This window comes from Ambystoma mexicanum, chromosome 7p (genome assembly GCF_040938575.1).
Source record: "Ambystoma mexicanum isolate Mex_15411 chromosome 7p, UKY_AmexF1_1, whole genome shotgun sequence".
NCBI lineage: Eukaryota > Metazoa > Chordata > Amphibia > Caudata > Ambystomatidae > Ambystoma > Ambystoma mexicanum.
In genome coordinates, this window is record NC_090939.1 from 164,524,097 (window position 1) to 164,668,275 (window position 144,179).

Sequence of the window (144,179 nt, forward strand, 5' to 3'; positions counted from 1 at the left end):
TCTTGTCTGCGTGCATGGGCATTTGTTCGTCTGCATCAGCAGAACGTGTGTGCAGAGTTGATCATCAACATAATTAGCAGCATCCCTCTCTTTGCCGGCTTGTGTAGGCTGCGGCTTCCTCTCGCGTCTACATGATCTGGGTAGCACTTAGTATGTTATCCTGGGGACCACCGAGCCCTTAGTGGGATGATAAAACGGAAGACCCTCCCATTGCATTGGATGCCACAACCTTGCATCAGTTCACATACTGATTTAATAGTGTTAAAAGATACAACAACCAGGGTACTTCCTGAAGCACTGCAAGTTAACGATGCCTGCTGCAGCACACCGTGCGTCCTCGCTCTGCCTGGACGTTATGTGCACACACACTCTCTTTATGCAAAGGAGATACATTCATTGCAAGTCTGTCCATGCTAACAATCCTTTTTTGTGAATATCTAACTTGCTACATACTCCAGGAGCTTAATGAGCCGCACAGAGACCAGGATTCACATCTCACCTCTCAGGAGTTTTAACTGTTGCAGGGTCACTGTCCGGGCAGGGATGTTTACTCATTCAGTGGCGCTGGGTCCACACTTGTTGCCTGCACCCTGCTAATGAAATTTGGCAGCAGGGGTCTGGGTTAGCCAGTGCCACAGCAGTGGTGAAGGCAGTACTCGGCAACAGGCACTGCCCACCGGCAGTCAAGCTCCCCATCCTCTGGGCTGACTCTTGGGAGGAGTTGGCGCTTCCGTCAAGAAAATAAAAAATACAATAAATGTTTTTTTTACATAAAGAAGTCTCAAGCTAGACCACAGGGGTTGCGGCCAATGACGGCCCTGTGTGCCACTGGCACAGGTACACACTATGCTTTTGGCATGGAGAGTATGAGAGGGGACTCTGATCATTTTATCAATTCATAAAAATCAAAAAAGCCAAGGCTTCTACACCCTTTCCAGGTGGCAATTCCTCACACAGAGGATGTAATGTTACTCCTCCGTGTCAATCGCCCCTCAATGTCCATTCCATCTTTTGCCTCTCTGCTGACACTATCAGCACAGGTCAGTATCCTCTCTGCCCACACGCACAAAGAATGAGCCGGGACAATCGGGGTTGCCAATGAGTGTAATCAGTCGTTAAACATAAGCGATTGAGCGGCCTGTTGTAAAGTCGAGTGATGATTAATCTGCCCACAATAAACTCTGTGTCACAGGGAGGAACTCTGTTGACACTGACATCCATATATACGTGTGTTTGGTGGTACACAGTACTTTGGCAAACAAAGACAGGAGATCCAGAGAAATGGCATTTTACCCATAGGTACACATTGAAGCGATGACTCCTCTTCTCAGGTGCATAATCCTTGGCACCGAACAGATGAAGCCCTTGGAGTACGGCCTGCCATGAGGAAACCATTGTTTACAACACATTCAGGCAAATAATGGCACCCGTCGCACTCACGCAATGCTTTATATAAACAAGAGCCTGTACAGCCCTGGAAACATTGCCAATTATGGGTGCAGCAAGCCCAACAGAGCTACACTCCCTCAGTAAATATCCCCCAATCCTAAAAAACAAACAGGGCCTGTGGTATAAAACAGAGCACTTCCAGTCGAATCATTTATTCCAGGCCTTGAATGTCTGCATAAAGGACCGGCGATCCAGATCCAACATGGCTGACAAGGCATTGCTTTTGCTGGCAGCTGTCCTGGTTATTGGGCTGGCAAATGTGGTAACGGGCTCTCGTCATCGTCGTTCTGATCATAGTAAGTGCCTTCTCATGCCAGTGCGGCATGGTTCAACACGAGACCCTGTGAGGATATTTTGTAGGAGCATGCATAGGATGGCCAACCATTGTGTTTTTTGGGCACTGTGCTGATATTTTGACCCGCTTCCCACGCAGCTAGTCTGGTACAGTGAAAGGCCCATATCTGGCTTGTGTATAGCAGTATCTACTGCCTTCCCAGCCCTTTGAGCACAGACTAAAGAGCTTTGTTTGTCTATGCTGACGTTGTATTGCAAGCACGGGCAGCCCAACAGCTGACCCTGCGTTGTCAATAGCCTTTTAACACATCATTTGCTTCATCAGAGCAGTGACACGTGTGATTAGTGGTAGATGGCCTCAGAGACAGCTGCGAGTGGCCATTGGGTGATGAGTATTGTCACTTAAGACTAGAGGTGTGAGTGGTGGGCAATCAGAAGTGGGTGTGGTGCAGAATGCTGCATCCTATGTGAATCCATGACTACAAGCTGGTGATATTATCATGCATTTACTTTGAGTTTTGATGATACAGTTTTAAACCCAAAGGACAGTGTTCTAGACCCACATTACTTTCCACGCTGCTACTGTATACTTCCATTCAGAATGGGTAGCATAAAGCTATACTTTTACTCCTTCCTCGATGTATTTGTATCATGCTATATTTAGTGTCGCGTTGGGTTATTATGTAACAATGTAATGTGTTAGCTCGTTAAATGCAAACATTTGTATGAATACAATCTGGGAAGATATGTTCAGTGTCTAAATGGCAGCCTGTGCTCAAATCGCCATTTCACCAGTTAGATAAAGACAGTTATCATGGGCAAATTATTTAACGTTACTGTGTAGTTTCTGCCAACACTGGGAGTCCCTATAAGTGATTCACTTCACAGTTTACTCTATTAAAAAAACAAACCTCACTCCTCTGATATAGTGTTGCTCCATATATAACAATGACCCTTTACGTGGTGTAAACCGCAAAGTAAATGCAGAGGGTGTCCTGCATTGCGACTTTGGACGTGTGGTTAGAGACATGATGCAAATGGGGCATATCCATTGTTGCCCAGCAAATGTTCATTAGTCAGGGCACCTGCTTCGTCTGCATCTATGCCCTTGGAGTGTGGGCATCATGCCATCTCCTAGAGAGGAGTCCAGGGCAGTTCAAGTGCTTCCTCGCCAATGGATCCTAGGAATTGTGCTTGGATGTCCCCGCCTCCTCTGGGTCTACGCTCACTGTGTCCCTGAGGGAACCCTGCTACCCCAATCCTCACGCGTCTTCTGTTTATTTGCGTTCCCTCTTTCGGCTGCTCTGGACAGGGGAAGTGTCTTAGTAGCCGCATGCAGGGCTAGATTTCCAGACATAAAATAGACTCTTCAGCTCCCTGCACTAGTCTGGCTGCCGAGCACATCTCCCCAAACCTCGCCTGAGGCTGATGAACTCATCTAATTCGACAGCCTTGGTATGGTAGAGCGAGGGCCAAGAGACCACCTTGGCGGTGGAACGCTGTGCTCTGCACAGTTTTCATAAATCAACATGATCATTTCCGGGTTAGTCTTCCGGAATCCATTGTAGGTGCCTTCTGAGTAAAAACCTTAAAAATGCCATCGGCTGCACTCTGGGCCTCACCAAATATGGTGGCATCTTGGCAGTGCGGGTCCATTTCACTGGCATCCAATGAAGGCTCATTGATTAATGTCTTTTGGGTAATGTCCTGCATATCTGGCAGATAAGATCCATTGGCATATTTGGTGGTGGACATCCGTGATGTGTAGACATACATGCAGGTTGCCTGAATCTGTTTATTTATTTATTTATTATAATACAAAACCTGAGTTCGGTTTCTAGGCGCGGACCGGGCTTTGAACCTCTGTTGCTCTGGTTGGTCTTGCTTCTAAGACCAGCGTGTTGCCCACAGCAGATCCGCAGCATTTGCGCCCGCAAGAAAATACATTCTGGCAGAAATACTGGAGTATTTGTATGGCGGAGAGGAAGGGGGCGGCGGAAATACAAGTTGCATTCCGCTTATGCAAAGCCTTTTACGTCTTTCATTAACGTTCGGCCGTTCTGAAAATGACCCCCCATCCCAGTGCTCTATACACACTCGCCTCCTAAAATCTGTCGACTTCCCATTGGACATCTCAGTAGTCCAATACACTTCTTGCAAGGCGGGAGGTGTCTTGGGGATTGGGAACCTTCTTAGGGTACTGGGACCCCCTCAACTACCCAAGCTCGACCTAAAATATACTGCCTCAGACACAACACAGAGCTCTGTCCCTCCAATACCAGGAAATACATCTGCTGCCAAGCACAAATGCAGTGAACAGGCGTGGCACAGTATGTTTGACATGCTATCCATGTTTCCAGTTGCTAAGCCCGCCTGCACAGCTCTGCAGTCTGTGACTTCACCCCCCATGCGTGTCCCCCTTGGAGGGAGACAGGTATGCTATTAACATCTTCATGTCGGCATTTTGGGGGGCTGGTGGGGGGTGAGCAGTGTGTTTGTCCACCTCACAGGTGGCACACGCTTAAAGGGCCGATTGCCCTTCTATATGGTTGGTTGATATACAGCATGCACCCGGCCAATCCAGTTCCCTCATTTGCCTGGGGCACATCTCCATGCAAATGAGGCGGTGATCAGTTGTGTAGTCAGGATTTCTTGTCAGGGTGGGCCTACACATCATACATGTGGGCCCTGGGCAGAGGGCCCCACAAATAAGGGAGACATGTAGTTCTTTCATTGGGCTGTTTTCTCCTGTATGCTTCCACAAGCCATGGAACGTGTGTACTATTGTAGGGAATTGAATACACAATTCAAGCAAATGCCCTTTTCTTTGTCCCAGTAATCTGAGCCTACAAATATTTTCCTCAAAGTTTTATGACTGTACTTTCAAGGCAGGCAACAAATACTTTCAAGACACAAATCAAAAGAAAATGTATGATAGGGGTAACTGCTTGTAGTCATAGACAAGGCCTTTCAGCTTGTTCTTGTTGTAAAAGATTTAATGTGCTAACAAAAAAACAACAAAAAAATGGTTACGCTCTTATTCAATCTGCTTTTTAGAATATTTGATTGCTCAATGGGGTGTGTGGGAGCTTTGAAAGCAGTTGCAAGTACTAAAGTGTCTCTAACTCAAACATTCACACTCGCTAGAAAGAATATCAGAGGCGGAGGAGTCAAAGTCACAGAATAGAGCGTACCAGTAGCTTCATAGCATTATATTTTTATTTCTATTTCTATGTATTTATAGAGCGCCAAAGCCCTCAGGCATCCAGGCGCTACATAAAAAAACAAAACAAACAGAAACAGATTACATTATCAAATGGGCAGGTCTCTGTCTAGGCTCTGTCTATAAATAGTACTGGTTAGTATTACCCAACTAAACAGGATTCATTTAATTTACTGTGTAAATACAAAATACTGATTTGGTACTGGCATAATTGCAGTATATGCAGTGCAGAACAGCAGAATGCATGCACACTGATTGCTAAATATGGACATTCATAAGGCTGCTCAAGCTACAAATGCAGAAAAAACAACACTCCCTTTTCTCACCTAATGACATTCCTTCATGCATTCTTTTTTTTTAAAACAAATGCCAAAACAGAGCCTTCACATCATGTTCTATAAGTCATGACATTTTGTATTCCTGTGCATATTATAAATATATGAGTGTGTGCCACAGAACACAAAATAAAGCGAGTCCAAAAGCCAGAACTGATTTACTATTTCCCACCTGACGAAGCATAACTTGAGATTGCTTCACAGTAACCCATTAATGGCTGCACGTCCTTTAGAACTACACCCAGAAGAGAATGTGTGATAGTCACCTGCATGTAGTCATTGGTTGACACATGCAAGCATTTTGGTACATTGCATAACACGCATGACATTTGTAAGTCTGCAATTAACAGTGTTAAATCCATTCAAATAGACAGCGAGTCAAAGGGCCTCATTACACGGTAGGCGGTGAACCATGGCGCAATTAGCGCCATGGTTCATGCCGGTAAAATACCGGAACCGCCTTGGTGGAAAGGGGAATTACCGCCCCATTCCAGGGTTGGAGGGGCGGTAATTCCCCCTTCCACCATTGCCCTTCCCCATTCCCATTTTTGCCCCATAGGGCATAATGGGAATGGGGAAGGCGCTAATTACGGCACCGCAAATTGCAGTACCGTAATTAGCTCCCTGGGTCCCTTTGCGGGTTGGTTTTTAACACCTGCAAAAAGCAGGCGTTAAAATCCCCAACCCGCAAAGGGACCTCGTAGTAAGGCGGTAAGGATTTACCGGTACCGGTAAAATACCGGTACCGGTAAACCCATACCGCCTACCGTGTAATGAGGCCCAAAGCCTTCTGCTTGAGCAAAGGGACAGTACTGGCCTTTATTTGTGTTTGTTTTTGCAACATGGGGCCTCCTTACGAGTCTGTCGGTAACCCTGCCGGTGCCGTCTCGTAAAGTTTTATCAGCACCTGACTTCCCGGTGCTACTGGTGCTTCTGGGAGAATCCAAATCTGGCGTCCCGGGAAGTCAAGCGCCGGTAAAATGTAAATCCCCATTCCCATAGAGTCTATGGGACTACGGACTTGGAAGCTCTGACACCGTTGTTAACGGTGCCTGTGCTTCCGTGACCAGTCTGCCTACCGTGGCTGCGGTGCCCAGTAGGGTCAGACCTGTCGGGCTCAGTGGCCACGGCAGGCAGGCACGTAGTTTGCGGTCCGGAAACAAAGGTGCCATTGATCGCATCCTTATTTCTGGACCGGCAAACTTATAATGCGACTCAGGGTCTTTCTGCAGAGGTTCCAAGTGCTTTCCTTTAATGTTCTCGACTCCAGATGGTAAGGCGCTCTTAAAATGGATGTGAGGCTGCTGTGCATACTTGTCTATTACAGCATGAAAATCTAGCCTCTTATTACCCAATAAGATGTTGACTCCTATGCCCTGCCCTATTTGCATACATGGCAGGTACAGAAACTGGGGATTTTGTAAATGTTATTTAATGAAGTAAACCAAACTGCAGACAGTGCCCTAGTGCAGATGAGGCTCTGCTGGTTTATTTCTTTACTGGTCTATCCTCTGTTTCTTGTGAGGTTGTGTCTGACCCTTTACTCGATCCAGGGATCTCACATGCGCTTTTACTCTGACTGGGCCGGACTTCTGGCTTTCCTAAGGGAGGGTGCACGCCGGGCGTGGTGTCCCAAGGCGATGGAACTAATGGGCATAATCCCCCCCTCCCCCCAGGACGAATCAGACCTGTGAATTTACCTTAACTGCCTTGTACGTCGTTATTTTTGTTGTCTTCATTGAGCTATCTCTGAGCCTTTGTGATCTGGGAGGGGTCAGGTGGGGTTCAGAGGGGGGGGTCGGTGGTGGGGAGTGGGGGGGCGTTTTGGGGTTAGGGTGTTGTTTTCTTGTTCTTCTTGTTTCTATGAAAATTTGCTAATAAAAACTTATTGGAAAAAAAAAAGAATTTAGGCACCGGGTAGAGGCACATTTAGAGACTCCTGGACCAAAAAAAGAAAGGGATTCCAAGACTCTCTGGTCGCCCCCCCCCCTTTGCCCACCATTTTGTCATAATCACGACCCATGGCTTGATGGGTTGCTCCAGGAGCCCCCTTGAAGTCCCCTTACACCCATCCTCCATATTGGAATGAGAAGAGTGAAAATAGGAAACAAACTGGCAATACAAGGACAGCATAGGCTGTCCACGATGAGGGTACTTGTGTTCAAGCACAGGTACAGGACACATGTGAACATTGGCAGGCACAATGAAGATATTCAGACTGTAGTATAGTTGCAGTGCACACATCAGTAATCACACGACAAAGGTCCTCATACTCCAGCATAGGTAGAAAACTCAGATTAGCATCCTAACCGAGTATATAACTGCTGGAGCCCAGATGGAGGAGTAATATTGGAAGCGACGAGTAAACTACACCTCCCGCAGCACAGATACAGGATTCTGATTAGACGTGTTTAGGAATGTGCAAACAGAGAGATTAGACTGAGACACATGCTGTTGCCATGAGTGCCAAGAAACAAATTGGAGCTCATGTTCGAAGTGACTTGAAGTACATTTAAAGTGTTAAAGGCATTTGAAAGACTTTTATAAGTTATATCTCAATTTGTTTCATTTGTATGGGAGAGAGGGGGTGCAGATTGTAAATTACAATTCCTCCTCATCCTTCTTCTCTAGCATGCATATTCTCCAGCACATGTATTTTCATGCTGGCTCAAATGCTGTGGATTCCTATGGAAACCGCCTGCTTTTTACACCAGAATAAAGCGGGCAGATTCCATAGGAATCCTTTGTAAAAGATGGAGTCAGTCTTTGCTCATGTTGCACAGTGAGGGTAAAACGGTGGAGTACAAGCGTGAGAGTGGATCTTTTTAACAGAGTACCCTGAGGACTAAACTATCTCTAGGGGCTGACAATTTTGAAATATTAGGGACTGGCAATTTCTACAGGTCATCCACTGTGAGATTGAATCGGTAGCCCAGGATCACACACTTTAGTCCTGGTCTGTATGTTTGGCACCTGACCGTACTGTTTCCCAATTGTTGTCAAAAGCAAGGTGCAATTATTTGAGAATGGTGACTTCCAGGGACTACATTCTGTCTACCTACGGGTTATTTCTTTCCTTTTCATGACTGGACGAGCGCTTGCATATCTCTGGGTGCTAGCGCCTACTCTAATACATTCATTCATTCATGCTTTCTTTTCTTTTTATTTCATTTTTACATTCTAAACCATGGAAAACCCACAGGCATCAAGACGTTAGTTATAGAACAGGTTGGTGCAGAGAGGGGAGGAGAGACAAGGGGTCTACGCAGGTAAGAGAGAGAGGAGGGGAGGAAGAATCAGGTGAAGAGTCTGGTTTTGAGGTGTTTCCTGAACAGCCAGTAGGAGGTTTCAGCACTCAGGTGTAATGGCTCAACGTTCCAGAGATGCGTGGAAATGGCTGGGAAGTTGGAGCCCCGGCTCTAGTGCGCATAAATCATGGAGTGGTCAGATGGTGGCTGTAGATTTCTCTTGCATGTCTGGAAGAAGTGTTTTTGGTAATTCTCTTAGAGAGGAAGGGAGGACCAGAGTTTGAGAGACATCGGTGAGTGATGGAGAGAATTTTGAAATCATTTAGTTCTCTCACTGGTAACCTTTTCTGTGGGCTGATACGTGGTCTCGTCTGGTCATGTTCATAGAGGCATAAATGGCATTGTTCTGAATACTCTGGAGTTTGTTGAGGTTGCCCTCGGATCTGCCGACAAGGAGAGAGTTGCAGAAGTCGAGGAAGGAGCCGATTACTGCTCTCGCTATAGTTAGGCGGTCTTGTGTGGACAGGAAAAGTTTGGTTGCAGGCAAGAGTTTAGAAGTGTGGGCCGCTGATGAGGCGATAGCATTGACATGATGGGTTATGCTAAGGCTGGAGACCAGATAGACGGAGGAGAACACACGAGTGTTGAAGGCATCAATGATGAAAGAGTGAAAGGCAGGGTCTAATTTGGCTAGGCATGAAGGGGGGCCCACTATGAGGATTTTGATCTTATCGTCATTGAGGCAAAGTTGGTGGGCAGCCATCCATATTTGTATGGTGTCATCAATTTTGTTGATTGTGCCTGTGTCTTGTTCATGGTTGCCTCAAAGGGGGAGGAGGCTGTGGGTGTCATCGGCATAGTTAGTGTAGGAGATGCCAAAGATGTCGAGGTGATCAAAGAGAGATTTGGCGTAAATATTGTATAGGGTAGGGGAGATGCAGGAGAGCTGAGAGACACAACAGGGTACCAGAGCAGAATGAGCAGATACATTCCCACCAAAAGCACAAGCGTTCTGTCTGCTAGGAATGAGGCATCCCAGCTTGTTGCTTCAGGGGAGAAGTTGGCAGCAGTGGCGAGGTGGCGGCAGAGTGTTTGGTGGTTTACCATGTCCAATGCATCCGACAGGTCAAGCAGTAATAGGAGGGCTAGGTTGCCGGAGTTGTGGATGTCGTGAATTTGGATTTTTATGTTGTGAAGTGCGGATTGAGTGCTATGACCAGGGTGGAAACCTGATTGATACGGCTGAGGCAATTGTTGCTTTTAGCAGCAAGTTTGTATTTGGGTATAGGGTAAGGTAATGCCTGCCAATCTGCGCTACCCCAACCAAACAGTGATCTGAGGTTAGTTTGGTACCAAAAAGTTTTCACAATGCCACATTCTCCTGGGTTATACAGTAAGTATTTTTAATTGATAAAAGCAAAGAAACACTACACGCCAACACGTGTTTCAGTGTCCGTGAGATACGAGCGTCATCATAACACGCCTGAATGCGTTCCTGCACGGTAGTTTCTGCCGGCAGGCAGTGGTTCTCTGAGCAAAGTAAGGGTCAGCCACACCCTTACTTTGCTCAGAGAACCACTCGTATCTCACGGACATTAGACTTGCAGTAGCACACTGCCTGTTCCGCATTTACGCTCTCCTGCACTGTTACCAGTGCCATCTCCCGACTCGAACTAACCGACCCTACAGAGGTATTTAAATCTTTAGGGCACCTGGCTAGGTCCCGATTTACCCAGGTGGGTATACGTATAATAAACAGAGATAATCGGGATGGGGAGATCCAAAACCAGAGACAAGTAGGTGCTAAACGTGTGTGTTTATTGTATAATCACACAGAAAGTGGTACGTGACTGCACAATTTATTTTACATTACTTCCGATAAGCACGAAAGGTGTTTTAGAGAGGACGGACAGAGTGGGTCACGCAGTGGTGACACAGGTGGGTGCAAACCTCTGGAATATCGAGGTCAGCATTACATTCATCACAACTGCATCACTACCTGTACCTGTTCACTTTCAAGATTGTTGTGTGCACCTTGTGTTTTTGTTCCTCGATATGCGAGGAAACTTGTATTTTCAATGTAATGCTGACCTCGATATTCCAGAGGTTTGCACCCACCTGTGTCACCACTGCGTGACCCACTCTGTCCGTCCTCTCTAAAACACCTTTTAGACCTAAAACACCTTTCGTGCTTATCGGAAGTAATGTAAAATAAATTGTGCAGTCACGTACCACTTTCTGTGTGATTATACAATAAACACACACGTTTAGCACCTACTTGTCTCTGGTTTTGGATCTCCCCATCCCGATTATCTCTGACCCTACAGAGGTGACTTATCGGGCAATGAGAACCATATTAAGCTATACTTAATTTGTTATGTGCATACGCCCTGAGGACGGCCCAGAGAGGGCTGAAACACGTGTTGGCGTGTAGTGTTTCTTTGCTTTTATCAATTAAAAATACTTACTGTATAACCCAGGAGAATGTGGCATTGTGAAAACTTTTTGGTACCAAACTAACCTCAGATCACTGTTTGGTTGGGGTAGCGCAGATTAGCAGGCATTACCTTACCTTTTGCTTATTGTACAGAAGGGGTGCCGAGAAGTTACCCTTCTACGCTCTGCTACTGCTGCTAAGGACCCCCCCCTCACATCATAATAACTCTTTGAGTGAACCAATAATAATGTGTGCGCAACTACCCATATAAGGGCCTTACTTCTCGGTTTCTTCACTTGTATTTGGGTATAGGTGGCGCGGTCCAAGATTTTTAGCAGGAATGGGACGGTGGTGATGGGGTGGTAATTGGTAGGTATGGTAGGATGAAGGGAGGCTCTTTTGGTGAGGGGGAAACCCAGGCTTCCTTGGGTTTGATGGGAGAGAGCTAGTGTTGAAGCAGGAGTTGACAAATGCGGTGATGATTGGTATGAGAGCTTCACATGCAAACAAATGTTTTATTTTGTAGATCAGACTTTGAAAGTACACAAATCACATTATAAACAAAAATGGCAATACTTTCTGTGTAGAAACATGTTATGCAAATTAGAATGATTTTGGGATTTATTTTTGTCCTCATATATTGAATCAGTAGAATGATCAGAATACTATGTTATGTGAAACTAAATGAGCTCATCTTGGCTGCCTACTGTATTTAACAGATTTCATTGCACCATGCAAAAGAACATGTGAGACAAGTGTACACAATTGTAATCATTGTTTGAGACAGACTTGCAAATTGTTATTCATGATGTGAAACGAAACCTTTGACATTGTAGAAAAATTTGAACTGTTTTATGTCAATTCAGCAGGCCTTAAAATAAGCTTGCTAGAGGCCTGTGACATTTTCTCCACTTGCTCCTATCTTTCCAGTCAAATGTCCTATATGAAATGAGAAAGCAGGCAATAGGCTAAACAATGTCATCAGAATGTGAGAAGGCAGTCCCTTTCACCAAAGATATGCAGTCCTATAGAATGAGATAAAGTAATCACAGAAATGTCCGATGGCAATGATGGATGTGGGGTTCTCTAATCACCTCTTCTTAATAAAGCATTCTTCTTCATCGAGGGCGGCTAACCATTGTTTACAAACCTGGTTTGATGGCACCAAACCCTAAACCTGCACCCTATTGATTCTGCGTTCATTATTATAACTAGCCTTTTCTGGTAAAGGTGCATTGCTCAATTGGCAATGTAGGTGCTACTATCATCAAAGTTTATATACTCAAATGTATCACCATGCAAGAGAGAACAGGGTAGGTTTGCCTAGATGGCATTTGGAACTGTGATCTGGCATACGAACACATCTCTCCCACAAGTGCATAACATACTGAGTTACCTTCAGAACCATTGTGGCACTCATCTCAACAACATGCATTTCAAATGTGGTTATTGCACATGACCAATATGTTCCCTGTTTAACAAACAACCTGTATTGAACACAGAATGCATTACACACTTAACCCCTTAACTGCCCGGCTATTATGCAAGTCTATGCAAAAAGGACGAGCATACTCGTCCTTGGCAACATGAATTCGTTCAGACCTTGGTTATTAACAACAGACAGCTAGCACACACAGTGACCCAGCAGTGCATTACACAATATCATGTGTATTTTTTATTTAAGACATGTACAAGGATTTCTTTGTATCAGGGAACCAGTTGGGGGAATCTACTACGGTTTTAAGTGTGTTCACTTATCAGCTGAGTGATCTGCATTCCAATCAACTCAAGGACAGCAGCAGTTTCCCACCCCACACTCATCCCAGGCCCTGTATGTAATGTGACTGGCTTCCTGGTCCCAAGGGGACTGGAGGCGTGGCTTGCCCTTGTGGCCACAGCCTGGTGGTGCTGCTGGCAGTGGCACTACCTGCGCTGCCACAAATGTAGCGGGTGTGCTTTCCGTGTTTGTGCCAGGTGCCAGGCTACTTCCCTAATACCAAAGGACTCTCTTCATGGCACCAGGTGCACTATCAGTAATGAGACCTCTAATTCAAAAATAACTGTCCTACGTTTCAGGAGTCGCCTAAAATCTTTGTATTTCAGTCGCTTGCATGTTCATTCAATGGCTCAGTGTAGTGAAACTCTGCATTAAATGGTGATTAAGGCATACCTCACAACTCACATGCTTTAGGCGGGTGTCACCCACCTTGGAATGATCCGACCTTAATGGCTGGTCTACACCAGCCGTTAAAGTAGGGACCCGCAAAGGGACCTTGGTGCTAAGTATGGTACCGCAATTTGCGGTACCGTACTTAGCGCCTTCCCTATTCCCTATGGGGCAAAAATGGGAATGGGGAAGGGCCATGGAGGAAGGGGGTCTGCTTGTTTATTGTGTGCAGGTCATCTGAAAGTCAACCTATGGAGATGAAAGAAGATTTTACATTAGTGAAAGTGTCGCTGAGACTGCTGCTCCTCGAGTTTTTGGCAAATATTTTCGGCTGAAAAACTTTTTTTAAAAATATATATGTTTGGGGGGTTCTCCCCTAAGCCCCCATTTCCTATTATCTATTCCTTATTACCCACACCTTATCCCTTATATCCACTTACTTCCCCCTCCATATTTTTAGATTGTTTTTTTCGGCCGTAGATTTCTGGCAAAACATGTAGCCTAAAAACATTTGGGCAATGTAACAACATCATACCCGTGACATTGCAGTTTTCTAGTGAGTGTTCCCTGTATTTTACTTGCTGTAAATTGTGCGAATTTTGGCCTGTTTCTTCAACCACAGATGGCCCTGCCACAAAGAGCAAAGTAAATAAACACTTATTTTCTCTGCTTCATGGTGTGCTCACTCTGCCATCTGGTGGCATATATATGAATTACAGCAGCAGGGCCTGTAGTCTATTTAATAGAAAGCGCTTTGTGATCAAACAAGAAGCCGCCAATCTGTACTGATGACACTTCAAGGGGTGCCGCAGGTTAGCCACTTTTTTAATGCAGACCTAGTGCTGTGCCTTCAGAATCTGCTCGCGCTAACAGCACTGCATTGTTTGGGGGTCACTAGGAGCGTTGTTACACTCTAAGGTGAGGACGTGGAGAATGAAAGTGGCAAATTCCATCTCAGGGCTCGATTCTGAGCTCCTGCTAAAAGCAGGGCCATCTTAAGCACTTTTGGGGCCCTGGGCACGGACATCTTTGGGCTCCCCCTCCACTAAACCAAAGGAATTAAGGGATCAAGAATACTGGTCACGCCCACTGCCCCGCACCCGTCGCGCTCACAACCTATAGGTTGATAAGCTGTCTCGCAGCATAATAAGCACCATTACTCCCTTTAAGTTGCCTTACCCTCTCAATTCTTGCTCTAATCAGAATGATAAACAAGTAGCATTTGAAGACCAACACATTACCAAACATGACCATTTAAAAAAAAAATATTATAGAAGGTTGTTATGCAAAATGGGAATGATTCTAGATTCATTCTCTCCATCATCAAGGTAAGCATATAAGTATCAGCATACCAATCGATGTGATTTAACTAATTTAATCTGAGTTTGTCTTTTGTATTTTAAAGCTTTAAATACTTCCAAAACAAAGGCTTGTGACTTTTTCATATATAAACGTGCATAAAAACCTTTGCATTTTACCAAAAACCAAACCGTTTCTTGTGTCAAACAAGCAGACCTTACAATATGCTTGCCTGAGGCCTGCAACATCTGGTCCGCTCTCTTCTGTCTACCAGCCCTTTTACTCAAATGGCCTACATAAGAAGAAAGATCAAGAAATAGTCTAAACGATACCAGCAGCATGCAGGAAGGCAACCCTCACAGAAGACAGCACAGTAATGAAAGATATATTAGATGATTTGACCAGGATCACTCACTGTATCGTCTGCTGGCAAATCCAGGATACATGATGCATGAATGCTTTGGTTCCATAGTCTTGAATTTGGATAACAATTTATGTCATCGTTGGAGGCGATTGCCTAGGTTTTACAACACCCCATCTGAACAAACCAATTTCTAGACCTTCACCATACGGATGATATGTTAGTTTTTATATTTGTATTTGTATTTATTTAGATTTATAGAGCACTTTAAGTCAAAGCACTTTACATGAGGAACAAGCAATTACAACAAGCAATGCATAACATTGAATCAAACCAGAAAACAGTACAGGGAACAATTTACATTGCTGGTGAGGTTAAGTGCATATGGAGGGGGACTGAAGTGAGAGAGGAGGGTTAGAAGGTCAAGGAGGAGGAGGATTCAATGGAGAAGGAGGAAGCGGAAAGGAGCTAGGGGGGTGAATGGAAGAGGTAGGATTTTGGAGAGGCGCGAAATGAGGGGTAGGTGGTAGTAGAGCGGATTGGGAGGGGAAGACGGTTCCAATGGAAATGAGCAAGAAGTCGGAAGGAGCAGAAGTGGGAAAGGGCACAGGGTGGAGGAGGAGGAGAAAGAAGGAAGAGATCTGCAGAACGGAGAGAACGAGGAGGGGTGTAGAAAGTGAGGAGGGGGATAGATAGGGAGGGGCAAGACAATAGAGGGCTTTGAAGACTAGACAGAGGAAGTTAAATTTAAGCTTGGAGTGAAAAGGGGGACATCCTAGTGAGTCAAGGGAAGAGGAAATAGAGTCGTGAGGTGAGAGAAGGCAGAGGGAGCGGATAGCGGAGTGGTAGATGGATTTGAGGGGCGAGAGGTGGGAGGAGGGGAGCCCAAAGAAGAGAGTGGAGCAGTAGAAGAGTCTGGAGAAGATGAGGGAGGAGATTAGGAGTTTGAGAGGATGATTTTTTTAGGGATATTGTAGAGGTGGAAGCGGCAAGATCTGGCAGTGAGAGAAATGTGGTGAGAAAGAGAGAGGTGGGGTTCGATGTGGAGACCAAGGTTGCGGGCATGAGGGGAGAAGGGGAGTTGGGAGGGAGAGAAGGATATGAAGGGAGGAGGAGTACTGGCAGGGAAGAAGAGGAGTTCAGTTTTATCTGAGTTGAGAGAAAGGAAGTCAGAGGACATCCAGGATTTAATGGCAGAGAGGCAAGAAGAGAGCTTAAGGTGGATGTCAGGTGTGAAGGAGGAGAAGTAAAGGAAGAGCTGGCATATTCATTGGCATAGAAATGGTGTGATACACCAAAGGAGGCATAGAAATGGCGTGATACACCAACGAAGGATATAATGGGAGCTGGGAAGGAAGTATAGAGTGAGAAGAGAAAGGGGCCAAGGACAGAACCTTGGGGAACACTGTGGTTGAGAGGAAGATAGATGAGGAGTGGCCACCCCAGGAGACTGAAAATGTGCGATTAGAGAGATAGGAGGAGAACCAGTCGAGGATGGAATCTTTGAGGCCAAATGAGGAGAGAGAGTTAAGGAGAAGAGGGTGGTCAACCGTATCAAAGGCAGCTAAGAGATCAAGTAGGATAAGAATAGAAGAGTGCTTAGAGTAGCAAGCAGATAGGAGAGAGTTGAGAACGGAGGTGAGAGTAGTTTCTGTGGAGTGAAGAGGGCGGAATCCAGATTGGGTGGGGGGAGGAGGGAATGGGTGGAGATGAAGGTAGAGAGTTGAGAATAGACAACCCCTATCTGGTGCAGGTACATTGCTGATAATAGCAGATGTTGTTCTGCAAAACCAAGTACATGTGCAGGAAGTTTTATAAACTTCAGCCAGCCTTTCTGGAATGTGATATTCTAATTTGTCATATGAACACATATCTCTGCAATGGGTGCTTCACACACTGAGCTAACTTCTGAACCATTGTGGCACTCAATTTACCAATTTGCATTTCACTGTTGCCTATTGCACATCAATATAATTCCCACAGTAAGGAAAGAATGCTACAGAGTTGTGCCATAAAGAACACACAAACTATGTATACCACAGTGAACACAGAAAGCAATACATGATTACTTGTTCAAGGCAAAATGAACATCAAAACAGAAAGGCAATGGGTTTAAAGCCTCAGCAGCACCCCATAAAATATCCTGACATGTGCTGTTTAAGACTGGTGAACAATGGAATCTTACTTCTTCAGATCAGGCAGCCCTATGGCCCCTCCAAGGTAGGGGCCCTGGCAAGTCCCCCTGTTGCCCTCCCATTAAAACGTCTCTGGCTAAAAGTCATGTGGAGAGCTTAAATTCTCCCCTCCAGCTTCCAACACTACCATTCTGAGGTGGGTGGACGTAGTGGAGTGGCGATGTCATGTTTTCCTGCAGCAAAAGCTCCTAAAATATCTCTTTGGGAGAAATATGTCCTCCAGTGGCACAGCGAGCAATTCTTTAAAGACTGCCACTTTTCTAATTTGAAAAAGTGTGCTTAAGCTTTCAGCAAACTCCTGTTTTTTGACATGCAAAAGCAGGGCCCTGCCACGAGAATTCCCTGCAGTCACTGCCTTGCATTCCTGGTGGTTAACAGGGCTCTTGGCAGGCCTTAAATCAGGCACACCACATTCTTTCTTTGTTAGAATATATTGCTTTTAAGGAAAGCGCCCTACAGTCATGCACAAACACTTTCCTATTTTTGGATGCACTCCAGAATCAGGCCCCAGTCTCCACTGCAGAATATGATGCTGTTTAGAAAAGTGCTGTTTCAGCCATCTTCAGAATCGATCCTTCAGTCTGCATTGGCTGCCACATGGCTCACCACACTCAACACAGCCTCATTGCGGAAGGTGGTGAAGAGTGATGCAGTGGCATAAGGTCAATCTACTTTCTGAACGTTTACAAAAAGAAACTGCGCCACGCTCACTTTACAGCAAGCACACTGCATTCTGCAATTCTCACGAAGCAGTCAAACTGTCTCATAACGTGCGTCAAGTTAAGTCTGGAGTGTTCAAGCAAGCAGGAGTTGCATTTTTTTTACGTTGTATTTTTTTTTAATTATTATTATTGAATGTAGTTGAATTTACATCAACTAAACATAAACAGTAAAAGGCAATTCAAATTCACAATAGAAAAAAAAAATCATTCAGTAAAATTCATGAATTGACAAAATTGACAAAATATTTTCATGATGAAATAAAATATTTACAGACAAATTCATCATTATAAAGATAGACAGTGTAACACCGATTTCATTCCATATTCAAGGCCTTTAAAAAGTTAATGGTTGCAATTTTTATGCTCATGCATTCAGTTGCTGCCAAGGCGGCCCATCTATTTCTCGGGTCAATTTGTGCAAAATACGCAAAATGATTCACAAAATGAGAACTTCTCAAACTCGTGAGGGCCGGGCAGTCCAATATTATGTGTTGCAAAGTTTCGACAATCGCGGCATTTTTACAAAACCTGCACCAATTGAGATCCGAGGGAATTTGCTTCCTTCTTGCTTTAACCTCACGAGTGGGCCAGATGTTGAGTCGCAACCGTAAGGTAGCAGTTCTAATAGCAACAGATGGAGCCAAACGTAAATAGGATGCTGTGACTCTGTATCGTATAGGGCCAAATATTGCAGAATCAAAATCTTTGTACGTTAAGCATTAAGCTCTAGTGTCAATCCAGTCCATCATATACACTTTCTTCTTTGCTTGTTCTGGATGGAACACGGTAAGATCAAGAGATATATCAGCATTCACCATAGTTCTTAAAATACTTGTGGACCAGTTTTTTGGAAATGTTTCTGATGAGTTGAGTAAATAACAGAAATGGATGATAATGTAGAATTATCACGTATGGACAGCAAGCATTTACGAAATAAGGCACATAGTCGCCAATTATGTAAGGCCATTAATGAAATTAAGCCTAATTCATAGCGCAACAACACACCAGGAATACATTGTGGTAGATGTGAAATTGCACGCCAGAACTTGGCTTCTAATAAATTGAGGAAACCTGTGGGAATGATTTGCGTTTCAAGACCGTAAAGGATAGTTGATACAACATTCTGGTTCCAATATGTAATGGCAGCCTTGATTGAAAATTTACCATATTTTGAGACAATCAACCGTGTTTGACAAATCGCCATAGTTAACTTCTGTTTAATATTTTTCAATTGCGATTCTAATGCAGGACAACCATCAGAAATAAGACCCAAATGAACATAATTTGGAACCATCTTTATGGGGATGCCCTCGATTTGCCATTCTAGCAAGTGCTTGCGTGAACCTTTGGGAATAAACGTGACAATCTGTGTTTTACCAGTATTTACTACCAATTAATTTTCTTTAAAGTAATAACAAAGTGCTGACAGAAGATTACGTAAGCCACTAGGTGTTTTTGATACTAAGACAAGATCATCCGCGTACCACAAAGCACTAATTTTCACACCATTTAATTTGGGCGCATCAGTTATAATTTTGTCAAAGATCCAGCGCACATCATTAATAAAGAAATTAAACAAGGCTGACGCTAGAATGCACCCCTGTTTTAACCCTCTATACGTGAAAATTGGGGAAGATAAGAGGCCCTCAGCATTTAATCTTATGTAGACCTTAGTTTTTGAGTGGAGAGCATAAATAATATCAACAAGAGTGGAAGGACATCCTGCCTTGATTAATTTATCTATAAGTTTTGGTATTGATACTGAATCAAAGGCGGAATGAAGATCCACAAATGCAAAATATCTGGGTTGTCTCTTGTTCGGTGCTTGTTGTCTTATGGCATTTAAGGTAATTAAATTGACACCAGTGCCCAAACCAGCCACAAAACCAGTTTGTGCTGGATCCCATTGACTTGCCGTTGTTGACCAGGCATTAAAGTCTCTAAGCACCAACCTAGAGAATATTTTTCCTGGAGCGTCCAATATTGCTATTGGACGATAACTCTTAGCATCCATACGGTCACCTTTATTGTAAATTGGAATAATCACAGATGAACGCCATGATTCTGGAATAATTTTGGTTTGCAAGATGTGGTGAAAAGCATTGTTCAAGATTAACGCCCATTCTTTTATATGCTGTTTAAACATCCAATTCGTGAGCCCGTCGAGGCCTGCCACTCTTGACGAGGATGATGTCTTAATAAAATTTTAAATAATGTATTGTGTACAATGCAAGTCCCAACATTTCACAGAACTGCTGTTATAATTGTAATAGCTCATTTTAGAGTCGTCATACAGTGTTGTAAAATGAGTAACCCACACAGATCCAGATACTCCATTAAGTTGCAAGTGAATTTGGGGTGCTGTATTACATTTATTCAGCAGTTCCCAGACCAAGGCGGAGTTTTTGTTACAACAAGCTGCAAGAAAATGTTCACTATCTATTTGATATAATGCTGCTTTCCTTGACCGAACCCAATTTCGGTATCTAGAACTAGCAATATTGAAAGCTTTAATCTGGACATTCATAGGTAGTTTCGGAAGATTTCTAATCTCTCTTCTATAAGCTTTTTTTCTCTCACAGAGAGCTAGATCAAGCCCATGAACATGTCTCTTAAATGGCTTATTATGAACAGGAAATAGATTCGCAAAAGAGGTCAGAACATCTATGTAAGAATCAGCCTTGTGTAACCTCTGACTGTTCAGAATGGCATCATTCAGTGCTAAACGTTTATCAATGGACCATTTAAAATGATTTCTGCTATTGTTGACTGATAGAGTCTGTTTGTACCAAAGTGCAGGTTTGGAGTGGTTTTCAATATTGACCAACCAAAATAACGCTAGGAGATGGTGATCGCTAGCTGTCTGTTTTACAACAACACATTTGCTAGTATTCATGAAGATGCTATTGGACATGAAGATATAATCAATTGTCAATTTTGAAGTACCTCTCTCCCAGGTATTCATGGGAGGTATGTCGCCTGTGATCGCACCATTTGCCATTTTTAGGTCAAGATCTTCCATGAAGGACATCCACCTCGTTCCCTCACGATTCTTAATGCTTATATTCGACTGAAAGGAAGAAAAATTCAAATCACCCATTATTAAAATTCCAGAAATATTGTCTTGAGCAGAAATAAGTTCAAAGAGAATCGAGAGAGCAGCATAAAAGCTGTCATCGATGATACCCTTCGGATTGCAATAGAGATTGATGAGAGCGTATGTCTGCGAGTTAAATGAAATCTTTACCAATTGCATGAATTTGTTTTGTGCTTGCCAGGGAGAGATTTTAAAGCCCTTGCTTGCTTTCACAGCAACTATCAGGCCAGCAGTAGGTCTCCCTTTACCACCTTGTTCTGCTGGAAGAAGAATAAGCTCATGATCATCCCATGTGGGGGGGTTTACTAGCCACGTTTCTTGTAAGGCTACTATATCACATGTATTCAATTGATTATTTAATGTCCATTGCAGGTGAGATGAACCTTGCGTATTCCAACTAGCAAGTGAAATTTCAGTCGGGGAGGTGCATATTCGTGGTTATGAGTGGGAGTTAGTAGGAAACAAGGAGTCAGGAAATGATTCTTGAGTGCAAAAATTGCAGACGCACAAGAGTTCAGTGGCAGTACCTACAATAGATTCATTGATATCAACCTTCTTGGTTTGCTGACGTGCTGGATCTTGTGCTAATAGAAAGCAAAGATTGAATAAATCCATTCTAGCATTCCATAAGGTGTTGCGAACAATTCCAGACTTTATCCATAGTCTAACAATGGAGAGATTCTTATCACAAAGAAAATCAATTTGATCCAAGTCAGGGGAAGATATGGCATCCAGTCCTTCCATGTCCCCAAAAATATTAAGGACACTAGCACGGCATAAGTCGTACTTTGGGAACGGCCCATCTCGACACTTCAGAATCAGACTGTGGAACAAATTGAATTTCTTTGACAGTGCAGAACTGGCATCATTTGTACGAGGTTTCGTGCCACCACTACAAGATTCCGAATTCTTCTTGATGTTTTGTTTTGGAAGATCTTCATTGCGACGGCTATTACAAAGAAATGGTTTTGTGCAGGAGTCTGTTCGGGTTTTAAGAAGTTGAATTTCATTTTCAGTGTTATGTTGAGTGTTAAGTGTATGAGAAGGCTGATCAATTGCGTTTGATGCTTCGGCAATACCTCAGAAATTCTATTAAGTAGATAAGAGTCTACAGCTGCTTTTAATGAGCTTAATCGATCATTAGCGCCTGGTGTAGAAATGACAGAAGAAGGTAACTTGACGGCACCTGAAGAGATTACGCCACAGTGTGCGGTCAATGTCGTTTGTACAACAGGAGAGGGTTGTCTTATTCGCGCATTATCAGATTTAGCTGTTAACAAGTGTACCAGCTCATTCAAAGGATCATAATTAGATGAGGAATTAGGTGCCATCTTGGGAGCAATTTGGGGAGGTGGAGAATTGCACGGCAAAACTTTTTTAAGTGATGGCTCATTGGTCATAACGGCCGTATCATTATTTATAATTTCATCACATATATCTATAGAAGCAGCAGGGGTGCTGACAGAAGTCTTTGCAGCATCCAAAGGGGGATTCGGTTGATGTTGTTTTTTTGTACCACCCAAAGTTTTATTATGTCTTTGTGTGGCCTTAGTTGACATTGATTTTGTTTTTCCAATATTTACAAATGTACGACCAGTTTTTTGTGGATTTTGTTTAGGACAACCATGCGAATTGCAGTCAGCAGCTAATTGAACAGCACTTTTCACAGGAGAGTCAACACTGATCCAGGACTCATTATTTTTTGAGGGCAGGGCATCTTCTGCACATTCAATCGGCCGAATGATCTTTGAAAATGCTGGTAACACTGGATAGGTGGACAGAGGGACATTGCTTAGCGCTTCTAGATTTGAGAGACGTTGCATGATAGATACACCAGATTGTTCGTTCAAGCTCTGAAGAGGTGACCAATAAGATTCAAGAATGGTTACTCTTTGCTCCAGATTTTCTAAGGGGAGGCTTTTAACGCTTTTAGGCGAGTTGTCTCTCATCGAATCACTTATAAGATCTAGCTTTGTGGTTTGACTGGTTATTTTCTGATCTAGAGATTCGAAGAGCTTAAATAGACTAGAGATGGTGGTATTAATGGCCCCCAAGGTGATTTCTAATTGGGCAGGACTGGCTGAGGATGTGAGAGCTTGTTTTTTCTTATCAATGGTGGGACAGCGACGGGGAGTGGGTTGTAAGAATGACACCTCATCATCCTGTCTTGTTGAGTCCATAGAACATGGTTGTTCATAGTCAGTTATAATTGAGACTTTTGAACTTTCTAGGTCTCTACACTCAGTGGTAATGGGACGGGGGGATGATGTGGACTTGTTTAAGCTAACTTGACCCACATCTTCAATAGATACTGAGGCCACCGAGATGTTCGTAATAGACCTATCTCGTGCTGATTTACTGTTATCTTTTAATAACTCTTCAGTGTCATGAGTGGATTCTTCTGAAACTGTAGCAAATGTTTGAAGAGGTTTAATATTTTTGATGGGAGAATGAGGTACAGTCAATAAAGTTTGATCTGAGATGGTGATGCTCAAAAGGGGAATGAGAAGGTCGTTGTTAGAAGTAGGGAGTTTTGGTGGATTTAGAACACTTTGAGGAACCTTGGGCAAAGTCAAGTCAGTTGTTGTACTCACAAAAGATGCAAAATTGATCGAATCAGCCATCGCTCTACCACTTGGTGTTGTCTCATAAAATTTACGAATATCATGTTGAGTAGGGGTTCTAACAGGTGGTGTTAAAATAATATTATTCTTAGAAGTACGAGTACGACTTTTAGACTTGTCCTGTAATTTAGAGATATTCTGATTCACAGGAGTTTGTGGGAGACGATCATGATCTGATAGATTTTGCATTGAACATGGAGGAATAACCATGGGATCTCTAGTGATCTCCGATGGCATACCTGTTTTCAAGGAAAACATAAAATGGTTTGCAAAAGATTATTAAAAATAAGTGGAGCTTTCCACTTTGTGAATAATACAAAACAGCACACTCAGTTATTTGAAAGCATAAAAAGGAGAATTAGTTTCAAGCAAGCAAAGCCTCTTGGCTGAATGACTGACTTAACAATGGTAGCGTGAATTAACAGTACCTGAAACGGGATAGATAAATCACTACCATCCACCTAACAGCCACACAACAGCCAGTGGGCTTGTCTCCTAAGGGCTTAACGCCGCGAGGGTGGATTGCTGTGCCTCTTCAAGAAGTTGTAACTCACGTGATAGGTCACGTGGTTAACACAAGCCCCGCCTCCTCCAGGAAGCACACAGGCACACGAGTACCAGCAAGAGCTCCTTCACAGCTCGCAGTGCTGGCTTGCAGGATAAGAAAACGTTTGTTTCGCAACACAGAACACCTGATTTGATGCAGCTACGTTCGCCCCTCGGGCGGATTGCTGTGCCTCTTCAAGAAGTTGGAACTCACGTGATACATCACGTGGTTAACACAAGCCCCGCCTCCTCCAGGAAGCACACGGGCACACGGGCACACGAGTACCAGCAAGAGCTCCTTCACAGCTCGCAGTGCTGGCTTGCAGGATAAGAAAGTGTTCGTTCCGCAACACAGAACAGCTGATTTGATGCAGCTACGTTCGTCCCTCAGGCGGATTGGTGTGCCTCTTCAAGAAGTTGGAACTCACGTGATACGTCACGTGGTTAACACAAGCCCCGCCTCCTCCAGGAAGCACATGGGCACAGGGGCACACGAGTACCAGCAAGAGCTCCTTCACAGCTCGCAGTGCTGGCTTTCAGGATGAGAAAACGTTTGTTCCGCAACACAGAACAGCTGATTTGATGCAGCTACGTTCGCCCCTCGGGCGGATTGCTGTGCCTCTTTAAGAAGTTGGAACTCACGTGATGCGTCACGTGGTTAACACAAGCCCCGCCTCCTCCAGGAAGCACACGGGCACACAAGTGCCAGCAAGAGCTCCTTCACAGCTCGCAATGCTGGCTTGCAGGATAAGAAAACGTTTGTTCCGCAACATAGAACAGCTTATTTGATGCAGCTACGTTCGCCCCTCGGGCGGATTGCTGTGCCTCTTCAAGAAGTTGTAACTCACGTGATACGTCACGTGGTTAACACAAGCCCCGCCTCCTCCAGGAAGCACACGGGCACACGGGCAAACGAGTACCAGCAAGAGCTCCTTCACAGCTCGCAGTGCTGGCTTGCAGGATAAGAATATGTTTGTTCCGCAACACAGAACAGCTGATTTGATGCACGTTGTATTTTAAAGTGATGAAGTGTGTTTAACTGACGACTCTGAACTGTTTAAACATAAAATCTGTAAACTGCCACAGCACTCCTGCTTGAAAGCTTACACTGCACTGCTGGCCCTGCATTGATATACCAGACAACACTGCACACGCTGCACGACGGCTCACACAGTATGATTCACATGACACTGATCTCATTGGACCCATGCTGCTCTGTTCATATGACACTCACACTGTGTAGATCACATTGGACACACACTGCCCTGTACGTGCAGCACTAACACTGCACTGGCACTGTAAAGAGCCCATTGCACACACACTGACCACTAATAATTCCAATTCACTCATAATACATGGACGAACGACTGTACAAAATACCCAGAAATAAATGACCCATACCAGACATCAGCCTTACACTGCTCTTGCATTGCCGTGTTCGCATGAGTGTTTCCCTTCACTCGCATGTCACACAGCTTACTGCACTCACACACTGCCCTATTCATACTCCTCTCACATTGTCCTGCCCAAACCACGCCACCAACGCCACACTTTTCACACTGCGCTCATGCTGCACTGCTCACACTATAACCACAATTCCTGATCGCATTGCAATGACATTTGCTGCTTACATTACTACCCACAGCAGAGCTCAAACTCACACTGACCTGACATGCAGCACCCACGCTGCCATTTTCACACTGGCACTGGACTCACACTGTACTGTGCACTCGCTGCTGGTCAGACTGCAGCGTTCAGGTCAGACAGCCCTTACACTTTAGGACTCACACATTGAATGCTCACAATGTAGGCCCACTGTTCTACTCACACTCAAGTTACACTGTCTGCACGGTGCGGTTAACACTGAAATTCTGCACCAGAAGTTTGCACTGCACTTACACCCACTGGGCAGACTACACCCACTTCATACCTATTGCAATACTCACACTGTACTGCTTACACTGCGGGACTGGCCACACAATTCATTGCACGCATGGTGCTCACTGCATGGTTCACACTGCACGAACACTGATTGCTCACTCTGCACTAATTGTTCACACCAAACAGGGCATGCACACTGAAGTATTAAAAATATCTGACTTACGTAGCACTTATGCTAATTGTACACCTGACACTCACTATGCTCTGCTGGTACTTCACTCACATGGCACTGATTATTTTTACCTGCAGCACTCAGTCAGCGCTTCCACTACACTGCACTCACATCATTCACATTACATCTGTACACCGCAATGCTCATGCGGGGACACACACTCACACTCTGTTTTATCTTTTTACCTTGTTCTAACTTTCTGTACACTTCTCTGTTTGTACAAGTCTGACAATGCACATGGTGGCTAGGTCAAGCAGGTACAGGACCCACGTCTGGGCACACCTGCCCCACTAGCAGTGACCACAGCAAAATAAAAGAGACCTGCTGGGCCTAGAGACCAAAGCTACACCTCACTGATGATGCCCAATGAGGCCAAACATGTCTGGGGTTATTTGTGGTCTCGTGCAGAAGGGATGTGATTAAGTAAATGGTGGCAGGTTATTATCCCACGTTAATGACCCCTCCCTCAGTCTATAAGGCTATAATATGAATTGCCCCCAACAACAATAACTGTAGCCCAATCACAAAAGCATGACATCCCACTCTACAGCATGGGAAACCTGGTCTTAATGCATTCATGCCACCCCACTCTTCAGCATGTAACACTTCATCTTCATGCATTTACTCATCCCTACCCTACAGCATGTAAAACGTGGTCTTCCTGCATTTACACCATCCCACTCTTCAGCATTTAAAAGTTGGTCTTCAAGAATTTTGCCATCTTACTCTTCAGCATGTAAAAATTGACCTTCATTCATGTATGCCTTCCCAACCTGCATCCTGTAAAACCTGATCTTTGTGAATTTACACTATCCCACTCTAAAGCATATAAAACCTGACTTTCATGCATTTACGCTATCCCACTCTACAGCACGTAAAATCTGATCTTCGTGAAGTTACACTATCCCACTCTAAAGCATATAAAACCTGACTTTCATGCATTTACACTATCCCACTCTAAAGCATATAAAACCTGACTTTCATGCATTTACGCTATCCCACTCTAAAGCATATAAAACCTGACTTTCATGCATTTACGCTATCCCACTCTACAGCATATAAAACCTGACTTTCATGCATTTACGCTATCCCACTCTACAGCATATAAAACCTGACTTTCATGCTTTTACGCTATCCCACTCTACAGCATATAAAACCTGACTTTCATGCATTTACGCTATCCCACTCTACAGCATATAAAACCTGACTTTCATGCTTTTACGCTATCCCACTCTACAGCATATAAAACTTGGTCTTAATGCATTTATGACACCCCGCTCTACAGCATTTAAAAATTGACCTTCATTCATGTATGCCTTCCCAACCTGCATCCTGTAAAACTTGATCTTCGTGCATTAATGCCTTCCCACCCAACAGCATGTAACACTTGTTCTTCATGAATTTACACCATAACTCCCTGTGCCATGTACTACTTGGTGTTCATGCATTTGGCTAACGGTCCTTTATTTGTAATATCTATGTGTTATCTCGTCCACTCCTCCCCAACAATTTGGAATACAAGGTGTCTGCTGAACCTCTCCACCAAGCTGATACCACCATGTCCTAGTGCCATCACCATAGTTTAACAAATGTGACCCAATGGCAACTGGTGGCAATTCAATGTCTCAGGCCGAGGGCCGCTACTAGTGGCTGCTACTAATGATAGTGCTGTGCCCTCCTACTGCCATGATGTGGAATGTGGTGGGTGTCTAACAAGTGACCAAATTGTGAGTGGGGATGGCCAACTTTCTGTGTCCCCTGAAGTGTGGGATGAAATTAGGTGGTGCCTAACTAGTACTCCACATTGTTGGCATGGTGGCAGGTCTCACTACAATGATCTCTGTCCCAAGTCTGTACATGCGATATAAACCACTGCTAAGTCACCACACAACCAATGGCACTGGAACTAGGGGTGCTGGCGCTACTACAACACACCCTGGATTTATGGAAAATTGTCAGAAGGTGAGCAGACAAAAATGCTGCCTTAAAAGCCCTTTGTTCTTGGAATGTTTGTTTGTTGAAGGTCAGTGAACACCAAAGTGGTGCAAAGAAGAGTCTAGGGATTAATATCTTCTGCCAATGTTTTGCAAATTCTCTGTATCGTTCAGATTTATGTATGTAGATTTATGGTTACTGTGGCATGGAATTGTATGTTGGGCATCAGGATTACAGCAAACATGATACGGTAATGCATGGCTAGACTGGCCTACATTGGTGCAGCCAGTCTGATATATTTTCTTAGTTTAACATAGAATCTGTACTGAACATAAAAGGTAAAGCAAACTGTGGTATCCCATTGTTTTACTGGAAAAGCCAACAGAAGTATGTTCTTTTCTGGTTATACTTTTTTAATATAATACTTGCAAATGTTGTGGGGAAAGGCATCATGAAAATGATTTCGAAAATGCTTCTATGCACTTTTGGCGACTGGCATCTACTTTATTTTTTCATGGGTTACCCTACAAAACTCAATACAAATTGTGAATCAATTTTCCACAGAAAGTGCACAGTAAACTTCATTTTGAACGATTATTTTAAAAAATGTGTTGGTGTGGAGATCCTCGCTGCGCTCAGTCGCCTACGCATATTCGTGGGAAACATTTACACCCCTCCAATTACAAAAATCACTGGCTACACTTCATGAGGGGCAGTGTATGTTGATCCTCGAGAAAGCTAAAAGGCTATCCTTGACCAAGAAGACTGTAATCCTCCCAGAGTGAATGTAGGAAAGAAGCATACTGTCTATCCAAAGCTGCTGAGAGGAGATGGAGCAATAGCAGGTCATTATCCGGAAGTGGCAGCTATAATTGAGTTGTGCCACACATACAGCTAAACTCTCCGTGGCCTGTGTCCAGGTCTGAAATTTGGTGGGATGAGAAGAAGTAGCTGAAAGTTGTTCAGGTGGAATTGGGGCTTTTATGCTATGCCACTCTCTAACACACTAAATATGATGGCTAAGATGAAAATAAACCTAAAAATGGCCAACATGTCTGGTCCACACAGTTAATACAGTACCATTACTTCTCAGCTGTTATTTCATCATTTTAATGGGGCAATACCTCTATTTCTCAAAATAGCACTACTTTTATAAAGCAAATTAACACCAGTTCCCATTTTCAACAAAGACCATAAGAGTAAATGGGCGAGATGCCCAAGCCATCTTCTTGCCCACCCGCGGATCTGTGTTGCACGCTGGTGAGCAGGATGGGATGGGAGCATCAGAGTCAGAAATGTCAAGTCATTAATCTGTCACCTTTAATTAATGTCCATCTCCCATGCCTGACAGGTGATTTACACTGCCTTTGTAGGGGTACAGGCCAGTTTATAACTGTTCATACAGTATATACAGAGATTGTATCAGAGCCAATTGTAAGTTGAGCACTCTTTAATGGTATCAGTTGAACACTCTTTAATGTTATCCTACAGTATGTCTAATAAGTGGAATATACCCCATTTGTCAGAATCTTTGCTCTACTAACATTGAGAGAGTACTTACACTTTTCAGAGTGATTTCTACAGATGTAACAAGACAGTATTCTGCTTTTTAGCAAGGAATGTGTTTTGATAGGGCAGTACTTTGTTACTTCAGCACTACCACCATGGCAGCTATACTATGCATTTCAAAGTCCCAGGACTTCTTTCTCAGCAAGGATTTTATTTATTTGTATTGAATAGTTTTTTTTATAATGCGCTCAATACCTGAATTCGGTTTCTAAGTGTGGATCAGGGATTCGAACCTCTGTTGCTCTGCGTGGTCTTGCTTCCAAGACCAGAACGTTGCCCCTGTGCTATTCTCCGATCATAAGATGCTTTACATTCAGCAGTACCAATGCCTACTTTTTGATTCTCCGCAGGGACACTTAACATTGAGTTAGAGCTCCCTTCTGGTACTCCGAAAAAGGTATGAAGCCTTCACAACTCTTCCTCCCATGGACACTCCGTACCACCAATAACGGAAGAACGCAGATTGTACGTCTTCCACATTTTCTGCTGACATGGTTGATGGCGCGTGCTTCATCTCAAACAAATATCAGCTCTTGCCATTTGCACTATAGCGTTACCTCTTTCAGATGGACAAAGCAATCTTCAACCCATGGTCGAAAAGGGCAGAAGCGCTTCGGAGCGGTGCTCCTACACTTTTTTAAATTAAGCGTTAGCGTTTCTATACTATTATTTTAAAAAGAAACTGTCCCGGAATGACTTCATTTCAAAATAAGAGTGTAGGAAGAAGTTGAAACTTGCACTTCAGTGCACTGCACTGGACGTTCCCTTAAAGAGCAGGCGCGTTTGCTAAGGGGTTTGGATTGAACGTCGGATTGATGATGCAATGGGGCTTCTGGGGAGCTGGGGCAGGCCAACAGGGAACATAGTTCCACTACTTCTTTTCGTACACTCTTGATCTTTGTTCAATTTTCTCTGGCTCACGTCGGAGTGTGCTTGGGTATCGTCAGGAGAAAAGCTTGGAATGCACCTGTCAGTGATCTAGAGCAGATCACTGCATGAGTATGCGTGTAATTACGAACTGAGGTCTGAGTTCAGAAATCCAGGAGTCCTTGTTAGCAGAGTTCTGTGTGAATTTTCTAGTGTTAGTAACTGCTACTCTTAACGAGTCTCATAATTACTGTCTGGTGTTAGTAACTGCTACTCTTAAGGAGTCTCGTAATTACTGTCTGGTGCTAGTAACTGCTGCTCTTAAGGAGTCTCGTAATTACTGTCTGTGTTAGTAACTGCTACGCTTAAGGAGTCTCGTAATTACTGTCTGGTGTTAGTAGCTGCTGCTCTTAAGGAGTCTTGTAATTACTGTCTGGTGCTAGTAACTGCTGCTCTTAAGGAGTCTCGTAATTACTTTCTGGTGCTAGTAACTGCTGCTCTTAAGGAGTCTTGTAATTACTGTCTGTGTTAGTAACTGCTACGCTTAAGGAGTCTCGTAATTACTGTCTGGTGTTAGTAACTGCTGCTCTGAAGGAGTCTCGTAATTACTGTCTGTGTTAGTAACTGCTACTCTTAAGGAGTCTCGTAACTACTATCTAACGTTAGTAACTGCTACTCTTAAGGCGTCTTGTAATTACTGTCTGTGTTAGTAATTTCTACTCTTAAGGAGTCTCGTAACTACTGTCTGGCGTTAGTAACCGCTACTCTTAAGGAGTCTCGTAATTACTGCCTGGTGTAAGTAGCTGCTGCACTTAAGGAGTCTCGTAATTACTGTCTGGTGTTAGTAACTGCTGCTCTTAAGGAGTCTCGTAATTACTGTCTGTGTTAGTAACTGCTACGCTTAAGGAGTCTCGTAATTACTGTCTGGTGCTAGTAACTGCTGCTCTTAAGGAGTCTCGTAATTACTGTCTGTGTTAATAACTGCTACGCTTAAGGAGTCTCGTAATTACTGTCTGGTGTTAATAACTGCTGCTCTTAAGGAGTCTCGTAATCACTGTCTGGTGTTAGTAACTGCTGCTCTTAAGGAGTCTCGTAATTACTGTCTGGCATTAGTATCTGCTACTCTTAAGGAGTCTCGGGATTACTGTCTGGTGTTAGTAACTGCTACTCTTAAGGAGTCTTGTAATTACTGTCTGTGTTAGTAATTTCTACTCTTAAGGAGTCTCGTAACTACTGTCTGGCGTTAGTAACTGCTACTCTTAAGGAGTCTCGTAATTACTGTTTGGTGTTAGTAACTGCTGCTCTTAAGGAGTCTCGTAATTACTGGCTGGTGTTAGTATCTGCTACTCTTAAGGAGTCTCGTAATTACTTTCTGGTGCTAGTAACTGCTGCTCTGAAGGAATCTCGTAATTACTGTCTGTGTTAGTAACTATAAGCTTAAGGAGTCTCGTCATTACTGTCTGGTGTTAGTAGCTGCTGCTCTTAAGGAGTCTTGTAATTACTGTCTGGTGTTAGTAACTGCTACTCTTAAGGAGTCTCGTAATTACTGTCTGGCATTAGTAACTACTACTCTTCAGGAGTCTCGTAATTAATGTCTGGTGCTAGTAACTGCTGCTCTTAAGGAGTCTCGTAATTACTGTCTGTGTTAGTAACTGCTACTCTTAAGGGGTCTTGTAATTACTGTCTGGTGCTAGTAACTGCTGCTCTTAAGGAGTCTCTTAATTACTGTCTGTGTTAGTAACTGCTACGCTTAAGGAGTCTCGTAATTACTGTCTGGTGTTAATAACTGCTGCTCTTAAGGAGTCTCGTAATTACTGTCTGTGTTAGTAACTGCTACTCTTAAGGAGTCTCATAACTACTGTCTGGCGTTAGTAACTGCTACTCTTAAGGAGTCTTGTAATTATTCTGTGTTAGTAATTTCTACTCTTAAGGAGTCTCGTAATTACTGTCTGGCGTTAGTAACTGCTACTCTTAAGGAGTCTCGTAATTACTGTCTGGTGTTAGTAACTGTTACTCTTAAGGAGTCTTGTAATTATTCTCTGTGTTAGTAATTTCTACTCTTAAGGAGTCTCGTAACTACTGTCTGGCGTTAGTAACTGCTACTCTTAAGGAGTCTCGTAATTACTGTCTGGTGTTAGTAACTGCTGCTCTTAAGGAGTCTCGTAATTACTGTCTGGTGTTAGTAACTGCTACTCTTAAGGAGTCTCGTAATTACTGTCTGGTGCTAGTAACTGCTGCTCTCAAGGAGTCTCGTAATTACTGTCTGGCATTAGTATCTGCTGCTCTTAAGGAGTCTCATAATTACTGTCTGGTGTTAGTAACTGCTGCTCTTAAGGAGTCTCGTAATTACTGTCGTGCATTAGTTTCTGCTACTCTTAAGGAGTCTCGTAATTACTGTCTGGTGTTAATAACTGCTGCTCTTAAGGAGTCTCGTAATCACTGTCTGGTGTTAGTAACTGCTGCTCTTAAGGAGTCTCGTAATCACTGTCATGTGTTAGTAACTGCTACTCTTAAGGAGTCTCGTAATCACTGTCTCCGTCTGGTTTTAGTAACTGCCACTCTTAAGATGGTGTTAGTAACTGCTACTCTTAAGGAGTCTCGTAATCACTGTCTGGCGTTAGTAACTGCTGCTGCGGTACCATAATTACCTTCAAAGTCCCTTTGCGGGTCCCTACCTTAACGGCTGGTCCAGACCAGCCGTTAAGGTCGGGAGCCGCAAAGGGACCTCGTAGTAAGGCGTTAAGGGGTTAATGGCGCCGCAACCTTTTATGGCGCCATTAACCCCTTAACGCCTTGGTCGTAATGACCCCCTATGAATGGAACTAGTGGAATTGTTCTCCCAGTGCTCATTGCACTTGCACTGGTGCCACATTGAGTTAGCACAGAAGTACCTCTGTAGCCTCCACCCTCAGAGGATGTTGACAGCTGTTTTGACTTTTTATTATTTAGGCCTCCATCAGGGCGTGACATATGATGGTAAAACAAATATCCAGATAATAATGGAACCGAAGGCCAGTGGTGCAGATGCTGACCCATTTTGGATTTTATGAAGCGTGCTGCACCGTGCACTTCTACGGTGTCTTTGTGGAAGTAGTGGCATTGTTTTGTTTGCCTGAAGCTATAGTTCTTTTTAAATGATCCGGGGTGAATGAATGATTAAGGCAATGCTTTCCATACAACAGTTGGTGCTGCTATTTGCAGATCCGAGTAGGAAAGTAGTTCATCTTGTAGAGGTGCTCTGAGTCTGTCCTACTCTATATTGACTCCCACTTCCCTTACATTATATTTTTAATGTATTTTTATTGGCATTTTCAACAATACAAACTGTAAGTACTCTCCCTCTCCCCCTACCCTTCGCCTTCCGCCCCCGCCCTGCAATTTTAAGGTGAATAGTGTGACATATTCCATCAGTTTATATACATCCGAGCATTACAGTGTTGCCCTCCTGGAAGCAGCGTAGCACTGGGATTGTTTGCTACATCCATGTGAAACTGTCATTGCTCTAATTAAGGCCATTAACATAGTTCCTTTGGGCGGCTGAATCTAAGTGCAGCCTAGCGAGTTGTTCTAAGGCTCGATTTGAGGCAGCAAGGTTATGAATGTGGTCCTATAAGTCTAACTTTAAACAGGAGACTGCATCATCATTACAGGGCACCCGTCATCTTACTGCGGTCACCTTATTACGGCTCCCTGTGTCGCAGCCAGTTGCAGCTACTAGCAGTTTAGCAGACCGGAGTTGGTACTGTTTGCGGGGGTTGGAGAGGGCATAATGAGGAGCTTCAAAAAAAGCGAAACTGCACTAACAACAATTACCAAAATGTAGGTGAACCCTTTGTAACAGAAAGGGGTGACACTTCAAGGGAAAGACAGAAAGGTGGTCACTCGATTCCCCCTAAAACAGAGACTTTGGGTTGTCCCCAGAGGATACACAGTGGCTTTGCTGAGCAATGCCAGGGATGGAAAATGGAAAAGGGGACCATAGAGTTGGGGACAAGGATGGCCGGACAGCTTTCTGGGGTGCACTGGCCTGAGAATAACAGTAACAGAGAGTCCCAAAGTGGTGTTATGAAGATGGGACCTGAAGCGTAGAAAAAACACCCATGATAAGGTCACACCAAGCCACAGTACCATGCCAGACCTGGATCCAAGGATCCTCAGCACATATTCAGGCATGTTTGAGGCCTGTCCTCCGGAGTCTCTGAGCCAGGAACGTTGTCCAGGTCATAAAGCCTTAAAATGTTTATATGTGATTTTACCGAAGTAAAATTCAGAGTGGTAAGTTTCACTGAGGTACAACATACCGAAAATATACTGACATGTTTTTTTTTTTTTTTAATATTTGGGGTCCCCCCAGCAAAAGCAGGAAGCAAAGATGGTACTAAACCACCAGGCAGACCAATTGTTGCAGGAATAGAAAGTATCAATCAACCTCTGGGGATCTATATTGACTTTTTCTTGCAGCCTCTAATTCAGAAAACCTGTACCTACACTCGGGATACCACCCACTTTCTTCAAAAGCTCAACTCCTTGACACCTTTACAAGAAGATCTAATGTTCACAATTGACGTGAAAAGTTTGTACACCTCAATACCTCATGACTTAGGAATAGAAGCTGTGGAGTGGCTGTTACTTGAAGCACCTGAAATACGTGGCCAGAAGGAGTTCATATTGGCTCTTTTATAATTCATTGCAGAGAACTCTTATTTTCAGTATGGCAATCAGTTTTATCTACAAACTGCAGGGACGTCAATGGGGGCCACCATGGCACCCTCATACTCCAACAGTTTCATGCACAAATTTGAGACTGATTATGTATTGAACAGACAGGAATGGAACAAGGACATCCGGATATGGACAAGATATATAGATGATATCTTTGGAGTCTGGAAGGGGACCAAAGAATCTTTTGAGACATTTTTTGAGTATTTAAACAGCATTGAACAAAGGATACAATTCACTAAAGAAATTTCATTTGACACCATAACGTTCCTAGACGTCCAAGTCAGAAAGCAGGTAACTAGCTACAGTACTACACTGTTCCGGAAAACGACAGATCGCAATAATCTCCTGCATCGCCTCAGCTTCCATCAGCTGAGTCTACTTAAGAATTTGCCATACAGTCAGTTAATACGGGTCAAAAAGATAGTGAGTGATCCTGAAGACTCTAGAATACAACAGATGGAGATGAAAGAAATATTTCTGGCCCGTGGATACAAGCAAAATTAACTTGATTTAGCATCGGACCAAGTCAATGCCCTGTCACGAGAGACTCTATTATCAGTACAGAACCCCAAGAACAAGAGAGAATTGAAATCACCGGTATATGTGTCCAAGTTTTCTATTCAAAGTAATAAAATCAAGAGAATTATCATGAAACACTGGGAGATCTTTAAGAATGACATTCGAGTACAGAATTTGTTCAGCGAAAAACCAGTCTTTGCCTATCAACGCAGTAGGAACCTAAGAGACGAACTGGTGCAAACTAAACCTATAGCGAAGGGACCCATAACTCAACATACTGGAACATTCCCTTGCCTCCACTGTGTCAGCTGTAACTTTGTCATCAAAGGTAACACCATTAATCATCCAAGAACAGGACGCAAGATTGTACTCAAGACTTTTGGTACTTGCGACAGCAGTAACATCATTTATGGCATCAAATGCCCTTCTGGTAAATTCTATGTTGGACAGTCGACAAGAACAGCTAAACTGAGGTGGGGTGAACATCGGTCTTGTATCCGTAATGCGAACACCAATTCAGCTGTGGCACGTCATTGGTTAGCTAATGGACATAATGTGACACAGATTAGATTTGTAATTTTGGAGGTTCTTACTAAAAATAGTCCCCATGAAGATTTAGGTAAATGCCTGAATCGCAGAGAGACTTATTGGATAGACAAACTAGGCAGTTTGGTACCTAATGGACTAAATGAGGAGATTAATGTTCACTGTTTTCTCTAATTGTATGTTTTCTTTTATTGGATGTTACTCTTTCTGTTTGAATGAACCTGTTTGGATTCACATTTAGGTGTAAGTGGCACCATGACTTACATGATATTATGGATGTTAACTTGTAACTATTTTAGTATTCTAAAGTTTCACGTATATATGGGATTTTACAGTAATTTCTATGTGTTTGGCTTGCATGTTGCATATCCTGGATCTCCATCCAGGACCCAAGGTGCCGTCTGGCATGACGACACCACTGGCAGCACCAATATATACAGATTTTGAACATATAATGTTAACTATTGTCTAGAGTATTAACAATACATCCACTCTCTCTTTTTTAGAACCCTGCTCTGCCCCTATATCACTTACCATACACAGGACACTGGATTTTCATTTCCAGTATTTCTTCACTTTTCATGATTTTCTGATTTTTTAAATCCTTAATTTTTATTGGATTAATATTCCAAATTAGAGCCCAGGATAACCCTAAAATAATGTTTTCGACCCGATTCAAGCCTAGTGAATTGATTGCGGCCTCGACACGTAACTCTGCACCCTCTGGAGAGGAGCCGCGATCACGTGTCGTATAAGTGAGGGTTGCCCGGCAACGCTCCGATGCGGCGAGGACAGTCTGCTTGTGGCAGACAAAGAGAACAGCTCCGTTCCGTGCATTACAACGGTAAGCGCGAATATATAGCTCTACCATACACAATGCGTTCAACAACGCTCACGTAGATTTCTAAATGACATGCTTCCACGTTTACAGATACTGCTCACAGATCACGGTGTAGCGGGTCGATCTTGTCGCTTTTAGCGCTAAGTTGGTTTGACTGCAACACATTTGCCTAATTCAGGTAACTTTCCACTCTTCATACTTATGGCCATTATGAACCAGTACTCAACTTTCTTATTGATTGGTTTTCTTTTATTTCTTTTATTTATTTTTTTCCCCGGCCTGCCTACTGCTACTACATACATGACTACTGGGTATATGTTCTATTTTTATACGGTAACTCACATGACGCTCTTTTGTTATGTTTCTACATACATTTCTTGCATTGATGTGTTTGATGGTATATGAATATTACTCATGACATTATTTACATTATTTATTTCAATTATTTGAATTTACATGTTGTGTCCACATTATATAGACTTGCCCTGATGAAGGAATTTCCATTCCGAAATGCATTGGCATAACCAAAGTCTGTTGATGAAGTGATTTGTGGCAAACTCTTCCTCACTTAATTTTACTAGTATTTACTTTTTATTTTTTCAAAAATGAACTTTGATTTGACGGATAAAATCATCGTTGAAAAACAACTGGATTTTTTTGTATTTTTTTGAATTTTGTTGAGTGTTGTTACTTAATAATCTTCAAGGTTCTTATTGAAGGTTCATAAAATTTGCACTTAATTTAAACCCAGATTGGGACTCCAGAGAGCGGCTGTATGACTGGATATCTTACCTAGTCTCTTGCGTCCCCCCTTCAAAACCCTGTTTTCCTACCCTTTTAACCACATCCCCACCCATTTTAACCCCTTACCCCGCTGGCATATATATATTTATTTAAAATGTTTGGTATCTTTTCAGCATTGGTTACTTTGGTAAAACGTACCACTCTGATTTTTTTTCTCGGTAAAATGCCTGGATATCCCTTATAAAGCCTTATACTAATGCGCAGATCTATTGATTCAAGGTCAATAGTTAGTCTCGTTTTCAGTAAATATTATACAGCACTACTGTATCATCTTATCAGGCTATAAAGCTCATGTGTGAGTAGCAGTGGTAAAACAGTGGTAAAACGCCACCAGTAGCATTTCCTTTGAGGGGAGTTCAAAGGCGCTATGGGCCATGGGTGTGGCTGAAGGAAGAGTGAGCCGTAAGCAGGATAGAAGGAGCGGCCCCCCTGTAAAAGTAAAATATATGGTGGTATTTTTACCAGTAGCTTTCAAATGCCAGCATTAAGAGATAGAACCACCGTTCATAGTTTAAATATATTGGCATCCTCAAGCGACAGCCATGTATGCAATGTAGGTCCAATGTGGCCTTTCTTGTGAGCCTCTGGCACCACCACCACGGTGTGCCGTTTTTTTTCTTTTTGCTTGCCCAGTGTCCTGGCCCCGAATATCATCTTCTTCTCCACACCTTGAAATCCTGCACCCCCAAACCTACATCACTTTGACCACACGACCCCACATACTGTACACCTCCACACCAGCAGCTTGTACCTCATGCCCACCACCCACCTCGCACACAGTGAAAGTGTACAACTATTTCCTGCGGTGGCCATTTTGTCTTGTAGTTAATTTTTATAAGAGAGTGGCACCCACGAGTCACCCAAAAAAGACTTCCTATAGAAGAATAAATCTATTTACGCCTCAGAGGATGGCCCCAGGTTCTAATAGCATTCAGCCCGGGGCAGGAAATGGCTGATAATGTCCTTAGGCCCAGGGTATGCTGTCAGGCTGCGACCGTCCAGTTCCACCCTCAACACTAGGCTAAATGCTATAATAGTGACCCATTGAACAATGTCAAAATAAATCCACCACCATTTTTTGGTTTAATAAAAGAGCACAGCAGATATCAAATATTGAAAACGTCTGGTACATTTAAGTCACATAAGGCGAGAGAGAAAGTAAAGGTTTCCATTGTTACATGTTTTTGTCAGAATAGGGTTTGAAAACATGTAAAGGCTCAATATCTAAGTAGTTCCAATAAAGCCAAAATGTGTCGTAAGTGTCAGGTCCATCTTGCCAGATCCGCAGGAGCTGCTGAATCCCACAGACCCTCTCCAGGTGTTCCCCACAACAGCCCTCAATTCTACAGCTCATTCGGTCACCCGCGAGAAGGGAAAGGTGCTGTGGATAAAAAAACAAACAGCAGAACCTCTGGTCACCGGTTCTTTCAGGATCTGCAGTGGGAAAAAGACATGCAATTACATACTTAACACCCTCCCTATGAAAACCTCTATCTTTCCCACTATCCTCCCGGTATTTAGATGTTCTCTTTTACCTGTTAACCTCGTCCAAGAGCTGGGATGTGATTATTAGTTCTGTGAGTATTCTTCTTTCCTACTAATTTCTCATGATAAAATAATTTGACTTTTTGTTCTCTTCTCTAATCATATTCAAAGTCTTTCGATGAGTAGAATATTTTTTTTGTTCAAAATCTTTTCTTAATATTTAACTATCTCTATGCTAACTAATCAGAGTAACTATTGAAAGAACATATTTACATATTTTATGTATCCTCTTCTTTTGCCTGCCTTCTGAAATAATTGATATCAGTTCTCTTTAAAGGATTTCTTTCTTGGTACACTATCCCAGTACAACGCTGTTGTTCCTGAATGAGGGCTGGTATCCGTGCATACTCGATGGACAGCGAGCTTAATTACGAGTCTGCGGGTCCAGAAACAAGGGTGCCGATAAGCTCACTGGCACCCTTGTTTCCGGATAGGCAAATTCCGAGTCTGCCTGCCGTGGCCGCTGCGGCCGACAGGTCTGATCATGCCGGGCGCTGCAACCACAGTAGGCAGACTGTTCACAGAAGCACTGTTTGCATATGGGAATGGGGACTTACAATTTGCCAGCGCCTGACTTCCCGGGCCGCCAGACTCGTAATGAGACAATAATATATTACGGGTCTGGCAGGCAATCCGCCGGTAGCACCGGCAGGGTTACCGCTGTACTCGTAATGAGGTTCACTCTCTCTAAATGTTACACTCCCACCTGAAACCTTCACACTCATCTCCCTCAGTTTCATTTTCAAAGCTGCTCTTCTTTTTTCTGTGGAAATTACTCAGGATCGCTTTGGTACCTTGGTTGTAATGTTATGGTGGGACAAGGGTGTTTGTCCACGCAACTTTTGTGGCACACCATTGTGCCCCAGTTATTTAGCAGGGGCCACTTACATTGAGAGGTCATGCCCCCATTCTACAAAATATTCAGCTAAATTACTCCATTGGGTCTATTACAGGGGAGCTAGGAGAATACGTGACCTTCCCTTGAGTTGTTTGGATGAAAGACAGTTAAAGAATTCTGACAATGTTCTAAACAGTCAATCATTGTTCTCCCACCAATCAGCTTCCAGTTACTGCCTCTCCATCATGGCTTTGGATTCCTGGAAGTAAGACTCAGTCAAGAAAAATGTTGTTTTTTTTATTATGTCCAATTTACACCTTTCCTGAGTTAAACACCTCCCGAATCTATGTACTACAACAGGCCACCTGCTGAACCTGACACTAACTTGCTGGTGGTGGAATGCTGGCAGCAAAGACGCCAACTGCTGCAATCACTTTCCCCCCTGACAGCCGTACAGGGAAGTAATGTGAATGGGAATAGATGATGTGGGGGGAAGGGTAGGGTTTAGAAGTGTTGGAGGTGCTGCCAGCGATCTTGCCACAAGCACTCAAGGGCAGTCATTAGCACATATCCTGTAATTCATTCAGTAAACCATTCATAACAAGCAGTGGGCGGAGCACATTACGCTTGTGACAGGCACAGTATATCTTTCATAGGCTCAGTCTATTTATCTGCAGAGTGTCCTGTTGCTTGTTGGGCTGGGGGTATGTGCCAAGCAACATAGTCCATTTTGCTGTATCGGCTCAGATCGGAAACCCCCACACTGTCTGGGAGCAGCAGCCTTAGTCACTGCTTAAAGATTGCACAGCAGAACTCTTCCACCCAGCGTGCATTTCCAGAGGTCCCTCTCGGATGCTATGCTCGTGGCTTACCTGTGTCCCCTCTAGTGCTGGAGGACAGAGCCCTACATCATATACACAGAAGAGTTACCAGAGAGCTGCCTTGTAGGACTCTGCTTCCCCGTTGCCTGCGGTCCCTTCAAGGGGGTAGGAAGTGTGGAGGCTGGACGGCGTCCCTGCTAGATCACTTTCAGGTTCTGTCTCGCCTTGCACCCCAGGAGCTGCTGAACCCCACACAGACCCACTTGGGCTTCTCGTCTGCAACTGAATATGTGTTCCAACTGAACCTGAAACACCACAGGGTGGCAGGGAAAGTGGGTAACATAACAAAAAACAGATCTCCTGCCTTCTTGAGGATCTGCAGAAAATGAGAAGAAATAAATGCACGTAAATCAATGCAGAAACACCTGTAATCCTCTGCTAAGAGCTGAGACGGAAAAATAAAACTCTTCTTTTGCACTGTATCTGTTTTCTAGCCTTCCTTGACTTTATGTAAGTGCCTCCTGAACACTTGCCAAATAATTGTTCTTCCAAACCTTAAACGGATATCCTTTTAGTTGAAATGAGTTTCCATTGAACATTAACTCTGATAAAGGGTAAAAATCGAACTTTTAACATTTGATTCCCAAACGTCTTGTTCAAATTTAGCGGTCCCTTGATCCTATCGGGAAACGTTTTATTTACATTTCTCATTCTCCTTTGTTTTGAGAAGACACTAATCTCGGTATCTCTGAAGCGATACAGCACACCTAGCCACCTCCTACTGTGCTTGTCACTAGAGGTGTAGTGAAGAAGGGAGGCCACACTGAATAAACAAGTAATTGTTTATTTCACACGGAGCTCGCCAGTCGCCCCTCTTCCTTCAGGCCGCCTTTCATCTCTCCCCAACTGCCGTTCCTCGCTGCGGTCACGCGACTCTCATTACAACCAAGCTCGAGAGCGCGCGTGACCGCCGCGAGGCACATTCCATACTTTACATATCTTCCCCCTCAAACAGAGCAAATATACATCATGTAATACTTATAACTGTAATGTAAAACTTAACAACTATAGTTAAAATTAATCAGAGAATTTGTTTGAAACAGAATATAACAGAAAATCGACAGACTTGTACAACTTGCACTTGACCTAGTATCCTCCGTGTACATTTACATTAAAAGATACTTTAAACACGACCTGAACACTATAATGTCAAGTCTCATAATCCCTCATCCACACCGGCTTAGACCTGGCTCTGTGTAAAGAATCCTCTTCGACTCTTGACCTTTGACTATCATCTTCTCTGACCTTCCTACCTGTCCTTTCCCTGTTTTCATCCGGCACCTCTCCTCTCACCTTTTCATTAAATTTAATGTTATTCCTCTCCACCTTCCTCAACTGCTCCTCATCTTCACTCCTTTTCTCATCACCCACCTTCGCCAATCTTCCTTTCGACCAAACTTCCCCACCTTCCAGAACTACCACATTACTTTTTACTGCACATATTTTCTTTTCATAGCCGCTTCTCCAGGATGACCCTGATGAGCCAGTTCAACTAGTACTGACCTCAGGGAATGAGGAGGAACAATGCACCTTCCCCTCCTTAACCTATCCTCACATAAATTTAACTCATTTTTTACTTCCCACCAAGTATTGAATTTACCATCCAAATTTTTCCTTTCTGGCCACCCCGTAACTGTCCAACCTTTGACTAACTTGAGGTCATTATCAGAGTCCTCTTCCTTCGCCCATTCCTCCTTGCTGACCGCACTTTTTACCTCTGCTACCACTAACTCCTCCTCTGTCACTCTGTCCTCTATGAGGCAGTCTGGAAAGGCAGTCTGCCACCACATTCCGCTTCCCTGGTAAATAGCTCACTTCAAAGTTAAAGTTTTGGAGTCCCAGACCCCACCTGCTTATTCTTGGAGAACCCGTGGCCCACCTACCACTCTCAAACATCTGAACCAGTGGTTTGTGGTCCGACCTGACCACAAATCCTCTTCCCCACAAGAAGAACTTAAAACGATTTACTGCCCAAAACATGGCCAAAGTTTCTCTTTCAATGACAGAATATTTGCTCGGAGGCAGTCTTCCTGTGCACCCTACCAGCCACTGGGGTTTCACCTCTACACAGAATTTTCTTTCCTTGCGCCTCCTCTCTGGCTATGCCCCCAACCCCCCCTCTCCCTGCTCCTCACCTTAGTGTCCAATGAGAGGGGGAGTGGGCAGCACCCACCAGGACAGACAGCCTTTCCTTGTGTGGCCGTTCACGTGAGAGTGGGGAGAATGTCCCCCTGCAGCGCCACGCTCCGAGGCACTGCGGAGACAGCTGCTCTTCAGGCCCCCTCCTCTCCACCGGCTTCCTCCTGTTACAGCTATAAATAGCACATTCCAATACAAAGGAACGTCGCTAGGCTCCTCGGCAAGCTCCGTGTGCCCCCTCGTCGCCACTTGAAGAAGGGAGGCCACACTGAATAAACAAGTAATTGTTTATTTCACACGGAGCTCGCCAGTCGCCCCTCTTCCTTCAGGCCGCCTTTCATCTCTCCCCAACTGCCGTTCCTCGCTGCGGTCACGCGACTCTCATTACAACCAAGCTCGAGAGCGCGCGTGACCGCCGCGAGGCACATTCCATTCTTTACATGTAGCCAGGATTGTCTAAAAGGTGGGGCCTGAAGCTAAAGTAGTTGGGCCCATCACAGTGGCATTAACATCTGTAAATGCCCACACAGCGTTGCTGAGTGGGTGGGCCTTGACCGCTCAGGCCCTACCCTCTCTACGTCTCTGCTAATGCTGTAGCGACGTGACATATCTATCTGCCACCCTTTGGACTGTCAGACACTAATTCTTATCTGCCACAGGAGATCCTCAGTTTCTTTGTGAGGCTTCAGTTAATGCAGTAAAAAGACACTGTGTCTGGCCTATCACTGCACCTTGGGAGCCATTCTAACTATATGATGAACTCCTAACTGCCTGGAGAGTAATCTAATATACAGAATTTGCAAGTTCAAGGGTCGCTGTTTCCTCCTTCTGACTGGGGTAACAGTCCCTCTTCACTGGTCCCATGAGGGATCACCAAACCTGCGTTCCCTAGTCTTCACGAACACTTGACATAAGCAAATTTGAGGCCTAACATGAGCAAGAAAACTAAAGCAGGACCTGACTGCTTGAGATCTAAGATGAAAGGCAGTTTAGAATGTCGACTGCTCTTTCTTTGTACTTCTCCAACCATTCAGCAGCGAGATGCTCCTCCACCATCTTGACTTGGGGTAGCCTTCAAATCCTGATGAAAACTGTTTAAGGCCTAAAATCATGTTTAAGTTCATCTTATTTATTGTATTTGTTGGTCATTTGTATTGCGCACTATACAGCAAAATTTTGTTTCAAGGCGCGCAAGATGGGCGGGGAAGGGAGGAGGAATAGGTAGAAAACAATAACAAAAACGTTCTTAAATAATCTTGAAACATTCGGAACGTGCAAGTGCTAAAGCAGGGGAGCAGGGGAGCAAGGGAGCAGGGGAGCAGGTGAGCAGGGGAGCAAGGGGGAGCAGGGGAGCAGGGGAGCAGGGGAGCAGGGGAGCAGGGGAGCAGGGGAGATGGGGAACAGGGGAGCAGGGGAGCAGGGGAGCAAGGGGGAGCAGGGGAGCAAGGGGGAGCAGGGGAGCAGGGGAGCAAGGGAGCAGGGGAGCAGGGGAGCAGGGGAGCAGGGGAGCAGGGAAGCAAGGGAGCAGGGAAGCAGGGGAGCAGGGGAGCAGGGGAGAAGGGGAGCAGGGGAGCAGGGGAGCAAGGGGGAGCAGGGGAGCAAGGGAGCAGGGAAATAGGGGAGAAGGGGAGCAGGGAAATAGGGGAGAAGGGGAGCAGGGGAGCAAGGGGGAGCAGGGGAGCAAGGGAGCAGGGGAGCAAGGGAGCAGGGGAGCAAGGGGGAGCAGGGGAGCAAGGGGGAGCAGGGGAGCAGGGGAGCAGGGGAGCAAGGATCAGGGGAAGTGCAGGAAGTGGATGGAGGGGGGAACCAGACAAAACACAATCTTCCAAAAACTAGTTCCACAACACGCACACTAATATAAAACCATAACAGTCTCTAATGACAAACATTGACCCATAATAAGAAGAAATCTGCTGTGGCTTCAGCAAAAAAATAACGGTGTACTTCCGAAAAGGACTCGTCCTATTGCTGCTACTGCAATCCAAATTTCATCTCGGCAGGATTTATATGACACAGTCTCAGACACCGCGCTAGTAGATTTGGCTCCTAACTTGGAGCTGCCTTTGCCAGCTAAGGCAGTCAAAGAGGTGCCATTTAGAACCCCAGGCTCAGGTCTGAAGGAGGTGGTGCTAAGGAAGTTTTGAGGCCAGTACCCTGGTATATTGCATGACTACACTGCCTGAAGTAGAGACCCCTCGGACGCAAGGCTCTATTTGTGTGGAAACAAAAGAACCCATGGTCACTATAGAAATGGCATCGCAAAAAATTAACAACCTTGGGATGATGAGGACATTCTTCTGGTGGGTGCCTTGCTACAAAGGCAAGAACAAATTAGAAATAAGGAGCTGCCACTTTCTGCCTCTCCGGTTTTATACCCGGATACTTCAGTAAATTTCTCGACAAGTTCCTCATCAAATTTTTCAATATTCTCCTTACGGTTATATTCAGCTCAAAGATCGTCCCGCGAATTGAGCTTGCCAGGACAAGACTTGACCACGATTCTGACATTAAACTTCTCACAATTAACACTAGTGAAGTTAAGTGAATCATTGAATGCTAGAATCCGTGAGCATGTAACCCTACTTACTCTTCTAAATTCGAAAGTATTGTTAATCGAGGGTTACATCATGGCTAAACAGCCACATTTAAATCTCTCTAGCCAACACAGTCAGTACAATTCTAGTAAAACTCCAAAGGCAAATCTTGTGGAAGCCCAGAGCCCCTTGAGAAATCAAGTAAAAGAACGAGTGGGCGAACTGGAGTCAACAATCGGTGTGGGGCAGGACGAGCAGGTGTTGGTACTGGGCCAAGACACCTCGGTTCTGATCCTCGAAGATAATCCGGTAATTAGTAATGTTGCTCAATCTTTGGCATCCGCACTTAGTGGTAATGACCAGAATACCTCTGTGCAGGATAACTATCCAATCTTCCGGTAAGTAAAAAGAAAGACGAGACAAAGGGGCAAGAAAAGAGATCAATGAAAAAAAAACTAAGAATCAGAAATGACTGGCAAAAACAAATAACGTTGGCTCTAGGAAGTTCCTAAGATCTCTAAACATGCCGATTAAAGAGAAGAAATTTGCATCTACAAAGAATGGAACCCCGAGAGCACGAGGTATGGCTGAATTTACTCACCACCCAGAACAGTTGCATGAACCTCTTTTGATAATTTATGATGAGCATGAGGATCATGGAGATGAAAATTTGAATTTTTCTCCGTATTCGGATGAGATCCCTCCACTACTAGAAAACGGAACACTTGAACAACGATCACAATCTGTGACAGTTAAAATCCCTCGAGAGCCATTCACTCTGGAGTGATCAGAACGGGAGGACATGGATAAGCGTGTCCAACAGGAGAGGCCTCCCACAAGTAACTTGCTGTAATGCTTTTATACACTGAAAGAGAAAAGAGCCCACCTGTGTCAAGATCCAGTAAGGCTGAATAATGCAGCCCCGACATGAACCCCAACCCAGGATTCAAAGTTTGAAGCAAAACTGTGTATGTTTAGGAGAGGTTGCCGGTCTCAAGAGAAGCTCCACTTTTGAATAGAATGACTGTGTTCTGGCTCTTTGACACAATTCTGACCTTATGAGCTATACAATCAAGAGATCTTGACTTGGTTGAATTTTACAATGACTCCCAGTTGGATAAGGTGCTCTTGCATATACAATCTAGATTAAAAACAACTGTAATTGCAGAATCAGCCTCTTACCTCCATCCGCTGGGTTATGATATGAGGGAGGTTGACAGGTCTGATTTTATGTAGCAGGATGTTACAAAGCTCTCAAGGATGGTCAGTGATGATAAATTGATCACACCTTTGACATTACAAGCCAAATGTGCCTTTACAATTGCAGAATCCAGGCAAATTGTTGAAATACCCCAAGCCTTGTGTGTTAATAACAGGGAAGACAACTAATCTTGGCTGGCTGGAGCTCTTGTGTCTAATGTAAAGGGTTTGTAACTAGAGAATCAGGGGACTGAAAAACAAATAGTCTTAGGCTCATGGAATACTAGAGGCTTTAGTCATTTGCAATCTACAGATAAGAATTGTTTTCTTACGACATCTTACTTCTACAAGAAACTTGGCTTAGGGAGCCTCTAGTTCTGGATGGCTTTTCTGCCCTTCTAAATCCAGCTGCTAAAGGCCCAAAAGGTAGACTGCATCGGGTCTCTTGACAGCTATACAAAATGGCAAAGGCATCGAATTGAAGACCTGGTCTTCTCCTCATCCTTTTATGCAGGCCTCAAAGATGCACAGGAATGCAATAAGGTTCCCTGGACTGGGCAGGTGTGCTCTAATTAACCTATGTTGGAATACCAGTGGGATTTTGGATGAAGAGTTTATGGATAGTGTTTCTGAGGTTGTCGCATGGGAGATGGTTCTATATCTGCTATATCTGCTATTAGGCTTGCTAGTGCTTTAAACATCATGTGTACTGGTTGGAACTCTCAGGATCAAGTTATGAATCCAGCTTCTTTAAGGAAGGTCCGTGAAAAGTGGTGGTATCTAATGGGGAATAGAGACATGTGGTAGGGGACATACCTGCTGGATCGACTTGGGTCAGGGATAAACTGGCCTTTATTGACTACATATTTGCCTCTTGAAATATGTTCCCAATTACCTCTGAATTTAAGGTATTGCCTACGGTCCAAAGTGATTATAACATTTTGTGGGCTAAATGAGTATTCACCTCTAATAAGAAGCCAGAAAGTAAACATCTGTTAAATCTGGAGGTTAACTCAAGAAGAAGCAGGGTAAAGTGGAATAGTGAATTAGCAGGAAAAGTAAATGATCGTCTTGATAACTGGTATGACCTCCAAGCTGAGGAGGGAACAGCAGCTGTAGGTACCTATGTAATCATACTAAGATTTTAAATGACCAAGTCTCCCCACCCATTTCAGCCATATTTTAAATCTTTTGATCTTTTAGTCCAACAAAGCAAGCGAGATCTGAGGAATGCCATTAAGGAAGTTAAAGCTAGGAGGTGCGACTACAACCCTCCTCAAATACAAAATGTGAAGCTAAAATGTAAAATTGGCTGCAGGGATATAAAGCCAGTCTGAAGCAGTGGAATTCAGAAACGATGATAGATGCAATTAAAAGCCAGTCCGATGCAGCGGAATTCAGAATTGATGCTAGATGCAATTAGAACCGAACATGTGGGTGACATATGGAACTTAGTCAAAGAGTGTGAGACACCCCAACTTGCACTCCAGCTGAATCCCATTTCAAAAGAAGCATGGCTTTCCCATTTCACGAGAACCTTTGCATGCAATTCCTTCAAGGCAGTGGCCCCTTACCATCCAACTGATGAGGATTGGCTTTTAGATTTTCACATAGAGGATATTCTGTATCTTGTAGTTAAGAGTAGTCGTTCCTGACCACCAGGCCCAGACAGACTTTCAAATACAATTTTAAAAACTCATTCTCAACATTGGGTGGAGGTCCTATGTACGATTTTCAACTATGCAATAAAGATTAAGCAAATTCCCACTTCTTGGAAGTCGTCCATTAGAGTTCCAATTTTCAAAAAGGGCGACTGTACCTTTCTAAACAATTACCGTCCAATTGTGCTTCTGGATGCACCGGGGAAGATTCTTGGGACTGTGGTATTAAACAGGCTGAAGGCCTGGGCAAAGAATACTTTTGACATCCAACATACTGGATTTGTTCAACGGATTGCTACAGGCCTAAATGGATTCAGCCAAAAGTCATTAAGGATTTGGCTTAATCAACAGGGCAAGCTTTCTAAATGAACATAAACTGAATGTGTTCTTAAGCAGCGCTGCCTTTTGGCACTGGCGCTATTTAATGTGGGTGAAGACTTGGGAAAAGTGAATGCTTACCCAACCCATATAAATGGACGGGTGTTATAATGGGTTAGGATGAAATTACCTAACTCGAAATGACCGACCTCAACAAAAGACCTAAAACACACACCACGAAAAGTTCTAACTACCAAAGGTTCCAACTTTTAATGGTATGTGTTTATGTGTTTTGGTGGGGTCGGTCTGAAAAATACATTTAAAAAAAGGCTGTGGTGGCCTGGGGGGTTGTCCCCCGCAACACCACGCTCACTACAGTGAGCCGGGGTTGCGGGGGACACCCCCCCCAGCTCTCCCAACAGAGCCAAAAATAAAATAAAAAATGAATTAAAAAAAGAAACGGGGGCTGCTGGGGTGTCCCCCGCAAAATCCCGCTCACTATAATACACAGTATAGTGAGCGGAGTTGCGGGGGAAACCCCTGCATGTTCGCATGGGAAATGTACAAACATTTTGTATTTGTGGATTTCCCGTTCTAACATTTACCATGCAAACATTTCCCATGCGGACAAATCAGGTAGATCCGTTACAATGGCTCCTCTACGCGGACGACCTTGTGTTAATATATAGAACACTGATAGGGCTGCTGAGCGGGTTGAATGCATTACAGAGATATACTGAACGGAATAAGCTAATAATAAATGTTTCTAAATCAAACAGTATGGGTTTGAAACCAGCTAGGCTTCACAAGAGAGTGAATTTTAAGTGGTGGCTACAGAATACCTCCTTGGTCAGAGTTGACCCCTATCGTGGTGGCTACAGAATACCTCCTTCGGGAGAGTTGACCCCTATCGTGATGGCTACAGAATACCTCCTTGGTGAGAGTTGACCCCTATCGTGATGGCTACAGAATACCTCCTTGGTGAGAGTTGACCCCTATCGTGGTGGCTACAGAATACCTCCTTCGTCAGAGTTGACCCCTATCGTGATGGCTACAGAATACCTCCTTGGTCAGAGTTGACCCCTATCGTGGTGGCTACAGAATACCTCCTTGGTGAGAGTTGACCCCTATCGTGATGGCTACAGAATACCTCCTTGGTGAGAGTTGACCCCTATCGTGATGGCTACAGATTACCTCCTTGGTCAGAGTTGACCCCTATCGTGATGGCTACAGAATACCTCCTTGGTCAGAGTTGACCCCTATCGTGGTGGCTACAGAATACCTCCTTGGTCAGAGTTGACCCCTATCGTGATGGCTACAGAATACCTCCTTGGTCAGAGTTGACCCCTATCGTGATGGCTACAGAATACCTCCTTGGTAAGAGTTGACCCCTATCGTGATGGCTACAGAATACCTCCTTGGTCAGAGTTGACCCCTATCGTGATGGCTACAGAATACCTCCTTGGTCAGAGTTGACCCCTATCGTGATGGCTACAGAATACCTCCTTGGTGAGAGTTGACCCCTATCGTGATGGCTACAGAATACCTCCTTGGTCAGAGTTGACTCCTATCGTGATGGCTACAGAATACCTCCTTGGTGAGAGTTGACCCCTATCGTGATGGCTACAGAATACCTCCTTGGTCAGAGTTGACCCCTATCGTGATGGCTACAGAATACCTCCTTGGTAAGAGTTGACCCCTATCGTGATGGCTACAGAATACCTCCTTGGTCAGAGTTGACCCCTATCGTGATGGCTACAGAATACCTCCTTGGTCAGAGTTGACCCCTATCGTGATGGCTACAGAATACCTCCTGGGTGAGAGTTGACCCCTATCGTGATGGCTACAGAATACCTCCTTGGTCAGAGTTGACTCCTATCGTGATGGCTACAGAATACCTCCTTGGTGAGAGTTGACCCCTATCGTGATGGCTACAGAATACCTCCTTGGTCAGAGTTGACACTTATCGTTACTTGGACTTGACATTGAATGGATGTGGTAAGGACTCTTTAAATGTGAAGGCTTGAAAAACTAGAGCACAGGCGTTAGCATCGTGGGATGTGATTCTGCATCTTAAATGTGGTTGTGTTTCTGTAATACCGGTGTTGAAGTTCTATAAGATGAAGGTGTTTCCTTGTCTGGTGTATGGGGCGGAAGCTATGAATTGTATGCCACCCACAGTATGGAACTTATTAGAAGGGATCATCTGGAAAACATCTTAGGAATACCAAAGAGCTTCCCAATTCAAATTTTAGGTTTTGAGTTGACCTTAGTATCCCTGCCAATGATGGTACAAAGGAAAATGAAACATTTTATAGAAAATGTCATCTTGTTCCTGAAAATTGCTTGTTCCTGGTCTAAAAAAATGCATTGCCTTTTAAAAATGTTGAATTCTTAATTAGATGGGTGGAAAATTGTTTAGATTTAATAGCAGGTATGGACATTTGTCTCGATGAAACCCCAATGAAGCGAAAAGAAACTGCTGGACGGGTGGTTGGATCCGCACACTATCCCATTGTGACGGATGCAAGGTGTTTGGGAACTTGACAGGGGAAACTAAGGCTCTGAACCATGTGCCAAACTTTTAGAAAAATTATCCTAGGCCAGAATTTAGAAGTATATTCTTGAGATTGTGATTGAATTTACTCCCTACCCGGCAGAGCTTAGGCGTGCCGGAAAAGTGGAGTGAGAATGAACTTGGTTGTAGATTCTGCCAGGATCAGGTGGAAGGGGAAACATTAAAACGCCACTTCCTCAGATGTATAGGTGTGTGTATAGGTGTGTGTATAGGTGTGTGTATAGGTGTGTGTATAGGTGTGTGTATAGGTTTGGCAGAGATAAGAGGTTTGTAGTCAGGCTTGCCTTAACCTTTGCAGTGGTTAGGTTTTTGAAACAATTGAACTTATTATACATTTCGTGGAAAACTGATTTCACGTGATTTTATGAGGGATCATGTGATGAAATGTGTTTTTTACGATCTAGTTTTAATGTTTTATATTTACTGTTTTTAACTGCCCATTTTAATGTGAAATATGTTATAAAATGTTTTTTGTGAAAGATTTGCATATCGGAAGTCAAAAAACGCTGGAATAAAAAATAATTACAAAAATAAATAAGTAATACCGAGCTTTGATAAGGGATTAGTAATCTTGGATGCACTTTTTGGAGCCATGCACTGGACAGTGCTCTCGCCAATAACAATCGGGGAACATCCCTCTACACCAGTGGTCTTCAAACTTTTTTGGCCAGGGCCCCCCTGAGCAAAATTTGGCCAGGTCGGGACCCCCAGAAATGCCAAATGGACAGTATATATTGCGCGCCGTCACCTGCTCCCATCAAAGTCACTGGGCTCCCTCATCCCACTCCTACCCAGTCGCTGGTCTCTCCCCACCCCATCACACACCCAGGGCTCTCCCCACTCTGCTCCCATCACTATCCCATGGTTCCCGCCCATTGTGCTCCCACCATAGTCCCTCGGTTCCCCCATCCCGTTCCCAACACAGTCTGAGGGCCAGTGGCGGCTGGTGAATATTTTTTAAGTGGAGGGGCATTAAGGGGAGGTTCGGGGGGGTTTCCCCCTGTGAATTTTTTTTTAAATAATAGGTTAAAATGTTGCATTGTAGAGCATACTTTTAACAAAAAATGGGTAAATAGCCAAACAGTTTGCAATTGTTGCTGGGAGTCCAGGGGGCAGGCATTGATATTTTATTTCTATCGCGCTCGTACACAAGTGTTTCAGAGCGTGACAAGGCAAGGGAGGGGAACAGAGGAGAATAAAACAGCGATCTTACTAGGCCCAGTGACATTGAGAACGCGCAAGTGTGAGGGGAAAAGTGCATGGAAGGGGGGAGAAGTGGAAAGTGCGAAGCAGAGGAGAAACAGATAAATAACAATAAATAAATAATAAAGGCAACAAACAGTGGTAGTGCAGCCAGCAATTTGCAAGTGCTACGTTTAAGGCAGCAGACAGGGTAGGTCTGATAAGTGCAGGAAGAAAGATGGTTCTCCTCAAGTTTTAGAGTGGCAGGGCGCTGTTCCAGAGGGAGGCCCCAGCCGAAAACGGAGATCTACCCCCAGCTCGTTTCTTTGATAAACGACTGACCCTGAGGGAGTTGGAGGTAGAGGAGTGAAGAGCTCGAGAGGGGAGGTATTTGCGGAGGAATAGCTGAAGGTATTTTGGACCCAGGCCCCAGAAAGCCTTGTGGACAAGGCAGAGGGTTTTGAATGATAGATGTCCGGTAAAAAGATACCATCCCTGTCCCCTGGGCCCCACTGGTCCTAACACAATGAACATGATTATGTGTATATGCAAGGCGCTGCACATTCATACAGCAATCACTCTATCATTCACATGAGCATCCATCACCATACACTCACTCATAACGCATCCATACACCTGTTTAAATAAAAACAATGAACATAAACGTACCTTCTGCATTGGCCTGTGTGTGGGTGCTGAAACGGCCTGCTCCAGCTGCTCTGTCCGTATGTGTGAGGAGGCGCAGGAGCTCCCCCTCGGACATACAGACATGCAGTGCCCCAGCCAGCATTTCCAATGAGCTATGCAATGCTGGCGAAGCAAAACGCCCCAGCACTTGCATGGCTCAGTGAGCATGTGCGGCTGGGGAACTAAACTGAACTGTCAAAGGGAAACAGTGTTTCCCTTTGACAGTTCAGCCTGCCCAGGAGCACTCCATTAGCTGGATAAAGCAGCTGAGGGAGTGCTCACTGTTTCACTGGGCTGGCTCCTTAGCTCCACCATAATGGGTGAGGGGCCACTGGGTGGGCGCCTCTTGCCATTATGGATGAGCCGCCAGGCTCGGACAGGCCTATAGGGCAATGCCTGTACCAAAAATGTAAAATGCTAGTTTGGGCCAATCAAAATGGGCCACCATTTTGGCCAATGTGGACCATTTTGATGAGTTACTTAACTATGCAGTTAGTAATGTTGACCATTGTTGATGAATATATCACAATTTACTTACATTTTAACACAAAGCACCCCTTTGGGTACTATTGAAACAGTGGGCTTCATAACTACTCTGGCGGTAGCTGTGCCGGTAAAACCGGCACGGCTGCCACTGGAGTTGCATCCGGGTCTGGCACCCGCGAATGGGCAATTACTAGGTCATGCCGAGTTAGGCGGACATGATAATTGCCCTTTCGAAGGTGCTGGTAGATCCCCATTCCCATTTGAGCCCCATATGGCTCAAATGGGAATGGGGAGCTCGGATGCACCGGCACCGTTAATAACGGTGCCGGTGCATCCGACGAGCTGAGGTCAGACCTGGCGGGGGCTGTCAAGCACCCACGAGCACAACTCTTACTATGGCGGAACGGTAGCAACGGTGCCGGTAGCTTACCAGCACCGTTGTTACTGGTCCGCCATAGTAGTAATGAGGCCCAGTCTGTGACTAAAGGAATGAATATCCATTTACAACTGTGGGCCACTTTTTCATTGTTGCCTGAGACAGTGTCATGCTTCAGCCCGCCCATGTGGGCCACCCCTGCCCATTTCTTCCAATCTAAAAAAAAAAAAAAAAAAAAATCTTTTTTCATGCTGAGCTCTCAGGGCCCCCCTGGGATGCACCCGCGGACCCCTAGGGGGTCGCGACCCACAGGTTGAATACCACTGCTCTACACCCACAAGTGTGCTTGACTTTTTAGTATTACTGAACGTCCGACTCTTGTACTAGTGTTGTCTGCCCAGTGCACATAAAATGCACACACATGTTGACTTGCAATAGTGCGCCTGTCGAGAAAGATGAATAGTGCTATATATTCAGACATAACAACCAACATTAGCAAAACCTAAGCAGAGGGTTCCTCTCTGATCTGCATGTCAGAGACTAAGTGGAACATTGCATGCTGCAACTTATGACAATACCACATCTCGCTTGCAAGCCTGAAGGGCATATTGACAGCAAAGTCAATGTAGGTGAGGAATAAGGAATATGGCATCAATCATTTGAAGGCGGCAGAGCAAGGGGCTGCTGAAGTACCTGTGGAAGCGCATGAGTGGCCAGCCTTTTGAGGCAAATTATCAACCCTGTCACATTGAAAAGGGGCTCAAGTAAATGTGTGTGTTTAGCTTCCATTGCTCTTAATGATTTCTTTGACACTATTAGTGGCAGCCCACAGCCATGCAACCACACTTTACGTAGGCCCCAGATACATTCGTGGAAGGAGTAATGCCATCTGCAGAAGCTTTGTCCACTGAAGGGGTGCAGCTGATATCCTCTGCACCCCTTCAGTGGAGAAAGTTTTTAACAATGCAAGGAAGAGTTAACAATGCTAGGAAGAGCCACGTTAATCAATTTATCTTAGTTGTCTACTGGACTGAAGCCAGGATGTTCCCAACTGCAAGACAAATATCAACAGGGCTGAAGCCAGGATATCCCCCACTCTAAAAGATATATCAACCCGGGATCAATGCAGGATATTCCCCGCTCCATGAGCTATATCAACCGTGATCAAAGCAGGATATGCCCCGCCCCATGAGCTACAGCAAAAAGGCTAAATCCAAGATATCCCCCCACTCCAAGAAATATAGTAACAGTACTGAAAATAGGATATTACCCACTCCAAGAGATATATCAACAGGTCTCAAGGAAGGATATCCTGAACTCCAAGATATATATCGAAAACACACAAACCAGGATATCTACCACTACGCGTGATAATTCAACCGAACTCCAAGAAACATAGTAACAGGACTCAAGCCAGAAGGTCACCCTCTCCAAGACATATAATAACAGAAGTTAGGATCTTTCACTACAAAAGATATAGTAACAGGACTCAAGCCAATATCTCTTCCATTCCAGGGCATATAGCAACACGGCTCATGCCAGCATACCTTCCACTCCAGGACATGTAGTAACATGGCTCAAGCTAGGATATCCTCCATTCCATGATATAAAGTAAGAGGAGTCCAGCCAGTATATCCCCCAAGCGAAGACAGATAGTAACAGGACGCAAGCCACGATACCACCCAATCCAAGACAAATAGTAACAGGATGCAAACCAGGATATCACCCACTCCAAGACATATAGTAATAGGATGCAAGCCAGGATATCACCAACTCCAAGACAAATAAGAACAGGATGCAAGGCAGGATATCACCCACTCCAAGACATATAGTAACAGGGCTAAAACCAGGATACCCCCCCCACTCAAAGACATATAGTAACAGGATTCAAACCAGTATATTCCCCAATTCAAGCCATATAATAAGAGTGAGAATATCCCCCACTCCAAGACATAGGGCCTCCTTAGAGGTCTGCCGGTAACCCCCTGGTGCAACCGGTGGGTTACCGGCAGACTCGCCATATCATTCCCAGCGCCCTATATCCCGGTGTTACCAGGATATTATGGGTGCAGGCAATGGCGGTAAGTTCACATCCCCTGGAGTCCCCAAGGACTCCAGGGGATGTGAACTACTGAAGCACCGGCACTGTTGTTAGCAGTGCTGGTGCTTCACAGATTTATTTCCTGGTAGGGTCCAGGTTGGGCCTGCCGCTAATTCACTGCCCCTACCGGTAGACTCGGAGTAAACCGGTCCTGCAAAATTCCAGAGCCGGTAGTACCGGCTGTTTTACTTGGATTTTTCCCAGTCCGGCTTAGTCGTAATGAACCCCATAGTGTAACAGGACTCAAGCTAGGATATCATCCACTCCAAGATGTACAGTAACAGAACTCAAGCCAGAATGTCACCCACTCCAAGTTATATGCGGTCAGTCAAAAGTCCAGTATGTGGACTGTTACGAGTACTATGAGATGGTTTCGTATGCATAGGAGGATTGAAAAAAGAAATGTATATTTATGAGTTTTGGCTGTTTTTCCTTTGCGCCTACTTATTGAACCAGTTCCAGAGTGTTTTCATTGGTGCAAAGAACTGGTTGACAATGGTTTTTCTCATCTTGAGCAGATAGCAAGGAGTGCTCCGTGCACCACAACGACAAGATAGAATGCGGCTACCCAGGCATCTCTGCAGAGCATTGCCACAGAAGAGGCTGCTGCTTCGACTCCAGCACTCCCGGGGTGAAATTGTGCTACTTCCCCCTCTCCGCAGGTAAGTCGCGGCTCCAGGGTGGGTATCTGCAAGGTTGACTCATCTCATGTTTCCAGTGCACACTGTCACGTGTTTCCATTTGTAATTGCTCACTAAGGAGGTGCTGAACTGCAGGCTTGTGAGTCACCCATCTCATGACTGACTCAGCAAATTCAAGAGTGTCTTTTGGGGCGGCGTGTAGTTACAACCATGACCCGCTATACTGTACCTTGCAACACCGATTGGATAATTTGAAATATATGTGAGTCCTGGATACAGAATTAGAGGGGCTTCGATATTTTATCCCTGCCTGGGACATGGATGTTCCACCTGCAGGAAAACGGGTTAAAATCTGTGCCATTTCCGATTTATCCAGTCATCCTTCGTCAATTGATAAATTGAGCATCTTAAATTGGGTAGTCATGTATCAATAGTCACTGGATCCCCAGACTGTACTGGGTGCAGTGGCCTGAGGCCCTGTGCCGAATCTAATGGGGCCTGGGCCCTTGCCACCCTCTGCAGTCTGAGGAACTGGTGATCATTGCTATTGGTATGAGGAACTGGTGATCATTGCTATTAGTATGAGGAACTGGTGATCATTGCTATTAGACAGTCTGAGGAACTGGTGATCATTGCTATTAGCCAGTATGAGGAACTGGTGATCATTGCTATTAGCCAGTATGAGGAACTGGTGATCATTGCAATTGGACAGTATGAGGAACTGGTGACCATTGCTATTAGCCAGTATGAGGAACTGGTGATCATTGCTATTAGCCAGTATGAGGAACTGGTGACCATTGCTATTAGACAGTCTGAGGAACTGGTGATTGTTGCTATTAGCCAGTATGAGGAACTGGTGATCATTGCTATTAGCCAGTATGAGGAACTGGTGATCATTGCTATTAGACAGTCTGAGGAACTGGTGATTGTTGCTATTAGACAGTCTGGGGAACTGGTGATCATTGCTATTAGACAGTCTGAGGAGCTGGTGATCATTGCTATTAGCCAGTATGAGGAACTGGTGATCATTGCTGTTAGCATCCTCAATTTTGCGCTGGCTCGGATCATGAGGTTCAGCCAGTGCTTTGAGCAGCCTGATTGGCTGACACACCTGCCCAGGGTGCTAATATTACATATTATTACAACACTTAGAATGTGATTATTAAGCATGTTTCCCCTTTATCTAATCTCAGTATCTGGTTCTTTGTAATGAAGGCTGTTCACCTAAACATGCACATGCAATGACATGCAAAGATCAGGTGTTATATTACTTCCTGCAGTTTTATCAAGGGTGAAGATCCTGCGATGCCACTTTTCGGTAGTGTCACGATTTGCCACAATTTTCCCACTGGCCCATTTCTGAGTGGTTTTCTCACATTCTGTTTTACCAACAGAGACGTAGGAAATGACAGACAGCAGCTCACCTTGAGACCAGCAATGAGCAATGGCATCGTGGACCGCTTAGGGTATCTCGTACTCTGGGCACTCGTTACCTCATACATGCAAACATACATACTGAACACCATGCCATGGAGATAGGAAAGATTGACACATTACAACAAGGCATTCATTGTGGCACAATGAAAACAAGGGCCACTTTATGTGCTATGGTCAAACATTTCCCCACTGTACACACGCTTTTAGGCACAAGGATTTTGTCAGGTCACCGAGGACAGTGAGATGGAATGTCTTGTGGTGATCATAACAGAGACAACAGCAGAAAAAAACATGCCATAACTGCAACTTGCAAAAAGCAAAATACATTGGGCCTCATTACGACCCAGGCGGATTTCGCGGTGCTAAATGCACCGCGAAGCATGGCGGAAAGCCGCCGATAGCGCCATGGGGGTTGGCGGATTTACCGCCCCATTCCGACCTTGGCGGGGCGGTAAATCCCCAATCCCCATTCTGCCCTTCCCCATTCCCATTTTTGCCCCATAGGGTATAATGGGAGTGGGGAAGGAGTTAATTACGCCACCGTAAAATACGGTGGCGTAATTAACAACGAGGTCCCGTAGCGCCATGGTTTTCTCCGCCTGGTAAAACCAGGCGGAAAAGGCCGCCATGGCGCTACGGGAACTCGTAGTATGGCGGAGAGGTACGCCATGCACTACGCTGGCGTAAAACCCTCTCCGCCAGGGTCCTAATGAGGCCCATTGTTCCGAAATGGATGCTTATTCTACTCTAAATTATTTTTGGACATTTGTGTCTGCATTGTAAATATGAGGTGTTTAAGAACAGACTCAATCAGTGACTCACCCCTGAAGTGTGCCTGAAATGAACCTTTAATGAGTCTAGCAATTATTGTATAGAATTCCAGAAAGACAAATTATTTGGTATTCCTATTCTTTCTTATTTAGGGTCACGGCTCAAAATGTTGCACTTGTGGAACCATCTGTTTTTTTTAAGAGGTCTGAACAAGAAAACCAGCCACTTCAGATACAAAGAGCCACATGGTGCTGGCCCCAGCCCAGGACCTTCCAAAAAAAATAATAATAATAATAATCTTTTTTTTAGGGGTAGCAAGGGAGACCACAGGGGTAGCAAGGGAGACTTCAGGGGTCACAGGTGCGACCCCTGGTGACCCCTAAATGACGTCCCTCTATGGCTGTCCCCAAAAGAACAGCGGTTGCAATGCAAACACACATTGGCTAAGCCAATAGTTTTGGAGTATGCATTTGATTATTGAATTTTACATTTATAGGTAACAATGCAGTAATTACTTGACCTCTAATTTGCAAGTAATTCCAAACATGTCTTCAAATCAGTGCTTGCAGACAAATAACGGAGCTTTACGATGTGTATTGCTAATGTTCCATGTCAGCAAACACTATGTTTGGAACTTTTTAAAGTAAGCATGGGCATTTTAAGGTTGAGCTAGTGTGGCGGTGTAGGGGTGAGCTAAGGTGGAAGAAAGAAGTCGAGGGGTGTGCTAAGGTGGGAGGCAGTAAGCAAAGGTGAGCATGATAGACATGGATGAGCTAGGAAAAGTGTGGGTAGAAAGAGGTGAGCTGGGGTGGGTGCCTTGTTGGGTGTGGGCAGGGATTAGGTAGGGTGTGTGGGTTTGCAGGGGTGATATATGGAAGGTGTGGGTAGAGTGGGTGGGTAATGAGTGGGGTAGTCTGGGGCTCAGTGAGATGCAGGGAGTGGGTTGGGGTAGAGTGGGTAGAGGGGGTGCGCATGGGTATGGAATAGAGGAGTGGGGTAGGGGTAAAGTAGTGTGGGAGCACTGGCGTAACAGGGGCCCCCGCAAACCCCGCTGTGCGGGGGGCCCCTCAGGCACATGTCCTGGGAGGGCCCCCACTTGTAGAAAAAAAAAGAAAAATATGTTTTTCCCCAAAAAAAAAAACATTCTTTTTGAATTCCCTCTGCATTCGTAAAGAAATTATTTCTGTAACAGAAGTAATTTCTTTATGAAAGCAGAGTGACTACAAAAAGAAACTTCATTTTTGAAGTCCTAGGGCTGCGCCCTTCCCATGGCATGGAAGACCCTAGGCGGGAGGCCTCCATGTCATGGGGTGAGGGGAGCCCTATGACTTCAAAAATAAATAGTTTATTTTTGAAGACAGTCTGCCTTCACAAAGAAATTATTTTCGTTATGGTTCGGTCCTTAACAGAAATAATTTCTTTATGAAGTCAGAGTGACTGCAAAAAGAAACAATGGGCTTCATTACGGGTTTGACGGTAACCATGCCAGTGCTACCAGCAGGTTGCCGCCAGGCCCGTAATGATTTACCGGTGCCCGACTTCCTGATAACACCGGGGGATTACAACCCCGGCGGTCTGGGAAGTCAGGCGTCGGCAAATGATAAGTCCCCATCTAAGTCCTATCGGACTCTATGGGAATGGGGACCACAGAAGCACCGGCACTGTTAATAACAGTGCCGGTGCTTCTGTGAAAACTATGTAGGTGGGTGCCATTCTGCCCGGCAGGTCTGACCTGCCGGGCAGGACGGCAACCACCGGCAGAGCTATCATTTGTCGGCCCGGAAACAACGGTGCCGGTAAGCTTACCGGCACCGTTGTTTCCAGTCTGGCATAGGTGTAATGAGGCCCAATTTCTTTTTGAAGTGTTAGGGCTCCCCTCAACCCCATGACATGTGTGAGTGTATGTTGAAAGGGTGCACATGTGAATGTACGGGTGGCTGCCTGGGTGTGCCTGTATGGTGAAAGGGTGCACACTTAAATGTATGGATGGCTGCCTGGGTGTGCTAGTATGGTGAAAGAATACACACTTAAATGTATGGATGGCTGGGTGTGCATGTGTATATATGGTGAATGGTGTGTGTGCTTGCGTTCAGGGGTGCAACAAAACCTACATTTCGGGGCTAACCCTTCAAATGTTGAGAGAGGCGCTAACTTCATGGGCGATGGGGGTGGGGAAAACTTATTTGTTTGGGGCAGCTAATTTCTTTACGATTTTTAACGAGACTATTCTAGTACAGCTTCAATGTTACAAGCAGTTAACTCTCTCCTTTAAGTTTGAAAGCACCCACTTATGAACTGCTGTGGGAATGAGTGGTCTCCTGTTCCCTCTCTACCCTTCCAATCACTCCCCTGGCATGCAAGTATTAAACCCACATCACGATTTCAATTGCCTAAAAAAATGTGGCATTTGAATGCAGGTGCTAACAGTGAAATGCTTTATGTTAGTAATTGCTGGGTTCTTGTTAACACCGAAACCCAGGTGCCGTTTAACATCTGTGTCCTGTTCTGTCTGGCAACTGCCCTGAAGGTCAGCCAGGTCGAGTCAACATATCCCATCATTTCAGGGGGTGGGGGACTGCTGAATCTGAGTCAACTCAATGGTGTTGCACCAATACTTGTGTTTAATGCCTGGATTACTTATAGGTAATGTTCATTATTCCTAGTCCTTTTCTTCCTCGTCCCACTGTGTATGAGACAGTACTTGTGTATAAGGCACTCTGCCTCATACACAAGTACTGGGACGAGGTAGAGGTACATGGAGGTAATGCCTGACTTAGCTACCTGTAATCTTCATTACACCTAGTCCCACTCTTCCTCATCCCAGTACTTACCAAGAGACAAGGAGCCTCAACCGTAAGCTCTGGGGCAAGGAAGAGGGACGTGGAGGTAATTCTGGGCCAAGGAGCTGATTTTGGAGGTTGGGGTGGGAGGGAGGGGTGATATGTGGGGAGGGCAGGATTGTACGACAAATCATAATGGCTGTCCATGTCCAGGCTAAGCAGGCATGATATGTGGTATTAGTGGCTAGAGAGGCATTTTGGTGCAGGCAGTCTAGTCATTCCTCAGTTTGGTATGACTTTTTTTTACTGGGCATTTCTGATAAATCAGTCCTGCTAAGTGAATTACCTGGCTAGACTGCCATTTTGGTGCTGCCAGTCTAGCTGTTTATTACTGCGGCATCGTATATTTTTCTGGGCATCTGTGATCAAATGATATGATATAAGTCATTTATAACGTGCCTGCACACAAGTGTTTCTCGGCGCGACCAGACAAGGGAGGGAAGATAGCGAGAGGACAAGACAAACGATCTTACTAGGCCTTGTGTCATTCAGATCGTACAAGTTTAAGAACGAGAAGTGCAAGGGGAAAGGGAGGGGGCAACTGCAAGGGAGAGGGGAGGGAAAAACAGGGCAGCAATTCTCTGAGTAAGTGCAGCCAGGGCAGCGTGGCTCTAGGTAGTGCAAGGAGAACAAGGGACAGTAGGGTTACAGTTACAGCCCCTAAGTGCATGTTAGGCCCAGAGGCAGTGCAAGGGTGACTGCTCAAGAAAGAGTCTGGACTCAGAGAGACTCTGAGGGGGTCCAAGCAACCAGTCGGTACAGCAGACTGGTAGGACAGGTAGGCCAGAAGGGGATGGCGAGAGAGAAAGCTGAGGAGAAGTGGAATTTATGAGCTGCTTCCAGAGCTTCAGGTTGTCCGGCTCAAGTTTGAGAGGGGCAGGGAGGCTATTCCAGAGGGAGGCACCTGCAGAGGAAAGAGATCTACCCCCCACTCTCTGCCTGGAGAAGCATCTAACCCTTAGTGAGTTGTAGGTAGCTGAGCGAAGGGCTCAAGAAGGAAGATATTTTGGAAGGGAGTGTTGGATGTAGTGCGGGCCCTCGGTCCGGAAAGCATTGTGGACAATGCAATGGGTCTTGAACTTGATACTTGAAGCAACTGGGAACCAGTGGAGATATTTCAGGGCTGGAGAGATAAGATCCCTGGGCTTGAGGCCAAAGATAAGTCTTGCAGTCCTGTTCTGGATTAGGTGCAGAGGCTGGAGAGTAGAGGAAGGCAGATTGTGAAAGAGGCTGTTGCAGTAGTCAAGCCTAGAGAGAACCAGGGCTCTGGAGACAGTGAGCTTCTGTGGGAAAGTGAGAAAGGGAAGAGTCCCTTTGAGGAGGAACAGCTGGTAGTGGGACTTCTTGGCGACGTCCGAGATGTGAGGAGAGAAAGAGAAAGTGGAGTCAGATGACACCAGGGTTGTTTGCCTCACAGGAAGTGAAGGAAGGGGACCCGAGGTGGGCGGCCAGAGTGAGAGAGGGAAAGCAGGGCAAGGAGTAAAATCAGAAGGAACTCCATCTTACTGACATCAAGGCAGAGATCGTTGGATGCACACCAATCCTGAATCATGGATAGACGGGAATGAGCGAGAGAGGAGTGGAGTCTGAGGGGAGCTGGAAGGAAAGCAGAATGGCATCCGCATAACACTGAAAGTTAGAGGAGAATGTAGAAATCCGATGGGCAAAAGGGGCCATGTAGAGGTTGAAAAACCAGAGGGAGAGGATGGAGCGTAGAGAAAGGGACCAAGTTGGACCTAGGAGGGGCAGTCCAAGAGGAAGGAGTTCAGACACTCAATGGCCTGATCTGTGATGCCCAGGTTCACATGGAGTCGATTGATCATGATTGATCAGGATGGCATGGTTGACCGTGTCGAAAGCAGAGGAAAGATCAAGGATGATGAGGACAGAAGGAATGCTGGACTCAAGGTTAGAGAGCAAATCTTCACAGGTGTTCAGGACAGCAATTTCCGTGCCTCTGCCAGCTCTGAAGCCAGACTGATGGTCATTTAGACAGCCAACAGATTCCATGTGGAGAGTAAGCTGGGAGATGGCCAGCTTTTCCAACAGTTTGCCCAGGAAAGGGGTGATGGAGATTGAACAATAGTTTGCCGGGCATGCAGGATTGGCAGATGGCTTCTTGAGGAGTGGGTGCATAAGGGGGGGCTTAACGGGAGAGGGGAACGTTCCAGTGGCGAAAGAATGATTACAGAAATCGGTCAAGGCTGGAGCCAGGGTGTCAATATGTTTCTTGATGTTTCTGGTGGAGCAGGAGAGCACCTGTTTGGATGACACTTTCATAGATCGGACTTGTCTAGAAAACTCGTCAGGTGTTGTCAGAGATTAAGAGGAGAAAGGAAGACCAGAGGTAGAGATAGCCAAAGGGGGGCCGAGAGAGGAAGAGGGGGAGGAAGAGGAGATGGAGGACAGGATGTCCTGAGTTTTAGCGGAGAAGCGAGATGACAGAGCCATACAGAGGGCCTGGGAGTGAACAGGAGAGGTAAAGACCGCAACTGGATTTACCAGTTCTTTTCAGATTTTTAAGAGTTTGGCCGTGTTGTTAGAGGCCACAGAGACACAGGCTTGAATGTGTGTTCTCTTCTTGATGAATGTTATTGCTTCGACTGGCATTTTGGTGCAGCCAGTCTAGATATGTCTAAATGTCGCCTGGCAAGATTTCCTATATTGTTATTACGTGTCTACACTGGTCTACATTGTGCAGCCAGTTGGACATGTTTACATTGTGGCATGGCATTTTTAATAGCAAAGCATTCATGTTTGTGTTCACTTTTGGTGACTTGCATCTATTGGATTGGTGTTACCCTACAAAACAATTGCAAACACTCTGGCTTTTAGCCAATTTTTCTCAGAAAGTGTGCTGTACATTATATTAAAACACATATTTATATCTTTCTCTTAGTGCAGTGTGCGGCATATCCCTTCAGCAGCACATTTGTGCATAGTGCGCAAGTGTGATAATCTAGGCTGGCTCAGAGTGTGGCGCAACCCTTGATTTGTTGCTGAGTTAGGGGGGCCCCCTCAGCATGGCTCGCAGGGGGGCCACCACATTTTGTGTTACACCACTGTGTGGGAGTAGAGAGGGGTGAGCAAGGGTTGGTTTTGGTACCGAGGGATGAGGAAGGGATGTGGTGTAGGGAGGGATGAGGAAGGCTGTGTGGGTATAGCGAGAGGTGTGGAAGGGCAGCTGGGGTGGTTAGCCTGTGTGAGGTTGGATGGGTGAAGGTAGATAGTGGTGTGGAATTTCAGAGAGCAGTGGGGAAGGGTTGCTCAATGGGGTGGAGAGGGGTGAGGAAAGGTGGGTGGGGTAGAAGAGGGTAGGGGAGGGTGCTTGAGTGGGGATAGAGAGACGGGAAGAGAATGTGGATGGGGTGGAGTGGGCTGAGGAAGTTCAGGTGGGTGATGGTAGAGGGGAGGGGCATTGGTTTGGCAGGTTTATAAAGGGCTGAGGAATGGTAGGTAGGTGGTGGAAGAGGAAGGGTGAGTGGGATTTGAGGGGGAAGGGTGGTGGGTGAGAGGGGTGAGGAAGTGTGGGTGGGAGTGGAGAGGGGTGCGGAAGGGTAGGTGGGTGGGATTAGAGTGGTGAAGAATGATAGGGTAGAGGTGTGAGGAAGTGAGAGTGGGTGTAAAGAGGGCTTGTGAAAGGGTGGGTATGTGTAGCGTGTGTTGGGGCAGGGAAGGAATGGGACAAGGGTAGAGTCAGGACCTGTGAGGGGTGGTGAAGGGAAGGACTGTGGTGGGCTATATGGTAGAACGGGGTTACAGGGTAGAAAGGGGATGTGGGTAGAGGGGGCATGGGTTTAGAGTAGGGTGGTGGGGTGGGTTAGAGTGTGTGTGTTAGTTAAACTGGTGTGAGGGTTAAGTGGTGAGGTTGGGTGGATGGTGGAGTGGAGTGGTATTGTGGAGCGAGTTTGTGTGGTTGGGTAGGGTGAAGTAGTAGAGTGGCGGGCTGGCAGTATCATAGTGAGGTGTGGAGTGATGTGGAGGTGTGAAGGTGAGGAGTGATGGTCTGATTTCTGGTGTGGAGTGGTGGTTTGAAGTGGGAGTTTGATCATCTGGAATGGGGGATGGTGTTGTGGAGAGGGGTGTGGAGGTGTGGAGTGGGAGTGGCATGATCTGAGCGATGGTGTGAACGTGTGGAGTGGTGTTGGGCTTTGGAATGAGGTGTGGAGGGGGTGTAGAGGTGTGAAGAGTTGATGCAAGTGTGGATGTGTGGTGGTGTGGAGTAGTGATGTGGGGTGTGGAGTGGCATTGTAGAGTTGTGGAGGTGACCAGTGGTGGTGTGGCAAGATGAGTTGTGGGGTTTGGTGTCAAATGCTGTGGTGCTCTGTATGGTGTGTTAGTGTGGAGTGGAATGGGGGTGTAGAGTGGGGTGGAGAATGGTGAAGTGTGGTGGGATGGTGGAGTGGGATTGTAGTGTGGAATGATGGGATGGTGTGGTGTGTGGAGCGGTGTTTTGTTGGTGTGGAGTGGAGTGTGATGTGGCGTGCTGACAGAGTTGTGGTTGTGTGGAGTGGTGGTGCGAACTGATGGTGTGGAGTGGTGGGGCAATCATTTGGGACAGCAGGGTGGAGTAGTGATGATATGTAGTGGTGATGTGGTGGTTTGGATATGTTGAGTGTTGTGAGCTCATGGAAAGGAGTGGTTGTGCAGTGTGGGTGTGTAGTTGGGTGGAGTGATAGTGTAGTGGTGTGGAGTGTGGTGGGGATGTTTTGTGAGTGTATGGTGGTGTGGAATGGTGTCAAATGGGGTGTGGCATTGAGTGTAGTGTGTTGTGGAGCGGTGGTATTGTGTTTAGGGGTGGTGTGAAGTGGTGGTGTGGTGTGTGGTGTGGTGAGACAGCAGATAGGGACTCAATATCAGAATGGTCCATATGCCTCTGCCAGCACAGTAATGTGCAATGGGCTCTGTGCTCATTTCATTTGTCACAACACTCATACACATTTATTCAGCTTAATGAATGTGGAGTGCCACAAGGATCCTCACTATCACCACTGTACTTCAACATCTACCAAACTCTGGTTATCCGAATCTTCAAAAAGTACAACATTACATGCTACAACTACGCAGATGATACCCAAATCATCTACAAAATCAATGACACCCAAGCTGATCATTCAACCTTCATTAAGTGTCTAAAAGAAGTCTTCAACTGGATGAACGCCAGCAACCTGAAAATCAATCCAGGGAAGACAGAAATCATGTTCATATCCAAAGACCAAGAGAATGAAATCGCCATCCCGTGGCCAACAGAAATGGGAACCGCACCATCACCATCTAAGGTAGTAAAAAATCTGGGCGTCCTGATGGACAACACCCTAGCCTTAGACCCACAAGTAAATGCAACAGTCAAGAAATGCTTTTTCTTCCTCCACACGGCAAGAAGAATCCTACCTTTCCTCTCCTTCACGCACAAAACACTCACTATCGTCGCCCTCACCATGTCAAGTATCGACTATGAAAACAGCCTCTGCCTCGGAATTCCAGAATTTCTTCCTGAAGAAAGTACAACGGATCCAAAATGCAGCAGCCAGACTACTCCTCAAACTATCAAGAAGAGAACACATCACCCTTGCCCTAAAAACACTACAGTGGCTCCCAGTAAAACATCGCATCACCTTCAAAACAATGTGCATAACGCACAGGACAATCAGTGGACAGGGGGCAGAATTTCTACAAAACAAAATAATCTACAAGCCAACAAGACCCCTCAGGTCAAGCAACGAAATCCGCCTGGAAACTGAACCGTACCTCAAGAAGAAACTGGGAGGCACCTCCTTCTACCACTTAGCCGAAAAAAACCTGCAACAACATCCCAAAAGACATACGAAACACAAAAAATCACCTACAATTTAGGAAATTACTAAAAACCTGGTGGCTCTTCAACACCACAGACACAAACTGAAAACCGAATCGGAAAGAAAAGGGATGAATGAACTGGACTTGGACAACACCCAGTACAGACTGTGGACATCTCCCTATGTGAAGAAGCGCCCACGGCACATGGACGAAGGACGCCGGTTAGAGGGGAACACGGGCGACACCCGAACGGAGGCGAAATAAACTCCCCACCCAACAACTGCACTCGTCCATAAATTGCCACTGAGTACCACAGTATAGTGGAATTATCGGGATATTAGCAATCCCCACAATATATGAGCTGTGGACATGGGCGGGTGCGCTAGACGTATGGGTGTGAAGGGAAGACTGGGGAGGAGGGGCCAGATGTGAAAGGGACCCCGAAAGCCAGTCGGACCAGATCTAGACAGAGGCACAGGGGCGCTCCCGAACCCCACATAGGGAAATTACAGAAGCCCAGCGTCTCAATTCAGGATAAAGATGCCAACTAACGAATTGTACTAACTATTTGCCCCTCTGCATACACCTCTCAAACTCCAAACCAAACACAACCACAGACCTACAGCACAACAAACCGCAAAAACTTCACTACATGGCAACAACAAAACAAAAAACACACATAGACTCGCACAGCAGTACACAACGACTACCGCCGCAAAACACCCCAGGCCCAGCCAACAGACCCACCGGGCTGAGGCCGCCAACAGCACATCACCATCACTGCTCTCTTGCACTTTTCCAGCTGCTCCCCACTACTAACCACCCTTCGCCTTCCTCTTTCAGAGCCGCCAGAGTGCCAGGGGACCACTCCGGTGGTGATAGTGCACGGTACAAATGTCCTTTAACATTAACATGTCCCTTAATGCTTCAAAGAGACGTTATCAATAACTCTGCCTTCCCACCTATTGCAAACCTCCTGTAGCGAAGTGCCAGTCTCCCGTAGCATTCTTGCACAGGAGCAATTGCATGGGCTGCTCATGGGTGTAGTTAGTGGCGAGGGAGGCGGGGCAGTGGATGAGTGCGCAGGGACCAGTGCCCCAAGCACACCCCGCAGCAGATGGCCTACTCTTTCTAGCATCTGATCTGCAGCAGTTGCCACTTGCGCTCGCTGCTTGGGAGCTGAAGGGTGGGCTTCAGCAGGATCTTATTCAGGAAAGGCAGATCCTGCGCAGCATTTGACTTCCTCAGGAATACCCTGAACTCTCTCAATTTTCACAAAGGTGCTCTAGCCATGCGTTTCTCTGATTCCACACACAAAGGGCCCCTTTCCCAAGGATTCGCACTGGAGCAAGTGAGGTGCTGATCCACACCTGTGCCTTCTATCTAAGCCATAAAGCCCAGAAAGGGAGCACGTGGAGAGACAGCTGGAGCAGCTCTGAGATGCTCACATGCACATGTGATTCACACAGACTTCCTCGGAGGCACCTGAGAGAGCGCCAGTGTTAGGCTTTGGTATATAGCAGCAGGTGCATGTCTGTGATGCTCGCGGGATCGTCTCATTGGCTCCCAGAGGTGTGCTTTCATTGCACTGCCAAAATACTACAAGCATCTCCCATCATTCCTAAAAGGGACATGCGCATTGTAGTAGCGGCAAGTGAGCATTGCACTGCTGTACATGTGGGCTTCATGAATACGTAAGCGTTGGGCTTACGTGCTGGACACTGGTTTATTCTTGTCGATGTGGCCTGAGGGAGCCTGCTGAGGCCAGTGGTCCCCAAGCCAATCATGTGGGAGCATAATTTAGCATACAAGGTCTTAAAGGCCCACCATGCTCATCTGAGGCCAGCCTCTGAAGCCTGAAAAGTAGATCCACGCAGGCTTGACATGTGGCCAACTTTGCACCAGACCTGCAGAGGAACTGGCCTGCTGTTAAATCTGTTACCAGGTTAATAGTATCCACTACAGAGTGTAATTTGCTTTCTGACTTTTAGAACATTCAGACATATAATTGCTCATTCAACTATAGCTGGTAAGATAGCTATAGCGGGTAAGATAGCTCACTGGGTTGATCGCTCACTGCAGCAATGTGCATGATTGGCAGGTTGCAGGTTCGAATCCCAGCAAGGCCAGTTCGGCTTCTGAGGTTGATAAATGAGTACCAACACAGGTTGGGTGATACTGTATGCATGTGAAGTGTGTAAGGGTAAGTGCTATATAATAACACATCATTATCATTTGGCCTTTGGCATCTGCTTGCATTAACAGTAATTTGGTAATATGGGCCTATACACACTGATATTACCGATACATATGGTGATCCATTCTTGTATGAGATGCATATCAGCTTATAGTGATATCGTAACCATGTTTTTGTAGTGTACTTACGAACAATGCTATGTGATGCCACTTCCTGTTTTGTCAAGGGGTGAAAGGTTGTGTTCCATCACTTCCTGTGATGTCACTTCGGGGTCGGGGTCAAATGACATCACTACCTGTGAAGTCAACATAGGTCAAGAGTCGTGTGATGTCACTTCCACTACCCCTGGCATTTTGGTGAAATGACGTCCCTGCAGCAGTCATAATGCAAGATGTAATGGTAAGGCTAGTGCAGGCGCCAAGCCCTGCTGTCCCTTGTATCTATCCTTGCCAGCATTTGCTGCACAGTGCAATGAGCTGCACAAGCAAAAGCTGCTACAATTTCATAAATGATGTAGCCTGCCTTTGCCTCATTATGCACAGTCCTTTGTTATGTACCCAACCATTACATCAGACGCAGCACGCTGCACATTTCTGGCCAAATGGCAATACACCACTGTGCGTACACAGGACTGCAGCTCGGCCAGTCCTGACAGTAACTCCAAGATAATGACACTCAAGTTTAACAAGTCAATGCAATGCAAACCAAATGATAACATTTCAATGGGCAGAAGGTCATCAGTTCTTCTAACGTTCTCTTTGAAACAGAGAAGAAGTGTGTGCTGGCACCGGCTCAAAGACGAGAGTGCGGCATCAAGGGGATCAGTGTCAAGGAGTGCCTCGCCAGAGGCTGCTGCTTCGATTCCATCATTCCAGAGTGTGGTCTGTGGCTCATTCTCTTGTGTGAGGTGCATTGAGAACTCAATGTTCAATACGTTGACATTGCACAACTAATGGTGCTCTCAAGGGACTAAAAGGCACCCCTCAATTTTGAGCCTCCATGCGAATCCATCACCTCCTGTGTGTGTGATTGAATACAATGTGCCCATAGAAAGATCGCAGCTATAGGTAGTTAGCTTATATATGCTGGGCCTGTGGTTTAGTGGACTAATGCAGGGTCACAGGATTCACTCTCGGCTTGGCCAACTCAGCCTTTCATTTCTCTCAGGTTAATTAAATGAGTACCACCGAGTTGGGTGAAGATACACATCTGGTGTGTGTCTACATCAGTGAGACACAAGCCAGGGAGTAAGCAGGAACGTTACAAGGACACCTGTAATGTTATGTGGTATTTATGAAGCATTAAACGGCTGTGCTTTTATCCTCAAAGTCCTCCAGGATCTTTCTGTAGTTCAACCAGCTGGGTTTCTGGTAGATCATAGTCTGACATCTGTATGCATTGGATTCATAGTTGAGGAATTATACTATTAAGTGGCTGCTGGCCTTCAGTACCAGTTTGGCGACATTAGCTGCACGAAAATTGCAGCCCAGGAAGGTTGCAGCGACACGCGAAATCCCATTAATTCACAGCACTGAGCTGTCAATCAAACAGTGGGGTCAGACTCTAGGACAGCCACCCACGCAGTTGGAATTGGCTTCAGCCACGCATGCCGACAAACAAAGGCCACTGAAGTTTTGGGCTCCTCTCTCAATTCCTGCCTTCCCAGACACACTGGAGCCTGGGCAGGCAGGCAAAACACACAGCGGACTCAAACCAGATTGTGATGCTTGTAGCGTTTCAATGAGCATTATAAGCTCTGTTGCTTGGGATAAATAATGCATGGGTAGTCTTTTCTTCACTAGTGTCTCATATTCATTTCCCTCAAGGTGCCCATATGTCTTTGTCCTGTCTCTTGATCAGTTGTCACTGACCCATCAACAAAGAGCACCTCCCCCTCCTCCAATGGGCTATCCTTTGCTTTGGCAATGTCATCCTCCTCCCCATCATATGTGGCACAGGCATGTATTTGCAAGTCTTTGAGGGCCAATAGGAGTGTTTTGGTGCATGCTTTATAGTCCAAAATTTATGATCTGCAATAGTTGCACAACCCTACAAATTGTTACGTGTCTTTCACTGTTATGGGTTTAGGGGTGGCGCGTTCAGATGCCGCTTTGTCTTTTATGATTCTTTTGCCGTTGGCAATCCTGGAGTTTGGCATTGACAACCTTGTACCCCTTGCAAGCCAGGAGTTGTAGGAGTGTGATAGAGTCTCTTCAGCAGTTCTGCTCACTGTCGCTACGGACAAGCAGGTCATCCACGTACTGGATGACCGTGCTGGTCATCGAATGTTTCCTAGGTCAGCATATAATATTTTGTTAAATATGTTTGGTCTCTCGCAGTAACCATGGGGCAAATTTGTGTGTTTGTAGTGCTTTCCAGCATGGGTAAAGGCGGTGAGGTACTGTGAGTCAGGATGCATAGGTATCGAGAAGAAGGCGTTCTTTAGATCTACCACTGTAAAGTGGTTTGCATCTTTCGGAATACTACACAAAATGGTGGCCGGGTCTGGAACCACTGAAAACTCTTTCTGCACCACATCATTTACAGGACATACATCCTGGATAGTTTTCCAATTTTATTTATTTATTTATTTTGTTTATTTGTTTAGTTTTTAAAAAAACAAAAAAAATGTATCAACAAATAACCCTTATTAAAACACATTAGAACACGTTAAAACACATACTAAAATCTCTTACAAACATGTTACTTATATCTTTAGCGAATAGATTGATCCTACAATTTCTACTGCATACATCATCGAGCTACATCGAGTGCCTCATCACGTATTTAATGGGTTGCACTAAAAAGAACATTTTTGAATCATTCAAAAAGTATTTTAAAACCTTGAGTTTATAAAAATTAAAACTGGGTTTCTCACTTACTCACACTTACTGTGTATTCAACATCCTCTTGTTTTATGTTTTCTAACCCATCTATTATCTCTCTTATTCTCAAGTCTTTATTATAGCAACTTTTGTGTTCTCAAGCTTGGTTTTGATACATTTCCACACTTGGTATAGGCTTATATGTACTGCCTGTGATTCCGTATTCAGCCAGTATATCCAAAATGCATCGCTTTTGGTGTTATCATGTACAAAGCGGCCTAAGTTTATCATGTATTCATTTCTCAGACTTGGACATTGCGAAAGAACATGTTGGGGTTTTTCCAAATTATTTTGTTTTTTACAAATTCTACATATTCTTTCGTCTCGTGGTATTTTTAGTTGCACCCCATCAATGTTAATAACGGTAGCTGATTAGTTCTCAATCGTAATCGAATGTATCTAACTGCCGGGCTTGGGCAACTTGTTAAGTATATTTCCGATTGCAGATATCTGTATGTTATATCGGACACATATTTGTAGCTATTTACTTGGTCAATATGCTCATAGCTACAAATCCAGTCCCAGGCGTCAATTCTTTTTTCGGATATTTGCTTCAATTTATCATTTGATGTTTTTTTTATAGTACAGCGGATGCCACTCTATTGTGGTGAATACTTTTTCAATTACTTTTTCAAGGCTGTCGTTCTTACTAGCTCTATTTTCTAGTAAGCACAGCAGATTAAACTTTGGGGATGAATGGATTTTCAAATGCAATGTTCCACTTTTTTTTCCACACTATACTTTTCAATGATGTTAGTCCTAGTTCTAGGCGTATGTATTGGATTGGTGGTATACACGCATTTCACTGCGGTATTTTTCATCGCAGGTTTTTTCATCACCATTTTTTTTTTAAAAAAATGCATAGTTTTTTTTTGGGGGGGTTAAAAAATTAAATATATGGTTGTGGGTGTAAGGGAATAAAAAAAAAACAATGAGTTTTTCACAAAAAAAAACGGCGATGAAAAAACCTGCGATGAAAAATACCACGGCGAAATAATGTAGAACCGGATTGGTGTGGACGGATTCAATTTAAAGATCCTTTTCCAAAAACACCCTTCCAGTACCTCTAACGATGATAAGTTTTCCATAGCAAGTACTTCCAGCCCATACAAGATCGCTGGACTAAAGCATTGTTTATATAATATTTTCATGCCTTCAATTGAGAACCCTGCCCTATCTCTTGCAAATTTTACGATTTGCTCAATTAATATTCTTGCTTTTATTTTCTTGTTTTCAATTATGTTTTTAAATACCTTATTGTTACTCACATTTAAACCTAGGTACGGATAGGCATTTACATATTCTATATTACCTAATTCCATAACCAGATCAGAATGAGATACTTTTTTTGTGGAGAAAACCATTATTTTCGTTTTCCCCATATTTATTTTCAGTTTGTTCTCTTTGGCACATTTAATTAATGATTCGAACATGCTCCTCATTCCAAGATATGTGTAGTTCATTACCACTCGGTGATCTGCATATGTTAAGCACGTTATAGATAAACCTCCTCGTTTGGGACAACAACCATGCTCCGGTATCAGCCACTCTGGTAAATCTGCCATATAAAAATTGTAGAGTAGCACTGCCAGAGGGCAACCTTGCCTCACTCCACAATATATGTTGATAGGAGCTGTAGTATTACCATCTATGTCTAATCGTACCCGTGCTTGAGTTCCTTGGTGTAAACATTCCAGTATTGTTACCAGCCAGTTGGGGCATCCCCATTTTCTTAATTTACTCCACGGTTCTACGCTATCAAATGCTGCGGCAAAAGCAACAAAGATAGCGTATAGGGAAGTTACTGCTGCTTGTTGTGTTTCGTCAATGATTAAGTCTAATACTCTTAAATTATGGGTCGTGCCTGCGCCTGGTCTAAATCCTGTCTGTGTAAAATGCAGTATGTTTTTTTCATCAACCCAATCTTGTAATCTTTGACAGATAAAGGTGGAAAATAATTTGCCTGACACGTCAAGCATCAAGAGTAATCTATCATTTTCTGGTAGACCACGTGTCCCTTTTTTGTATACTGGGCTGTATATTATTGCCTGTAGACAGGACTTCTCTGCCTATTCTTCTGGGTTTTGTTTAAATATGGCATTTGCCAGGCCATTAGGTCCATATTGCCCCTGTTGCCTTTTTGAAAGGGCAGATCACCCAGTTGCATGGTGAGATGAATGGCACTATTATCCCGTGGTTGAGCAGGGCCTGTATCATGTCTCTGATTTCCTCCTCTGCTTCTCTTGATAGTGGGTACTGTTTAACCTGGGGTAGCACTGCTCCTGCCTTTAGTATAATTTGTAATGGGGTCACTTCCTTTAAAAGGCCAACATCATGTGTGTTGGTGGTCCACAACTGCCTGGGTGCATACTCTAAGTCTGCCTCGGTGAAGGGAAGCAATGCCACAACGGCCATCAGGGGGTACTGCACCCTTCTGTGTTGCACCATGATCTCACAGGGGATACAAATCTCTAAGATTATTTCTCCATCACTGTCGTTGTTTTCAAAAAGTTCTGAATCTGTTACCTCCTTAAGGGGTACGGTGGGATCCACAAGTACTGTTATTTCCATAGAGAAACATGTCTGGGTCTGCACAACCACCACCTCTCCTGCCATTGCATGCATTATTACCATTCCCTCATTGGCACAATGCCCTGATCATTGAATGAGATTGTCATGTTCAATTTACTGACCAGGTCCCTTGAAATCCAAATGTTTAGCTTAAGGAACCGTAGAAATAGCCCCAGAGAAGCCCTGCCTGTGAAGTGTTTTGCCCAATAATGGGAAGTTTCCCTCACTGATGCATGATTTCTCAGTACCCAAATCAACCATAAAAATGAGTCGCTTATTTCCCATCTCTGCCCCCACCAAGGGTTCCTCTTCGGGTTTGAGGGTAATTAACAAGACCGGATATGCAAGAGTTCTCTGTGGGCTGTCCTAGTCAGGATATGTATTTCTTCCAGGAAATTAAAAGGGGTTCCCCCCGAACATGGCTGCACATTGAAAGGGTGGCAACCATGCCATTTGGTGCTGGGTTTGTGCCACCTGCCTGTTGAAATGTATTCTGGGGTGCACATTGTTGCACCACTTGCTGCTGCTGTTGTTGCTGCTGTGTGGGTGGTTCTGGGATCTCTGGGGGCAACTGCATATAAGCCTGATGTATTTTATGGGGTATTGAGGTCATTCTGGGGATTGGGTCTTGCGGGGTCCCCTTGGGTGGTGGACCATAATTTTGTTTCCCACAACTGCACCCTATCCCCTGCCTGCTCCTACACTCCCTTGAAAAATGCAGCCACTTTCCACAATTCCAACATTGTGATGGCCGCATTCCCATTCCTCCAAATCCCCCCATTTGATCCTCAGAACCCACCTCTTCCTCACTGCTGTCCTCCTTGTTCCCCCTGTGGGCTGGGGTACTGTGTATTCCCACCCCACTGTCTTTGTCCTCCTTCCAACCACACCGTAAGTATTTTAGCATTTGCAAAGTTTTGGGTGCTTCCTGACACTTGTGACTGTAATGCCATTGATACTGATGCCTCCACAGCAAACATAGCTAATTTGTTTTGTACTAGTTTCGATTCCCCTGCCTGCCACCTCTGAGCAGTTTCCTTGTCACATTATTTATTCTTCTACAATGGTGTATTATTATGCTTTGGATTTCAGCCCACCCCTTTACTTCAGTGCCCAGAATTTTGTCTATTGCCTTTTGCACCTCTTTGGGTAGGCCCTTTTTAATGATAAAACAATAAAAGGGTATTGATTGGTACCACGAGTTACCTGTCTCTGCTCTCCACATCTCCTGAACCTTGGAAATGAACTGAGAGGGGTCTTCATCATCACCCATAGTGCATTGCATGATAGACTGTTGGTTGGGTGTGTCAGGGAATTCTGCTGTAGTGCATACCATAATTTTGCTCGGATCTTGTCACTCCTGGGTATCCTGCTTTCACCCACACATCCCCAGCTTGGTATCCAATAGTCATTACCAATACGCTGTTTATGTCGCTGACTGCCAGGGGTACTCCGGCGGTTGGCTTTTCAAATGCATTAATCCACTTGCCCGCACCCGTAGTCAGGGGCGAGAGTGCCTTTCAGAATATTTGTGTCTATCTGTGCCCATGCACATAGTGCAGTCTGCTGGCACCTTTATGTATAAGGGGCATCTGCATCCTTGCCCTACCCCATCAGTCCTTTTTCCACCTCCTCTCTTCCTTGACACTGCCATCCGGCCAAACCTGTTCTCTAACCTGCCCTCCCCCTAACTCTCCACCCGAGGTGTTTGCTTAGGTGCTTGTCATCCTCATCATCTTCGTACTCAGCAAATGTACTCCACCCGTCCTCCTCTCCTCAATGGAATCCAAAATTCTCATACCCCAGGCTATCCGCCCTCTTGTCCCCTTCCCCTTTCTTCTCTATATGAACGCTAGTTAGAGCTGTGTTATCCACCCTGCACAGGAAGTCTCCTGCTTTCCACCCATCAGACCCTTGCTCTGCTGGCCTATCGGGTTTACTTCAACCTGTGTTGCTCGTAATCTATTTAATTCTGTTTGTGCCTCTGCCAGTGCCACATCAAGATCTCTCTTATTAACTTCGGCATGTGCTGGTACCTCTGGAGGGGATGCATACAGGGGTGGTGGGGCTGTTGCTGCAGTGGACACATACGTCGGATTGGTGTAACCTACTGTGAGGCAAGCTGCCAATGGGTATATTCCCTCATGCTCTACTGGTGCCCCGCCCTCCTTTCTTGTACAGTCATCAGTGCTTTCACATTGTGTTTTTCCTCCCCCAAAATCTTCTGGATCTTCAAACATCTTTCATAGATCTAATATCTCTTTCCTCTTTTGTAACTGTTTCCCCTTATACTTAACTATTAGAAATGTAGATATGTGTTCTAAGATTCCCTTATTATGGAATCCCTGCTCTGGCCATGAATGGGGCATCCCCTCTCCTATTGTCTCCGTCACCCGCTGCTTAGGTCCTGATACAGTGTCAGGACCTTAAACATATACTCCATGGATGTCTCTCCACCCATTGTAATATTCTGTGTGCCTCACTGTCTCTACGCCTCTGTTAACATGCTGCACGTGCTGCTGCTGTTCTTCAAAAAAGCCAGTCCATCACCTCCTCCCTCCCAACAAAAGGCCAAAAAAATAACAATTTCCCCCTACTCCCTCCTTCTCCCCACAGCCATGCTGCTCTCACACTCCACACATTCCACACACTGAACTCACACCAATAATTACAAACAAAACGCCCCTCCTCTGGCCTCTACCCTACACAATAAAAACACGACAAAACAAGCTAAAATAACAAACTAAAATAAAAACAACTACTATTCCAGAGCCCACTAATTATGTGGGGCTCCTATTTATTTCCTTTTTTTCCTCTGTTATGCAATGTTTGTGGCACCACCTTCTCCGCTCTCTCGGGAAGGCTCCCTTCCATTCCATTTTCCTTTCCTTAATATTCTCCCTAAAAAAGTTAATAATACCAAAAAATAAACAAACCATATCCACAACACATCAACAATTTCACTCTCTGCGCATTCACGCTCTTTACACCCTCCCATACACCTGTCCCCTACTTGTTATCACTTGGAAGGCTATACTCAGATGTGCATGTTCACCCAAACTCCTCTGTCACAGAGTCCCCAATAACACTGACCTGCCCTTTCCTCTGAGCCGCACCCCGCTCAAAAGAGAAGACAGGAATTTTGCAAAGATGGCTCCTGCAAGGCCACTGGTGAAAACGTGTTTTTGGGACTGGTTGCTGTAGGTGGGAGTGGCCCCTTCGGAGAAGCTGCCTGGACACCTCTGCAGTTACGGGGGGGTGCTGTGATCATGTCAGGGCACACCCCTAAATGCTCACACGAGAATAAATACAACCGGCTAGGGAGAAAAGGCCAAGAGATTCTTGCAAGAAAACAAGTTTTAATTATACAAAACATTGGTGTGCCAGCAAAGAATGCTGCTACCCAGGAACGTTCAGAGCAAAAAGAGTGCAAGCAAAAGCTTAAAAGCAAACACAGCGTCACTCATACACAGTAAAAACCCACGTGGCTGGTTGCTGTGACCCTATACATGTTCAGTCTACTTCATAGGGAATGCCAGGCCATTGGTCCCAGCCCTGTTCATCCATCTTACATCACGTGGGGTCAGCTGGGCTCATCGTCTCAAGGGAACCAAGGTTGAAAAGACAATGAACTACATTACACTAACAGTGCTGCTCTATCATTATACAGGGCACCTTGCTTGATCATAGGCTGGTACAGGGTGAGTCTCGAGGTCGCTCTGGCCCGCACACATTTCACTCATCCCAGTCACGTCTTCTGGCTTCCAAGGCTTCCACCCTCACTTTTGAACTATAATTCATCCCTCCCTATACCTCTTATTAAAAATCATTTCATTATAAAATAAAGATAGGGTGACCATTCTCTTAGATCTTTTATGGTTCATTGGGTTATAGCCGGTGGCCTGGGGTGCACTGGGATCTCGGAATTCAGGGGTCTTGGGACTCTGACAGTTGTAGGGGCTATAATTCCTAGTTTGCTGGGTGGGGTTCGAAGGCCTGCTCTGGCCAGTTTGTGATAACGTGTGCAGCAAGGCACTTAGCATTGTCTCATGGCCTTGCAGGATACTCTCTTTCTCGGGATAAACATATTGGCAACTGTTTAGAACAAAGGAGAGTTTTTGTGGCAACTAGCAGCCTGGGTCTCTCTCTCTCTCATCAGCACTTGGGCCTATTCAGATTTCTTCATCAGATTTGTGGCCTGTCTCTAACGGGCTGCCATGCAGGACCTATACTTCTGCCATAGCTACAAAATGGCATTTGTTTATATGCACACACTAAGGGCCTCATCACGAGTTGGGCGGTATCGCGGTGGTATTACTGCCGGGATACCTTTGAAACTTTGAAACTAAGCAGGGCCGGTCCCGGCTACTGCATGGATGGGAGCCAGTCCACAGTCCTGAATGCCATGTGTTTTCTTAGTTTTAAATATCTCATAACAGACGGCATCCACATTATTTGTTCATTTTTTAACCATGCTACAGTAATTCCTTGAAAGTTTTTCACTCAGAGACAATTCTTTTGTCTGATGCTGAATTCCATTCCGATGAACATGGGCTGTTTGTGTGCTATACAAATGTAAAAAATAAAAATAAATAAAATGTGTAGTCTCACAGTCAATATGGGGGAATAATGCTACAGTTGTGCACGTTTTACATATATTCTTTGGTACCAGCTTTTGATTTTCGACATGGGGACAAAAGTACCTGAGCATATGTTATTCTTGAAGCTAATCATTTTTTACCCTTTTCCCATGCTGCATAAATACGGTTAGTTAGGGTTGTGCGATGTATCGCAACAGTCACCAAGAGCTCAGCCATAAAAAGGGGCTTATAGCAAGCTGCTTAACCAAAGTGGGTGATCCTCAGCAAATAATTTAATCTCAATGCACATTGACTAAAAACATGGTGAGTTCTCAAAGCCTGCAATCTTGCATACCTGATAAAAAACACAGATATGTTTCATCTATAGTGGGTTTCTCATCCATGCAGTTGTGATAAAAATGCAATTCCAGTGCAGCAAAGAGGCGTGAACTTTCCAGCTGTGTTATTAGTGCTCTGATGGAGAGGGGGCTGCTTTGATAGCTGCACTGCAAATTCAAAGTAGGCTGGAGAATGCCCAAAATAATAGTGTATCACAATTAAAGAAATAATGATAATAATAATAAATAATGATAATAAAGTTGGATGACAGGTAAGTACAACAAAAATTAGTATTAGGCGGAGGCACACTAAATGGGCACCAAAGCATGCTTTTGCAGGTAACATGTGCTTGTTTCATTAATTTTTTTAGAAGCTGCAGTAAATGGTAGCTCATTGTGAATCCCAGGGTAGCATAGTAGGAAGCAAAGAATGTTTGTTACTTTCGAGGTCACAAAGCAAAGCTCACAAGTCCTGCTGAAAGGCAATTAATACACAACTATTTTATCATTTTATCATTTTGGCATGTTTTATTTACTAAGCCTGATCTATTGGCTGTTTCAAAAAGCCCATGGCGGTTTCAAATTGCCATGAACCCATTTCTGCCTAGGAAGAAGGTCAAAGAGTTGTTAATGTGATACATTTATACAGTGTTGTTTTTGGTTTAATGCTCTAGCATTGCCATGTCAAAGGGAGATGAAATGACTGGGACAGATGAATAGAGTTCTGCTGGTCATCCCTAATATTTCAATGAATCGGGAATAACTATGTGAGAACTGGGGGTTGGCCTGTGATGTCACAGCCGGATCCAGGGATGGTGTGGCAAGGTCTGTGGGACCCAATTACTGAAGGTAATGTATGTCCATCTATAGGGGTCTAATATGCAGTAACCAATCAGCTACATGTGGGGAGACTATTCATGTTGCCAAATGCCTAGTGTTCATTATTTTAGACGGGTATAAAAGCTTTTGATTTTGGGGTGTTTCCTTGACAGTACCTTTTCGTGCAGTTCTGTTCCGCGTTGTGTTTGAATATAGTTTTCCCAGCTGCGTCTGAGATCCTGAAATAAAACTGTGATACTTCTGGCCTGGCATACACTCCTTTTTGACTCCATTTGTAATTGTTTGCTGGTGAGTTCCGAGGCGACCCCCGACACACAGTCACCAGGACTGACCCTGCTTAGCTTCAAAGCAAGGAATGGGCCAGGCCCCTCAGGCCATGTTTGCTAATAAATAAACCCACCTTACAAGACCACTTAGAGCAGCATGGCCTGAGGTGGTCAGATCCTTCCTCGCTTTGAAGCTAAACTGGGTTGGTCCCAGTTACTGCAGGGATGGGAGACAGTCCACAGTCCCGAATGCCTTGTGTTTTCCTAGTTTTAACACACAGAATCCTCATTATTTTAAACCATGCTACTGTCAGTCCTTGAAAGCTTTGCACTTAGAGACCATTTTTGTTTCCTTTTTCTGAATTGCATTCTGGTATTTGTAGTCCCCTAGTCAAGAAGGTGGGAATAATACTACAATTGTACACTTTTTGCCTAACAAAACTCTATAAGGATTCATATATTGGAGTGACACTATTTTATGTGTAATCTTCGAGTTAGTTAGAGTTTTGTTGAAAGCCAGACATGGGGGTTGGGAGGGGAAATGATGAGAGGGCAAGTAAGTCATGAGTATTTGCCCACAATGTGGCAAGAAAGTTTGCAATCATGGACACTTTTGCAGTTATGTTCCCCTAATTTTGGCTGCTTTTCAGGGCACAAGTAAAGGACACATGTGGGTGGACAGCGTACATTTTTTTTCAGAGGGCATAGCCCTGAAATAGCCCGGTAATTGCCCATTTGCGGGTGCTGGACCCGGATGCGAGTTTGGAGGTAGACTTGCCGGTTTTACTGGCAAAGCTACCTCCAAACTCGTAGTGAGGCTCAACGTCTTCTAAAGGTTGGCCTTGTCCCTCTGGTCGCGCTGGTGACTGCCCTGTTGTTGGCCTCTCTGTGCTGGTCCCTCCTGCTCCAATAAAGGCATTGGTGACTCTGCAGCACCAATACTAGTCATGTGCCAGTGTGTGCTGAACATTCACTGGGTTGACGGCCTGGAACATGCCTTGTATTCATGGAGCCCAGGCTAGCTGCATACAGAAGAAAAAAACTGGAAGTGCCTAATTTAACAAGACAATGAACGTGCCTGCCGAGTGCCCCCACCTGCAGAGGCAGAGCAATGCAAGCATCAAACGGCAATGGCACATCTTAATGCCCTGCTACGTTCTGCCAGCAAGCTTCCTAGGTGGGAAGTGCAAGAGAGTCTCTGAACAAAGGACAAAGCAGTTGCCTGCAAACACTCTCCTCAGCTTTGGGACGTCCACCTTAAAGGACGACACAAGCCCTGCAAAGACGCTAGGAAGAGTGCCACAAAAAGCATCAACCATCCAGAAATCATGTTTGGCTGGCTGCTCCCTGTAGCACACGCAGAGCCACCCACCTGGCTGCCAGTTATGACCCTGCCACAAGGTCACAGCCGGTGACTAGACTAGGCTACTAGCATGACCATCACAAGCACCTGCGCTTCAGAATCTTCTGCCTTATTCATGTCAATGGAAAATTAGCACAGTCATGCCATGTGGCTCATTGCTGTTGCTTGTGTTGTGTCTAAAACTCATTGGGCCTCATTACATGGTCGCCGGTATCCCGTCGGCATTAATGGCACGATACCAGTAATCTGTATTACCGTTTCTGCCAATTGGTGTGCCGGAATTACCGGCAGATTCCAAGTGGTGGAAACGCGGGTAAATCCCCAATCCATGGAGTACCGTAGGACTCCATGGGGGAATTTGCCGGTATTAACAGCACTGGTATTACCGGGCCAGTAATAGTGGCAGTTTTTTACTAGCAGGGTGGCGGTTATACCTCCCGCTCAGTGCTGGAGGTAAATGCACCACCCTATCATAAAACGTGGAGTGTGCTGGTGCGGAAATAAGTGTCGGGCTCAGACCTGGCAAACATCCCCACAAATTAAGCACTCTGAGAAAATACGCTTTTCTGATGACTAAGTTCAGCATATCTTTAAGGGAAGAGGACTCAGAAGCTTATTTGAGTCTGGAATAGTAAACAATTCCTTGGAAAAGACCTTTGCCCAGAAATTGGAAGCTACTGGGGATTCTGTGCTTGGCTGCACGGAGGGCAGCCAACTGCCGCCAGCGCCTCCGCTCCATTTGATCAAACAGAATCCATGCAAATGCATCCAGATCAAGTGCATGCTTAGGGCATTGCAGACAGCGGGCATGTCACTGGGAGTCAGTGCATGCATGCAGTGACATGTTTATTTGATGCAAAATACCTGCACTCCTTCATTGAGTCCCCATTACACCTATGATTACTGCCGGGGAAAGCAATGTGGTATAGGTCGGGCAATCACAGGAGACCGAATCACAAAACATAGGTTAAAAAACAAAAATGAGCAATCTGTGAATCAGTGTAAACATGCCTGAGAAAAGTAAAACACCTCACACACACTGATTAATAAGGGAAGAGCGTTTACGGTCTTCACAAAAGGTTCCCCGGGCACACAGACACTGCTTAGGTGTTTGATAGTCGTGATAAAACATCTGCTAATTACCATAATCGGTTCTTACCACTCTGCCAAATTCTGAGTTTTGTTTTTGAAAGTCTTATTTCTGGAGGTAATTACCTCCACACAATGTAACCACACAATTACCTCCACACACAAGAGCATGCATTACCGCATCCGGTAATTACTACTTGCGGTTATTACCGGATCCCATGGAGTTCTCTAGGATTCCTGAATGCGGGATAACAGAAAGGTCTGTATGGCTTGAAGTCATGCAAAGCTTTCCAGGAAGCCAGATAATTACCACATGCGGTAGATGAATCGTGTGGTATAACTGAAGGTAATCCTGCCGAAGTCATAATCATGCCCATCATGTTTTTGGGGGTCTCATGAATTGTCTGAGCAACTTTCCAAATGGGGGCTCCATTTCTTCAGGAAATATCTTGCCCTGTAAAATGTGGTTGTGACTTTAGCTAGCTACTTTGGCTAAGCTTTCTAAATGGCGTTCTTTCCTCTTGACGTTGCCTTCGGGGGTTCATTTCTGAGCTGTGTATGTGAGACGGGGCTATGGTCACCGCCTCATTCAGCGAAATGGGTTGAGCTGAAATGATGATTTGGCAGATTGAAAAATCTTGAAGAAAGCAAGAATGATGGGACCTTAGTGATGCCACGGAACCTTTCCTGGCAATGGGGCTTGCAATCATGTTTTTTTTTTGTGCAGTAAAATATAATGGGTTTACTTTTTTCGCACCTAGTATGAATCATGAATAATAGACATTCTTTTTAGCACTGCAAACAGAAAAAAAATGGATTAAGCGGATTTTGCTAGAATACATTTGCCCAGAGCTACCTGCAGCAGTTCACATCTGCATAAGAATGCTTTGGAGTATTGCTCCGCCAACACAATTCAAGTGTGTCTAGCACTACTTTGGTGTACCAATGCCTTCAAAATTGCTCTAACATACTCCACCACCTACAGAATTTGTGCCTGCCTAAGACTGCTAAGGTGTGCTCCCTGTCCTCCAATGTTCAGATTTGCGTAAGACTGCTTTGTTGTACTCCCACACCTACAAAATTCACATTTGACTGAGATTGCTTTGGTATTCTCCCCACCTACAAGATTTGTGTGCACCTAAGTGTGCTTTAGTGTACTCCCCTGCCTACAAAATTCACATGTGCCTAAAAGTGCTTTGGTATGCTCCTCCACCTACACAATTCACCTGTGCCTAAGAGCTGCTTGGCATCTTCCCCAAACCGAAAAATGTTACATGTGCCAAAGACTGCTTTGGTGTACTCCTACACCAACAAAATACATGTAGTGCTCTCGCTGCTTTGGTCTCTGAATTGGTGTTCTCCACCTGCACCCAGAAATCATGTGCCCACAAACCCCCTACACACTTCCACTGTAATTCCCTAACCCTCAGTAAGCTACATTATTGATTAAACACTACTCTAACCTACAATATAACTGATTTTAACTTAACTCTGCGTATCTACGCAAATTCTTTCCTCTGACCAGTGCTATGTAGTATTGCTCCTGGCTCTTCAAATGCCAAACCCAGAGGGCCTCATTACGAGTTAGCCAGTCCGGATTTAACGGTGCTGGTAAAACTGTACCGGCACCATTTTCCGGACCGGCTAACTCCGAATTATGTGGCCGTGTGGTGTAACGCCACCGGCCGCACACGGACATGGAAACACCACCACCATTACAGCATTGGTGCCAGTGTTTACACTGCCCCCATTCCCGTGGAGTTGTGACTTCACAGGATTGGGGAGTAACGGAATGCTGGCTCTAGAATTACTGGACCACCGGGGCTGTAATGCCCCGGTGATTCTGGCAAGTCCGGAGCCGGTAAATCCCTATGAGTCCAGCAGGAGACTGCCGGTATTACCGGCACTGCTGCCGCCGGACTCATAATGAGGCACAGAGTGTCAAAAGTGTTTACTCTTTGTGTTATATATAGATGAGAGCTTGAAAGCAGTGAACCTCAAACCTCGGGAAAAACAGGAAAAGTGTAATCTCAAACAAGAAGAAATTCCATGTGCTGAGGTTTACATGGAATATCCTATCATTGTGTACTTTATGGATACTTAGGTTCAGTAAACAGGCAATTTTAAATGCACCACACGCGACATAAGGTAGCAAACTAAGCGATGCCCAAGTGAACAGTTGGGGTGTACAGCCAATCATTTGAGAGAAATAACAATGTGTATCATTAATTTGATCAAACTTCAAAGGTCTTTCTTGGGTGAGGAGTCCAACCAGCAGTCCTAGGTGAACAGAGTAAATAGTAAAGCAATGGGTGTGCAATTGTCCTGCTTACTAACTGGATGCATGAATACCTACTCTTTCTTCCAATGTGTGGATGCCTGAAGTAAAGTTGCAATTTATGAATTGTTGAAAGAACTCCTTTGGAGAAGCACATAAACCGATGTTTTGTGTTCCTAAAGAGCATGTCCTGTGTGTCTAAAATGTGCTTTTGTTCTCTGTTACATATTCTGTCACATGTTAAAACACATGAACGGTGTACGTTTATGCCCTGATAACAAACTTTGATTGTACAGTTATATTTCATTCTGATGGTTAGTCACGTGCACACATATTCATTGTTGTTCCCTACTTTTAGGTGCATAGCTTCATCACCAGGCTGCCACATCAGCATGAACCATCATTTACATGGAACATCCGATCAACCTGCCCGGCTTCAGTGTCTCTTGATCATTTAAAAAAAGATATTTTTATGAGTGATTTACCAATTGTCAATAAATATTGTATGGCTAGTTCTGTAAAAAATAATAAAAGTTGCAGTCAAATATCTTGTGAATTTATTTAATAATTATTTGTCTCAAATATGCCAATCCCACTTTGTTGAAATAGATTTAAATGTATGGTACTGTTTTGTTTATCCAAGCATAAACCCACCAAAATGATATAATGTCAATTGGTTTAATATGTTTTTTTTTTTCTTTTTTGGGAACTAACGCTCAGTTACACGCTTCATGCATTTTGCAAAGTGTAAAGCTTAAGTGGCATGCAATCACAAACTCCCAGAATGTGTGCCCAGCACTGGTTAAGGAGTTATTCACATGTAACTTCTCCACAAAGCATGTGGATGACATTGCACAACATGTCAAATCTGATTTCACCAGTGAGGTCATCAAAGGCACACCACTGATTAGACACTAGAGCCTCCATGTCATCATCACCATTAGCAACTTCCTCTTTACGGACATCAGTACATACCTAGAGTAAGTGGCCATTTTGAAACCCGGGCCATCCTAACGCCAAGATTGTGTGAACATTCTAGCTCTCTGCCCATTAAGTTAGTAGAAGCCAGTCCTAGAATGTGATCCCTGTTCCAGTCCTGGAATGTGATCTCTGTTCCAGTCCTGGAATGTGATCTCTGTTCCAGTCCTGGAATGTGATCTCTGTTCCTACAAGTATTGCACTGAAGATTTGGGATAGCAAGGGTGGACAGCCAAAGCAAATGTGTCTCAGCCTTATTCTGGCACTATGCTTGCTGAGCCAAGGAGGGCGGAATTGAGCATTGTCTGAGTTAGTGACTCCAACCATGCCTTTTTAATGCACATTGTTGACAGAATTTGGTGTTGAAGAGACCTCTCCGGGCCATTGTTTCATGAACTCAAATAGATACCACCAAAATGGCCGTTAGCAGGATAAATAAAAACTAAAATGTCTTGACCTCTGCTATTGGTTTACTAGACTGCTCTCTTCTCTTCAAAAGTTGAAATCAAAAGTTGCAGATTTAGTGTCTAGAGTTAACTGGACATGCTTCATGTATAATTCTGTTATGATGTCTGCGCATGTACACCTAAGATTCTGTAGAAGAAACAGTGTGTGTCATTACTAGTATGGCAGTGTGGCAAAATGTGGCAGTAAAGTGGTAGCAATTCTGTGACTGCCACTTCTTGGCTGCATTACTGCTCCACCGCTCTCTAGGTTTTGATGGTACGTTTGAGGATGCATCTCCAGCACAAAGCTGGAGGAAAATCATCCACCTAACTGACAAAAATAACCAGATTTACCACGTGGAATTACCGCTCATTCATGGTAAATCTGCAAAAAAATCCCCATGTAGTTCTAAGGCCTCCAGGACCAAGTGGAGGTAACAGTAGTCAATTCTTGGGTAAATTAGCAAATGTACTCTTGATCTACCACCAAGCTTAGAATGAGGCCAATTATCTCTCCAAACAGAAAGGAGGGCATCCTCAGACCCCAATGATGGAAACAGATGACTCATCCATGCTATCCTTACTTCCAAGCAGCTGCCAGAACCAATGTATATGATTCATGTGTACAAACACTGTAATATTATGGTGAATATTGGAAAAAATGAAATGAGCACCAAACGCAGTGTGTATTATGCATTTAGTAATTCAACCCTATAACCCTTTAATCACACACAAATGGGTGAAACATGAACATCTGCTGTCATTCTTATGTTTCCAAAAAGTCAGTTAAATGTATACAAATCACACACTCCCGCTGGAGTTATTTGTCCCCTACAACATTTCCACAGGAGTATGTCAAAAGGGTAAGAGAGGAGTGCCCAAGGTGGGCTTTCTTGCCATGTTAAACGTCTATCAGAAAATAGCGAACATGGTTATGCTAATTTTTGATAATGTGATTTACTCAGTAAGATAATTGTGTTACATTCTAATTATGACTACAATATGAAATGGAAGTGATCATTCTGAAAGATAAGATGTGAGGTTAGAGTTCCTAGAAGAGATAGTCAGGAAATATGTTTAAGGTTGAAGGAATTGAGTCTTAGAGTAACCAATTTGCAGGCTAAAGAAATCCCCTCACCTAAGGTGGGTAATGTAGAACTAGACACACAAGAATTGGTATGAGTAGACATGGTAGAAAATGCTGAACAAGGAGGAGGGAATGCTGAGAGAGTCAGATTAGTTTTGACACCCGTGCCTTTAGCCCCACCAGAATGTTTCTGGGGGATGTTAAAAGGTGTCAGACCACCCTGACTCTATGTGAGCTTGACTTTTTGTGTAGGCCACAAGCCTTCCAGACTAAAGCGGCTAAGGTAGCCTTCATTTTATCATATATCACGTGAGAGACAACAACATGTTCAGTGTTTTTAGTGGTTCAAGGAAATCCTATTATGAGGAATTTGGGTCAATTTAAGGCTGAATTTAAGAAATTGTTTGGCAGACGTCAGCTTTCTCAGGAGGTTGACGGCAAACGTTTGGAATTAAGACAAGGTGGGAAGGATCTGGTGAAATACATTACTTAGTTTAAGTTGCTAGTTTTGGAAAGTCGGTGGCCACAGGAGAAGTAGTCTTCCTTATTTTATCGGGAACTGCAGGCTGGGTTAAAGCATGCCTTAGCAACCATGGTGGACAGACCCACGCTTGAGAAGTCCTGATGAATGTAGTAATGCAAGTTGACTATCGCTTAGATGAACGAAAGGTAGAGAAGAGGAGAGGTTTTTCTGAGCCTGTGGTAGTAAGAGGAGAAAGAGCCAAGGCTGAACCCGATAATACAGACATGAAAACAAGAGTCTTTGTAAGATCTGAGAAAGAGAGGGTCCCTTGTCCAAGAAAGAAAAGGATAGGCGAATACAAAATAACCTATGTTTGTATTGTGGGAAGTCTGCACATTTTGTTGGGAATTGTTCTTGGTGCCCACAAACCTTTCAGTCTCCCAGTCCCACGTAGACTCAACACGTGGCTACCACAATTCAAGTGGCTGTCCCTCAAATCAACCTCAACATTTCCTTGTCTGTTCAAGGGGACTTGAAGGGAAGTGAGCTGGTAGTGATAGACTCGGGAGCTACTGGAAATGTCATGGATTGAAATGTTGTAACAGCTATGAGGATCCATGCATTCGTAAGGAAAGGGTAGAACAGGTTAGAGTGGTAGATGGGTCCCAATTAACCTCAAGGCCAATTACCCATGAAACAGTACCTGGAGTTGGACCCTAGGAGCCCATATTCCATTCAGTTGGATCTATGCCCTAAATTAAAAGGAAAATGAACACTTAACAGAATATATTCCAGAGAATCTAGAGAAAGGTTTTATTAGACATTCATAACCACCAGCTGCATCGCCACTATTTTTCATTGATAAGAAAGAGGGCACTCTGTGAACTTGCATAGACTACAGGGCTCTGAATAAGGTTACTATCAAAATAAGTATCCTTTACTGTTGATTTTGGTAATGCTGGATCAGATCCAAGGGGCAACCATTTTTACGAAGGAAGATTTACGAGGATCTTATTATCTAGTACGAGTAAGAGAAGGGGATGAATTGAACACAGCGTTTTGTGTGAAGTTTGGTCTCTTTGAATACCAAGTGATGCCTTTTGGCAGCAACCTTTCAATTTATCACAAACAAAGTTTTGGCAAAATTTCTAGATGTATTTGTAGCAGTCTATATCGATGATATTGTTGTATATTCCAAGGGGCAGGCAATTCCTGAACCTGTTTGCTTAATTGGTCATCTACACTTCCTATGATGTTACCCATGGTAACCATGCAATGAAATACACACATCTTTGTAATCTCAGGGGATGGGTCCATAGCCCTAAAACCTAGGCACACCACTATGAGACTTACCATATCGATCTGAGAGGTCTCCCTTTGGGTCTGACTGCTGGACCACTGGCTTCCTCTTAACTAAGAGGCAAAGACACTGTGTTCACATTCAGGTGTCTCTTGTGTTCCCTCCCACTCTGAGGGTACACTTTTATCTTGAAGTTAACAAGCTCAGAGAATGACTTGACTTGACTTGAGGGTAGCCACCTCTGGATGCTGTCCTGGCTTTCCTCAGAGATATCAAGGATTATCTTGCCTATCCTTGGGTAGAATGGCCCAACTGGATTCGCCAGGTGGCTCTCCAGGATGGGGAAGGCATTGGGCAGTGACCATATGAACGAGCTGAGACAAGAGTCTCCAGTTGTTCTGGGGATACTGGTCCCCATCCAGCAGTCATAGGTGTCCTTCCTCATTTACCAATTCATCCAGTTTAGATATTTGCCCCTGGAACTGGATACTTCCTGCCTTCTGAGTGGCTTTATGTCACAATAAGCAGAGCCTATAGACCTTATAGATGTGTCATGTTTACTGTTTCACTCATAGTGCAATTTTATTGTTTTATATACTGTTGGTCACATGACCCTTCCGTTCATTATGTATGACATTATTCACATCGTTAACTAAATACGTCTCTTCTTTTCAAATTCATGGACCAATGTTATTGTAAGTTTTTATTGAATAGTGTCATACTAATGCAAAAATGATGCTTACAAATATACACCAATATTGCTTTAGAGCCCCTATGTATAGAATCCAAGACCCAGCAGAGAGACCTAATTGTTTATTTTACTCCTTTAATGTTGTGGAAGACCAGAGAGGGCGTGTACAGTATCGAAATATTTCATCAAATTATTTTTATTGAAGTCGTGTCGAGTTGGCTGGAAGTCGTTGTGTTGAGGTGTTTCCGCCTGACCTTCTACAGTTGAGCCATGCCATTAGAAACATTCTGAAACAAAAAACATTGGGTGATTATTAAGGAAACAGGTGAGATGTTGCATGTTTAGATTTTTCACGGATCAGAGCTTGAATGATGCATGCAATTATGCATTGTGTCACTTGGTCCTGAGTATGTACTCGTCCTGCTCTCCCATAGTCAGGCACAAAGCACAGTTTGAATCCATAATTACTCTTCCCAATTATTTATAATAATCATAACTCGTTATTTTGTGTCATGAAACACTTGTGTATAGGCGCGTTACAAATGCCATATCATATCATATCATAACTCGCTGAATACCCCACAGATATTCCTAAGCATGGACCGGGGGATGGAACCTGTATTTCTCCGCATTGTCTTGTCTTGCTTCCAAGACGAGCAACGTTACCGCTGAGCTACCCTCCGATGCTCCTTACCCTCCCCTCCATTTGCAATCAAAATACAAGGAAGCTTAAAAAAAGTGGCGGTAATTCCACTACCACCACTTTTCTGGCATTAACAGAATTACTAACGTTTCTACCGCACTGCCAAATTCAGAATTGAGAGGCAGAGTGGAGGATTCAACTCCAGAAAAAGCATAGGATTGAAATCAAAATACAAGACATCTCCAAAAAATACGCATGGAGCCCCACTATAGCATTGCGGTAATTCCAATGCTGCCATTTTTTGGGAAATAATGGAATTACTGCAGTTCTAACTGCAGCAACAAATTTCAAGTTTAGAGGAGAAGTGGGGCTTTCACCTTCAGCAAAATGCTGGAGATGAATCCCCCACTTTACCTCCAAAATCGGAAGAATTACCACGGTGGAATTACTGCTTGCAATAATTCTGCCAAAATTGCCATTGAGTGCCCTGGAGTCCAAAAATAGCGATTTGCCCTGCATTCCCACCACTCATAATCCTGTCCAGGGAACCGAGTTGCAGTAACACTGACCGACTTTTGCGGTAATTACAGTGATTTACCACCAAATTACAGCCACACTCGTACTAAGGCCATTAGGCCACAATGTAATGTATGCATTGGAATTTCAGCAATGACTTCATCACTGATTAAATTGCACATTATTGATGCATGTAATTTAGAAGAACTGGTCTAGCTATCAAAGAAAGTTCCATTATTGAGTACATTTAGAAGCAAAGAATTTGTATAAAATGAATTAAAGGAGTCACACGTGGCACCCAAATAAAGAAACCCTTCACGATAGAGCCAACGTATTGATTATTGGGATAACAGATGTCTGAGCACCCTACAAAACACCATTCAACATAAGAAGTTTTAGCCAGAACCTTTCATTTTCCAATCAAATACACAACGGTGTTTAAATAAAGGGCACAATTTACGGAGGACTTGCAGGTCCGCTTTTGTATCGTTTTACATATGTTTTCCTCTGCAATGTGCATGTGTTTGGATCGGGGTCAAGTCCTAAAGCGAAAAGTGGGGGGACTCATCAACAAATGCAATGGGATGTGACGTGCCCATAAATTAGCATATGAAGGTGAAATATGCAAATTTCATGAAATTGACTTTGTATAACCAGCCAAATTGCACAGGACGAATGGCATTTGCCTTTCATAAAATCAACACACACACAAAACCAAGAGAGAATATTTTCTTCTAATAGTGTATTTGAAAACGTTAGAAGGTGTGCTCCACGAACTAATACATGTGTTTTCACTGGAACATGCAGTACCGAAATGGGACATTTCACCTTTAGTTGTTTGTTAATGTTCATCATGTTATATAGTGCAGGGGTGAAGTGTCTGGCCTACAAACCTGATGACTACGGTCAATCCCTGAGGTCGGCTTTAACTCATAAATTCAATTTAGTCTTTCAATGATTTTCATCATAGATGGGGGGGGGGCGGAATCCACCCTCTGAAGAAAGTGGGTGGACTCTGTCTACCTGTGTGTACCCTTGACTTTAGCCCTGGTTTGGATGGTGGATTCCTGGCACAGGGCTTGTATCCAGCCTATTGATGTGCCGAAGTTGCTTCTCAAGGGTGAGCTGCCCTGGCGTTACTCCTCCTCGTCATGGCCATACACAAGCTTGAACCAAAAGGTAAAAGCGACTGCCCTCCTAAAAGACCTTACCTGGAAGAAACCCCATAGACCAAAGCTGTTAAACATTGATGTTTGCACTGGTTATAGGGAGCAAGTGGGACCGTACATTGTAAAAAGCCAACTTCAGCCAAAGGGCATGCCATGAATTCAGCATGGTAAAAGACATGACCAACTCTACCCCTTGGACCACAAGACCCCAAAATGTGCGGCGCCGCTGCCCAGATAGTCTCCTTCATGGTCCGGGCCCCAGAAATATATTAAGAGGAAGATGAATATGTTCTAGGTCACTTCATCGCTTACCCTCCTGGAACTTCACCCGAACATGTTGGTGGGACTCAGCCGAAGATGACCTGTCTGAAGCACCGAGGCTTGGAGCAAAACGAATCAAAGGTCGATCCTTCCTTGCACCAACTTTGCTAAGGCTCACCTGAGCAATCAGAGTTCTCCCGAAAGGAGATGTAGGTGTTATTAGAAGCATCCAATATTGACAAATTTCACGATGTAGAGAAATCCACCGATACAAATCCTATCAATTAAAGAGAGTAGGGCAAGAATCACGGGGGGGGGGGGTGTACACAGTTTGTTTACATCGCGTTTCGTTAGATTAGTTTAATTTATTGTTCTTATTAAGCATCGATTAGTTGGCCTAAGAAGCACAACGGATGGCCTGGTGACGAGGTAGCAGATACATGATTTCAGGAAACTGTTATTAAGGAAAAGAGCCCGGAGTCAATACCCCTTCAGAACCTAGGATGCACAGTCATGTTATAAATATGTGTAGATAATAAGTTAGAGAGTTAGGTGCAATAAACAGTGAAAGCCCTGCCTCTGACATCTTCAAAACGTGCAAATTCGAGGGCAGGCTTGTAGAGGACGCGCACAATGTACGGTTTGGAACACTGTGTTGGATGGAATCTCTCTTTTAGAAAGAGATTGGCTGAGATTGTAGCAAAAGGAAATATGCAATATCTTCCAGGTCACTTGGAACGCTCTTGATCCTCCCAGGGGCTCTCCTCTTATTGACTTGCATGTTGACGTTGTTTCCAGAGACCGTGCAAATCCTATTGGTTGCTTTTGTCTGTTTGCAGAATCCATATTGGAAGGGTGTAATTCGTGTACTGATCTTTTCTTTTCTAATTCGGTAAAAGTTAAGCAATTACTTTGTGCATGTGATTGGATGAACACTATAGCAAAAATGCGATCTCATTGGCTGTACACTAGTCTTACTATGGGACCTTGCCAAAGTATTTGTTTACGTTCTCCAATCCATATTGGAGGACGCAATTCCTCTGTTTCAGACTCAATGTTATTCTGACCAGAGGAATTGCATATATCCACTCCAACAGAGATCCTAAACTGAGGTTCTGCTCACTGTGTAAAGAGACACATATAATTCAGACTAGAGAACACATTGAACAGACATGCCCAACCTTGGATAACGCAAGAGTTGCGCCTTTCAGCAAATACCCCCACAATGTTTCTTGGTTATCCACAGGTGATGTTTGCCTGAGGATAGTGAGCAGCAATGAAGCAACATTGTCAATTGCCTTATTCAAACATTTAGGGATGGCAGGCCTGAATTCGCTCAAAGACAGGTGATCTCAGGGATAATTGATGAGTTCTACCTCCCTTATCTGATAGTTTCTTTCTTTTATGCAATGATGAATTCATTCGTTTTTAGGAGGAATGCATGTATTGTGTACATCGATGGTATTGATTATGATTTTTTTTTAAAGATTTTAGGAATCTTTTGATGACCTCTTTCCAATATGCAATGGCGATTTATCTAGTGTTTAGTTTTTGGGAGGATTATTTTGCGATGTGATGTTTTTTCTGTTTTAATTCTAAGGCACTGTGTGTTCAGTTAAGGCTAACGTTCTTTAGCCAATTCATTAAAAAAATAATCATTTAAAAAAAAATAAGTGTGTTTACATTGTTATGTACTTGGGGAAAGGTCAGTGAAGGTAGAATCATTCTGAAAAAATGAAGGTGAAACAAACAGGAAGTGACTGCATAATCGACACTGGCCATGACATCCGTGGCTGTTCCCATATGCTAGATTCCTCGCCCGGGCCCTCTGGTGGCCAGTGCCTAATGGGTGCTGCCGAGCTGCCTCTCCCTTTGTGCACTGGCCATCATGTCCATGTCATGCCCAGCACTGCAGTTCGGAAGCCCGGCGGGCCCTCATTCAGGATACTGAACCATATATAGGTCTTTTGGCCTCTGTCACTGCAAGCGATAGGGGGAGCAAGGAAGCACAGCACAAAAGGGCATCTGTTTACATGCTCTCCTGATGTCTTCATAAGGACTCACGGAGGGAAGGGGCAGTCCCTTCTCTCTGCACTTATGAGCCACCCGCTGGCTGCACTTGTGAGTTCACTGCACTTCCCCCTCTGCCTCCCTCTGGCACCACTCCCCTTCCATCTTCCCCGCACGTGCGTGATCTGAATGACACAAGGCCTAGTAAGATCGTTTTTTAGTTCTCCCTTTGTTTGCCCCTCCTTGTCTTTTCACGTCTAGAAACACTTGTGTGCAGACGCATTATAAATGCCATATCATATCATATCAATCAAGTTCATTCCCTGATAACTTTTGCTGTGTGTGGAGAAGAGATTGAGCACAAGGCCATGCACACAACAAGAGTGAGGGACCAGGTGTGTATGTATGAGTGTGTGTGTGTTTGTGAATGGCCGGATACCTGTGTGCCTCTAGGAATGTGTGAGGGTGTGCATGTGTATGAATACATGCATGCACACATGTCAAGCGACGGTCAGGCAATGGCAGCATCAGGATGGTGTACTGGTGCTGACTTCAAGACAAGCTGTTGCTGGTTGGTGATGACATAGCTTGGCACTGAATGCAAAACAGTGGCCCTCATTACGACCCTGGCGGAGTGGGTTTACGCCAGCGTTATTCGCGGCGGACCCGTCCGCCCTACTACGAGTTCCCGTAGCGCCATGGAACGTTTTCCGCCTGGTTTTTCCGGGCGGAGAAATCCATGGCGCTACGGGACCTTGATGTTAATTACGCCACCGTATTTTGCGGTGGCGCAATTAACGCCTTCCCCACTCCCATTATACCCTATGGGGCAAAAATGGGAATGGGGAAGGGTAAAATGGGGAATGGGGATTTACCGCCCCGCCAAGGTCGGCATGGGGCGGAAAATCCGCCAACCTCCATGGCGCTATCGGCAGCTTTCCGCCGTGCTCCGCGGTGCATTTAGCACCGCGATTTCCGCAAGGGTCGTAATGAGGGCCAGTGTGTTAAAGTGCTATGCTGGCATATGCCGGGATAAGATACCTTGTTATGGTAGCAATATTGTAAATGTTGTGTACTGTGAAAATTAGAGTTACTTACATTGGCTGTACTTCCCTATATTGGCAAAGCCAGTGTGAGAATGTATCATTACAGTGGCAATAATTGCATTATTGGGCACAGCAAGCAATAATTAGTGTCTACTTCCATTGGCAGCACTGGCATACATTTTCAGAGCCATTATGAAAATGTATGTCTACAAAAGCAGACTAGTGACATATGATGAGTGCACAGTATCATAAAAGTATTTTACGTTGGCAATGGTGGCATGTATAAAGTGGGCACAGGCATCATTTACATGGGCTCTGCTGGTATACATTGTATAGAGGCATCACAGAGTGTGTTTTACAGTGGTAATGATGGCATGTAATACACAACAATATGTGTACATTTCTCCTATGCCCTATTGGCAACCTGGCATCTATTGGATTTTTCCCTGTGTTACCCTATACAACCTATTGCAAATTGTATGTCTTTCGACCTAATTTTTCACAAAACAAGTGTGCTGTAAAGTGCACCATTTTATCCCACTGTTTTAAAAACAAGTTGGGGAGAGGACCACTCAGATCACCCGGTTGTTGGCGCAGACCACCTTGCTATGCCCCCTGCTTAAGTCTCAAGGCAAACATTTACTCCTCTCCAGTTCAAATATTCACCAGCTGCTGCTGCCTGGGCATCAATAGCATGAAAGTTGCCCAGCCTGGGTGAACTACCTCCTGACAAAAGCTCAGATGGCTTTGTTGAAGAGCAATGTTTCCGGGTGATAGAGCTATGATATGATATGATCTGATATGAAACGGCATTTATAACGCGCCTGCACGCAAGTGTTTCTAGGCGCAAAGCTGGTAATGGCAGGCATGATTTTCGGGTACCTGAATGGGCACGACATCCTGTGCTAGGCATAAATGACACAATGTTCCTATGACTTCAGCTTAGGCCTAAGAAAAGGTAATCGGACTAATACACTACTTTATTAATGTGGAAATTTAAAGAGCACTCCCAGGAAAAAGTCAAGCACTATTGAGGAGATAAATTAAAACGTTGAATGGGGCACTTTAGTGGATCAGGGATCAAGGCGAGGGGACACGCGGGTGGACGGTGTCCGCCCACTGGGCGCCGCCCCTTCATTTTACAGGTCGTATATAACATGAATAACATTGCTGATCTTTTCTGAATTGATGCCGACCACGGGCCGCAGGTTCGCAAGCTGGACACCTCACCACTGCACCATATAACCTGATTTCAAATAGCAGTCTCATTTCAGGACTGCATGTTCCAGGGAAAAACATTGCTATTCGTTTTTGGAGTGTAAAACATGCGCACTTTTAAATTGATTTCAAAATAGTATTAGAAGAAAATATCCTCTCTTGCTTTTTTGTGTGTCTTGATTTTATGAAAGGCAAAGGCCATTCACCCTTTGCTATTTGTATGGTTATGCAAAGCCAACTGAATGACATCTCCATATTTCACCTTGATATGCTAATTTCTGGTGATGTCACATCCCATTATGTATTTTAATGAGTCCCCCACTTTTTTTAGGACCTGACTCCTGCAGTGGGTTGAGCTTCCTAACACAAAGAAGGGGTGATTAGCAAGGGCGAGCGAGCTTTGTCTCCCTGCCCCCATTAAGACATGACTACAGCCCTTGCATCCACCGATGCATCTATTGGTTAATGGCTAGTTCAGCCCTTTGCTTTCTGCCAAATACTATAACAGAAAGATCCATGCTGGTACGATAGCACGATGGCTTATGTGTTTGCCACAATAACTGGTTGTTGCTACCTCCATTCACAGCTTTGAATTCCAGCAGGGCCAGCTCTGTCCAGTGTCCTTCTGAAGATAATACATTGAGTGAAGGGCGAAATAACCACACCTATTATGGCAGTGTTTAGAAGCAACAGGAATCCAGCATGTAATGCTATACATCCATCCATAGAAACAGACGTATCCAGAGCTGATATTGGGCCTCATCAGGGGTTGGCCGAAGTGGCAAAAATGTGGTGGTAACAATATTACAGCTGCATTACTTCTACGCCCAATCCAGAGTTTGGGCAGAAAGTGTCCCGTAGGACACCATGGGATGGGATTGCTTGAATCACTGGCACGATTAGTACTGGTGCCGGTGATTCAGGCATTTATCTGGTTTTAGGGCCTGATCTGCCTGACAGTAGAACAGACCCCTTACCGGCAGACTTGGTGTTGGTCAGTCCGGAAAAGTGCAGCTATACGTTGTCACTAATACCTTATTTCCGGACCGGCCAACTCGTAATGAGGGCCTAATGTTGAGTTTCACAAATATGGTAATAGTTGTTTGCATGTCAAGCAAGCACACATCTTTGCACATGTTTAAATGTATTGAGTTGCCCTTTTCTTGTACACATTATCTGGCCTTCTGCTGTGAGGTAGATTTTCTCTTGGGGGTTACAATGCTTAAGACCCATTGGGCCTCATTCCGAGGTTGGTGCTAGTCATGGCGCTGTTAGCGCCATGACTAGCGCCATTACCGGTACCGTATCCGCCCTGGTTCAATGGGGATTTACCGGTCTAGTCCGACCTTTGCGGGACTGGTAAGTCCCCATTGAAAATGTCAATCCCCATTCCCATTTGAGCCCCCATAGGGCTCAATAGGAATGGGGAGGGTGCTAATAACGGTACCGTAAATTACGGTACCGTTATTAGCTCTGGAGTCCCTTTGCGGGTCCCGTCCGTAAACGCCTGCTAAAACCAGGCTTTAAGGAAGGACCCGCAAAGGGACCTCAGAATAGGGCGCAAAGGGATTACCGGCACCGGTGCCATTACCGGTGCCCGGTATCCCTTTGCGCCCGGGTCATAATGACCCCCCTTGTGTTTAATAACCCCAACATTACCCCTTTTCATAAAGATTTGGACTTTTACACATGAAAGGGTCACTGAAAAGGAACCTGGACTTTGACCCATTTCCATTGATTACTGGGCAGCCCTCAGCTGCGAATAGAGCTGGGCATATCAGCTCCAAGGAAAACCACAGAATGACCGGCCATTGATTCCTAGGCAGGAAGCCCTGTCATGACACCACATATACAGACAGGACAGGACAGCTGGGCAAACATTGGGTGGAGGAGTGGCACATCTCAGGCCCCTCCCCTGGGGCTACACCACGTGGAGAACGCAAAGCACGCCTAAAGTAGACCAGTCGTTTATAGAGAACGCCTTACCTTCTTCGGGCTGGTGAGGGGGTTGGGGTGGAGGAGCGGGAGGAGAATCTGGCTGGAAGCACCAGATCACATTGGGAACGCTAGCATCGAAGCAGCATCCTCGGCTTCTGCACTCAGACGAGGAGACGCCAGGAGGGCCGCAGTTCTTCCTTAATCTTGGGTTGACCACGCATTGGGCACCACCTATCGATCAAAAGTAAATTGCGAATGAGATGTTAGCCAGTACATGTATGCATTGTCTTGAAATTCCATTAACCTTTTGTAATACTCTTAATACTGGAGACCTGTCTCTCAGAATTTGAACCTTTGCTGCTCTGAGTTGTCTTGTATCCAAGAGAAACACGTTGCCCCTGAGCAATCCTCATGGTCATTCACTCCATTCTTTCAGGACCAACATATCGCCTCTTCCTCTGCCTCCGCCACTACTCCCCCATAAATTGCATGTTCAACTAACTACCTCACAGAATTAAACTGGAAAACTCTTCTCTTACTGAAAACCATCTACAATGTGTCCACATTAAATTTGGAAGAATGCCAAATCTGATTCCCTATTTTACATTTTTGAACTTGTACACTCTACATTGAATCCCATTAAATATATTGCGTAGGAGCTGATCACTGTTTCAACTTCCATTTCATGATAGCTGAGCCGATTAAATAATTAAGTTGGTGAAGCAGAGAGTCACTGACTCCCTTTATGATGCTGAGAGTCACTGCGCAGTCCCAGAAGTCACAATCCATGCCTGGTATTTGTAGGTCTCAGAAGGGAATTGATGTCCCCAGACAGCACCTTTGGTTTTCAGGATGCAGATGTGCATTGCTTAACTACAGCCACAATAAGAAGTAAAAGTGAGAAGATGCAAAGGTGTGTTCTGATAAAGGTGGCATTTATTTCTATCATTTCCAGTTCTTTAGACCTGTCACATTTCAGTGGGTGTCAGTGAAAGCGGGAAGAAAAAGAGAAAACAAACCAGCAGGTAAGAGAAGGTGCAGGAAAATAGAAATGAGGAATGAAACGTCTGGAATCTCCCTACATTTATAAACAGACAAAAAGAAAAGCACAAACACTTAAATAAACAAAAATGATATGCATCCTCGGGAGGATAGCTCAGGGGCAATGTGCTCTCCTTAGAAACAAGACTGCACCGTCCCCGGGTCCACGCTTAGAAACCTCTGGGTATTAAGCACGTTATAAATAACCTATCATCTCACAAAAAACAGACCAATGATGAAAGGACGTGGATCCTTGATAAAGAATATGGAAAACAGAAAAGGTAATACTTTTTTTTTAAAACAGGACAACATAGAGAAAGATTGCTTTGCAGTGTATTTCGTTATGCATTTATATTGTATGTAGATATAGCTATGATATCATATATTTTATTTGTATCACGCTTGTACACAAGTGTTTCAGACCGCGACCAGGCAAAGGGAGGGGATCAGGGGAGAAACAAAAACAGCGATCTAACTAGGTCCAGTGGGACTGTACTATGTCAGAAGTGGTACTGTGGAAGGAATAGTGGGTTGTATGGTCACAATGGCAATGATGGGAGCTTGGCTAGAGTGTGAGTGAAGTGGTTAGCAGAGTGGGTGGGATAAGTTAGGAGGAAGCTGACTAGCGAGAGAACGAGCCTGCGATCAGCCTAGATGCTGCTGAGGTTCAGGTGTATAGGGGGGTGTGATGCATAGACATATGCGTGGGTGCGCAAACCCAAGCTTTTTGAATTTTACACTGCAAAATGATGTTAGTAATTCTAAGGAAGTGAGCCCTGCTCAGCAGTCCTCTCTTCCATAATGCTCCATGCTAAAAAAAAAGTACATTGCACATGTGCTCTGCTTGGGCCCAATCTACCAACACAGCAGCAGCTGCAATGTAGTTTGGCAACATGACAGTTGCAGAGAAACATGTGTACTCCTGTAAACAGCCTGCTGGAATCCCAATCCCCTATTGATTATGTAGTAGATTGCTCTAGCCCCAAATACCATGGTCCATTTTCTGTTTTTCTACATATAACTTACCTGGAGAAGCTGTGATTTTACAGGTAACCTTATAATTTACTCATTGAGTATAGACCTCTGGCTGCTGGCGAATGCATTATTCTGCTTAGCAGACTATATTGCTGCATGTCTAAATGGAGAGTGTAAAGATTTGTTGACCATCAAACCCGCTGATAAAGGTGGAGGTATCGTTATTATGGACAGCTGCAAATATGAAGAAGAGTGCCTAAGACTGCTGGAAGATATGGTCATTCTATACAAAGCTAGATCGTGACCCAACAGATAGACTCAAGGCTGAAATTACGAGTCTCATGAAACATGCCAGTGACGAAAAATTGATAAATCAGGAAGAACACATATAATTATGTAAGAATCACCCTAAGAAGGGTGCATTCTATATTTTACCCAAAATACATAAAAATCCAGTACATCCACCAGGTAGACCTATAGTCTCGGCTATAGATTCATTATTAGAACCTCTGTCGATATACACTGATTTAATTTTTTAACCATTTGTACAGAAAATTCCTGTGTACTTCAAGGATACTACCAATATGATTAACATCATAAGTGACATGAGGATTGACAAAGATGACATCCTTGTGACAATGGATATAGAGTCACTTTGTACCTCCATTCCCCAGATGCAATGCCTTGATGTATTAGCGACATTTTTGGATAAATGAGCCACCCCCCCATGCACCACTGACAGGGTTTATCCTTGAATGTGCTAGATTAGCGATGAGTGAGAACTTCTTTTTGTTCAAAAAACAACTGTACAAACAACTAAGGGGCATGAGCATGGGTTCCACTTTCGCACCTGACGTGCCAAATCTGTACATGGCTAATTTTAAAGATGTACGTATCTTGGCCGTGGAAAACAGTCTACAAAAACAAGACTTTGGAGATAAGATAGTCATCTGGAAATGTTTTATTGATGATGTGTTTCTAGTGTGGAGAGGGTCGAGCAAGTCCCTGCTGTTGTTTTTTGAGTGTGTCAATACATGCGAACCCAATATAAAATTGACCATTGAGTGGGATCACAAACAAGTGAGTTTTCTAGACCTTATGATCTGGACAATTGATACAGCATTGGAGACCACACTCTTTAGGAAGAAAACAGATAAGAACAGTCTTTTACACTATTCGAGTTTCCATCCCAACGGACTCAAACTGAACTTACCGTATGGTCAGTTCCTACGGATTCGTAGGAACTCTAGTAATGTGAATGATTTTCAAGAAAATTCAACCATTCTAAAGGAGAACAGGGGTTACCCCAAAATACTTGTCAAAGAGCACTACAAGAGGGCAGCGAATACACATCGTGACATATGCCATGCCCCTAGAGTGAGACCAATTAATGATCGCTTGATCTGTGTGTCTACGTACTCGCCTATAAGCAACATGCTTAAGAAAAGCATTAATTAAAAACTGGCACTTGGTAAAACAGACGGGCTCTTTGGCAAAAAAAAAAAACCTGTTTGCCTTTAAATGCCATACTAATCTAAGACAAAGACTTGTTCACACTTACACTGACATGGAAGTGAATCAGGCAGTGAGAAACCAATGGGGTTTACCACCCATCATTGAGCACTACAAGTGTGGCAGTTGTGCGGCCCGTCCCTTACAGAGTCAAGAAAAAACTTTGAACATGGCAATGTCAAATGGAAAATGAAAGGGCATACAAACTGCCTCACTAAAAATGCTGTGTACATAATTATGTGCCAGTGCAACATGTTGTATGTGGGGAAAACAACACAAGTGCGCCAGCATATCTCAGAACACTGGTCATGTATCTGTAACAAAATTGAGGATAAACCCCTGGTTGATCGTTTCAACCGACTCGGACACACGAACCATGACATAAGTGCCCACGAGGAGAGGGGATATGTCGACAAGGTTGCATTGGGCCGAACAAAAATGGATTTATTCCCTGGACACTGTGAAACAGGGTCTGATCATCTCGATTGAGTGGAGCAAATTGATAGTATCATAAACCCCAGTCAGCGCCACGTTGATCTACTCAGATGCTGATTGTTGTACTGATCGTGCACTTGCCACCGGTCATCAACCTATCAAGCCACGTCTTAGCATCTTCAGTTGAGGGGGCCCACCAATCATGATATGTATACCATACAAGATTGGATGGCCTGCAACTCTCTTGCTCTGAACGACAAAAAGACCAAACTCCTCATTGTAGCATCTAAAAATGCTCAGACTAAACTTGACTCCAACTATGCTAGTTTCCATATTGCCGGCAATATTATTACCGTCCAAAAGAAAGTCAAGACCTTAGGAGTTGTTCTTGATGAAGAACTCTCCATGAAATCCCATGTTTCCAGCATTAAGTCCAGCTGCGGTCTTATAAACAAGAAAATAGGATACATTCGCCCATTCATCTCAGAAGAGAACTGTGCTCTCCTGTCCACTGCACTGATTAATTCGAAATTAGACTACTGTAATAGTCTCCTAGCGGCACCACAGCCTCTAGCATCCAATCACTACAAGTGGCTCAGAATAATGCTGTGCGTAATATCTTTAATCAATCTCGTCGAACACATATATCCACTTTTAGGAAAAAACTTCATTGGCTTCCAGTCAAACATCGTATAACACACAAGATGCTCACTACGACCCACAAATGCCCAAGTCTAAGTAGTCCTACATACATGTCAGCTCGTATTAGCACTAAGCCTAATGTGAGGAATCTTCGTTCATCCACTGCGATCGTTCTTAAACACCCCAAATTTAGGACAGCCAAATTTGGAGGTACCACTCTGGATGCCTCAGGGTCCCCTTCTTTGGAACACACTTCCAGCCTGGATACGGCAGATCCAGAGCTATACTGTGTTCAAATGTGACATAAAAACTCACTCTTTAACTTGGAATAACTCATCGACTCTTTTCTCCTCTTCTGCCTCAAGTGCCTGTCTGTCTTTGTCTTGTCTTTGTGTGCGCCATTAGGCCCACGGGCATGTTGGCGCGTTACAAAAATTTAAATAAATAAATAAATAAATAAAATGATCTCTGGGTGCTGCTGCACCCTACACTACGTGGATGGTTCCACAATAGTCCAGTTTGGACTAACCTACTTTGAGGTTTTCCATTCTGTCTATAATTTTTTTTCATTGTTTCCAATCAAATTATTTCCAAATTAATTTTGTCCAAAATCATTTTTTCCAAAAATGTCATTTTGTCTGCTTTCACCAGCAGTCAGTGAGCACTAGGGCCGAGTGGCTGACTCCACAGTCTAATGTTGGAGCCCATTGCATTTATTGATTTCAACCATTGTTCAGCTGCCATTCCACTTCAAGGGCAATCCTTACCCGATGCAATACTTTCCAACTAAAATATTGCTGTTGTACTTTACACACAGATCATACTTAACAAGGGGTAGCTGCATTGAGCGCCCCCATTGATTTATTTCATAGATCCATTATGCTTCGATGTGGGGATCTGTCAGTCCTCTTTCTAGTTCCATCATAGACTAGGTAGCGACGCCCATTGGGTCCTCGCTATTCTAAAGGGCTCCATAGATTGTGCCCGGCCCACTCAGAGAGGAGGAGGATATGATATGATATGATAAGGCCTTTGTAACGCGCCTATACACAAGTGTTTCAAGGCGCGTCGAGGCAGGGAGGGGGGAACAAGGGGAGACAGACAACAATCCTACTAGGCAGGTGTCATTCAGATCGCGCAAGTGCATGGGTAAGGGGGACGGGAAAAGTGCAAGGGGGAAGGGAGAGGGGAAAGTGCAGTACAGGGTTAGTAATGAACAAGATCAATAATAAGGTCCAGCTGGTGGCAAGTGCAAGATAAGTGCAGACAAGTGTTGGAAAGGAGGGCTGTAGGGATACAGAGACAGTCCCGCAGTGCAGGGGTTGCCAGGAAGGCAGTGCAGGGGAGAGTGGCTGGGCCAAGGACCGAGATTGGTGAGTAGCCCAGTTGCTGATTCAGTACAGTTTCAGTGATTTAGCAGGGGAGAGGGAGAGAGAAAGCAGAAGCAAAGAGGAAGGTTTTGAGGTGCTTCCGGAACCAGAGATGGTTCTCCTCAAGTTTCAGGGGGGCAGGAAGGCTGTTCCAGAGGGAGGCCCCTGCTTCGGAGAGAGTTCTCCCCCCAACTCGTTGCTTGGAGAAGCGGCTGACCCTGAGGGAGTTGGAGGCGGAAGAGTGAAGTGCTCGAGAAGGAAGATATTTAGGAAGGGAGAGTTGAAGGTAATTTGGCCCCAGGCCCCAGAAGGCCTTGTGGACAATGCAGAGGGTTTTGAACTTAATCCTCGCAGCCACAGGGAGCCAGTGAAGCGATTTCAATCCTGGAGAGATACGGTCCCTGGGCTTGAAGCCAAGGACAAGTCTCGCATTCCTGTTCTGGATGAGTTGCAGAGGGCGGAGAGTAGAGGCAGGCAGATTTAGATAGAAGCTGTTACAGTAGTCCATCTTCGAGAGAACCAGGGCTCTGGATACAGTGAGCTTCTGGGGGAAGGAGAGGAAAGGAAGGATACCTCTGAGGAGGTGCAGCTGGTAGTGTGACTTCTTAGAAACGTCAGAAATGTGAGGAGAGAAGGAGAGTGTGGAGTCGAAGATGACCCTGAAGTTTTTTGCCTTGCAGGTAGGAGCAGGAAGAGGGCCAAGAGAGGCCGGCCAGAGAGCTGCAGGGAAGGAGGGAGTGGGTGTGCCGATGAGTAGAATCTTGGTCTTACTGGCATTAAGGCAGAGGTCGTTGGCGACACACCATTCCTGGATAGCAGAAAGACAGTCAGAGATGATGGAAGGAGAAGAGGAGGCCGAGGGTAGCCTGAAAATGAGCTGGGTATCATCCGCATAGCACTGAAAGTTGGGGCAGAGAGCAGCGATGCGGTGGGCGGGAAGTGCCAGATACTGGTTGAACAGCCAGGGAGAGAGGTTAGAACCCTGGGGGACACCACAAGTAGAGAAAAAGATGTCAGACAGGAAAGATCCCAGTTGGACCTGAGAGGGTCGATTAGAGAGGAAAGAGGTCAGCCAAGCCAGAGCCTGACCAGTGATACCCAGGTTATCACGGAGACGGTTAAGCAGGATGGTATGGTTGACAGTATCAAAGGCAGAAGAGAGATCAAGCAAAATGAGAACACATGGAATGTTAGAGTCAAGGTTCGAGAGCAGGTCCTCACGGATGTTCAGGAGAGCAGTTTCCGTGCTTCTGGCAGCTCTGAAGCCAGACTGATGGTCATGAAGGCTACCGACAGATTCAGCATGGAGATTAAGCTGGGAGATGGCAAGTTTCTCCAGGAGCTTGCCCAGGAAAGGAGTGATAGAGATAGGGCGATAGTTAGCTGGGCAGGACGATTCGGAAGAGGGTTTCTTAAGAAGGGGGTGCACAAGGGAGTGCTTGAGAGGGGATGGGAAGACTCCAGAGGCGAAGGAGTGATTGCAGAAGTCAGCAAGGGCAGGAGCCAAGGAGTCGATGTGGTCCTTAATAGTTTTGGAGGACAAGGGGTGGACCTGTGTTGACGAGACTTTCATAGATCGGACTTGTCTCAAAACCTCATCAGCAGAAAAAAGGGGAAAGGCAGAGAAGGAGAGAGGAGGGGTGGCTGCAGAAGGGCCAGAGGATGGGCAGGGAATAGAGGGGGGGAGGTGATGGGAGGAGAGTGAGGACAAGATGTCCTGAGTTTTTTAAATGAATTGAGAGGCCAGTGCCGTACAGAGGGCCTGGGAGGGGACAGGAGAGGTAGAGACTGCAGCAGGGTTGGCCAACTCCTTGCAGATTTAAAAGAGTTCAGCCGAATTGTTAGATGCCGCAGCGATGCGGGCTTGGATAAGGGCTCTCTTCTTGGTGAGAACGGAGAGCCAGTATTGCCTTTGGAGCAGGCGACAGGCCAGGATGCCAGTATCAACTAGACAGACCATCCAGGTAAGCACTGTTTTGATGGCCCCGGCTGCAATTATTTTCTCAGTGATTCCCTTGGTATATTCAATACGTACGCACTGTCTCCGTATAATCATTAGCGCATTCCTTCATGTATATTCAGTCTGCAAACAATGCTGCCTTATGAGCACTGGGTGTTATGTGATCAGAGCACATCAGTGGACGGCACACGGTAAGAGGGTCCGAGGAACACCGCAAGTGTAATTCAATCATGCAACGCTGTCCGTATAAGCACAGGGTTTTATAAGATCTCAGCACAACAGCGGACGCACACGAGGCATTAGGGTGCGAGCACACGCTGGTTACATAAGCAGTAAACAGCCTCACAAGACATGCATGTTCCTTAAATAGCCTCATTCCAGTGATTTGCACGTATGCCCATGGGGGTAGGAGTTAAACCGTATGCCAGGTTTTTCTGGATCCAAAACACGTCCGATGATGGTGATCATTACTAACACTAGTGTGACTGTGTCTACAGACGTAGCAATCTGTAGACTGTTGTGTATCTTTACTCAATTGAGGTGTGTATGAAACAATTTGTCAACCGTACCTGCTGCAATATTGTAGACGATCCTCTTGTTCCTCCTCTGTCGAATTTGCTGTAAATGAAGATTTAATAATCTTCAGAATTTGCCGGAAAGGAAGATTTAGTACATCCTACTTGGTCACTCAGTCGGCGAGCTGTAATCACCGGGCAACTGACTGGATACCTTCTTGGGTAAGTCTGGTGCTTAGAGGTTGATGGAGTCTGTAAATAATTAAAGGCATATGAGGGCGATGAAATTGGGGTGTGACTTAACACACATGCTTCGTGGTTCCCTCCCCAGTTCGAGTATAAAAGAGACATTACCCTTCTTCATGATCATTTGAAAATTATCTTAACTGACTGACCCTTAAGGAACTCATGAGTCAGATGAAGAGAGGAACCAACGCTTAGTGGTCAACTCTCATGAATGTGTAAGTGGATGTTCACCCATTGTCATTATGCAGAAGTGATGGATGCATTAACTTAGATTGATAAGATGAGGAGAACCGTGTTCATTGTGTTCTCCTGTTCTGTTTCACGCTGTTCTTGATGTGCTTGCTGGAAGGCCTGAAGGATAAGATCCCCTTTTGACACTACCCCCATCAATTGGATGTTGAAGGTGAGTGCCAACTAGTATAGTCCTTTTTTATATATACACACAAGTGTTCTGTGTCATTAAGAGTAAGGGGATAGAGAGTAATGTGATGTTATTGTTTGTTTGATTTTGTAGATGTTTACCGGAAGACATTGTTCACCTAATGTTAGTAGACCAGAACAGATTTGAGGTCTGGCTAGATCCTGAAGAAGGTGGATGAATTGTGAGCCAATTGAACTACGGCCACTATACTACGACTGAAACGTATGTAGATCTTGTGATTAAGCTGTGGAGCTATTCTACATAACTACACACAAAGAATGGTCACTGGTGTAACAAAAATGTACATTGAGATGTCTTTTTGCACAGGTTACATTTACCTGTTTTGTTTGTAAAAATTGATCATTGGTTGTAACGCACTACCCAGCTACCCGACCATATAACCCCCCGATGGTGTGGACTCTACGCAAACCAAGCGACGACAGTCAAGACCGAGTTGGAGCTGATTTTATGGACTGATACGACTGAATCTCCTGCAAACCATGTTGCAGGTCGTTAGAGACATCATGACGACATAGCTGCGTAAGGCAGGAAGCACATGAACAACCTGCACATTCGGGACACTCACACACCAATACACATGAAGAACACGCACGTACAGTTCTATGAGCTAGAGGACAGTGACATATGTATACTGTCTGCATGTTTATCATTTTGCCACTTAGGCTCACTACAGCACTGAAGAAACACAAGATGACAGAAGAGCTTGTACATATGCGTGCAGGTGCTTCACGCTATTAACCCTATGGATGGATAGGAGCACGCAAGGGACCTGATCGACCATGTTATGCACTAACCCTATGGACAATTACGCTGAATACATAATCGGGGCCGAAGTAGGCCTTGGGAAAATCCAGCAAGCCAGAATCGTCTCACAGACATCCCAAGCCGCAAGATGCTGTGCAAGCAGAATAGCCCTGGCAGGGACCGCTGCCGCCGAAGGCCATGATGTTTCAAGTGACATTCCTCACCCACCGCGCCACGGTGAGACGTCTATAGGAGAGAATATTCCAAGCCAAAATACAAATTAAATTGAAATAATTCGGCCTCACCAACGGTCTTCTCACACGTGACTCGGCCGAACTGACATGGTACCAAGACCTCGAACCTGGCAAGACGCGGCCATCTCACGTTTGGGACCGAGCTCGCAACTAATTGCAACAATCCACTTACAGCACGCACTGGGAATGGACCGCTCTCATGGTATTAATAGAAGCACCCCATTGTTACAAACAGTCACATAGTCACACCTTGTTGATACACACTGTACAAGAGCAGGAGTCTTATGGGCTGGGAACAACGGTAGTCCCAGGCTTGGGGGCCCGCGGCGACCAATGAGAACATGGGAGGATAGGGGCTGGCAGTGGGAATCCCCAGCCAATCATCGGGCTCTCTAATGTAACACTTTTCAGATAGCAATTTTTAGGGATGATCCAAGTCTACCACCTGATACAGTGTCCACCAGTAACACCGCACACTGGGCTTCATCACGAGTTTGGCGTTAACCCTTAAATCTGGCGGTAGCGCTATTACAGCCGGATTTAAGGGTCCGCCAAATCAGGGCTTTGGCGGATTTTTCCCCAGCTCTGAGCAGGGGAAATCTGCCGAAAATTTGCGCTATTACCACCGGCGGTAAATCTGCCGGCGGTAAGAGCGTGAAAATTCCCTATTGAGCCCAATGGGGAATGGGGAATTCCCGAATGGGCTCAGTGGGGAATGGGCAATACCCGTTCCACCAAACCCGTGATCCCGCGCTATTAGCGCGGGGGGTTTGGCGGTAGGGCTATTAACGCCAGTGCTAATAGCACTGGCGTTACCGCCCAACTCGTGATGAGGTCGACTATATGTTTCTATACTGGACCTACCACTCAGGGAACCAACCCAGAGTGGCGTTAGGTTCAGAGAAGGATTTTGGTAAGTGACGCTGATTGTGACATCACAAGTGTACAAAAGTGGCCTTCAAGCCCAAAATCGGGGAGATGTGCCTGGACTGGATTTTGCTCCATGCTTGTGATTCCCTGCTTGTTTGCTATAATAAAACAGCAGTAACCCTTTGCTCCTTGTGTGGACCTCGACTTCTTTGGGACATCGGAAGGAGTTAGACCCTTCTGAGGGCTGGATGTCCGCGGACCCTAGGTACTTCTTAGCCGACCCCAGAATTTACCCTAACACCAGGTGGACTAGTTTCTTTTATTGAGACTTACATTTTGGATTCAGCCTCCAAGAACATAGCTTCTTCCTAAAGAGAGTTATAATTATAAGCAGTTATTTATAATGCGCTTAATACCCAGAGGTTTCTAAGCATGCACCCAGGGATCGAATCTGTGTTGCTCCACGTTGTCTTGCTTCCACGACATAGCTCCTCTCAATGCAGCCGTATCTTCCCTTGTTAAGGACACCTCACAATGTCAGGCAGATTGTGAGGGATTCTACCATCTGCACAGAAAGAGTGCGCTTGCCTGGGCTTTCTTTGTTTGCTTAAAAGAATAAATGATGGGAGATCAACCTCCGAAAATATGTGGGCCATTACCGCACATATTTTCCACGCTCACTACACAGCAGAAAAATAGTCATGTACTCTGGGAGGACACAGCTTACTAGCGCCTCCCTTCCCTGTCATGTGTAGCTGACACCTGACAGCCACGGTCACATCAAAAGCTTTTGGGCGTGGGCAGCCTGGTTAGAATTTCAAGGCCCCATGGATTTGCATCTCCATTGTCAAACCTTGCTGGTGGTGGCAAACACTGAAGAATGTTAATTAGCAGGCCACAGGGAACCCCTGGGTGCAGGATGTGACAATGGAGACCATGCACCAACACCTCTTTGTAATGCAATGTGTCAACTTGGTAATAACACCCCTCCTTGCTATGAAAGGGAGGTGAATGTCCTGTCTGGAAACACTCCTTTCAGAGCAGGGAAGTATGTGAATTGTAGGAGACAAAAGTCTGCCTGCTACCCCCTACTTCAAAGGAGGCATATGTCGTGATCAAGCGCTGCATAGGGCTCAGATAATTAGGGAGACACTTTGATGTAGAGCAGGCAGGAAGATGGGTGGGACTTAGAAGTATATGTTGTCATCCTTTCCCTGTCTGTTGTCTCTTGCCAAGCGCTCTGATTCTGACGTGAGGCATCACTGAAGATTGTTGATGGGGACCCAGGATTAGCTCAATTAAGTTAGCCTTGGCCTACACCAATCCCTGGGCCCCGTTTGGCTTTAAAAGAGCGCTGAGCGCCTCAATGATCACTGATCAGATTATCTGAAGACTAGGCAAGGAGTAAGAAGAAGGACTCATTTGGACCCGAGCTGAAGGTACAGTCTACCTTTTATCGTACACCAGTGGAGGAAGGCCAGGAGTTCCAAGAGGGAAGCAAAATCTCTCCCCTAAAATCTCACAGGGAACAGAGGGAGTATCCCACCTCAGAAGACCCATCCAGCAGCTCCAGAACTGGTACACAGCCAGCAGACAGCGTGCCCTGCTAGGTTATGACAGCAAGCTACCTAGGTGGGAAGTGCTGGAGAGTCTCTGGATAAAGGATAAGGCTGTTGCTTGCTAACACTCTCCTGAGCTTTGGGCCAACCGCCTTGAAAGGACACGAGCCCTGCGAAGAAGCTAGGAGGAGTGCCACACAAGCATCATCCAGTATCAATCTTTGTAAGGACAATTCCGGGAGAGTCGATTCCTCAAACCCCATCCGGCTGCACCGCTGACTGTTGAGATGCCTCGACCAGCATTCCAGATCCGCCAACCAGCACGGAGACAATGATTCTTGACCCCGAACTGCCGTGCCGGACAGCCTGCATACGACTGTCCAGCCTCGCTTGCCGAACTGCTGGGCGCCTGGTATCCGCAGCTGTCTCCTGCCACTCACTCTGTATCACGGACTGTGAAGTTGCCTGGAACCGCCTCAACGCTGTTGAGCACCAAGAACGTCTTCAGCACCAGGTACATTGTGGTTCTGCCGAATGGTCCTTCACTGACAGCCCCTGGAAATAGTTAAGACCAATTGCCCCTTTTGTACTGGAACCAAATAATCTTGAATGATAAAACTGATTACTTTAACAGCGACTCTCCTGACAGTATCGAGAGTGCTTCCCTTTCCATCGTGAAACTGTCTGTCCTATTTGTTCCTTTACAGTGTGGGTTGTAATTGTAGTGTGTTAGAACTGTCAGTCGTAGTAATAATAAAGTAGAGATTTGTATACAACCTTGCCTGGACAGTCCCTTTTATCATTGGGAAATGCTGTTCCGTCCAAGTTACCAAAATTGGACAAGGAGGTCTTATAATTCACTTCTATTCCAATCTTTTCAGATCCCTTCTGGTGTACTAGAGGTGTGGTTTAGAAACCAATATTCATCTCTGGACCACTGGTGCCCTGGAAGTTGATTTGTCACACAGATTCCATTGGAATGCATTGGCTTTCTGCCAGCATGAAAATACATGCTGGCGGAACACCATGTGCTATTTCAAGGCCAAGGGGAAGCGCACCACAGAAACGTGTTTCACTTTCCGTGCCCCCATTCTGCCTCCAAATGGAATTAAAATCCCCCAGAGCATAAAAGCAAAGAATACACGGATTACAACTTGGTTTTAGGCTTTACTTTTAAACTCCAGCGGTTTCAAAAGTGACCGCCATTGTCATCAAAAGGTCAGTAATACTAACACACCTCATCAGACATATCTTTGTTTTACTAACCCATCACTCAACAAAACTGATCATGACATTTCTGGTAAAGTGCAATTTAACTTTTGGAGTGTTGAGTTGGTCTAGGATATGATGTTGAAATAAGTGCAGATTACAGTGGGTGCTGTACAAAGAAAACCACAGTCACTGGAGAATAGTGTTTAAAGTGCTTGTACAGTTTTCAGGAATTTGCAAGCGAAGGTGCATTTTCATATGTTTGCATGTTATACATACCACACTCATGAGTGCTCTTCACTAAATTCGGGGCAGGTGCTTCTCACGGTGGACTAAGTGAGACAACGCACAACTGCATCTCAAGAAAATGTTTGACTAACGAGGCTCTGCCCTGGCTAGCTCCGGACCAGCTCATGCCATGGCTGTTTTATATGAGAGACAAATTAAGTGTTCTGTTCTTTGAGGAACCTAGTATTTGGGTGGCATTGAACACTGCTATGTGTGCCGTAACATTTAAGTGTCAAAGACCAGCGGAAACCAAACCACGCTCCTTGAAACACATATTCCACCCAATTCTCCTCACTCCTCAATGCCAAAGAGGTTTGTTCATGTGTGAGACAAATGTAATGTTGTGTTTTTGAATACTTTCTTAAACACGATGTTTGTGGATTGTGTGTACACGGCGTATATCCGACATGGCATCCATTTTGTTGACATTCATCACGTTTCTCTATTGACCAACCACTGCCTTTGTGCAGCGTCTGCAAATGGTATGTACCGCCTGATTGGTTCAACAACTTCAGAGGACACTGAAGTAAGTCTGCAGACTATACTGAGTTCACTAGGTTTGTCCACCTTAAAATATTCTGCTGGACACATTAATACCAAATTTGCAAAAGCACATTTTTGGGACCAGGTTGCTGCTCCTCGCTCAAGTTTGGAGAAAATCCATCCAGCGGTTCATGGTGTAGGTATGACAGACATTGTTTAACCATTTAAGTCAATCAGATTAACCGCACCGATAATTGCAAAGACAGTTTAGAGTTGGGTGTATATTTTTGTTTGCCAAGTTTGGTGCAGATTCATCAGATGTTGCCAAAGTTATAATCCCCAAAAAGTGTGCTTCCTGTACAGAGTTCAATTTAACCATAACTTCAGTGTCACAATTGCCAATCCTGTAATATATATACAAATTTGCAGTGGATTTTTTTTTTTTAATACGGTGGGCCAGTCACCCTTCAAAAAACGTTTTATTAAAAAAGGTGAAGCATGAACATGGATAATTATCCAATTGGTTAAGCTCCCATATAAACATATTCCTATATTCAAGGGTGTGAACCGATCAAATATGCATTGGTCCTGAAGGGTTGATCCAATTGCTGTGAGGTCCCTCATTAGCTGAAACCTAAATTGACCAGTTCATTTGCATTGCCTCATCAAATTAAAATGCTGTGCAGAAAAAATGCTTAAAACCTTTGATGCTGATAGTATACTTGTTTGATATGTGTACATTGGTGTGTACATTATGTTGTACTAGTCTTTTTGTTAAGGTCCTTCAAAAAAGTTTTGTTTTGTCAATTGAAAGTTTTGTATAATGTTAAGTTGCATTTGTATGTCTGCTGCTAAACTTAATATGGTATTAACCCAATTATTTGTGCATTGTCTAACATGAGCTGGAATAGTATTAACGGATCTATGTGAAAACAGTACCCAATTGTGTACCTATGGTATAGATACGTTACGGATTGGTATCAAACACAATTGATCAAGGTCATGTAAACCCAAAAAGGAAGAGCACTAACTCCTGACAGTCAGTAGACACAAAAATGGATAATATGACTGCTACTTTTAATCCACATTGAACATATAAACAGCCATTAGTACCCGGAACGCACTGCGCACCGGGAATACAACGTGTGGGCGCACGGTATTCCCGTGTACACCGTGCGTGCCGGATACTCTGTTCCCAGCGAGGGGCGTGGCAGCCCCTTAGCCAATGAGGACGCTCGAAACAGGCCAATCCCCGCTCCGAGCCTCCCCATGGCTGGAGGCTGCCTTCGTCCCCCAGCGGGGACTCAGTTAAGTTTGTTTTCCTCCACCCACCTCCCCCGCAAACTATCCCCTCACCACCCCACTTACCTTCTTTTTTCTTCTTTTCTTGGAACGAACGCGCTGGAAACACTTCTGTTCCCAGCCCGTCCGCTCCCGATGGCCGCCATGGAAAGGGAAAATGGACCACGTTTTCCCTTTCCCATCTTTTTTCCAACTTCTTTTTTTTCTGTTTCGAAACGCAGCAGCCGTCATATGCACAATGGCATGCAATCTGAGAGTCCACGTCTTCAGAGAGGAGTGGGAGACAGTTCCAGAGTGTGTCCAGTTTGTAAATAATGGCCATACACTAGTGTGAGAGAAACAAATATAGATCTCTATTGTATTCAACTCATTGATGAGAGGAAGGGATTAGAGGCATTCTCTTACCAGTCTTAAGCCTGTACAATGGATGAGTCAGGAGATACTAGGTCATCAGGAGATGAATCACCATAAAGTGGACTTTGTGCCACTATCCACAGAAAGACTATGGAAGGAAAAAAGAGAGGTAGGGATAAGACCCCTGTCTTGGGGGGACCTGGTAAATACGGTGATAGAAAGGAGCCCAAAAGAACCAGGTCACAGCGTGTATGGAGCATAAAGCATGGTGACTATAAAGAAAAAAGCTCCTCCCCGTGACTGCATGCTGGAGTAGACAACTGGCTGCTAGCGGGTGCTGTCCCGCAATGATATGGGAGTGCCCATGAGGATAACCCATAGGAGTAGGACCAGAGGGAGAGTGTGTGTTAGTGTTCCACAACAAGGCACAGAGATATAGTGATAAGCCAGACGATTGGGTACTGCCTGTGAACAAAAGGAATTTAGGTGTAACAACTATATCTATCGGGAGAGTGTGTGTTAGTGTTCCACTACAAATCGCGGGACAATATTACTGAATCGAAATATAGTAACATCGGTGTGGCGATTGTATCGTGGTTCATGCAGAGTTGCCGAATCGGGTCCCATAGTGATGTAAAAAGATCCCCATGATCGATCGCTCAAATAAGGCAAAATGAGTTTGAAAGAGAAATACCTGGCGTGGCTCGTGCAGAGTCCTGCAGCCAGCCGGAGACAACGGGTGGCCTCTCGTCCTCAATGTTGCAGGGCTCTGTGGGTTGCCATAGAAACGGCAGCTTTCTATGGCGGTGGCCATTTTGATGCGGAAGTAATTTAGATGTGTATTTGCATAATGACACTAAATGTGGTTAGAAAAACATGTGATTTTAGTGTGGTCGTCATGGTAACCGACAGTGATTAGAAAGAGTCAGTGTGTTATGACCAAGAATGCATGATTTATACAAACTCACCGATAGTATGAGCTGTAAGAACACAATTGAAGCAGAATGCAGGCGGTACGTATAAGCGACCATAGATGAGGAGTTGTGGTAAAAAAGTGTGTTGATGGCCCTGACGCATATAGATCGGCATCTTGGATCATGGGCTCCAGTAATGGTTTGGTAACAAACATGTTATGTTATGTTATTTTGCACTTATATAGCGCCTTATATACCATTGGTATGGTCTGAAGGCGCTGGTAGGTTGAACGCCCTTGGGAACCGAAGTTCAGATCAGTAGAGAGAGTAGAGAGAGTCAAAGGTGCATGTGAGCACCGGATATGTGTGCAGCTTGTGCGGTATTCGGGTAAAAGCTGCTTCTTAGTGGTAGGTGTGGTGGTTGAGAGATCAGGAGAATGTGTTCGTTCTGGCAGGTTTTATCCAGAACGGCTGCGGCTGCGTTAGGCCTGAGGAGAACGCCTGGCTGGGGGGGGTGAAACCAGCAGTGTTTACTTAGAATGATGTGCAGTGAGCGGCGGATGTTGGTATGAGAACAGTTATACCGAATGGTGTCATAGTATCTCTGTGTTCTAGTTGAGTGGTGATGTAAAGGAGAGAGTAAGCGTGGTGGTGTGATATGATGGGTTATATGCTCTTTCAAACGCTCTCTGCATTCTAAGCCATACTTTATACGTCATGCAATTCTATGCGCTCCAGTCCGTCCAACTCCGGTCTGCCCCGCACGCTCCAGTCTGCCCCGCACGTGCCCTCTTGTCCGCCCCACGCATGCCCTCTTGTCCACCCCACGCATGCCTTCTTGTCCGCCCCACACATGACCTCTAGTCCGCCCCACGCATGCACTCTTGTGCACACCCATCTGGTCCATATACTCATCGCTCCATACACTCATCCGCTCCATACACTCATTCGCTCCTCTACACATCCGCTCATCTACACATCCGCTCCATCCGCTCCCTACACTCATCCGCTCCCTACACTCATCCGCTCCCTACACTCATCCACTCCATACACTCATCCACTCCATACACTCATCCACTCCATACACTCATGCGGTCTATACACTCATGTGCTCTATACATTTGCCAGGTCTGTACATTCATCTGCTCCGGCGATCTACACACTCTCCGCCCTTCCACATTCATCCACTATCCACACTCGTGGGCTCTACATACTCGTCCGCTCCACGTATTCATCTGTTATAGACACTCATCCGGTTTACGCTCATCTGTCCTGCATATTCGTCTGGTTTGCGCATTCTTGCATTCTACTCGCTTCTCTGAGATTTACGCACTCATCCGCGCTACGCACTCCCCCTCTCTACGACCTCACCCCCTCTCTATGCACTCACCCCCTCTACGCACTCACCCCCTCTACGCACTTACCACTTCTACGCACTCACCCCTTCTATGCACTCATCCCTCTGCGCACTCATCCCCTCGGCGCACTCATCCCCTCTGCGCACTCATCTGCTTTACGCACTCATCCGCTCCATGCACTCATCCCCTCTCCGCACTCATCTGCTTTAAGTACTCATGCTTTTCACGCATCCAACAGCAATATCCTGTTCTATATATTCATCTCATACACTCATCTGTTCTACACCTTCATCTGCTCTGCACACTCATCTTCTCCATATACTCATCAGGTCCATATACCCATTCGCTCCTTACACCCATGCGCTCCATACACCCATGCGCTCCTTACACCCATGCGCTCCATACACCCAATGCGCTCCATACACCCATCTGCTCCATATACCCATCCGCTCTATACACCCATCCGCTCCAAACACCCATCCGCTCCATACACCCATCCGCTCCATACACCCATCCATTCCATACACCCATCCATTCCATACACCCATCTGCTCCATACACCCATCCGCTCCACACACACATCTGCTCCATACACCCATCCGCTCCATACACCCATGCGCTCCATACACCCATGCGCGCCATACACCCATGCACTCCATACACCCATGCGCTCCATCTATCCATCCGCTCTGTCTACCCATCCGCTCTGTACACCCATCCGCTCTATACACCCATCCGCTCTATACACCCATCCGCTCCATACATCCATCCATTCCATACACCCATCCATTCCATGCACCCATCCGCTCCATACACTCATCCGCTCCATACACCCATCCGCTCCATACACCCATCTACTCCCTACACCCATCCACTCCCTACACCCATCCACTCCATGCACCCATCCGCTCCATACACTCATCCGCTCCTTACATTCATCCGCTCCATACACCCATCCGCTCCATACACTCATCCGCTCCATACACTCATCCGCTCCATTTACACATCCGCTCTAAATACCCATCTGCTCCTTACACACATCCGCCCCATACACTCTTCCGTCCTATACACACTTCCACCATCTATACCCTTCCGCCCTATATACCATTCCGCCCTATATACCTTTTCGCCCTCTACACTCATTCTGCCTTATACACTCATTCCGCCCTATACACTCATTCCGCTCTATAGACCCTACCATTCTATACATTCATCTGCTCTGGCTATCTAACACTCTCCGCACTTCCGTATTCATCCGCTATCCACACTTGTGCGCTCTACATACTCATCCGCTCCACATACTCCTTTGTTCTACACACTCATCCGGTTTACGCTCATCCGTTCTGCACATTCATCATGCTTACCCATTCCTGCGTTCTACTCGCTTCTCTGTGTTTACGCACTCATGCGCGCTACACGCTCGTCCGCTCTACACACTCATCCGCTAAATATGTTTATCCATTCTATACACTCATCTGATCTACATATTCATTCGATTTCCACATTCATTCGAACAATATAGTTATCTGTTCTTCCATTCATGCATTCTTCCACTCAGCGCATTCATCAGCTCCACCTGCTTCATCTATTCTAACTATTTCATCCATGCCATTCACTTTGTTCACTCGTCATGCATTCTGTCTATTTCAGGAGTTTAAATCTCGTTACTGATTCCGTAAGATTTACTCTTATTAACCATTTCACTGCTTTGATCTACTTTATTCATTTAATTCTGATTGTCGTTCTATTTTATATTGGGGATTATTAGCTGTCAATTTCTTGCATTAGGTAGTTTGTTGGATTGGTGCCATTGAGTTGCTGTTAGTCTGTTTGGGTTTTTTGGTACAGGTTGGTTTTTAGGGGAAGAGCCAGGTTTTCAGCAGTTTGCGGAAAGACGTTAAATCCTCGGTTAGGCGGATGTTGGGTGGGAGTGAGTTCCATAGTGTGGGGGCCAAGGCTGAGAATGATGATCCGCCTAACCTGACTGAGTTGGTCTTTGGTATGACTAGGAGGCCGGCTGAGCCTGATCTTAGTGTGCGAGGGGGGTGATAGGGTTTTAGCTTGTCTTGAAGATATTAAGGTCCGGTTTTATGCAGTGCTCGATGGGAGATGCATAAGGTTTTGAAGGTCACCCTTCGGGCTACTGGGAGCCAGTGCAGCGCCTTAAGGGCTGGTGAGATGTGGTCTCTTGGGCCGAGCGCAAGTAGCAATTTGGCAGCCGTGTTTTGTGTCCTTTGGAGTTTATTCAGTTGGTACGCGTGGACTCCGAGGTATAGGGGGTTTGCGTAGTCCAGTCTTGATATAACGATTGATTGGACTGCGGAGAGTCTGTTGGGAAAGGAGAGATATGGAAAGATGCGCCTAAGGGTTTTAAGGTGGTAGTGGCAGGACTTTGAGATGTTGTTGACTTGGCGCGAGAGTGCTAGATCAGAGTCAAGGGTGCATCCAAGATTTTTCACTGAGTTGGAGGGGGTCGGTGAGTTGCCCATGGCGGATGGCCAGGGCAGCGGGTGCGGAAGAAGTTCTGAGTTGCCACATATCATGATTTCCGTTTTGGAGGGGTTTAACAAGAGGTGGCTTTGGGACATCCAGAGTTCTATGTCAAGGAGGCAGGAGGCCAGGTCAGGTCCGTAGTTGGGTTTTGAGTTCAGGAGTTTTAGAATTAGTTGAGTGTCGTCGGCATAGTTGTAGCACAGGATGTTGTGTGGCTGAATTATCGGTGGGAGGGTGATCAGGTAGAGATTGAATAGGAGGGCGGATAGGCATGCTCCTTGTGGGACTCCTGTGTCAACTGATCTGGCTTGGGAGGTATAGGTGGAGAGTAACGTTATTTGGTACCTATCTTTGAGAAATGAAGCTATCCATTTAAGGGCAGTTCCACGGATTCCTAGGGAGTAGAGGTGGTCTAGGAGGATTGAGTGATTGATTGTGTCAAAGGCGGAGGATAGGTCAAGAAGGATTAGTGCAGCGCATCCCGTGGAGTCTGCTGTCATTTTAAGGTCATCCCAGATTGAGGTTAGGGTGGTTTCAGTTCCGTGACGGGCTCTAAAACCTGATTGTGCGAGATCAAGGAGGTTGTTGGCTTCGACAAAGGCATTTAGTTGGGAGTAGGCGGTTCGGTCAATGAGTTTGGCAAGGAACCTGGTGTTTGAGATGGGGCGGTAGTTTTTGGGCTCCAGAGGGTCGAGCAAAGGTTTTTTAATTAGAGGTTTGACATGAACCATTTTGAATTCGTCCGGAAAGATACTAGAGGATAAGGAGGCATTTATGATGGATCTAGCGTGTTCTTCTGCGCAGGTGGAAGCGAAAATTTCTTTGAGGGTTGTGGCTGGGCAAGGGTCCAGCGGAGAGCCAGATGGTTTGCGGGCAGATAGAAAGTTGAGAAATTGCTCTGGAGATATTGGACTAAAGGATTCGAACGTTGGTCGGGTAGTGGTCGCAACTGATGGACTGGGCAGTATGGGGGAAGTATTGTCTGGTGGATGTAAGAGAGCTAGCTTGGTGGCTAGAGTATTTGTTCTTTCGAGAGCTGTGGTGTAAAAGTGGAGGGAGAGTGAGTCGCACAGTGATTGGGAGGGGGTCGGGACGGTGGTGGTGAAAGCGGGTTTGGTGAATTCGGAGATGATTTTGTGGAGTTCTTTGCTTGGATTTTTGCATTTTAGGATTCGGGAGTTGTAGTGGGCTTTTTTTGCTTTCCAGATTTCGGCCTTGTACTGATAGAGGTGTCTGGCCAAAGTGGCCTTGCTCTCCTGGGTTTTGTTATTCTGCCATTTGCGTTCTAGGTATTTATATAGTTGTTTAGTGGTCTTCAACTCTGGAGTGAACCATCTGGGGAAAAGGCCGAAGCGTGTTGATGGTTTGCAAGAGGGTGTGAGCTGCATCAGAGATGCATTGAGCCACGAGTCAAAGGCGTCAGGGGTTAGTTGTTTATTGAGTTGGCAGGTAGGTGGTGGAGACTGGAGGAGGGCGTCAGCTAGGTCTGGCACGATTATTCGTTTTTTCCAGCATTTGCGTAGATTCGGAGGTTCGGATTTGAGTACGCAAAGGGGATCAGGTGAGCGAATGGTGAAAGAGAGAATGAAGTGATCGGATCAGATGATAGGGGTGGGTGGGTTTAAATGAATCCGGGTGTTGGAGCTAAAGATGGCATCAAGAGTGTGTCCTTTATAGTGAGTCGGGCCATTTGTGTGGGGTTGGAGGTTCATTGCGTCTAAACCGTCAACCAGAGAGTGTGTCATAGGGTTGATGGGGATGTCGAGCCATATGTTGAAGTCTCCAAGAAGGGTGAGATTGGGATGGTTTAGTTAAAGGGTGGCAATAGAGTCACAGAGGTTGTTTGTGAATTGTCTATCATAGCCAGGGGGTCTGAAGATAATTAGGAAGCTTTGTGAGAGCAACGGGGAGAGGGATAGTTTAACGAGGAGAGATTCGCAGGAAGGAATGGAAGGTTGGTTGTCGATGATTGAGGCGCGGAAGAGAGACTTGAAGACGAATGCTACTCCCCCTCCTCTAGAGGGACGGTTCAGTGGGATGAGGGAGTAGTCGGGGGGAAGGCTTCATTGGCGATTGGGGCGAAGTCATCCGAGAACCAAGTTTCGGTATGAAAACCAGGTCTGGTTTGTCAGAGGCGAGGAGGTCAAAGATGCAGTGTCTGTTTTTTGCTACGGATCGGGCATTAAATAGGATGCAGTTCACATCGGCAGGCGAGGATGGTCTTGGGGCTGGAGCGGAAGGGGGTTTTGGCGGAGAGAGTGGAAGTTGGAGAGGGGGCGGGGTAGTGTGGGTGATGATCGTTGGGAATAGTGGGCGCGCTGACAAAATGGTGCGCTTCGGGCCGGATTGGATGATTGCGTGTGTTAGGATGATCGGGTTTGGCTTGGGGGATTTAAAGGTGGGTTGTGGGCGGTTAGAAGTTTCAGTTGCAGTTGATTAGAAGTCGAGGGGGAGGGGTTTCATGAAGGGTGAAGCCATGGGGGAAGGAGGTGATTGGGGAAAAGAGGAGGTGGGTCGAGACAGGGGAGGTGAAGAGTGTTGAGAGATTGAGGGGGACCAGGTACGTTTCCTCTTTAGTTTCTTTGTTGCGATTGGAGTGTGAGAGAGGGTAGGGGGGTCAGAGGGGGAGAGGGATGCGGCTTCAGTTCTTGCTAGGGCCAGGTGTGCAGTTTTTAGGGAGGGGAAAGAATGTGGTCCGTGGTGGAAGGTGGCGTGGGTTTGTGGGCAAGGCGGGGGGTGGAGTGTTGCAGGGCGGGATGTCCCTGGTATGATAGTGAGAGGAGCGGGGATGGTTATCCTTGGCTGGTCGGTGGTGGGGTTCAGGGGAGGAGTGGTCTTAGGGTGGATGTTTGCATGGCAGGATGTCCCCGATATAATATTGAGGGGAGCGGGCATTGTTATCCTTGGTTGGTCGGTGGTGGGGTTGGGGGAGGAGTGGTTTTAGGGTGGTTGGCTCGCCATTGTGCCCCTCTGGCTTGGTGTTTGGAGAGGGGAATGGTAGGGAATGCAAAGGAGGGTGGGTTGATTTGGGAAGAGGGGGGCCGGGACCGGAGGGAAGGCAGATCGTGAAGAGGGGGCGGTCCATGGTGCTCGTTTCCAACAAACTTTGGTGGAGTGGGTGCACTCATGCCATGTGGTGTACTGATGTGGCTGAAACATAAAGCAAGTCATGTAACTCAAAAATAATGTTAATTACAGTAGATGATGGAAAGCAGAACTGGGTCAGTGAATCAAACCTATTTACAAGTGGTGATACTGAGTTGGTTGCAACAAATGACCACATTGAGATCAAATCTAGTTTGAAATGACAAAAGAGGTCCACTGAGTGGAAATAAACCACACTTAGGGGGTCATTACGACCCAGGCGCTAATTGCGCCAACTTTACCACCATGGTGTAAACTACGTTTACACCATGGTGGATGGCGGATTTTCCGCCCCATTCCAAGGTGAGTGGGGCGGTAAATCCCCATTTCCCATTTTCCCTTCCCCATTCCCATTTTTGCCCCATAGGGCATAATGGGAGTGGGGAAGGCGCTAATTACGCCACCGTAAATTACGGTGGCGTAATTAGCATCATGGCAGGTTAGTAATGAGGCCCTTAGTGTGTTAACGTAGCTAATGTTTTGTTCAGAAAATGAAAAATATTTACCTATGTGTCTAATACAACATCAGGTACATTGTAATGATACAAAGCAGAGCTTGGTAGGTGGATACATCTATTTGCAAGTAGTAATAAACCCATAGATGAACCACTAGAATCCAGAAAATCAATCGAATGTCTGAGCCGAGATGGCAGTAACAGACATAGCATGATCGAACAAAATATTTTTCACTAAACAGTATAGAGACACACGTGTTGTAGTAATATCACTTAAAAACACTGCCTATCGTGGTACTAAATGGTGAGGGCAGTGCAAGTGTTGGTAGTGCATATTCTGTGCTGCCCAGAGACGGGTGTCAAAAAGGATCATTCTATATGAAGTGTTTCCACTCAACAGTGACATTGGCCAGAACAGGACTGCAAGACTTGTCCTTGGCCTCAAGCCCTGGGATCGTATCTCTCCAGCCTTGAAATTCCTTCATTGACTCCCAGTGGATGCAAGGATTACATTTAAAACCCTCTGCATTGTCCACAAGGCTTTCTAGGAGCTGGGTCCAAAATACCTTCAACCATCCCTCTGTAAATACCTCCCCTCTCGAGCCCTTCGATCCTCTACTTCTAACTCCCTCAGGGCTAGTCGTTTTGCAAAATAACGAGCTGGGGGTAGATCCCTGTCTTCGGCTGGTGCCTCCCCTTAGAACAGCCTCCTGGCCACCTTGAAACTTGAGGAAAAACATCTTCAGTTCCGGAAACTTCTCAAGACCTTCCTCTTTGCCTCTGCCTTTGCCCCCCTTCTCCCCTGTTGATCTGTTTCTTCTCATGGCATTGTGCACCTGGCCACCCTCTGTTCTTTCGGGCCCAGGTACCTGCTCACCCAGCCACACTCCTGCACTGCCTCCAGGCTACCATCGGTACTAGGGTTCTGTATCTGTACCCATATAGTCCCCCTCCCACGTTCCTTCTGCACTTATCAGATATACCTTTCTGACTAACTTTCACCTGCCACTTGCTGGCTGCACTACCATGGTTTAAAGCCCTTATTTATTATTTATTCTATTTAATATTTATTTGTTTTATCTCCTCTGCTTCGCACTTTCCGCTCCCTCCTTCCTTGCACTTTTCCCCCATTTTCCTTTCCCATGCACTTACGCTTTCTTAAATGTGGGCCTAGTTTTTTCTGTTTTTTTTTCTCTCCCTTGTTCCCCTCCCTTTTTGCCTGGTCGCACTCTGAAACACTTGTGTACGAGCGCCATATAAATAAAATATCATTTCATTGAGTCCATCTGTCACAGTATTTAACCTCTGAACACATTTTTGTTCTAATTGTGTCACGGTCCTATCTGTGTCTCCTCCCCCTTAGGGTGGTGGACAGTTTATGTAAGACAAACCACTTCAGATCCATGTTACTGTGGTTCTTCCGATTATAATGTTCAACAAGGGGTTTCTCAGGTACATTATTCTTAATGCATGATCAATGCTCCGAGATTCTTGTTTTTACTGCTCTCATTGTTTTTCCAACATATAACAAGCCAGACGGGCATTTGATGCAATAGATGGCTTGTTTTGTGTTGCAGTTAGTATGATCCCTTAGAACCCATGTGATGTTCTTATGTTTGAAAACCTTCTTGGATTCTGTCAATTGGCATACTACACATTGTCCACATTGATGATGGCCTTGTACAGGTGGGAGGTTCCACAAGGTGGTTTGCAAAGAGTGGTGTTTTGTTCAAAGTACCAGCATTCTTTGAGACGCCAAAGTTTCTTGAACGTATTTCTCACCAAGTTGCTTAATGGACTATATGTGGTCACACTTACAAGTCTATCTAGTTCTTTCTTTGTTTTCTTATTTAAGCAAAGATCCCAATCTGTGTTTGCTGGGCGTTTTAGTGCATTTACCACTGCTTTTTTTCTGTACCCTCTTTGTAGTAGTCGTTCTTGTAAGTCACAAGCATATTTGTTGTAGGTATCTTAATCAGTACAGTTCCCTCTGACCCGTAAAAACTGGCCATACAGTAAATTGTATTTCAGGCCTTCCGGGTGGTAGCTTCCAAAATGCAGCAGTGTGTTGCGATCTGTAGGCTTCTGGTATAGGTCACTCTTAAGGGAATTTCCTGACCTGAAGATGTGTAAGTCGAAAAAATTGATGCAGTGAAAATCCCACTGCATTGTGAAACGTATGTGCTGATTACACTGATTGAGCCATATTTGGAAGGCGGTCAGATCTTGCTGGTTACCATGCCATATGAGTCAAATGTCATTGATATATTGTTTCCATAAAATTATGTTCTTCCTGTAGGTATTCAGTTGAGAAGTAATGTAGTCAGTTTCATACTGCGCCATATAGAGATTCGCAATGTCCGGGGCAAAGGTGGCCCCCATGCTGACCCCTTTTATCTGTTTACAGAGCTGGTCACGAAACAGAAAAAAAGTTTTCCGACATTGCAATCCTGGCGCATTCCAATATGAAGTTGGTTGGAGTCGAATTGGTGTCTGCTTGGGCTTCCAAACCCTCTTGTTGAGGTATAGCGGTGTAGAGGGTCTCGACGCCCATTATATAGTCTTATCTTCTTCCAGGATGACGTTGTTCAGCATGATAATGGTGTCTGTGCTGTCTTTGAGAAAGGAAGACATCTTGTCTAAAAATGGTTCCAAAAAGAAATCCGTGTAGATGGACAAAGGTTCGAAAGAGGAATCGCAGGCCGAGACAATAGATCGACTTGGGGGTTCTTCAGCATTTTTGTGCACTTTAGGCAAGATGTAAAAATCCAGGGTGCGAGGATGTGTCTTGTTCAAAAATATGCATTCTTCATCACAGATCCAAGATTGTTCACGGGCGTGGCGTGTCAGGCTTGCAGAGGTAAGTATTAAGAAAAGCGTCTCGAGGTCCAGTGGAGATTAAATGACGCGGGGAACCGGTCCGACTCCCACCCGAAATGAGAACCGGGTTTGAATTGAACCAACTCCCAACGCCACAGGTGCGCTCTCCCCTGATTTATGTGGCATAAGGACAGTGCAAGCACTGACAGGGGAAGCTTTTCCTGATTTAAGTAGATAGTCGCTCTGAAAACAGCTAGATCCAGATGACAGTAGAACCTCAGGCAATTGATGAGGATTGGAGAGCCAATGAGTCCAAAAGGCAGAGTACCAAGGCAGGATAAGAGGACGGTGAAGAAAACCAAGGCAAGGGGAACCCAGGAACAGAGAAAGCAAGACCAACCCACTGAATAGAACCGGAATGGGGAACCACCCTAGGGCAAATAGGAACCAAAAGAACAGGAGGACCCTCGCCTCAGGAGCAGGGAACAAGGTGGCAGAGAGACAAGGTCAGGACAGCCAGGGTAGGTATCAGGAAGAAGGGGAACTGGAAACAGGCCAGGTGGCTAGGAACTGGAACTCAGGAGTTCGGGCGAGGACACGACCTGAGAACAAACCACGTTGAGACGTGATTTGTTCAAGTGGCCCGGCCCCTTATAAAGGGCATCCAAACCAGGGAGGCTTGGAACGCAAGCTGTGCAGTTCCCAGGTGTTGGTGTACTCAAAGTGAGGCTTGGACCGCAAGTCTGCCTCAGCCCGAGCGCCCTGTGTACTGCGAATGTGCGGAGGGCGAGACACAGCCGCCCGCGCATGCGCAGCCCAGCGCGAACGGGAAAACCGGAAGCTCCCGGGGACATAGAAGTCCATGGACCCCCCAGGTGAAAGCATGGATAATTCCGCCAGGATGGGGCACGCCGAAAGCGGAAGGATTGCCTTGACCCCCAGGTAAGTGGTATGACACTATGCCCCCTCCCAGAAAGACCCAGGGCTCCAGGCTTCCAAGGGTAGCAAAGAAAAAAGTTGCGAACAAGACGAAGTGTATGCACATTACAGCATGGTTCCCAAGTGCAATCACAAGCAGGGTAAACTTTCCAGTCCACCAAGAACTGGAGCACACCGTAATGTATTTGTGAGTCACAGATCTCCTGAACTTCGAACTCGGGGACCCCCTGCACTTGAATGGAGGCAGGACAAGGACAGGAGTGCCCAAAAACATCAGCCAAAAAAAAGGTTTCAGAAGGGAGATATGGAACACCGGGTGTACCCCTCTGATGGTGGAAGCTTGACAATAAAATCGATGACGATGGTGTCCCATGGGTAGGGCAGTGCTTCAATGGGACGTAGCAATCCCAGAGGCTTTCTTCTCAGTGTCTTGGTCTGGGCGCAAACAGGACAACTCTCCACATATTGTCTTATTCCTTTGGCCCAACCCAGCCAAAAAAACTGTCTGGATCCTAGTTACTGGGCAGCTTTGATGCCATGATGACCATCAACTTGTGAATCATGGAATCCATGGAGGGTGTTAGCCCGAAGAGAACATGCAGGGATATACAATCTATTCAGAAAGAAGAGTAAACCATTGTGTTCCGTGATCTGTGGCTGTTTCAGGAGATCCACACAACCTGGGTCTGCTAGAGTCTCTTGTAATATCTTCTGGAGATGGGAAGAAAGCGTGAGTAGACCATGTTTGGGGTAAATTAGCAGCGTATTCAGACAGGTGTTCTCGTCTTCTTTCTCCAGGGAGCGAGACAGGGCATCAGCCTTCAAGTTCAAAGCACTGGGAACGTACGTGATATGGAAATCGTAATGAGAAAAGAAGAAAGTCCATCAGGCTTGGCGAGCGGTGCAAAACTGTAAAGGCCGCAAGGATTGTAAGTTCCGATCATCTGTACGTACTTCCACAGTGAAGCGTCCCCCAAGTAAATGGTGCCTCCATTCCTCAAACGCAGTATTTATGGCCAGAAGTTCCCATTCAATAACGGCGTAATTCTGTTTGCTGGGAGAGAGTTTTCGGGAAAAATAAGCCACAGGGTGTTCATTGCCAGACCCAGGATCTTTCTGTAGGAGAACGGCACCAACAGCGAAGTTAGAAGCATCAGCATCGACGATGTATGGCATCTCGTCGTTAGGATGGTGCATAATGGGGGCCCTGCTGAATGGCATTTTCAAAGAGTCAAAAGCTGAGGAAGCCTGTGGATCCCAGAGAAATGGTATCTTGTTGCTGGTCGATCGAGGTAACAGGGCCGTCACCAGTGACAACTGCTGAATGAAGCGCCGATAAAAATTGGCAAATCCCAAGAACTGCTAGAGAGACTTCAGATCATGGGGTTGTTTACAGTCCCGAATGGCTTGAACCATATCGGAATCCATGTGTATGCCCGCACAGCTAATCACATAGCCCAAAAACTCCATGTCTTTCCAATGAAAAGTACATTTCTCGTCTTTGGCGAACAGATGATTCTGAGACAGACATTGAAGCACCTCTCAGACGTGTGAAACATGTTCTTCCAGAGTGTTGGAAAAAATAAGGATATCATCGAGACCCACACAGAGTTGCCATTCAGGTCACCGAAGATGTTGTACATGAATCGTTGAAAGACAGCCGGGGCATTACATAAACCAAACAGCATTACTCTGCATTCGTAATGCCCATATGGAGTCTTAAAGGCTTTCTTCCGCTCATCGCCTTCTCTTATCTGAACCAGATGGTAGGCCCCACGGAGATCTAACTTAGTGAAGAGTCGGGCTGATCAAAGTGATTCCATGATCTTCTGAATCAAAGGCAAGGGGTACCTGTCCTTTAGTGTAATATCATTCAGCTGATGGTAATCGATACATGGCCGTAAGGTGCCTTCACAAAAACAGGGGAAATCCCGCCGGGGATTTGGAAGGCACAATGTATCCTTTCTTGACACAGTCAGCCAAATAGTCCTGAAGTACTTGTCTTTCAGATTGAGTCAAGGCATATACTTTCCCATGTGGAATCACAGCACCAGGAACCAAATCAATTGAACAATCAAAAGGTCTGTGCGGTGGTAGCGGTATGTCTCCAGGTTCGGAAAATACGGTCTGAAAGTCGGCATATACTTACGAGATTTGAGACAAAGAACACAGACCAAGTGAGTCCTTACCAAATGCTAGAGGCACTGAAGTTGTAGAGTCCCAGGACGTGCCAGGCACACAACAATTCCGAAGACAAATGGTAGAAGTAAACACCAGAGTTCAGGTCTCCCAATGATAGTGGGGTTGTGTCGCAAAAGCCATGGTAACCCCAAAACCACCTGGTATGAGGGTGACTTGATTACATCGAGAGCAATCCATTCCCCATGTCCCTCTATTTGGAGAAGCAAACCTACGGTATGCAGATGTATGGGACTCGAAGATGACAGTGTTCCGTTAATGACCTCCACAGGCAGAACGTTTCTTCTGGAGTACAGTGGTATCCCATTGTTTGCGGCAAATTCTTCATCATTGTAATTTCCGGAAGCCCCGCAATCCAATAAACCATGGACCTCTACCGTTTTATCAAGCCAACTCAGCTTGATCTTCAAAACCATCAAGACAGCCGGTTGCATGGGCTGAAGCACAGGACTAGAACTGGAAAGGACTGGAAGCAAGGAAGGACCTGACGTAGCCTTTCCTGTACATGACAGGTCCTCTAGTTTCCCCCCCGCTTAGGAGGGCGCAGAGGACAGGTACCCAGATAATGACCAGCAGCCCCACAGTATAAGCACAATCGCAGACTTCTCCAGCGTTTCTTTTCGTCTTCTGACAAAGGACCCCTTACTGCACAAAATTGCATAGGTTCTGGACTAGGATCCGAAGGCACAGGCATTCCGGTTGGTATGCTTGGTGGTCTGGGATACAACCTCTCAACCCGCCGTCTCTCTCCTCTTCGCTCGGCCAATCCGCAAGACCTGTTCAATAAGTCACTGATTCCTCTCTTAACCTCTTTAGTGCCAAGGACGAGGTATCTCGTCCTTGGGATTCCCTCCCATTTGCCAAGAACGAGATACCTCGTCCTTTCAGGCACTCTGTTTTGTGCGATCCCTGCAAAGCAGGGATCGCACAAAACTGTAATTCAACCCCCGGGCTATGTGAGGGGGAGGTCCCCATTCACTGTCCGGTGGTTGGATTACCTTCAATTTCACGTCGGCGTGCATGAAATTGAAAGTAAATTCACTGCGGCTGCCATTTTCGGCTGCCGCAGTGAAGAAAGAAGGTAAGAGCCCCTCTCCCTCTGCCTCGATCTCCGGCTGTATTTCAAGCCAGAGATCGAGGCAGGTATCGTTGGAAAGGGGAGATGCTCCCCTTTCCAACGATATCTTATGTGACAGCATTGATGCCTGCGGATCGGGCACAGAGCTTGATCCGTGGGCAGCAATGCCCACTAGACCACCAGGGATCTGTTTTGGGAGCGGGGGAGGGGGGCTGCTTACCTAGTAACTAGGTAAGCAGACCCCTCTCCCCCAAGTCCCCAAAGTATGGCGCCATGGCTGAGGAGAACCCTGGGGGCAGTGATCATCTGCCCCAAGAGGTGAAAATAAAAAAATTTAAAAATATATTTCGATGGGAGGTGGGAGGTGGTTTGTGGCCCTAGGGCCCACTAGACCACCATGGATTTTAGAAAGAATGGTGTTGTTGGAAAGGGGAGATTATCCCCTTTCCAAAGACACCATTTTTGAAGCATTGCTGGTCACGGATCGGCACAGAGCGCTCGATCCGTAACCAGCAATGCCCACTGGACCACCAGGGATACGTTTGTGACGTTGAGGGGGAGGGGGCTGCTTACAGTAAGCAGCCCTCCCCCCACCCCCAAAGCATGGCGGCACATATCTAATAAACCCTGGGGGCAGATGGCTGATCATCTGCCCCCAGAGAAGGGGGCAAAAAAAAAATATGACACATTTCGAAGGGAGGTGGGAGGGGGTTTGGGGCCCTGGGGCCCACTAGCCACCACGGATTCTGGCAAAAATGGTGTCTTTGGAAAGGGGAGATTCTCCCCTTTCCAAAGACACCATTTTTGATGCATTGCTGGTCACGGACCGGCACAGAGCAGAGGGGGGGTGTACCTCACGCAGCCATAGAAGGCCCAGGGAGGCCTGCATGAGGTGCCCTCGCCATCCATTTGGGGTGAGGGGGAGAAGGCCCCCGAAAATCGTGGGACAGGCCCTCCAGTGGGTGGTGCAGCAAGGTTTGGGCACCCTGGGCCAGATTGGCACATCAATGTGCCTCTCTGCACCAAGGGGAGTTGGGTTGCCAAAGGAAAAAGTGAAAATGGTGGAACGCTTTTTAGGGCGGGCTGTGGGGCACCCCAAAGGGTCGGGGAATTTTCTAATAGGATGGGGCATTGACCCCCTCCCCCCCAACCCGCAATGCAGTGAGTGCCATGTCATGCAGCCCTCCCTGGGACCATATATCTGCTCCTAGGAACGGACGCCTGAGCCCAGGGAGGAGTGCAGGACAGCCCCGCCCCGTATCTGCACCTGCGGAGGCCAACATGAGATGGGCCGCCCCTCCAATTGGGGTGGGGGTGGAGAGGTGCACCCCCCCTTCACATTAGAAAATTCCACAGCGGTGTAGGGGGCCCCTCCACAAACGCTAAAGGGCAGCCTGCCATTTTGAATTATTTTCTTTGTTTATTATAACTGCCTTGGCGCAGAGGGGCACCTTGGTGTGCCAATCTGGTGCTGGGGTGCCCAAACCTTACTGCCCCAGCCACTGGGGGGCCTGTCCCACCATTTTTGAGGGCCCTCTCCCCCCATCCCAAATGGAGGAGGGGTGTATCTCACGCAGCCGTTTGTAGGAGGCCCAGGGAGACCTGCATGAGGTGCCCCTGCCACCCATTTGGGGTGAGGGGGGAGAGGGCCCCCAAAAATGGTGGGACAGGCCCCCCAGTGGGTGGGGCAGTAAGGTTTGGGCACCCCGGGGCCAGATTGGCACATCAATGTGCCTCTCTGCACCAAGGGGAGTTGGGTTACCAAAGGAAAAAAAGTGAAAATGGTGGAACGCTTTTTAGGGCGGGCTGTGGGGCACCCCAAAGGGTCGGGGAATTTTCTAATAGGATGGGGCATTGACCCCCTCCCCCCCAACCCGCAATGCAGTGAGTGCCATGTCATGCAGCCCTCCCTGGGACCATATATCTGCTCCTAGGAACGGACGCCTGAGCCCAGGGAGGAGTGCAGGACAGCCCCCCCTTATTTGTCCCTATGGAGGGCTAAATGAGATGGGCCGCCCCTCCAATTGGTGTGGGGGTGGAGAGGTGCACCCCCTTCACATTAGAACATTCCAGAGCAGTGTAGGGGGCCCCTCCGCCCCCCACTAAAGGGCAGCCTGCCATTTTGAATTGTGTTCTTTGTTTACTATACCTGCCTTGGCACAGATGTGCCAATCTGGCTCCGGGGTGCCCAAACCTTACAGCCCCACCCACTGCGGGGCCTGTCCCACAATTTTTGGGGGCCCTCTCCCCCTACCCCAAATGGAGGGGGTGTACCTGACGCAGCCGTTTGTAGGAGGCCCAGGGAGGCCTGCATGTGGTGCCCCCGCCACGCATTTGGGGTGAGGGGGGAGAGGGCCCCCAAAAATGGTGGGACAGGCCCCCAGTGGGTGGGGCAGTAAGGTCTGGGCACCCTGGGGCCAGATTGGCACATCAATGTGCCTCTCTGCACCAAGGGGAGTTGGGTTACCAAAGGAAAAAAGTGAAAATGGTGGAACTTTTTTTCATGGGGCTGTAGGGCACCCCAAATGGTCGGGGAATTGTCTAATGGGATGGGGCGTTGACCACCTCCCCCTCACCAGCAATGGAGTGCGTGCCATGTCATGGAGGCCTCCCTGGGACCAGATATCTGCTCCTAGGAACGGACGCCTGAGCCCAGGGAGGAGTGCAAGACAGCCCCCCTTATCTGCCCCTGGGGAGGGCTACATGAGATGGGCCACCCCTCCAATTGGGGTGGGGGTGGAGAGGTGCACCCCCCTTGATTGATTGATTGATATTTTATTTCTATTATGCTCGTACACAAGTGTTTCAGAGCACGACAAGGCAAGGGAGGGGAACAGGGGAGAACAAAACAGCGATCTTACTAGGTCCAGTGACATTGAGAACGTGCAAGTTCATGGGAGAGGGGGAGGAGAAAAGTGCATGGGAGGAGGGAGAAGTGGAAAGTGTGAAGCAGAGGGGAAGCAGATGAATAACAATAAATAAATAATAAAGGCAACAAACAGTGGTAATGCAGCCAGCAATTTGCAAGTGCTAAGTTGAAGGCAGCAGACAGAGTAGGTCTGATAAGTGCAGGAAGAAAAAGGGGGGGGCTGTATGGGTACATATACAGACCCCAGTGCAAGGGGTGGCCCGGAGGCAGTGTGGGAGGGTGGCAGGGTGAGCAGGTACCTGGGCCCGAAGGACAGAGGGTGGCCAGGTGCACAGTGCCAAGAGAGAACAGATCAGCAGGGGAGCGGTGGAGCGAAGGCAGAAGAAAGGAGGAAGGTCTTGGGGTGCTTCTGGAACCGGAGATGGTTCTTCTCAAGTTTGAGAGTGGCAGGGAGGCTGTTCCAGAGGGAGGTCCCAGCCGAAGACAGAGATCTACCCCAGCTTGTTTCTTTGAAAAACGACTGACCCTGAGGGAGATGGAGGTAGAGGAGCGAAGAGCTCGAGAGGGGAGGTATTTGCAGAGAGATAGCTGAAGGTATTTTGGACCCAGGCCCCAGAAAGCCTTGTGGACAAGCAGAGGGTTTTTAATTTATTCCTTGCATCCAATGGGAGCCAGTGGAGAGATTACAGAGCTGGAGAGATACGATCCCAGGGCTTGAGGCCAAGGACAAGTGTCGCAGTCCTGTTCTGGATTAGTTGCAGAGGGCGGAGAGTAGAGGCAGGTAGATTTAGAAAGAGGCTTTTACAATAGTCCAAGCTAGAGAGAACCAGAGCTTGGGATACCATGAGCTTCTGGGGGAAGGAGAGGAAAGGCAGAGTACCTCTGAGGAGGTGCAGTCGGAAATTTGACTTTTTAGAGACCTCAGAGATGTGGGCGGAGAAGGAAAGGGTGGAGTCAAAGATGACCCTGAGGTTCTTAGCCTCGCAGGTGGAGGTAGGAGTAGGGCCAAGGGATGCCGGCCCGAGAGTGAGGGGAAAGGATGGTGAAGGTGTGCCGGTGAGGCGGATCTCTGTCTTGCTGGCATTCAGACAAAGATCATTGGCGGAACACCAATCTTGAATGGCAGTTAGGCAATCAGAGATGAGAGAGGGAGAGGAGGCGGCAGAGGGCAGCCTGAAAATGATTTGAATGTTGTCAGCGTAGCACTGGAGATTTGAGCAGAAAGTGGCAATGCAGTGCGTGAGAGTTGCCAGGTATTGGTTGAAAAGCCAGGGTGAGCGGTTAGACCCGTGGGGAACACCACAGGCAGAGAGGAACATAGATGAAAGAAAGGACCCAAGTTGGACCTGGGAGGGTCAATCTGAGAGGAAAGAGGTCAGCCAGGCCAGAGCCTGATCAGAGATACCCAGGTTTTCACAGAGACAGTTGAGCAGATGGTATGGTTGACCATGTCGAAGGCAGAAGAGAGATCGAGGAGGATGAGGACAGAGGGAATGTTCGAGTCAAGGTTGGAGAGCAGATCTTCATGGATGTTCAGGAGAGCAGTTTCCGTGCTTCTGGCAGCTCTGAAGCCAGACAGGTGATCATGTAGACAGCCAACAGAGTTGGAATGAAGGTTAAGCTGAGAGATGGCCAACTTTTCCAGGAGTTTTCCAAGAAAAGGAGTAATGGAAATTGGGCGATAGTTAGTTGGACAAGAAGGATCAGCTGTGGGTTTCTTGAGAAAAGGATGCACAAAGGAGTGCTTCAGAGGGGAGGGGAAGGAGTGGTTGCAAAAATCTGCAAGGGCCAGAGTGAGGGTGTCAATGAGGTCCTTGATGGTTTTAGAGGAACAGGGATGAAGCTGTTTTGACGAGGCTTTCATAGATCAGACTTGTCTAGCGACCTCGTCAGGGGTGAAAAGAGGAAAGGACGAGAAGGATGGTGGGAGGGTGGCTACAGGAGGGTTAGCAATCACAGATGGAGAGGGGAGAGGAGGGGTGTGCGAGGAGAGGGTGGACAGAATGTCCTGGATTTTTAAATGAAGTGAGAGGCAAGGGCATTGCAAAGAGCCTGGGAGGCAACAGGAGGGGTAGAGTCTGTAGCAGAGTTGGCCAGCTCCTTGCAGATTATAAAGAGTTCGGCCGACTTGTTAAATGCCGCAGAGACACAAGCTTGAATGTGGACTCTCTTCTTGGTGAGGACAGAGAGTCAGTATTGCCTTTGTAGCAGGCGACAGGCCAGGTAGTCAGAGGATGAACAGGAAGTCCTCCATTTCCTCTCAGCTGCCCTACACTTACGTTTAAGTGTAGCTAGGTCAGAGTCATACCAGGAATTGCACTTGGCTTTGGACTTCAAACGGATCCTCATGACAGACGCAAGAGCATCAAGCGTATCAGAAATTTAAGAGTAGAGCAGAGACAGGGCTGTGTCAGGATGTGAGACAGCCAAAGGTAGAAGGGGTGGGGAGAGAAAGTGGTGGCAAAAGCCTCAACTGACACACGCTTCATGGGCCGGATGTCCGAGAAGGTAGGTGGCATTGTTAGGGTAGGCTTTGCTTGGGGGGAAGAGAGAGAGAGATGAGATGAGAGGAGGGAGTGATCGCTCCAGGAGAGAGGAGTGGTCAGAGGGATGTTTTCACATTAGAAAATTCCAAAGCGGTGTTGGGGGCCCCTCCACCCCCGCTAAAGGGCAACCTGCCATTTTGAATTATTTACTTTGTTTACGAAACTTGCCTTGGCGCAGAGGGGCACATTGTAGTGCCAATCTGGCCCCAGGGTGCCCAAACCTTACTGCCCCACCCACTGGGGGGCCTGTCCCACACATTTTTGGTGTCCCTCTCCCCGCACCCCAAATGGAGGGGGATGTACCTCACGCAGCCATTTGTAGGAGCCCTAGGGAGGCCTGCATGTGGTGCCCCTGCCATCCATTTGGGGTGAGGGGGGAGAGGGCCATCAAAAATTGTGGGACAAGCCCCTCAGTGGGTGGAGCAGTAAGGGTTGGGCACCTTGGGGCCAGATTGGCACACCAATGTGCCCCTCTGCACCAAGGCCAGTTTCGTAAACAAAGAAAAAAATGGAAAACGGTGGAACGCATTTTAGGGGGGGCTGTGGGGCACCCTAAAGGGACAGGGAATTTTCTAATGGGATGGGGCGGTGACCTCTCCAACCCCCACCCGCAATGGAGTGGGTGTCATGTCATGCAGCCCTCCCTGGGACCAGATATCTGCTCCTAGGAAGGGACACCTGAGGCCAGGGAGGAGTGCAGGACAGCCCCCTCCCTTATCTGCCCCCAGGGAGGGCCACATTTTGCTGGTAGGTAACACATGTTTTTTGTTTTGTTTACAGCTTTCTCTACCCGAGCAGCTGCAACATTATGTGAGTACTGTTTTTTATTATTCTATGGTTAGGGCCCACTGACAGTGGGGTGGGTGAGTGTCATGATCACTGCTTCCAAGGGGCTAGGACCAGCCCAACGTCCTTGGAAGCAGGCCTCTAACCTTCATCCTAGGCACCAGCCGGTCCCCATTGGGACCTTTTGGACCCTGTCCTGGCGCCGGTGGCACCAGGCTCATCAAAATCACTGGTCCCGGCACTGGAAGCGCCGGGCTCATAACATGTATAAAGATGCTTGGGTGGACTTACCTGCAGCAGACCATGCTGCTTACTTACCAGCCATATGGGAATCCTCTACGAGCCGGGACTAGTTTCTTACCTGGGTGGGGCAGGCTCCACTCCCTGGATACAACACTGGAACTCTTCTAGAACAGGAACTCTTTTCTTTCCTGGGCGAGGCAGTGGAGGAAGACGCCTCATCACTCCAAGGCTATTTAAACCACACCCGATTGATGCAACGTGCTTCGCGTTATTCTGCATCTGCAGCAGAACGCTCACCGTGTCGGTTCCAGTCTTCATTCTTCCGATCCTGAACCTGTGAGAACAAAAGCTTACCTTTCTTGTATCCAGCCTTCAGAAGCACCTGCAAAGACAAAGAAACAACAGGTTAGCACAGCAACCTTGACTCGCAGCGCTTTCCTCACCTGATCCATCGGCAGTTACCAACTCTTCGCGCTGCTCCTCCGCCATTATAAAAGCCTGCGAAGACAAAGCATAATTATTCCTGTGGGGAATTTACTTACCGGCACCCCTCGAATTCCGGTTTTCTTCAACACTGCATTCCTGCACCTGAAAGAGAAAAGGAGAGACATTAGGCAGGCTATTTACTCACGCGCCATCGCGCCCTCCACAATTAGGCGCCTGCAAATACCCTGGCGTTTTCCAGAGTCTCTTCAGCATCCGAACTCATACCTGCAAAAGTAAAGAGACAGTTGGAGTGCATTTGGAAAGCAGGCAACAGGCACTTACTTACGCACTCCCAAGCGCTTCATTCCTATGCGCTGGCTCGAACTCCGGCTCTCTTCAAACCACCATCTTCCGCCTCAAGAGCCCTGCAAGACAAAAGGCACCATTTGAAAAGAACATTATACAGAGCCCTATTCCATACTAACGTGCCCACGCACCTAAAGACTGTAAGGACATTCAAGGTGCCCGGAAACTCACCGTTCGTGCAGTTAACGACGGTTAGCAATCCTCTGAAGTCAAGAGGCCTACGTTTCAACCCAGTGAAGGAACTGGTAACGGCACCCTGCACCAGACGCAGATGGAGAGTCCAGCATTCACCTATCTAAGGTGAGCACGTTGACCATGGGGTTCCACGGAAAAGTGAGAGGGGGAGAGAGAGAGACACCCGACAATCCCAGGTCATTAACCCCATATTCTTTCACCTGCAGACATCTTACTCTTCGAGTTAGACACACAGTGCGAAGAGGCCCAGCCCCGGAAGCCAATCGAGTCCTGCACTTCACTTTTCAAGATACAGTTACCACCCTGCCAAGACCAGCGCCTCCGTGGGAATCAGGTGAGCGTTACAGAACGCGAAGCCCACCACAAAACTCCTACCCAGGCGCAATGGAAACCTCAGATACTGATCAATTGGCCCAGTTACTTGGGGAACTAAAAGCGGAAGTACATGCAGCTCGTCAGGAAACGAACGCTCTAAGAAGAGAGCTGATTATATCCAAGGAGCGAACAGATGACCTCGCTAGGCAATTGCTACAAACGCAGGCAGGACAAACACCTCTGCCCGCTTCAGGAGGAAACTATCCTTCAGCATCCTCCACAAACCCAGTGCAAATCAATCTACCCGGTAATGTGCCCATGGCTCCGCCCGAACGCTTTTCTGGTGACCCAAAGAGATTTGCAGTGTTCATTAACCAGTGCCGCTTACACTTCTTATGTAGGCCAGCAGCCTTCCCAACAGATCAGGCCAAGGTGGCCTTCGTGCTTTCTTATCTCAGTGGCAGTGCCGCAGATTGGTCGATCCCTTTAGTCACTCAGGATGATCCGGTTCTTCATAATTTCCAGGCTTTCCAGTCCAGCATGGAGAAACTGTTCACAAGACATTCACAAGGGCAGGCCTTGGACAATGAACTCCTTTCGTTACGACAGGGTAATCAAGACCTTTTGACTTACATCGCATCATTCAACAGACTTATAGTGGAAACTCAATGGCCTGAGGATAAGAGAATTACGCTTTTCTATAGAGGCCTGCGTGGAGAGCTCAAGGATGTGTTAGCTCAAGTTGTGAATCCTCCACAAGACTGCTCAGACTATATTGACCTAGTTGTTCAATTGGACCACAGATTACAGAACAGGAAGGCTGATCGTTCCAAATTTGATACCCAAGTGTTTTCCAAACCGCAGACCTTAGCTAGGGGAGTTGACACCGTGGAACCCATGCAAATAGGGGGCATGAAAGGACCATTAACCCAAAAAGAGCAAGAAAGGAGAAGACAGCTGCAATTATGCCTCTATTGCGGAAACTCGGGGCACTTTCTTCGAGACTGTCCAGTGAAACCAGGTAAGAAGGCTGTAGGAGCTGCAGTTACCTGTACCACAAATTCTGAGCAGGGAAACGACCTAGCCCGACAAGTGTAGAGGTCCTCTTGCAGAGCGTTAAAATCTGTTCCGTGACCTCGCATTTCGTGGTGCCTATTGTCCTCATTAGCCCTGAACATCCGGATCGTTTGCATGCAATTGAAGCTTACATCGACAGCGGAGCAATCCGCAATTATGTGGACCGTGAAATGGTATCAAGGATGAATCTACCTCTTTGTCCTAAGGCAGTAAAAGACGTCATTACTACAGTGGATGGCACGGAGATAGCCTCCGGACCAGTAACTCACACCACCCAGGAAGTGACGTTAGTGAGCCAAGATGGACACCGGGAGAAAATCGTGTTCGATGTGATCAAGGCCCCTCAGTTCCAGATCATTCTAGGAATTCCTTGGTTAGAGAAGCACAATCCTCAGATCGATTGGCGAGCAAAGACAGTTCAGTTTCCTGAATGTATCCCCACTTGTTATCCTCGGCCCGATGTTTCACTGGCAGCAATCTCTTCTGAGGTTCCCCAACTACCTCCTGAATACCAGGAATTCCAAGACGTCTTTCAGAAGGACCAAGCTAACTCCCTGCCTCCTCATAGGTCTTACGACTGTCAAATAGACCTGATACCCGGATCTACTCCTCTTTGCAGTAGGATTTATGCCCTCATCGAGCCAGAGAATCTCCACCTCAGACAATATCTGGACCAATACCTAGCTAACGGGTTTATCCGTCCTTCAAGATCCCCAGCTTCTTCGGCTTTGTTCTTCGTTCCGAAAAAGGAAGGAGACCTTAGAACTTGTATAGATTAGCGCGCCCTGAACCAAATCACCGTTAAAAACAGATACCCGTTGCCTTTGATCCCTGAACTCCTGGACCAAGTCAAAAACGCATGTATATATACAAAGTTGGATCTCAGAGGAGCCTACCATTTGGTACGAGTAAAAGAGGGCGATGAATGGAAGACGGCCTTTCGCACCAAGTATGGGCTGTTTGAATATCAAGTTATGCCCTTTGGACTATGCAACGCTCCGGCCGCCTTCCAGTATTTTATGAATGACGTCCTCAGAGAACTCATAGATGTGTGTGTAGTTGTCTATATTGACAACATCCTCGTCTATTCACCATCTGAAGAGGAACATCGGAAACACGTTAAAGAGGTCCTCGAGAGATTGCGTCAACATAACCTTTTTGCTAAGCTTGAAAAATGCGTTTTCAACGTAACTGAAGTTGAATTCCTGGGATTCATACTGTCGCCTAACGGAGTCCATATGGATTCAAAAAAGGTCGATGCAATCATCAAGTGGCCTTCACCAACCTCTGTAAAAGGAGTTCAAAGCATGTTAGGCTTCGCTAACTTTTACCGCAGGTTCATTCCCGAATTCTCTCGAATAGTCCAGCCCATCACCGCTCTGTTAAAGAAAAACAAACGTTTTGAGTCGTCTACAGAGGCGGAACAAGCTTTCCAAGACTTAAAAGCTAAATTCATCTCTGCACCTGTTCTGAAACATCCCCGCCCAGAACTCCCCTACATCGTTGAAACAGATGCTTCTAGTCTTGCTATGGGGGCAGTTTTATCACAAAGGAATCCAGTTACACACCAATTACATCCTGTAGCCTTTTAGTCCCGCAAATTCTCGGCTCCCGAGATCAACTATACTATTACAGACAAGGAACCTCTAGCTATCAGATCGGCCTTTAAGGCCTGGCGGCATTACCTTTTGGGAGCCAGACACACAGTCACAGTAATGACAGATCACCGCAACTTGCAATATCTGAAGACGGCCAAAGCTCAGTCTTCCAGGCAGCTCAGCTGGGCTCTGTTTTTGGCTGAGTTTGACTTTATAATTACTTATCGACCAGGCAGTAAAAACGGAAAAGCAGATGCCCTCTCCCGGAGGGGAATAGATGAACACTTGACCAATCCTGAACCAATACCCATAATCCCTGAACAAAGAGTTTTGGGTTTGGTCAGCGCTCAATCCCTTGAAGACATCGAGACAACGGTCAAATCACTCCTAACTCCGGCAGAATTACAGGACTGGCAACTCAAGGGGAAGGACTTCTCAGTGGATCAAGACCTACCATATTTCCGAGGACGATTGTACGTGCCCTGTGAGAAAATACAAAAACAGGTAATCTCCTGTTATCATGACTCATTAATGGAGGGCCACCCTGGCATTACCAAAACCATGGAAAAGGTCAAAAGACATTTCTGGTGGCCATCATGGAAGAAGGACATTAGAGACTTTGTAATCTCCTGCGGTGTGTGTGCTCAGAATAAAAGCCAGAAGGAGAAACCAGCCGGCCTCTTACACCCGCTTGACATCCCTCCCTGTCCATGGCATACCCTGTCCATGGATTTCATCACTGACTTACCTCCGTGCTCAGGGTATAATACCATTTTAGTAGTCGTGGATCTATTCTCCAAGATGGCTCACTTCATTCCCCGAAAGGGCCTACCTTCAGCTTCAGTGTTAGCCCGAGAATTCCTAGAAAACATTGTTTGGTTACACGGTTTTCCCTCGGTTTTGGTCTCCGATAGAGGAAGTCAATTCATCTCCCACTTTTGGCGAAGTTGCTGTCGCTTAGCCCAGATTGATGTGAGACTTTCAACTAATCACCATCCCCAAACTGACGGACAAACCAAGAGGACAAATCAAACTCTGGAGCAATATTTACGTTGCATGCTCCAACAAACTGAAAACCCTTGGAAGGACATCCTTTGGATCGCTGAATATGCTTATAACAATTCGATCCATTCTGGAACCGGGAAGACTCCCTTCTTCCTGTTATACGGAACCCATCCTAGGACCTCTAACCTGGATCCTCCCCAAAAACTCGAAACACCTGCTGTGGATCACTTACACTCGGTGATCACTCATGCTTTTAAAGAAGCCACTGCCCATCTGCAAAGAGCTAAAGCACTATACAAAAAAGGAGCGGATCTACACCGTAAAGAGGCCCCTCACTACTCTGTGGGAGATCAGGTCTGGTTATCCACTAAGCACCTGCCTCTAAAAGGACCCCGCACTTTCATCCCGAGATACCTAGGACCCTATCTCATCTCTGCCATAATTAATCCGGTGGCTGTCAAATTGGAATTGCCTTCTCATATGAAAATACATCCAGTATTCCATGTCTCCTTACTAAAACCAGTACAACCAGAAACCCGATTGACCAAACTCCCAGAACCTGTTCTAGTGGATGGAGAACTTGAGTTCGAAGTAAAGAACATCCTAGACTGCAAAATCTCCAAATCTAAGTTATACTACCTGGTTGATTGGAAAGGATACGGCCCCCAGGAAAGGTCTTGGGAACCCTCAGAACATGTCCATGCACCTCGTCTGGTCAAGAAATTCCATCTAAATCACCCCGACAAGCCAAAACCCCCGGAGAAGATGCGCTTGGGAGGGGCCTTGAGGGGGGGTGCTGTCATGATCACTGCTTCCAAGGGGCTAGGACCAGCCCAACGTCCTTGGAAGCAGGCCTCTAACCTTCATCCTAGGCACCAGCCGGTCCCCATTGGGACCTTTTGGACCCTGTCCTGGCGCCGGTGGCACCAGGCTCATCAAAATCACTGGTCCCGGCACTGGAAGCGCCGGGCTCATAACATGTATAAAGATGCTTGGGTGGATTTACCTGCAGCAGACCATGCTGCTTACTTACCAGCCATATGGGAATCCTCTAC

The 144,179-nt window shown here is 45.7% G+C and overlaps 1 protein-coding gene across 1 annotated transcript; it reads left to right on the forward strand.

Moving 5' to 3' along the window:
- Positions 1 to 1,584: 1,584 nt before the first annotated feature.
- Positions 1,585 to 86,878, forward strand: LOC138525787 (trefoil factor 3-like). Its single transcript, XM_069635991.1, has 3 exons — positions 1,585 to 1,745; positions 56,958 to 57,101; positions 86,690 to 86,878. The coding sequence occupies exons 1-3, from the start codon at positions 1,652 to 1,654 to the stop codon at positions 86,695 to 86,697; spliced, it is 246 nt and encodes an 81-aa protein (XP_069492092.1). The 5' UTR covers positions 1,585 to 1,651; the 3' UTR covers positions 86,698 to 86,878.
- The last annotated feature ends 57,301 nt before the right edge of the window (positions 86,879 to 144,179 follow it).

Coding starts and splice junctions, on each gene's coding strand:
- LOC138525787 (XM_069635991.1), top strand. CDS start 1,652: ATGGCTGACAAGGCATTGCTTTTGCTGGCAGCTGTCCTGGTTATTGGG. Junction 1,746..56,957: donor TCATCGTCGTTCTGATCATA/GTAAGTGCCTTC, acceptor CATCTTGAGCAG/ATAGCAAGGAGTGCTCCGTG.